At 41.2% G+C, this 121,896-nt stretch overlaps 13 protein-coding genes, 2 non-coding genes and 1 pseudogene across 17 annotated transcripts; 4 read left to right on the top strand and 12 right to left on the bottom strand.

Moving 5' to 3' along the window:
- The first annotated feature begins 239 nt into the window (after positions 1-239).
- Positions 240-9,092, top strand: nf2b (NF2, moesin-ezrin-radixin like (MERLIN) tumor suppressor b). 2 transcript variants are annotated; one of them, XM_076101720.1, is made up of 17 exons: positions 240-467; positions 870-985; positions 1,626-1,751; positions 2,156-2,278; positions 2,751-2,834; positions 2,975-3,043; positions 3,192-3,274; positions 3,420-3,495; positions 3,607-3,744; positions 3,970-4,044; positions 4,132-4,245; positions 4,396-4,518; positions 4,696-4,913; positions 5,078-5,180; positions 5,643-5,773; positions 5,868-6,036; positions 6,440-9,092. In XM_076101720.1, the coding sequence occupies exons 2-17, from the start codon at positions 896-898 to the stop codon at positions 6,485-6,487; spliced, it is 1,770 nt and encodes a 589-aa protein (XP_075957835.1). In that variant the 5' UTR covers positions 240-467; positions 870-895; the 3' UTR covers positions 6,488-9,092. The 2 variants fall into 2 exon arrangements, with proteins under 2 accessions (XP_075957835.1, XP_075957834.1); XM_076101719.1 differs by having other exon boundaries at positions 240-606.
- Positions 9,093-15,745: 6,653 nt separating this feature from the next.
- Positions 15,746-16,723, bottom strand: LOC142960335 (claudin-4-like). The gene has a single exon (XM_076102143.1). It carries the CDS (start codon positions 16,721-16,723, stop codon positions 15,746-15,748), a length of 978 nt encoding a protein of 325 aa, XP_075958258.1.
- Positions 16,724-20,351: 3,628 nt separating this feature from the next.
- LOC142959922 (claudin-4-like) lies at positions 20,352-22,179 on the bottom strand (annotated as a pseudogene).
- An 862-nt stretch (positions 22,180-23,041) lies between these two features.
- On the bottom strand, positions 23,042-23,599 carry LOC142960336 (claudin-4-like). The gene has a single exon (XM_076102144.1). The coding sequence runs from the start codon at positions 23,597-23,599 to the stop codon at positions 23,042-23,044; it is 558 nt and encodes a 185-aa protein (XP_075958259.1).
- Positions 23,600-25,383: 1,784 nt separating this feature from the next.
- LOC142960337 (claudin-like protein ZF-A89) lies at positions 25,384-26,037 on the bottom strand. Its single transcript, XM_076102145.1, has one exon. The coding sequence runs from the start codon at positions 26,014-26,016 to the stop codon at positions 25,384-25,386; it is 633 nt and encodes a 210-aa protein (XP_075958260.1). The 5' UTR covers positions 26,017-26,037.
- A 2,917-nt stretch (positions 26,038-28,954) lies between these two features.
- On the top strand, positions 28,955-47,674 carry LOC142959921 (uncharacterized). Its single transcript, XM_076101435.1, has 3 exons — positions 28,955-29,445; positions 43,292-43,894; positions 47,011-47,674. Exons 1-3 carry the CDS (start codon positions 28,955-28,957, stop codon positions 47,672-47,674), a joined length of 1,758 nt encoding a protein of 585 aa, XP_075957550.1.
- On the bottom strand, positions 30,379-34,216 carry LOC142960065 (claudin-4-like). Its single transcript, XM_076101660.1, has 2 exons — positions 33,741-34,216; positions 30,379-32,111 (listed from the first exon to the last, which is right to left on the bottom strand). The coding sequence occupies exons 1-2, from the start codon at positions 34,214-34,216 to the stop codon at positions 31,463-31,465; spliced, it is 1,125 nt and encodes a 374-aa protein (XP_075957775.1). The 3' UTR covers positions 30,379-31,462.
- A 6,835-nt stretch (positions 47,675-54,509) lies between the features above and the next one.
- Positions 54,510-60,861, top strand: abhd11 (abhydrolase domain containing 11). The gene is made up of 6 exons (XM_076102349.1): positions 54,510-54,747; positions 56,797-56,932; positions 57,314-57,487; positions 57,702-57,872; positions 58,102-58,283; positions 58,757-60,861. The coding sequence occupies exons 1-6, from the start codon at positions 54,614-54,616 to the stop codon at positions 58,890-58,892; spliced, it is 933 nt and encodes a 310-aa protein (XP_075958464.1). The 5' UTR covers positions 54,510-54,613; the 3' UTR covers positions 58,893-60,861.
- bicdl2l (bicaudal-D-related protein 2-like) lies at positions 60,792-64,332 on the bottom strand. The gene is made up of 4 exons (XM_076102350.1): positions 63,553-64,332; positions 62,994-63,082; positions 62,743-62,863; positions 60,792-61,842 (listed from the first exon to the last, which is right to left on the bottom strand). The coding sequence occupies exons 1-4, from the start codon at positions 63,949-63,951 to the stop codon at positions 61,495-61,497; spliced, it is 957 nt and encodes a 318-aa protein (XP_075958465.1). The 5' UTR covers positions 63,952-64,332; the 3' UTR covers positions 60,792-61,494.
- Positions 64,333-69,596: 5,264 nt separating this feature from the next.
- On the top strand, positions 69,597-71,037 carry LOC142960610 (ADP-ribosylhydrolase ARH1-like). The gene is made up of 4 exons (XM_076102534.1): positions 69,597-70,126; positions 70,238-70,346; positions 70,711-70,809; positions 70,894-71,037. The coding sequence occupies exons 1-4, from the start codon at positions 70,043-70,045 to the stop codon at positions 70,941-70,943; spliced, it is 342 nt and encodes a 113-aa protein (XP_075958649.1). The 5' UTR covers positions 69,597-70,042; the 3' UTR covers positions 70,944-71,037.
- A 1,831-nt stretch (positions 71,038-72,868) lies between these two features.
- Positions 72,869-76,273, bottom strand: sumf2 (sulfatase modifying factor 2). 2 transcript variants are annotated; one of them, XM_076102321.1, is made up of 9 exons: positions 76,047-76,273; positions 75,816-75,963; positions 75,609-75,723; positions 75,267-75,311; positions 75,025-75,175; positions 74,773-74,828; positions 74,453-74,537; positions 74,098-74,239; positions 72,869-73,998 (listed from the first exon to the last, which is right to left on the bottom strand). In XM_076102321.1, the coding sequence occupies exons 1-9, from the start codon at positions 76,099-76,101 to the stop codon at positions 73,896-73,898; spliced, it is 900 nt and encodes a 299-aa protein (XP_075958436.1). In that variant the 5' UTR covers positions 76,102-76,273; the 3' UTR covers positions 72,869-73,895. The 2 variants fall into 2 exon arrangements, with proteins under 2 accessions (XP_075958436.1, XP_075958438.1); XM_076102323.1 differs by having other exon boundaries at positions 75,816-75,960.
- An 825-nt stretch (positions 76,274-77,098) lies between these two features.
- Positions 77,099-84,078, bottom strand: cct6a (chaperonin containing TCP1, subunit 6A (zeta 1)). The gene is made up of 13 exons (XM_076101298.1): positions 83,860-84,078; positions 83,145-83,208; positions 82,578-82,712; positions 81,920-82,093; positions 81,688-81,791; positions 81,302-81,572; positions 80,506-80,588; positions 79,734-79,830; positions 79,328-79,475; positions 78,425-78,558; positions 78,117-78,219; positions 77,587-77,659; positions 77,099-77,480 (listed from the first exon to the last, which is right to left on the bottom strand). Exons 1-13 carry the CDS (start codon positions 83,994-83,996, stop codon positions 77,408-77,410), a joined length of 1,596 nt encoding a protein of 531 aa, XP_075957413.1. The 5' UTR covers positions 83,997-84,078; the 3' UTR covers positions 77,099-77,407.
- Positions 80,671-80,807, bottom strand: LOC142961458 (small nucleolar RNA SNORA22). Its single transcript, XR_012956865.1, has one exon. It is a non-coding gene; the product is annotated as a small nucleolar RNA SNORA22 (small nucleolar RNA).
- Positions 82,225-82,361, bottom strand: LOC142961457 (small nucleolar RNA SNORA22). The gene has a single exon (XR_012956864.1). It is a non-coding gene; the product is annotated as a small nucleolar RNA SNORA22 (small nucleolar RNA).
- A 589-nt stretch (positions 84,079-84,667) lies between the features above and the next one.
- LOC142959821 (protein NipSnap homolog 2-like) lies at positions 84,668-90,589 on the bottom strand. The gene is made up of 10 exons (XM_076101300.1): positions 90,447-90,589; positions 89,276-89,403; positions 89,077-89,122; positions 88,885-88,979; positions 88,213-88,283; positions 87,873-88,013; positions 87,720-87,751; positions 87,046-87,140; positions 86,617-86,700; positions 84,668-86,097 (listed from the first exon to the last, which is right to left on the bottom strand). The coding sequence occupies exons 1-10, from the start codon at positions 90,536-90,538 to the stop codon at positions 86,033-86,035; spliced, it is 849 nt and encodes a 282-aa protein (XP_075957415.1). The 5' UTR covers positions 90,539-90,589; the 3' UTR covers positions 84,668-86,032.
- Positions 90,590-91,013: 424 nt separating this feature from the next.
- Positions 91,014-92,845, bottom strand: mrps17 (mitochondrial ribosomal protein S17). The gene is made up of 3 exons (XM_076101299.1): positions 92,728-92,845; positions 92,122-92,265; positions 91,014-91,571 (listed from the first exon to the last, which is right to left on the bottom strand). Exons 2-3 carry the CDS (start codon positions 92,242-92,244, stop codon positions 91,248-91,250), a joined length of 447 nt encoding a protein of 148 aa, XP_075957414.1. The 5' UTR covers positions 92,245-92,265; positions 92,728-92,845; the 3' UTR covers positions 91,014-91,247.
- Between the last annotated feature and the right edge of the window lie 29,051 nt (positions 92,846-121,896).

Here is a 121,896-nt window from a genome sequence, read left to right as displayed (position 1 = left end):
AAGTTTATATATCTATGACTCACAGATACTCATTTCATAGAAACATCCTTGTAAATCAACTCTTATTAGTTTTTTACATAAATCATGATGTGTAGGTTCCATTCAGCGTGGTGCTGCATTCATGGCCACATACTACCTGCCCTTAAACGCCTGGAAAAGCAATATTTCCGACAACCATTGAACGCGGCAAGGTCTCAAATTCGTGCACATGCGCAGTTAACTTTATCCCGGGCTGCTATTCGTGTTCCCACCTGTAGAGTGACTTTGGAGTCAAAACAAAAATCTTCTGGAAAGTCCTCCTGATATGTAAAAAGCAAGCTAACCAGCGAAAGCACGTAGCTACAGATAACTTCAGCAAAGTGGTTTCCAAGTTTTAAACAACTTTTAACAGCTCCAAAGTAAATCCGTTGGAATCATTTCATTATGGAGATCTCTCCAAAGTTCCGCTCTTTCTACAACTTCTTTTGGTGCGTTTTCGTGGCATAGCTGAAAGGCTAGCGGTGTCTGGTAACATCAGTTAGCTTAGCATTGGACTCCCCAACAAAAAAAAGTGCAGCCTCCTTGTGAGCCTTGTTGGACGGCAGACGTGTGTAACTTAACTCGCTGGTAATGGGCCTTGTCTACACTTAGCTGCATGTTGTGTTTAACTAAGAAGTAAGCTAACGGTAACTCGTGTTGTATTCCCTGTAAAAGCTTAATTTCAACTCAAATACCACTCTCAGTTAACTGTCAGTTAACGGTGGCTTCAATCTCTCCAAAAAGTTTAAACTTGTAAACAACATTGGATTGTTTTGTTCTAGTTACTGGACGCATCCTTCTCTATGTCATGTTTTATCCCGTCTTGAAATACTTCCAATGTGTTTCCACAGGTTCCGTTGACAGCAACACCCTAAAGATGTCTATCCTAGGATTAAAGAAGAAACAGCCGAAGACGTTCAAAGTCAAAGTAATCACCATGGATGCTGAAATGGAGTTCAGCTGTGAGGTATGGATTCATTTAAGCAAGCCCACTGAAGAATGGCCCGAAAGTCACGATGTGTAGACTCATCCAATGCCTTATGAACTAGTTCTGAAGTTCTAGTACCTGTGCTGAACGTAGGAGACCAGACTTAAGCATGTTTCCTCACATCTACAACCATTCATTGTTTAGTGCAAGACGCCGCACGACTTCCTTGGAATCTCATCAGTCAGGGTTTCCCTCAGGGAAATTGTTGAGCAGATGTTGTAAGCTTCCCAGATTCTGGTGCATCTCATTTTGCGATCAATTTAGTTAGAAGGTGACATTCAAATTGACAGTCACGCTCATTAAATACGTGGCATACGCTGTGTGAAATAGTGCCTCTGCTTTTCCCCTCCCCTTATAAAGTGTACAGATGTTTAATGTTGGTGAATGTGGTCTTTATTTCAGGCAAGGTGGCACACCTCCGCTAAAAGATACCGAACAACCCCTCTAAAATCAGCCAAATCAAGATTTAACACAACGAGTAAAGCGATATTCTGTTGAAATATAAGTCCATGTTTGGGCTGCTTTTAACAGGAAATAGTTATAGAACCGCAGCTGTACAACAACACACTGTCTTTCAGCCTCTTAACCCACTGCTCTCTATATCGCTTACTGTTCTCAGGTGAAGTGGAAAGGTAAAGACCTGTTTGACCTGGTGTGTCGCACCGTTGGTTTGCGGGAGACCTGGTTCTTTGGACTCAGGTACACGGTGAAGGACACCTACGCCTGGCTGAAACAAGAGAAACGGGTGAGTGAACCCGTGAAGAGGATTTAAAAACACGTGACGCAAAGAAATGAATGAATTGTGGTTAAAATGTTTCGCACAATGCAGATGATTTGTATGTGTTGTCCAGAATGTGAAAGGTCAGGCTAATCTGAACTATGGGGCTGCAACTAATCATGCAACTCATTGTCAGATAATTCATTTATTATTTAGTCTCTAAAAAATCACAACAACAAAAAATAACCATCACGGTTTACCAGAGTCCAAGGTGACATATTTAAATTGAGAAACAGTCCAAAAGCAAAAGATATTCAGTTTATTAATTGCCTAAAGTGTCACTAATCATGACATGACATTCCCGCTTTAGTGAGGCTGGTCTATTAAACATTACTGTGCACTTTTCTTCTTCTGTTTATTTATTTACGCAGGTCTTGGACCAGGAGGTTCCCAAGGACTCCCCCATAACATTTCATTTCCTGGCTAAGTTCTTCCCAGAAAAAGTAGAAGAAGAGCTGGTCCAAGAGATAACTCAGCACCTCTTCTTCTTACAGGTAACAAAACCGAAAACATGTCTTGTAAAATAACCTTTGGTCTAAGGACGCATTGATCAGACTTTTTCAGGACCGGTACTGATTCGTGGGCTTTGGGTACCGACCCAACACCAATGTTTAATTAACAGGTTTTATGCGTCACTCTGTGGAAGAAACTAGGATCATCTTTTTATGTCTAAGGCAATATCAGGCTTGACTTAAACAAAATATTACAAAGAGATACATAGACATAAATGTACTAAATTGTTATTTATTAAAATGATGGCACCAGATCGCCCCATTGTCGACGATACCCGTTCCAGCCACTTGAGTCAGTGTTAGTGCATCTCTTCTTGGGCCTCATTGTTTTAAAAATACAAAATACTTTCAGAGATTGTGATATCAGTTTTATTTAGGTAAAGAGAATTCATCTCCACGTTTTAGAAAACTGAATTCAATAAATGTTTTTACATTTCTTCAAATTCTTGTATAGGTGAAGAAACAGATATTAGATGAGGAGATATTCTGTTCCCCTGAAGCATCCGTTCTGTTGGCGTCGTATGCCGTCCAGGCCAAGGTAAGAAAGCATTGCAAGGTTCATGTTCTCTCACTGTCATGTTTGTCCTTCCTGTAGCTCAAAAAATACTCTCCTTTTAAAGTCCACCTGAAATTCACAGCTGATGCTTTAAAAAGTCTCCCCGTCACTTTCATTCACAGTATGGGGACTACGACCCAAACTTCCACAAGCCGGGCTTCCTGGCACAAGATGAGCTTTTGCCAAAAAGAGTAAGTTCACATTACTATGTGCACATTTGACTTTTGTAGTTCACTTGTATTGCTTGTCTGTCTGGTGTACTTTAATGCTACAGCAGGTAGCCAATGTCTGTGTGCAGGCATCCAGTACATAATGTTTCTTCCTGTGTCTGTATCGCAGGTTTTGATGCAATACCAAATGACAGCCGACATGTGGGAAGAGAAGATCACAGCTTGGTATGCAGAGCACAGAGGCATCGCCAGGTAGGGCTGACCCAGAAATCATTCTGAAATCCGGCATGTTAAGAGAAATTAACCCCTTTAAAAAAAAACGTGTCGTCCTAGATTCTTGTGTTAACCGTATCGTACTTTGATATCCTCTTCTTTTATTCTTACGCTGTCCATACAGAGATGAGGCCGAGATGGAATACTTAAAAATTGCTCAGGACCTCGAGATGTACGGTGTCAGCTACTTTGCAATCACAGTGAGTGTAAATAACTGTGCCTTGATGTTCTGTCAGTTAAAGTACATTTTTTGCAACCTTAAACATCACCGTCATGTTGGTTTGCATTTGTCCTACACATCCCATTGACAGCAAAATAAGAGGGACACAGACCTGTTACTTGGAGTGGATGCTCAAGGTCTTCACATCTACAACCCCAACAGCAAACTCAACCCCAACAAATCCTTTCCTTGGAGCGGCATCCGCAACATCTCTTACAGCGAAAAGGAGGTAAATGCAAGCAGTGGTCAGAATTATTGCTTTGACTTTAAGTGCAAAAGACAACTGCGAACGCATGAAGCTGTTCATAACATCTGCAACCGTTCAGTACGGGATTTTCACTCTTAACCAGTTGGCTGTAAAGGCAACAAAGCTGTGCTGTCTGTCGAAACTATGCTTAAAAAGTTGTGTCCGTAGTGTAGTAGAAACTAACCCTTTAACGCTCCCATGTTGCAGTTCACAATCAAACCCCTGGATAAGAAGAAAGACGTTTTCAAGTTCTACTCCTCTCAACTGCGGGTCAACAAGCTGGTTGGTTGCCTCTTTGTCCACGTGAACGTTCAACGATAACAAAGTAGATGAGTTATGTGACGTAAGATATTGCCGGTTTGTCTTTAGATCCTGCAGTTGTGCATCGGTAACCACGATCTCTTCATGAGGAGGAGGAAGGTGGACTCCATTGAAGTGCAACAGATGAAGGCTCAAGCCAAAGAGGAGAAGGCCCGCAAGAAGGTCAGTGCTCTCTCTCTCTCTCTCAGCTCCACCACAGCAATAAGAATAACAGATTAGATGTGCTGTACACCATACATACATATGTATACTACAGTCAGGGATCCTGGTTGATTGCCTTAGCTTGAATTGAGTTTCCCGGCATCCATCTAGATGGAGCGTCAAATCCTGGCAAGGGAAAAACAGATGAGAGAGGAAGCAGAGCGGGCAAAGGAAGAGATGGAACGAAGACTCTTCCAGCTGCAGGACGAGGCACGACTGGCCAACGACGCACTGGTGAGAGCTTCATTTATAACTTTTTGGTGAGCTCCTGTTTGGGCAGCAAGCTTTGCATTCCTGGTGTTGATTGAAAGGACGATACAGAGCCAGATTCCTCCATCACGCTAAGCTCTAAACTACCTGTTTGTTTGTAAAAATGCTTCTTTTTTAAATGTTCCAATGCATTTTCTCTAGTTGCGATCTGAGGAGACCGCAGACCTGCTGGCAGAGAAGGCTCAGATTGCTGAAGAAGAGGCCAAGCTGTTGGCCCACAAGGCTGCAGAAGCTGAGCAGGACAGGCAGAGGTTAGAGGTCTCCGCCATGAAGACCAAGGAGGAGAAAAGGCTGATGGAGCAGAAGATGAGGGAGGCAGAGCAGCTGGCTGTGAAACTGGTGGAGCAGTCTGAGAGAAGGTCTGGAACCATCTCGACTGGTGTCGCTTAAAGCACTTGTTTTAGTTGGTTAAAAAGTTATATGTATCCGGAATAAGTGAAAGACACAAAGTGTTCTGCTGTTAAATGCATGTTAATAACCGTGTCTTCCATCAGCCTCGAGCTAACCAGACCTCTGATTCCAGGTTGAAGGAGGCAGATCACCTGAAACAGGACCTGACCGAGGCGAAGGACGCCGAGCGGAGAGCCAAGCAGAAGCTGCTGGAGATCACGAAAACAACATACCCTGTACAGTGACGCTACCGCTGCATGTGTGCTCTTTGCGATGCCTTTGTCATGTCTCTTTGTGGACGAATGTAGCTTCTTTGTGTTTAGAAGGTTGTTATTGAATATCTCCGAAACATAAACACAGCTTCTTTCAGTGCAGTGATTTGGTTAGCTCAGGCCATTGATTACCTGTGATCTTTAGACGGTCATTTATATTACATATTTCTAAAGTATGAGCATTTTCCCACCCAAAACACATAAGCATGAATGCAATGTGCACCACCACCAACTGTTAAGTGTTTTGTTATAGATTGGATTTAGTTGGATAGGAATAGTTTTTTCTTTTGGTGTTGTGACTCAGAATAACAGCTGTCAAAGGGCAGATACGGTGCCATACAAAATGCATTATGTTAAGCTTCATATCACTATAAACGTTTAACGTTGTGTTACTACTTACTCGACATCCGTTCGCCCGTCTTCCAGCTCATAGCCGCCTACTCTGCGCCTCCTGCACCTCCTGAAGCGGCCGACTTGGCTTACGATTCGGCACCGTCGCGCCTCGACTTCAAGGACTCCGACATGAAAAGGCTGTCTATGGAGATCGAGAGAGAGAGGTGAGATTAACTCCCCTGCAACAACACTTTTTCTTTTTTTAGAAAGACTGTACAGATCTGCTCGTGCGTGATATCGTGACGTGCATTAACGCAGGCTGGAGTACATGGAGAAGAGTAAACACCTGCAGGACCAGCTGAAGGAGCTGAAGACGGAGATCGAGTCTCTGAAGCTGGAGGAGCAGCAGCAACAGGCTGGCGTCTACAGCCTCCGCAATGAGGCGAGGGGATACGTCCAGGAGCCCGCCTACGCCCCTCACAGCAACGTACGTATGCTCTTTGTATTCTATTACAATTTACTGGTTACCTGCCAGAATGCTTTATAGAGTAAATAAGTGAATAGAGCTAATACTGTACAGTATATGATGCTGACTAGCCAATCAGAATTGTTATTGTATCCGTGAAGCACAAACATTCTCCTCTACAGTTAAATAAGAAACATTTTTTTGAGCCAAAACATCCAACAGTTTAACGGGTTTCTGTTTTTATATATTCTGTCGTGGGGTGACAAAACATGTAGGATGTGGAGCATATGGAACATTCATTCATTCATCATTTTACATAACTGTACACTCCGAGTTGCTTATCACACCAAAAATGCACATTTCTTTGCACTGAGTTTGGCCTCCTTCGCTCTTTTAAACTGCTCATACCCGTCTTGTTTTGCAGCGAAACTCTGCGTACATGTCTCAGAGGGCCTACTTTGAAGAAGTGTGATCCTAGTCATGCAGTACGAGGAAGGAGGGCACCGGCTGTTGTGACTCAGTGCTTTCTCAACATGTTTGGTTATTGTGTTGTTGTTTTACCTGTTTGACACTAACGGACAGACGCATACACCACGACTGTGTGCTATGGAGAGACAGACAGACACTAGTTTGGCTGCCTGCACAGGTTGTCTTGCTAGGTTGTACCACCTGCTACACTACAGCACCTTCCACAGTTCTTTTTATGAATATATAAATAATGAACACACTAATGTGTGTATCCAACACCGATTCAGGGCATGGTGCTGAAGATGGATGCATTATTGAGTTGCTGATGTTTTCTTGTGGTTTTAAGGGATACTTAGCTGTAAGATATCAGATATAATATCATAACTCAATGACAAGTTAGACGTTTATGCCGTAACAACATTTTGGGACAGATTGAGGTTAACGTTTGATACAAACAGGCTTTAGGCAAAAGTTCCTGCATTTACAGTAATTTGGCGAAATACCTTTTCAGGCTGGAGGATCTTCTGGACAAGTTCTAAATATCCTTATGATTTTGTTCATATGGTCGTCTTCTTTCAAACCAGCAAAGTGTTTCTTGAACTTGACTTTTGAAAACAATAAATAAAACAAAATGCCCAAATTTCTATACATGTACCAAGCTATTGTTGAATGTAGCTTTGAACACTTAAAAACACTCTTGATCATTAATATTTAATGTGAAAAAGTAACATTGTAATCTTGCGGATTAAAGTAATTTATAAAAATAGTAATTTCAACACAGAAAAAAAGTCCAGATTTTGACGAGCTGACGTGTGCAGGGACAGTGTATACAGAGGTAAACGCTGCGTTTTGGTCTTTCACTTGTTTCTTTGCCGGCTTCTGTTACTGGGTTCACAGACTTCCTTTACTGTTCACAGCACACAGGTGCCTCTATTGTTTGTAGTGCCTCATCGTGGTAGTTCATAGGCATGTAGTATACATTTCAAGTTTTTATATTTTGTACTCTAGACTGTTGACGTGCCTTGAACTTTATTTTTTACTATTATGATTGGAGTTGCTACGGTTTTATTTGCTCTCATTGTGCTCATGTGTCTTAGCATTAGGTCCACTTTAAGTTTGGGGTTAACGCCATACCCGGACTGACTTACAGATTCATGGCATTCCTGTTCTCTTGTTTTTCCTCGGCTCATGTACTTCTCAGGGTCAGTGTTGGAGACAATCACTGCGGGTAGAATCTAATTGTTTTCCCCTGAGATAAACAGTATGGTATCCATTAACTTTTACCTTGTTGAACAGGCTGCTTGTATTTAACTTGGTTAAGGCCAATATTAATTCACACGGTAAAGATGATTGACAGCGTTGTGTGCACTGTATTTAACAAATATAAACTTAGTGGAAGTTTATTCTACTACACTCCTCATTGCATCCTTACAAAGGGAGAGGCTGGATGCAAGATGCACAGCCAGACACTGCGTGTTGTTTATTTGGACCGGCCTGTTGGACAGACTTCTTCATGGACTGAACACTGACAAACGATTGGTTCATTTTGGCGCATTGATATATAAATGAGGCCAACATTGGTCTTGTGTAAATGGTATTGTGTCTTTTTTTTTTTTCAAACCATTGCATAAGTGCTTCAATTTGCATCTTTGACCTTATTTATTTGTCCTATAAATCCTTAAATAACGTCACCATACGTGTTTTCTTGAGGTCATTGTGGGGAGTTAAGTGTTTCATTTTTCTAGAATGGGATTTTCTTGCCAAATTCAAGTCCAGTTGTTAAAAAAGAAAAATGTTTTGACACCTAAAACAATATTGTACTCGAGGGGATGCCTTTTGTTTCTCACATGCGCAACAAAATTGTGTCAATGATTTGATTTGTGAAATGATTTTGTTCATATAATTTCATTACAACAGTGATCATACAGCAATGTTTTCCTGATGTTTGTGCAGACATAAGTTGTCTCATAGACAATGGTTTAATCATTCTTGCATAATGTGTCAGTTCATTTAGTAATCTTAACTATGGAGCAAAACATTTCCTGTTTTTTAATAATGGATCATTCTTATGAATTATTTATCTGCATATGAATGTGCTTCAAATACACATTTGACAGACAATCCAAATGCCTAATTGGGCGATTGGCTTGGACCTTTGCAGAATAATTAACTCATGTCCAGTAATGGCAATTTGTACAAAATGTCATCCGAGTCATTTAAGAGTCTGCTCTTTACCCCCGAGGTTTGGCCGTTTGCAATGATCATGTTGCTGTAGTGCAGTTTATAGATGAATTGCTGAGACTGAATGCTGAAATTTAGTGGACGAGTTTACACTTCAGTCTGAATTTTGCAAATTAAGGACATTAATTTGCAACTATTACATGACATTGCTATTTATACAATTTAGTGGAGATCAGGTGTAGTCAACTATCTCAACATCTAGTAGTTTCTACAGAGCACACATTTGAGGGTGTAACTATTTTTGTTAAATACAGCAGTAATATGCATTCATAAATATTCATATTAAAATACAGAGTGAAGAGCGTTATTGTGTTGACTAAAGCCATTTGGATTTGTGTGGAATGAAATAAAAATGTACCCTAATTTGATATTGTTGTAATGACCTCATCAAACCCATGTTGGGCTATATTAATCTAACAGTTTGTACCGTGACTTTTAATACATTAAACCAAAACAGCATGGTATGAGTTGGAGGTCGAATGTTTTTTAAAGGCTGATATAAGAACAATAGGTTGGAGAAGGAAAAAGTAGACTGCAGATTAATAGGCCAATAACTGTTAAGAGCCGATAGTGTTGCGTTATATATTAGAGATATAACTTGTGGGGAGAAATAAACTGAAAACGGGTCTGATATGACACCAATAAAAGCCAAAATAATGCATTTAAAGTCTTCTATACACAGTGTATGGTTTTATCATGGAGTGGAGAATTACTTTCTGATGAAAAAGAAAAAGAAAAAAAAAATCATTGATCAAAATAATAAATATCTAAAACATAATTTAAAGCACTCGCAGCAAGAGGGGCCCAGGTTCGATCCCGGGCTGCATGGCCCTTCTGTGTACAGTTTGCATGTTCTCCCCCCGTCAGCGTGGGTTCTCTGCCTTCCTCCAACAGTCCAAAGACATGCAGCCCAGGTTCATTGATGACTCTAAATTGCCCGTAGGTGTGATTGGTTGTCTGCCCCTACATATCAGCCCTGTAGTAGTCTGTAGTAGTCTAGATCCAATGGCAGCTGGGATCACTCCTCCACATTTTGCAAAGTCAAGAAAAAAAATAGATGCAGTTGTAGTGATGAGGTGGCGCTTGGGAAATATTCAGGCCGTATAACAAAGACGCAGACAAGTTGTTTTGTAGAAATTGAGAAGACTCGTATTTTCTTACCAGCACTGCTCCAGTCTCGTTAGTTACAACCTGACCTACAAGAGAGAAACATTTCTCAGTGGAAACACAGCGACAACTTATCAAAAGTAGAACACTTCTACGACAAAACAGCAAGTATACAACTACTGTATAAAAACTCCAGTATCAGCACAATACATTTGTTCAGTTGACATGGAACAAAAGACAAGTCAAGACGCAAGGTAAAACTTTCTCAACAGTTGTTTCACTAATGCTCAGGGCATGATACACAAGATAAAGGTTAGTTTGCAACATGGACACTGATGAGAAGCTGTTCACCTTGTGATCTTAGCTCGTGTCTCCTTTTCTGTTCATGCTCCCTCCAGGCTTTTTCTTATCAGCCTTGGCCTCTCTAATGGATAACAATTAGCAGACGCTCTGCCAGTTCTCAACTCTGAATGATCAAACGTAACATGATTACACATGCAGTAAAGGTATTCAAACATGACATGTAGTGTGTGTGATGCGTAATCTCCCTCACAACATACACAATGGGCAGGGCCGTGCTTGCTGCCTCCAGTCTTTATGCTTAGCTCATCTCACTCTTAGGGGGAAAAAGTTAATAAGTGCATTGCCCCAAAATGTTGACCTGTAAAGCTTACTTCAGGTACAGTAGCACCCACAATAAAGTTCCCCTATATCAAGAAAACAATCAAAGCAATGCACGGTACTGTATCAAGCTACTGTACATTTACATTTATATTGAAAATACTTTTTTTTTAATAATTTGGCTGTTTTATCTGTTGTGTTTTTTTTCCTGTTTTGTGTGAACCCAAGATAAGGTGATGGTGGGAGGTGACAAACCGTGAAATCTGACGGGGGATTGGTAGAGAAGTGTTCTCTGTCTCTATCATATCTTCTGTGAGAACATATGACTATGAATGACCTTATTTAAAGAAACAACCAAAACCCCAAAGACCCTTTCTCCACATCAGACTGGATGACCCATGACTCTATGGAGAGCTGCCCCCGGCGAGTCAGATGTCTGTACTTAGAACAGAACTTTTACCTAACCTATTTGTTTTGATCTATATTATTATTCAACAATTATTTTATAAATTTAAGTTTATTTTACTTTTTTCCAATTCATTTTGAGCCACGAGAAAGGAAAACCTCAGATGGGGTAACTTCTGATAGGCTCTTTTGAATCATTGATACCACAAAGCCCTCTTTAATGCCTCATTAATGAGGTGTTTCAACACATTTCCTTCATGATCTTTTCAATCTCATGTCAGTCTAAACACTGTTAGAGGATCATAAATAAATATACATTAGCTATCAGTCTTGTCCTTGTGTACAAAATAAGAGGTTGATAGGTTATTGTTTCTTTCTTCAGACTCCCTAAAAAATAATACTTACTAAAATCCCGTATACATCAGCATGATTATGGTTTGTTGTGCTAATTGTATTTGTGTCTTAGTAATAACAGGTATACATATAACCAACCACACAAGGAATAGTACTTTCTTTCTACCACCAATTGGTTTGGCACCTAAAAGTGAAGGAGGCCTGTTGTAAATGAAATGTGATATATTTCTGTATTGAGTGTTGCTTGAGATTGTTTGTTGAAAGAACCACCGTGCTCCGTCAATCCTACCTTGAATAAGGTGCAGTTGTTCTGGGCTACGATGCCGCTAGTCATGGAGCAAAAAGCACCTCCTTCCTTTTCAGTGGCGACCGTGAAGCAGCTGTCGTGCTGGATGTGGCCTGCGGTACTGGACTGGTGGCAAAGAGGGTAAAATCACAGCTGCAGAACAGACAGAAAACATTGTGGTTGGTCTAGTGCTGGTTAAAAAAAATGTAATAAATAAGGAAAGAATAAAGAAATATTCTGTTGGGTCAAATTCAGGTAAGCAGTATGGATCACAAACAGGCAGGGGTCAGTCTATACATAGTGTGTACACTATCAGGTCTAAAGTATAAGTGGTGTAAGACTACATTGTTATTCATGCCCATAATATTGCACTTAATGTCCCATCATTGCATATTATGCCAATTGTAATCATAAAAAACTGATGTAGTGCATTAGAGACAGTAGAGACAGAGAGACAGACGATGGCCATTGATCGACAGGTGAGGCTGACACAGAAATGCACTCCCACCTACATTGTTATACATTCACAAATACACATTTAGGTTACTTTGACAAGCTCAACTCTGTAGTTCCAGTTTTCAAAGAGCTTGACTCAAAATGACCCTCAAAACTAAAAATACTCCCAGGAGAAGAAGACGAGGCCTATCTTAGTGTATCCACATTCCCTCGACAGCCTGAGGGACAGAGAGTGAGATTAACACAGAAGCCTGTACTCAGAGAAGCAGCACATGACAGCACCGCGTATCGTCTCTAACTTTAGGGAAATAACAGACTCAAACTACTGCTTCTTTGTTTTTGATGGAATATTGTATGGTCTTCCACCAGTTACGTGCAAGAATGAAAGATTCTCCAAAGATTCTCCATACAGCGCAACGTTTCACCGTCACAACTACACAGCGTTCACAAAGCATGGCGGTCAAAAAGATAGTAATGCTCCTCCGTCCAGCAGCACCTGTCCCCCCAACTACCTCTATTGTAGCTTCAAGAGCCAAAGCAGCAAGGGGGACATCTACTGGACTAATTTGGTACCCTACATATATACTTCACTCCAGAACTGGAGGAGTGTGCTTCGCCTGCAAAACCAGGTAAAACTTTGTGGTGAGGGCTTCGATCCATAGTGCATGAAAAATCATTGTGAATGTTTTCATTGTATTTTATGTAGGCTACGTGTTATCTGTCCATTTTGACACAATGAAACCATTTACCCATCAGCTACACTGTCACCTGTTCTTTTTAAGTGGCTACGTGCAGAGAAAGCGTCGACAACCTGGAATACAAAGCTGCTCTGGAGCGTGAGCTGAAGCAGATGGAGGAAGAAGGGCTTTGGAGTTGTGTAGCTGTCACTGAGGTGGAAAACTGGGCAAGAGGAATGTCAGGCTCATGTGTACCGCTACAAGAAACTGTAGCACAACAGAGATGTGACATGCCATATTGTGAGTCAGACAAGCAAATGTAGACAAAATATGCAAGGAGATACAACATACTCAAGTAATTCAATCTACACTTAAAATGTCATTTGGCGAGATTTTTCTTTTGATATTGTCGGTCTTTTACTGACTGACACTGATGTGAATTGATAGTATTGCCTCTATAGTCTTCCCAAATAAATTCTCCATCACACAAATGTGTGTCGTAAAAACATTGTTTAATGTGGGTCAAATACAAATTAACTAAATGCATATGATGCGTGTTCTACTCTCCCTTTGGCATTATTAAAAATACGTGCTGGTAAATATTAGGCGTCTCAAGGTTAACCACATTGTGACAGTGTTTGTATTCTTGTGAATCATTTTTACAATCACCGAGCCAGACACAGAACATATTTCTTGTCCAAAAAGCATCCGTGACATCTGCTTCTCCAAGACTAACAACACTGTTTAATGCTTTGTTTACATTTGTCTGTGTGCAGTGTTTTTAAACTTAGTATAGGCTTCTTCACAGTAAATGTGATCTTTAAAATCAATGTACTCCTCTAAATTAAAGCTGTAGATATGTCTTTTTAAGTACAGGGACAAATTGTCAGGCGGATTAATACAAAGAAAAAATGTAATTAAGCAAAAAGCTTACAAGCAAAGAATCCAAAAAAAAGCAGGCAGGAACAGCAGGTTACAAGTGCACAAAACTCCATGTGACAACAAAGTGACAAAGGGAATGAGGCGGTGCAGTGACTGACTATAACGAGGAGGAAAGAGGGACAGGTGAAACTGATTAGGGCAGGAGACTCAATCAAAAGGAGAAAAAAAAAACTCAAAAAGAGGAAATTAAACCAGACATGACATACATGGTACATGCGGAGTGAACTTCAAAATAAAACATGAAACGGACTTAACAGATACTCAACACAATGACACAACCTATTTGAAGAACAATGAATCCCCGAAGTATATATACATATGTAATACTTTAAAACAGGAGTGTTAACTGTACAAGTCGAAATCTATGCACATTAAATAATTAGTAACATTAACTGTATAAATAATGATCCAATGTATATCATTGTGTGATTCTCGTTTTCAACTACAGCATAACAACGCAAACACACGATGAGGTTCAAACGGAGAAATGTGACTAAATAAGCACTCTGAACAGTCATGCATACTTAGAAAAACAATATATATGCTAATCGTTATATATTCAACTGTGTATATTTAGTATGTGGCCTGGAATTGGGACAAGCAGGACCTGAAACATGGAAGGTTATTTTGATCAGATGTTCTCCACTGACCATGGGATGGCAGTGTTTCACAATAGTAAGAGACGAGGCTGAACATCAATCGAGTGTTTGCATTAAGTTACAGTGGCCTGTACCGCTGGGTCAGTCATGCTGTACACCTACACATTGTTCAAACCCAGAGAACTTCATTTCATGTTTGTTGGATTACTTCAGTGTGGTTTTATTTATGTTTTATGTTTTATGTATACTTGTTTCTCTAGTTTGCTCCTTACTTATGTATGTAAATGTGTCCATAACAAAAAGTCCTCTCTAAAGTAAAACTTGTGCATTTGGCAACTTGTGTATTTGGCATTGTGTGTTTTACGTTTTTAGTGTATAGCTTTAATGTAAAGTGTCTTTGAGTGTTCTGAGAAGCGCTCTATAAATAAAATGTATTATTATTATTATTATTATTATTTTAGACAACTGGCAGCATTAGCTTAGATAATGATGCTATTGCACATTTAAATAAATAAATGAATAAATAAAATGACACAATTTCCATCAACGTGACTCACTGAAACTGAATTTGAATCCTCTACAAACACACTGTGCTTCCCTCTTCCAAAGCTGCACACGTCCGCTGTAAACACACTTTCTGTCAAACCAGTTTTTCATGTAGATTTTAATAGCCTAGCTCCTGGCTATAATGAAAGTTTATCCTGTGTTCTTTAAAAGAAAGGCATGTGTGACCTGTTAGCAGGTTTAATACATTTATAAAAGGGAAAAAGACCAGCTCAATCAAATTACAGTCATTTATTGAAAAGTATGAATGAAAATCTACAATTATTTGTCAATAATATCTGTACAAATAAAATAAACACAGAATGTCACAGTTGTGACAAAATCACAATCTAAAAATTGTAACTATTCATATATTTAAGTTTTTCATGGCCATAGATCTCATCAAGTTAGCACATCCTTGGATTAAAACAAGAATTGGTATCAGAAGGCTAAAATATGTTGCATATGTCACTTGATGCTGTTAAGGTTGCTGTACCTCCAGCAGAAACAAACAAGCTAAAAAGTCTGAGCTGAAGTTGGTAATGTGGATGGATTCATCCTCATTCATGCATTTAAATGGTGAGAAAGGTTGATACCAGTGTAATGTCCCACAACATGTCAAAGTTAAAACCAACAATTTTCTTTAAATAAAAAAGATAAAAAAGACAATAACGATAGCATACTTCACGTGTACCTGGATTTAGTTTGTTACTGTTTGGTTATAAGTTCTGTTTTAGTGCACATAAGAATTTAAAACTGCTATTCTCCTGCATATTGTGAATGTAGTCCAGACCTCCTTCTTTACATCTTTTTATCAAAGCAACATGTACAAAGTATAAAGTATAAAGATAACTATATAAACACAGTGAACTACTTTTCCTCAGTAAATTGTCACAAAATAAGTAAACTACTACTGCCAAATAACTCCTATATGTAAAACTTCTCTATTGTGTGTAAACATAAGTGCGTATATACGTGTGTGTGTGTGTGTGTGTGTGTGTGTGTGTGTGTGTGTGTGTGTGTGTGTCATATCATAGGTATGTTCTTGCTGGATTTGAGGACGCATCCTCATTTTCACTCTGCACTGATACAATGTCTTCCATTTCTGCTCGTTTCAGCTGAGACTTTGTAGATGGCGCCTCACTGTTTTCAGACTTTGTTGAACCCAGTCTTTTCATCTGAGACTTTGTCGATGGTGCCCATGATCTTTCTGACTCCAGTCTCGAGCCCGTCTCAGGCCCGTCCTCCCATGGAGGTCTTGTGTACAGCGGTGGCTTTGTTGATGCTCCATTGTCGCTTTGAGACCTGGGAAGCACCGCTCCGACAGGCTGAGACGTTGCTGGTGGCACTCTGCTGCTTTGAGGACCTCTCTTGCTGGACCCGTTGGAGGAGCGGACCACCAGGTAGCGGACAGAAGGGCTCTTGTCTGTGTTGTGGGCATTGAGGGGGCAATTTGAGCTGATGAACAAACCCCCTCCCAGAATTAGCAGGATGGACGCTCCCCAGCCGATGTAGAGACAGGCTCCAATCTCCCTCCGCTGAGCATCTATGGAAGCGCTGTAGAACTTCTTCACCACGGACCCGGCCACCCATGATGTGGGAATCAAACACAGCAACCCTGTGACAATCAAAACGGCCCCTGCTGCTACAGCCACCTTGCTCTTGACCCCGCCTCCTTCTTCATCCAAAAAGCGAGTGCACTTCCCTCCGATGAAGGCCAGAATGAGGCCTGCGCTGCCCGTGGCGATAGCGAGGACGGTGAGAGCCCTGGCGGCCTGTAGGTCTGCGCTGAGAGCAAGGAGAGACTCGTAAGGTTTACACATGATCTGCCCTGTGCTCTGGACCACGCAGGTCATCCAGATGCCCTCCCAGATGGTCTGGGAGGTGACGATGGTGCTTCCCACGAAGGCCGTGACCCGCCACATGGGCAGTATGCAGCTGACGATGACCCCTGCCCAACCCAGGAGGCACAGAGCGCTGGCCAGCATCTGCATCCCCATGGAGGCCATGACGTAGGGGGGCTGGGAAGATCTCTGAGGGTGCTCGAGAAATCCTCACAGACCTTTGAAAAGTGCTCTAATGGTTTTATTCCTGTCTGTGGAGCTTCTTTTGCTTTCACTCCTGGTGACTCTTCTCCTCTCTTGTATCTCTCTGTCAGCTTTTCTTTGTCAGTTTTTCTCAAAGTGTGATGTTGCCGTTCTCATTCGCCTCCATTTTTGTGCTTTTCTTCGGCTATTTTGTTCTTGCCACAGTTGCGATGTTGTAAAGTATGTGTCCCAGAAACGCAGAGCCCTGTCTGACTCTTTCAGTTGTCCGTCCAGCCTCCAGTAGCTTGACTCCGGGTGTGTCTCTCTCAGCCTCAGTTCATTTGTTTACAGCATACTTTTCCTTTGTCTTGGTCCCTCCTTCGTATCCCTAACTCCTGTCAGTTTCAACTGCTTCCTCCCTCTCTCTCCCTGTCCCCTCTCTCTATATTTCTCCACCTGAGAGTGCTCCTTCTTTTCTGTCACCTGAGCGGCTGTCTGTGTGCTACTGGTCAGGTGTGGATGCACCACACCTATAGGGAAACAAAAGAGGGAGGAGGCTGATGGAAAAACAGAGAGGGAGAGAAAGAGAGTTGTAGCAGCGAAACCGTGACATCATCTATCACCTTATCATCTTTGTCTGACGAGAATATTTTGGTAACGATAAGCTTTGGATGAAGCAGAGAGAATGATAGGCCTCTGGGCATTCAACATGTTTACAAGATGCACACTCATGAGGCGCTGCATTGTTTTCTTTCCGCAGGAGTCAGATTTGATTTGACTCAAAAGTTAATACTTGAGTGAGTGTGTGTATATGTATACACATCCTCTGGCAACGCTTTTGTGCATGTGAATAATGCGTGCATGCAGAATGTATTTCTGTAACAAAAGGAGAATAATGTGGAACACAATCGCATGAGAGAAAACCAGTTTCATTCTAGCAGCGCCTACTGTGCAGAAAAACCTGTTTGAAACATGCAAAACCCTTCCCTACACACACACAAATACACACACACACTACTTAACCTTTTAATACGGCTCAAAATAATCTTTAATCTTGCTGTTCCTCTAAAGTTCAGAGAGATACTTTTGATCAAGGGCGTAGGTTTTGTTTCAACATTGGTCTGGGGCTCCTCTCACCGGACATTTTGAGTGTCAAACACTTAATTTCCTCCATTCTGATGAATTCCTATGCACCAATTTATGGTGAAATGTATTTATGTAAAGGAAAACATAGAAAGATAAAGGAACATAATGCAGGCTTTCTGTATTGCTTTCAACTATTTATTCTCATGTAGATGTTTATTTAGCAGCGTTTCTTTGGCAGGAAGCACACTTTGTCACACAACCTGTTAGTGAGGATTCTTTCAGCTACGCTTGACAAACCTGATCCGCTTTACAGCAAGTGTTTTGGCACATGTCATCAGTGTAACTGGTCCTTTTTTTTAAAATGCCATGACGAGATGGAAAAGGACTTAAGAGAAACACTGTCTCCCATGCTCACAAATACTGTATGTGTCTTACAAATGACAAAAGAAAAATTCTACTCAAGCAGCTACTGTGAATCAGTCACATAATCATCAATATTCCAGTGTCATCGAGAAAAAGTACAAAGTATCAGGCTTGACACAAAACAGTAACTATACATGCAAGTTTCATAAATATACAATGTGTTTCATATATAGCAGTCATGATCTGAATCTCACGTGTCATAGAAAACATAATGTATTAGTGAGGGGGGACTAGTAAACAGCATACAAGGAAAACGGTGTGAAAGTGTGATAGTGTTAAATACTAAAACATTGTGTATTCACATACAGAGAATTTTAAAAACTTCACATTTTGGATTTTTATCTATGTTTTTAAGACTAAAATTAGTATCAAAAAGACACGCTTAAGTTAGACTCATACTGCAAAAGTTCATATCTACTTTAGACAAAGGAGCGGGTGGAGGTTTTTTATTGCCCACTCAAAGGAGAAGCTAACAGTGGCTGCCTCACTTACAGGTTTTGCTGTTAAGGGAGAAATCAGAGGAGGAGTTTGCCGCCGTTGCCTCTCAGCTGACACTGGTTTGTGAAGAAATCTCACCTGACCAGATTGCTTCTCAACAGAGATGCACACAGAGGTCAAAAACCACTGAAATACTGCACGGATACAAACAATGCTTCTCATCAACACACAAGCAGTGACACAAATGTCACTGTGGTAAGCCTCAGTTTCAGGGTCAGTTTCTACTTTATTCATTTGTTTGATTCATGTCTGTGAGACCATCCAGTTGTGATTTATTACTCACGTCACTTTTGTTCATCTTCACTTTTAAATACAAAATCACTTCTTAAATCCCCAAGTAAAGAAGTTAGAAATCTAAATTCTTCATTGACAGCGAATGTTAATTCTCAGGTATACTCTTCCGATTGGCACGGAACAATAGTTTTGAAATGGCTCCCACACAGAGCACCTGAGTCACACTTCCTGGATGATCACACTGCCTTATTGTTACTAGAAGAGTGTAATGACATGTTTGTGTTTGGATACTCGCTTAACAACATGCCTGCAGGGCAATCCTCTCTGCTTCTTCTCCTTGCAGAAGGAGGTCAGCTGCAGAGCACCGTGGATGTGGTCAGAATTCACCGTGTGGCTGAGTGAAGCAGCAGATATTTGCTGAACTGTCCTGCAAAAGTTGTCCTTTAACACAAATCTGACACTTGTGGTTCTGACATAGGAAAGCTATAGCTGACCTTCATTCAGTTGAATCATTGTATTAAATTGGAGTTTATCTAAACCAAAAGGAATATGATGTAAAGATGAAGTATTTTCCTCAGTCAATATAAAGACGATCCAGTGCAGTCAATCTGAAATTGGCTCTGCTCAACAAAGAGTATTTGTAGTATTGTTTTTCTTTTAGATTCGACTTGATATATCTGTCCTTCTTTTAATACATAGCTCAGAAAAACATGCTAAACAAGCAGTCCTAAATCTGCATTTTGTAATCCCTTATCTTATCACAACAATATCTCTGGAGGAAGAGAATGAATTGATAATATTTTACCACAGAAAATGAGTTATCTTCACAAATGTGTGCATGTCCCTTCTCTTGATAAAGATACAACGGAAATGGGAAACCCATTAACTCTATTTGATCAAATATGTGTTGAAAGAACAGAGCCACTCATGAAGTTAAACCCTTAACATACAGTTTTACCCTTTTATTTACACATAAGTAGCTTTACAGTTGTTGAAATAATCTTACTTTACACTGTTGATATATGTCATGTATCATCTTTTGCAGTTCTTCATTGAAGTTTATGAGGTTCAAGACTCCATAAATAAAAAAAAACAGCATACAAATATACCAGACACCAAATGTTTTCTGGTATATTGTAATGACTTGTAAACCCAGATATCATGAGTAATGAAAAACAATATCAAATTTGATTATATCAAACATGAATTAACATGTAAACAGTGACCACTGTTAAGTAATTATTGTGTTCAGTCATTCTCAGAGAAATGATCCATGCAGATTCACACATCCAGTTTTGGCCAAATTGTAAAAATAATCACTGGGCACTGTTGTGGCTCTGCATGGGAAGGTCATGGACCAGATTTGGCTTCATTCCCATGAATAAACCTTTCCCCTTATCCCTGATCTGTTTGAGGGATTACGGCCAAACGTCCCCTGCTCAGATCCTGGTTGCGTCCCCTGAGGCTGATTAAACAGCCCACTCTGAGCTTTATTCAGGGCGGTATGCTCATGCACTTGGGTGACATGCTCCAACATCCTAGTTGACGTACGTCCGTCAAACATCCTCGAGGTGTTTGGTCCCATGACATCAGACCTCAGAGTGGCCCCGCGGGATGCAGCGTTGCTGGATTGAGTGTAGGTGCTGTATGGCGTGTAGGAGTAGTAGGGAGGTGGGGTTCTCTCCCGCTCCCCACAGACGAAGCAGATCAAAGCACCGCCGAGGAGGAGCAGCACGGAGGAGGCCCAGCCTATGTAGATGGAGGAGCCCACCTCTCTTTTCGGGGCTGCAGTCACATGACCCTCATTGTAGATTGAGATGGTTGCTGCTGCGGACCAGCTGACTGCAACCAGGCACAGGATGCCAGCTAAGACACACAGAGCTCCACCCAGCAGACATGCCTGGATAAACAGAGGATATCACTGATCCGGTATATCAATGATCAGTGGTTCTGTGCAGAAGGTTTGGGACTACAAGATATATTTAAAATAATTTGGATGGGCCTAAATTGTTTGTTGTTGAAGTATGATAGAGACCATCGCCACACATAGAGGCTTTCATTTTCCATTAACACACAGAAATAGTTTTACACACTTCTTGACCTTTTTTTTCAGTTTTTTTTGTTAGTGCCCTCGAGGCAGGATTACCAACCAGGCACGCTGGTTACTGCCCAAAAACCCCAGATCATCAAAAGCCAGGTTCACTGTAAATTTGATGAATTTACACACTTGTTTTGTTATATGTACTGCTAAACACCACCTACATGGAAATGGAAAAGGCCTTGAGATGGCTCCAGCTATTTTATTTTGAGGCTCTGTTTTCCAGAAGGACCGTATGTCCAAATCTTAAACATTTGATGTTAATCCTACGTAAAGTGCATATCCTAAATGCAGTGTTTCATCAAAACTAAATAACATAAAGGATCAATAGCCCACAGCAAATTTTCACCAGTGGCCCTCTCTTTTTATTGTTTTGAGGACAGTACAATTTTAGGATTAAAAACTGAAATAAAGTCCTTGGTATGTTATTACAGTGTTACCTAGCAAATCCCAAAACAGCCAGTCTGCACGATACAAATACAACATCAGCACCTTTTTTCTGGAGGAAGAGGTGGTCGAAGGCTCTAAGGGATCCGATGGAGCGCCACTGCAGTCGACGGCGCCTCCTCCGAGGAGGGTGACAATGTAGCCCAGGAGGCCAGCAAGGATGGAGATCAAGCCTGGATGTCAGAGGTCAAAGTGATGGATGTTGTGTGTCTCTTGCACTGCATCTGGCCTGTGGCCTGAAGGAGACAGTGTAACCACAGACCATCCCAGACCTAAGACAGAGACAGAGGGAACCATAAGCAAAGATGTTGATTAAGTTTTGACGTAGGTGAGATGGTCCATAAACTTTGAATTGAGAAGCAGCATATGCTCAGCTATGCTTTGTGTTGGTGCAGAATAAAAAATTTAATTTAAAGACTTTTGGTGTTTAATTCTTTGGTAAGTTATTTTGTCACTCACACGTCTGTAAGGTATATTTTGTATTTTGTTCTTAATTTCTCTGTGTGTATAAACTTACCGATTGAGGTGTCACAGTATTTGCCCCCACAAAAGACGCCTCACGCCACATAGGCAGTCCACATACCAAACACACTCCTAAAACACCCATCAGAACCAGTGCCAGACCCCCGATCTGCCTGCCCTGCCCTCCCATTTAAAAATATTCAGTTTGCAGCAATAAACTAAAAACCCAAACTGATTTCCCAAAAATATATCCACTGTGCATTTCTCTTGTCTTGTTTTCGATGAAATGGAGAGTGAGCTGCTCGTGTCAGCTGTTATGGTTTGCTGTTACGTTCACTTTATGACACAAAGATCAACAGAGATGTGCAAATATGGTGGAGACAGGCAACTTGTGAGCTATCTGTAAATATACAGAGAGTATATTCAAACACCTCTGAGCTAGAACCAAATCAGGTTTTTCAGGCTTTATTCACTGAAATGCCCGAAGTACAGCAAAGAGGGTCTCAAAGCAACATATTTCTCTCTTCTCTGGACATCATGTATGCAGAGACAAGTAAAATAGTAAAGCTGCATGGTTGCTGAGACACATTTCCCTGGCAGTTAAAAAAAAACCTTAATATTATTAATGACCATGACAACAGTGATCTTTAAAGGACTTTAAGTTGTTTATTTTTGCAGCATTCATAGTGTGCACTGCACATAAACAATCACATATACTTAGATCTCTTTTTTTCATCATTAACATCCTAAAATAGCACATTTTACAACTATTGGCTCAACCAAACTTCATTTTATCATCCTTCACTTTAAAAAGAACAGTTGTATGTCCTGGTCGTGCAATTTACATACACTGTGCTTCACTATTTCATATTTTACATGGATTACTGTAGTTGTAAAATGTCAATACAGTGCATTTAGCTAAGGTTGAAATAAATGTTGAAAAAGAAGCTGTAATCAAAAACAAAGTCTATCACAGTAAACACATTACTGCACATTCTCAAATGGTCGCATGGCGTCGACGTGTCTTGTAGCCGATAATCTCCTCCTCATCCTCAGCATCGGTAAGTGCTACACAACATCCCTCCTCCAATGATGAGCAGAGCTCCAGACGCCCAGCCCACATATATGGAAGCCCCGAGCTCTCCCCTCCTCTCCGAGGTGGGCAGGGGGTTGTAGAAACCTGTGATGATGTTGGAAGCCGACAAGCTGACAGGAATAATGCACAGGAGCCCTGCTAAAACAAACACCAAACCTCCAGCCAGGCCAATATTAGCTTTGGCCAGCCAGTCCCTTGAAAAGAAGTTGGTGCAGCGGGCTCCGACCACAGTGAGCCCTATGGCCACCACGCTGACAGCGATGGAGACGCAGATCAGAGCCCTGGATGCCTGCAGATCCTGTGGTAGAGCCAGAACGGAGTCGTAGGCCTTACACTGCGATTGACCCGTACTCTGGATCACGCAATTCATCCACAAACCTTCCCAGAAGACCTGAGAGGTGATGATGCTGGCCCCAACAAAGGCGGTCACCTTCCACATAGGCAGTCCACAGATAAGGATGGTGCCAAGAAAGCCGATGATTGCCAAACACATACCAACGAGCTGCGTCTGCATTTTGCCAAAAAAGAGATCCAAGGCATGTATTTAATGTTCGCCAAAAAGTCAAAGACAGCAACAAAATCCAGCTTCAGTTGAGCTGAAGATCATTTTAACCACGAGCGTTCACGCGGCTGTAAACACAGCAGTGGTTGTGTTTTGCTGTGTGGTTTTGCGGTGCAGGTTTGAGAAGGAAGAGCAACAGGGAGTGGAATTTGCTAGTTTGTGGATCAGGTTTCCTGCTTGTCCTGATTCCTGCTCACAATGAATAAGTAGGAGGAGAAAGCTAAACAAAAGCGCTCACGTCTGAAAGACTGCTTTGTGATCCAATACAAAAGGCTTAAATGACATATTTTAAATGGATCGAAGCAGCAATTTTAACCGTTTTCAGAAAAGGCCAACTTTCACATATCTTCAGGTCAGACTTCAAATAAGAAAATTAAATGAATGCATAAACCTAAAAAATAAGCATTCTTGTACAGAGCTTCCGGGGAATAAAGTACACACTGATAAATGGGAGGAAAAGAGTAGAGAATATTAACAAAACTAATACTCACTAGTGTGATTTAATTTAAAACCATGTGTTGATAATACTTAAGAGAAACTAGAAGATTTCTGGAACCATCATCCGGGTTTAAGAAATACTGCAGATGAATCACGTACTGCCTGCGTAAAAGTTCATGAATACTGGAGTGAATTGTTTTATCTCAAAACTACTCACAGGAATAGTTTGACAGTTTGCAGAATATGCTTTCTTGCTGAGAAGATCGATACCTCTCAGGTCTATGCGGTAAATATGCAGCCAGTTAGCACTAAGACAAGTGAAACATCGAGCCTGTCTCTGTCCAACGGTAACAAAACTCCACCTACCAGCATGTTTACAGGAGGATATGTGGCAGATTACCTCGTGGTCAAACTATTATAGATTAAACAAATATAGAATACATGTTCATTAATGAGCTTTAGAGGTGAGGGTAGCAGATTTGGTTGCTTTTGGAGAGAGCCAGGCTAAGTGTTAGCTCTTAAGACATTTTGACACAGCACCAATCTTACGAGAGCATCTGAGGAATGAAACTAGTGTTTTATATCGCTCCCTCAGAAATGACAGACCTCTCACGGAGGACGCATCACGATAGGGAAAGCACAGGTGTTAAATAGAATGGCGGCTGAACTCCATTTAGCCATTTAGGGGGGGGGGGATTCTAACAATGAAATAAGTCAGATACAAAAAACACTTTGAGATTCTTGAGCAATAAGAGTCAAAGTACTCAAAATCCAGTGCTCACAAAAGAGTAAATTAGTGATTCAGATAGGTAGTATTGGGCATGCTAGTCAGCATGTGGTACAAGTTAGTCAGTACCACATGCTTCTCCTTCTATGTATAAATGTCTGAAAGACCTACTGCATCAGTTTCACAAAACCATGGCATAACTTCAGATTTTTTTAACCACAGAGAAGACTTTACCCTAGAAGGGAGTTACTGAAACACTTCAAAGTGTAAATAAGCTGCAACGTAGTAACATTGACACTAAAGTAAGACACCTATACCAACTAGGTTGAAGGGAGCCAAGCGCTAAGGCTTTGTAAAGCCCAAATCACCATCTCAAAATCTTTAAAGTCACCGTCAAGCAGACGCCCCACAAACAAGAAATGTCAAGTGATTATAAGCAAAGTTTAATTTATTAAAACCAAAATCAGCAAAAAACAACTTGAAATAAAGTTAAGATCATAAAATATTGCTTTGAAGAGTTCAGTCCAGTTTCCTAGAGCTAAACAAGAAAGCAGGAAAACAAGAAAACATTTTAAACATAGGCTCCTCCGCTGGCTGCTGAGCGTGCGGCAGAATATTTGGCAGTGTATCCTCTATCTGTACGCTGGCGACAATGGCAGCAATGAAGGACCCCGCCAATCAACATGAGTCCTGCTGAGCCCCAACCGATGAACAGCGCCGCTCCGAGCTCCCTCCTCTGAGAGTCGATTATCATGGAGTTGTAGAAGTTTCTGATGACCACGTGCGCAGACCAGGACACGGGGATCAGGCACAGGATACCGCCGACGATGAAGAACACCCCCGCAGCAATGGCTACCCTGGTCTTGGCCGCTTCATCTTCAATGCAGTTGGTGCATTTTCCTCCAGCGATAGAAAGCAGGATTCCCATTAAGGCGACCAGGATGGAGACGACAACCAGGGCCCGGGCTGCCTGCAAATCACGAGGGAGAGCCAGCAGAGAGTCGTAGACCTTGCACTGCATCTGCCCGGTGCTCTGCTTCACACAGTTCATCCACAGGCCCTCCCAAAAGGTCTGCGCCGTCACGATGTTGTTCCCGATGAAAGCAGACACCTTCCACATGGGCAGGATGCAGATGATGATATCGCCCAGAAAGCCGACGGTTGCCAGGAAGACGCCCAAAATCTGGAGACCTGCAGATGCCATATTTGTTTCACACTGAGCAGAAGCAACAATAGAGTACAGGCCCTGAGTGCTCACCTGCAGCTCTTATACCCACATGGTAGGCCGTGGCCTCTCCTCATTGGTTGTTCAAAATGGTTCAAATTGAAAACACCTGTGGTCATTAAGTTAGTCCCCTAATTGTTGGCCACCCACTGTTAAAATGTGATTTTGTGATGTATCAAATGCTTTGTTTCAAATAGAAATAGAAATAGAAATACCACAATTCACATTCTTGTTTTAATTATTAATCTGAAATATTCTTCGAATAAATTTATTTATTTTTCATTATTTTTTTCTCTTGATTCGTGACATTTGAAGACAATTCAAAACATTAGAAAAGTCTCTGTGTGTGACGACTTTACTTTATTGATTGAATAGACTCATTTGCAGGTCTTTATATCATCTGAACTATGAGAAGACATAAGACATGGAAGGATGCAGGTGCAACATTCTGCAATACGTAGCAACAAAAAATAACAATTTTCCTGTTTTGTCTATAAAAGACCATGAACAATACATTTCATTGATGAATGCCTGTCACCACCTTATTTCATGCTCTTGTACCAGAGGAGCAATCAAGCTGAGTGATTCCACCTGTGCTGATCAGCCAGTGAGCCTCAGGTGACCTGAGGAGTTCACTACTAATGAGACAGAGCCAGGCTTTTTTTTTGCGTTAGCCTGCATCACAAAGCCAATCAGAGATAAGGACTATCACTGGGAAAGGGGGCGTTTGGTGCGATATTTGACTCTACTACTGCACAAAATAGGCCGATCACATGCTGAATATCAATGGACTAATCGGTTTTCTAATCTGTGTTGTATTAAAATGGACTTTTAGGGTATGGATGATGTGCTGTGAAAAATTTAAAGTGCTAATATTACCAAAAGAAAATTGAGAGCAGGAAGTTTAGCTTCTGGCCCTGCTCCAGTCTTCTTCCTCCCTTGTGTTTCCTCTCACAACAATCAAGGTTGGCCAATAATGGAGGGGATGTAAGGGAACGTCAAATGCGATCCTGGCAGCTTGTTTGTCCAGGGTATGTACAAGTGGTTTGGTGGTGAAAGTACTAAATGCATATTTGTAGTGCAAGTGTGAAAAAAGTATTTTGCCGTGCCACCAGCCCAGCCCCTTGTTGACTTTTACACAGACTGAACTGTCGAGACAAGTTGTCATGTACTCTTATCAACGATTGCGAGTGTTCAATCCACTTTCTGAAGTTTAACTTAAATCCCACTTCAGGTGAAGATCAATGATGAGGAGACACTTTGTGTGTACTCGGATGGCTTTGGGGTTAAATTTCTCTTATTATATGGGGACGTTGCGGACCCAGGTCGGCCAGAGCACACGTCGGTTTTACTGCTTCGGCTGATCTAAAATACTTCAAGTAATTAACTTCACTTGCTGATTTATTTCACAGTGAAAAGTACATGTGCAACACTCTCTTTCATCCTGTGGCCTCCACCTCTAGACCTTCAACAAAGAAAAGGATAACGGTTTTATCTTTTCTTGTAGTCCTGCTATGTCTATTGTTTACATTTAATAGTTCATTTTCTCCTCAGCGAGTTTTAATGACCTTTCGAACTCATGCCCATTGTACACACACATACATAATGACACATAGCTTTTGGCTCATACATCATACGTATTGTTTATTTGTTATACATTACTTTCTATTTGTAGTGCACGCATTTAGTAAACTTCTGTACAGTCACCCTTTACTTTTACATAAGTTTGCGAAGTTCTTCTTCTTGAGTAACCAGCGCTGAGAGTGCCTCTATTTGCTGCATTTCTCCAGGTAGGCTGGAGAAAAAGATGCAACCCCTAAATCCTAGCCTTTACATACAGGAAGTGGCCAAGTAGAACGTACCAAGTGTCCACTACATCATGGAAGTGATTGGTATTTGGATTTGTTTATTTCATTAGTACAGTTGTCTTTGTGTTTTTTTTGTTTTGGATAGTTCGTGAAATATTTATATTGACAGGCTAGTAGTTCTGTTTTATTCTATTTTTAGTTTAGTTGGTAGTGTTTGTCTTTGTTAACCCTTTGTTTCTAAAATGGTTTGATCACCCATTATATCTATATGTTCCCCTTTGTCTTCAGTTGGGTCATATTTTGTCTATAATACGTCAGCACGTTTCAGGCCTAAATTTAGCTGGTAGCATACTGACATTAGCATTTAGCTCCAAACACAGTAAGTACAGCAGCACTAGCATATCCGTAGACTTTGTCTTTTTCCATGACTTTTAGCTGTCTTTATTGATTTTTCTGCTTGCTTAGTAAGTAGCTTTCAATTTTCACAAACTGTCACTTGCAGCAGTGTTTAAATGTTAAAACTGACTCAAAGTCCTGTGTTTTCGGCCTTGTCTGGTGGTTTATTGGTTATTCTGACAATAATTCTACTAAAGATCGTTTGTAATCCTACTTGTGTATTTCTTTTCCTCCTAAACACTTGTGAATACAAATTCTCTCATTTCTCTATTATATCTCTCAACATAAGCCCTGGTTGGGAATCACTATGATTAATCAATTATTGCTTGACATGATTGGTTTGCAGAAGACTTGATGTTCATATTTTAGACAAAGTTTATATTCCACAGTATATTTTTCTACTCCATGAAGTTAGTTTTTCACTTTTCCCAACATCAGACCTGAACCACACTGTTTGAACCTCTTTTCTTTCTCAGAGCTCTGCTGGGGCACCAGAGGGCCTCTTTGTAGGAGAGAAACACCTCTGAACTCAAAGGCAGCATGATGGATGTATATATCTGAGCACTGAAGCCAAAGCCCACCCAGAGGAGGGGGCTACTCAGGGGCATCTGTGAGTCATATAAAACGTCCTCACAGTGGGAGAGCTTTTAGTTAGCAGCCCCGTGAAGAACTGATAACAGAGCAAGAAAGAGAAGAAGTACCACCAAACTGCAATGGTATCTTTAGGGCTGCAGATTCTGGGCGTCGGGCTGGCGGTGCTTGGATGGATTGGAAACATACTCATCTGTATGCTGCCCCTGTGGAAAGTGTCTGCTTTTATCGGGAACAACATCGTGGTGGCTCAGACCATCTGGGAAGGACTGTGGATGACCTGCGTGGTGCAGAGCACCGGCCAGATGCAGTGCAAGGTCTACGACTCCCTGCTGGCCTTGCCTCCGGACCTCCAGGCGGCTCGGGCTATGGTGGTCATCGCCATCCTGTTCTCTCTGTTCGGCCTGCTGCTCTCTGTGGTCGGGGGGAAATGCACCACCTGCGTTGGGGACAAAGTAGCAAAAGCCAAAGTGGCCATCTCCGCAGGTGTTTTCTTCATCTTGAGTGGGGCTCTGTGTCTGGTGACTGTGTCGCTGCCTGCCAATACTGTCATAAAGGACTTCTACAACCCCATGGTCCCTGACGCCCAGAGGAGGGAGCTGGGTGCATGTCTGTACATGGGCTGGGGAGCATCAGGACTTCTGCTGATCGGTGGAGCTCTTCTCTGCTGTCAGTGCCCGTCAGGAGGAGACCGCTACAATGGAGCAAAGTACTCCGCGCCCAAATCCACAACGCCCGGGAAGGAATTTGTCTGAGTTGCTGCATTACATGAGAGGCAGCACTCTATGAACAGCATCTAACTTTATACACAGTACAAACTTGTTGCTTATGAAGTTGTGATTTGCATTGTGACTAATTTTACTAACACATTTTGGGGATGTGCCATGTTACAATTATGCAACATGTTAACATGAGTTAAGATTGAAGCTTCGCTCATTTCTTTTTACATTGTTGTTTATTAATTTCTATATTAATTCAGTGTCAGACTCTGTTTTCATTTATCTTATTTACAACATAAGCACTTCAGAAAGACGACTTGTGTATTTGTTGTGGGATTTATTTGTAATTTAGTTTTTCAGTCAGATAATAAACAGATTTTTTTTGGCAACAATGTTTTGATGATTTGACTGATCTGGTGGAACGTAACAAAATGCATTTTCCTGAGCAATGTGGTTCAGTAAAAGTTTTCAGATAGTTATTCAATGCTAAATTCCAGAGAGAAATATTGCACTGTTTACACTGCTATAAAGTAACTAGTTACTTTAAAAAGATGTTTACACATAAAACGCACTGCATTGTTATAGATTAAACTATCAAAGTTGTTGTGTGCTGTACAGATTGTAAAGCTATGTGACTATATGTAATAGTTAAATTTAGCTCCACCTCAACCAGCTAAAACATTAAAATGCTGCTTTTAATTTCACATCATAATTAACATGCACACCACTGGGGATTCTGCAAAGTGAGTACTTTTACATTTGATGCTTAAAGTTTTTTTTTTGTTTTTTTTTTATTATACTTCTGTACGTTTCCCTACAATTAAGAATCATTTTTAATGCAGGGCTTTTACTTTTATTTTTACTATTTTTGGTATTTTAGTTTCAGCTACTAAGTAAGTAAAAGATCTGAATACTTCTTCCACTGAAACAGGGAAAGGTTACAGGGGCGTATGTTTTCCTTTTCAGACTGGTTTCAATTGAAAATGTCTGCTAAAAAAAAAAAAAAAAACGTTAAAGTTTAGAATATATCAACCTGACAAGAATTGGCAGATGTGCTCTTACTGGGCAAAGTGTAAATATCCATTCTTTGGAGATATAAAACAGTTCCTTAGCAACATGAATCCAAGCATACAAAGAGCACTGTTGTCTCTGGCAGGGACGTCCATTTTATTTGAGACAGAAACTGTAAATAACCGTCTTAATATAAGGGCAGTGGATTACACCATGGCAAGCATCTCAAACAAATACAGAGTAAATTCCCAGGAGCCTACTGCTCTGGATTCCTGAGTGCCTTGTCACTCGTGCTTATTGAGAAGTTCAGTTTCAGTTTTATCACAGTGTTTCTTGCAGGTGCAGAGTGGACACGAGAAAGGAACATATGAACAAAGAGGCTTTATTTCCGACATCTGAAAGTCAATTAGAAGTCCAACAGTGATCATTATATCATCATACAGTTGACAAAAAAAAAAAAAAAAAAATCACATCTGATTTCAACAGCATATTGTTTATTATTAAAATTAGCTTTTGAAAAATCTCCTTTCGTGCAGATTTTTTGGCTTTCACATCTTCTTTGAGCAGCAGATAATATATTGTTTCAGCATATTGTTTCAGTGAAATGTTACAGGTTTTCAGGCCTTAGATTCACGGATAATTGACAGCATATATCAACCTTTGATAGAGACACATTTCATAAAAACAAAAAAGAAGAAAACAAACCACCACACAATTTATGTCAATTTAATTTAACCCTAACCTTTTCCTAATCAACCAAGTACACATATTTCTTGTTAAGTCATCCACAAAACATAATTTTGAAGAAAGAGATATTTCTGTGCAACGTTTTGGTGTGAGCATTAACAAATTTGAATGAAAATCTTGAGATATGTTATGCTGCAGTTCCAGCCAAAACACTCACACATAGTCAACGTTTGAAGATGCAGTTCTCACAGGGGCGAACTTGGCAGGTATGTAGGGTCTTGTGCCGTCCTTTGGGGGGCAGTTGTTACAGAGCAGGCCTCCTCCCAGCAGCAGCAGCCCAGCGGAGCCCCAGCCGATGTAAAGTGCAGCCCCGAGCTCCCTCCTCTGAGCCGCAATCACCATGGGGTTATAAAAGTCCCTGATCACTGCGTGAGCAGACCACGACACTGGGATCATGATCAGCAAGGCTGTTATTATGAAGATCACTCCGGACACAATGCAGGCTTTGGCTTTGGCCACTTCGTCCTCCATGCAGTTGGTGCACTTTCCTCCAACCACGGCCATGAGGATGCCGAACACCCCGACGATCACAGCGATGACCACCATGGCCCTGGCAGCCTGCAGGTCTTGAGGTAGCGCAAGCATGGAGTCGTACACCTTACACTGCATCTGGCCCGTGCTCTGGACCACGCAGGTCATCCACAAGCCTTCCCAGATCACCTGGGCGGTGACGATGTTCGCCCCGACAAAAGCGGTGACTCTCCACATGGGCATGGCGCAGGTGATGATGGTGCCCAGCCAGCCGATGAAGGCCAGCAGCACACCCATGATCTGGAGGCCCTGAGAAACCATGATAATGCCACTGCAGCCACGACTCAAAAGGTTGCTCTGACAGAAATGTTCCCGCCTGGAAGATTATTTAAGTCTGAATGCATAAACACAACAGAGATTGTAATTGCTCTCATATACTCCACGCTCACACCTGCTCGAGGAAGAGTTTGCAGTGCTCTGAGGCTCTGAGGTCCCACTGTGAGAAGATGACTGCTTCCCATTGTGGTTCAAACTTTCAGGGTGGAGTTTCTGGGCTCCCAGACAAAAGAGGGGAAAGCTGAGACTTGATATCCACAAACCTCGTTCTCTCTCTGTTCATTGTTCCCACACATACAAGCTTTGTTACCTCAAGCAAGACTTTGAGACTGTGCTCGCACACATACACACACACCTACATACACATACACATACACACACACACACACACACACACACACACACACACACACACACACACACACACACACACACACACACACACACACACACATACAGACCCATTTAGACCAAGTCTTGAGCAAACACAAACTCTAAAGTTCACAGTTTAGGTCAGTATATTCAATTAAAAACAGACCAGGAAGTGGATGTTTCTGAAAGGACAAAGCGTTCTCCAATCCAATCTTCATTTAAACAGAGAATTAACCTTGGAATAGCTTTTATCATTTTCAATACAATTAAAATTGATCTCAAGCTCTAGGTTTGGATGTTCAATTAAGGGACTTTAATCATATCGGTCAAAATAGATTCTTAGAGGAATATATTGATATATTATTTACTCTCTTAACAATAGAAAGGTTGGTCCTGTGAACTGAAGTACAAACATCGTTGCCCTAACGGCTCACAGCTTGAACAAAGACCAGTTCCCAACGACCTTGTTTTTCTGCCACACCTAAACCTGATTTACAAGAAAGTCACACAATAGAGGTCTCTCAACCGCTTTGAAAGGATCCTTGTTCAAACAATTGTGTCACTAAATGTGAAAAAAGTACAATTAATATTAAAACCTGTGAATATAGATTTTCAATGATTTTAATATTGATGATATTGATATTGATTTGTTCCATTTTAAGAGCCCTGGATGAATCATGTTGGTGAAAATAAAAAGCAAGCACAAAAGATGTCTGATTTGTAAACAAAATATTTATTTACAGTTTAACTGGTACATCGTGAATCTCATACACGGTTTATAAAAACAATCCACATACAGCTTTTTCAAATTAGGTTATAGAATATTCATACGACTCAGAAAAGACAAATGACTACTATTCATATCAAAAACCATACACATACAAATAACTGTGTTAACATATACGATTGAATTTACTCCTTGGGTGTGGTTCTTTTCTCAATGTTTATTCCCATCAAAGACTCAGGAATACTTTTTGCTCAAGTAACATCCTGGAATATCAACACACACAACCCAGTAGCAGCAGTGCATCTGTCCCAGTAAACATGGCTTTGTGGATCTATTTACAGACGTTCAGATCTGTTTCAGACAAAGTCTTTCCCGGACGCTGGTGCTGAAGCCTCAGATCTGGCAGCTTTGTACCTGGCGTTGTAGGAGTCATCATCCTTAGGAGGGCAGTTGCTGCAGAGTATCCCCCCTCCGATCAACATCAAGGCGCCCGCCCCCCACCCGATGTAGAGCGCAGCACCCAACTCTCTCTTCTGGGAACTGTTCAACAGCGGGTTGTAGAAGTCTCGGATGACGGTGTGGGCCGTCCAGCAAACAGGGATGAGACAGAGGACCCCAGCTATGATGAACATAACTCCAGCTGCAATGCCCACCTTGGACTTGGACGAAGCATTCTCCACACAGTTGGTGCATTGCCCCCCGGCTACGCTGAGCAGGATAGCCAAGACGCCTACCACGATGGAGAGGATGGTCAGGGCCCGGGCAGCCTGGATGTCAGCGCCGAGGGCCAGCATGGAGTCGTAGACCTTACACTGCATCTGGCCTGTGCTCTGGTGCACACAGGTCATCCAAATACCTTCCCATGAGGTTTGCGCGGTCACAATGCTGCTGCCGATAAAAGCGGTGACCTTCCACATGGGAATGGCACACACAATGATGGCGCCGATCCAGCCCAGGATCCCCAGAGCTGCGCCCAGAATCTGTATCCCAGCAGACACCATCGCGGAGAGCTGATTTCTTTGAGTTGCTTCAAACGAAACTCTTTTAAAACGAATTCCTCTCTAGCAGTGAGGTAAGCCTTGGGGTTGTTTGTTTCCTTCTGTGATGGAGGCAAGTCCTTTGTTAGTCGAGTGAGTTTGCTAAATGGGAGAGGATCCAGAGGCGCAGGTATATGATCGCCTTACTGAGAGAGGAGGGGCCATGGAGGAGAAAGAGCTCACCGTCATCAGTCCCTGCTCTTCAGGTTCATTCCCTTAAACGCCACAAACCCATAACCTGTTCTCCCTCCCCAACCATCCTGCCTGTCTCACTGAGTTTAACAAAAGAACCCGTGAAAATATTGAACACACAATTCTAACACAATATGAGCATCTCATTGAAGAAAAAATGATGGTAACAGAACATTTGTTCAGTTCATCTTCCCTCTTATTCCCCCTCCCCCATTTTCAGTTTCACCTGAAGCAGCAAGAGGGTGGAGTAACGTCCAGAGTGAGAGATGACTCAGTTTGTTTTTAATAACAATACCTTTCTTACAAAACTTCCAACAGACCAAATATGGTCTGCTGTACAACACCTTCATAAACTACGGATGACATACTGCGAAGAGTCTAAATAGATATTTGGAATGTCTTCACGAAACTGTGTCCATTTTACCGCATGAATGATTGTGGTTTCAATTGAAGTCAAGAACAGGTCTCGTGCTTCCTCGTCACTTTTGACGTTTTCAATATTAAATCAATACCACGATCTGTCCCTTGAGTATCGAAGCATGAACATAGTAATAATAATAATTCCGTAGTTGCTACGAGCGGAGATGCTATTGCAAGATCGGATATTGTAGGAGAACAAATTTAGAATACATTATCAGTGAACAGTCTGAACATTTGGCAGACATTTTTATCAAAAACATTTCCTCTTTATGTTGATGAAGAAACATATCCCATGTCTGGGATACATTTTGTTTCCTTTTCACATATTTGTTGTTGACTTCATTTTTGTATTCTTTGGGGGGGGGGGGGGGGGGTTCACCTTTATTTATTCAGGCGGAGAGTGTCACTGAAAGCAATTTCAGGTCTATTTTACTGCCTAATTGTCCGTCTTTGTAAAATGCTCAGACAATAATGCTTTTATCAGTTAAGAATTTGAGACGGCCATGTCTGAAACGTTCTGAGAGCGCACCTTGTTACAAAAAGTTGGTGCATGATGTGCACTCTGTGATGATGTCATTTTCTGGCATGTGTACACCTCACACCTGTCACCACGGCAATCATGCACAAGCCTTTACACATTCACACCTGGAAGCTGACCAGGAGGGCTGAAGACCACAGTCTGATCTGCTGGCCACCGAGCAGCTCCACTGGAGGGGTTAAGGGCCTTGCTCATGGGCAGCTCAAGGGTGGTAATGAGGGAGGGGCAAGCACTGCTTTGCACTCTCACCCAGATTTATCCTGCAGGTCTTGAGGATTGAACAGACGATCTTCCGTTCACAATTTGTTATTGCAAATTAATTATATGTAAATGTAAAAAAAACTTGTTTCTAAGCACTCCTTTTAATGGTCAGTAGATTTTGCCCTCTCATTTTCATCTCATTTCTCACTTTGAGGCAGGAAGTGACAGCTGTCTACTTTAAGTTTTAAATAAACACTTTGTTTGAAATTTAAATAATTATGATGTCTTTTAAATATCAGGTATTCTTACGTTGTCAAGTCTGAAAGTATAATTTATTCTAATGTTAAGAAGCAAGAGTAGGAGTCTCCATCACAAATGAACACATTGGCAAATGTTTTTCTGTCAGCTATATACACTCCACAGCTGAGCAACTTGACTCAACCTATCAATTCACATGATCACTTTGCTTGAGACTGAAGATGAGGCAGGAAACCGTCACTTTAACACTCCAAAATATATCATCAGTTGTCTCCTTTGTTGAAACTATTGTCTATCCTTTGGGTCAAACTTTTTATGGTTTAGCAGGAGACATGTTGATGTTGGTCACAGTAAATGTGCTGTTAGCTGAAGTGTTTATGTTGACAAGCTGCACAACTTGTTTAATGAGACATAAAGAGCCAATGTCGCTCTGGTTTCACACCAATGACAAAACATTGAATGATTACTGTAAATGACTGGGGAGGATATCACACTGACAAAGACCCTTGATCTTTCATCATTATTTTGATCCATACACACACACACACACACACACACACACATACAGATACACACACAATCTATTCTTTAGATTTGCTCTGAAGCACACAATAATTGTGTGCTTAAAAGAAAGAAAAAACTGCAAATTGAGATTTGGTGAGGTGATAAACGTATAGCCAGAGGTTGGCACTAGGTGTAACTAAAACTATATGGAATCATTCAACATGTTGCTCCAGATAACAACTTCTCTACTTGAACATATTGTGATTCATCAATTCTTTGTGACCCTCTTTGTGTCATTTACCAACAATTTCAATATCTGACACCCCTACAAATCAAAAACTTTATCAGATTGTGTCCAAAATATGCAGTGTTGTTTTTAAAGACGTATCTGTGAAGCAGAAACATTTATGTGCTTCAGTGTATTTAATGACAGGTATTCTGCAACTCTCGGTGTTGTCGACAGGTGTGTACACAGAAGGTATACTTGCAATTAAAAAGTTATATTCAGGAAGCCCGAAGCATGTGACCTCTGATAAACGCAGCTCCAACGTGATTTCATGACACTCCCTGGGTTTAGATACAAGATCACAGGAAAAGAGATATTTCTGGGAAATTGGTGTGGGGGGCGGAGTGGGGAAGGGCAACAAAAAAGAGTCAGTGTTATGATATACGGCGTATGTGACAGGTCTGGATTTAGGGACTTCTAAATGTTGTAACCCTGACGTGAAAGAAACCCTGTCTGCTATTCACCGCTCTGCCCAAAGGGAGGCAGCAACTTCTTCTTTCAAAACGTTTACTGTGTGTGTGTGTGTGTGTGTGTGTGTGTGTGTGTGTGTGTGTGTGTGTGTGTGTGTGTGTGTGTGTGTGTGTGTGTGAGTGTGTGGTGTACACACCCTGAAAGTCACTGGGTTTAAACCTGACTAAGAGGACTTTTTTTTTTATGCTGTCAGTTTATTGTCATGCAGTCCGGTGTGAACCTATACATTTCATTTTATATGTCAATGCAGCAATAAAATACACAACTCTGATTTTGTTTGGAGCTTTGTGCACAAAGAGAAAGAAGGATGGGGTGGTGTAGCATCGCCCAGTGTTCAAACAACTTTTAATGTGTCCATAAATCTTGAAGCAGCCATTAAATCCAAGGCTACCTCTTTCAAAAGACGTATTACTTAGTAACAGAGAGTCCGCTTAAAGAGCAGTATCGCCACCGAGCAGTCACCTAATAAAGGCTGCCAGTGGAAATCCCCATCTCTCTTTGAAACGGGCAATTTGAAATGAAAGGCTGGTGATTGGCTAGGAGATATTCCTCCTATATTATTATAAGTGTGATTTTGACTCAACAGATTGGTGTGTTCGTTAGTAAACTGTTTTCCATTCTTTAAATATGGGGTGTAACATCTTTATGAGGTCCTCTCAGGCCAACAGTTTCTATTGAATTAAACTGCCACTATCTCATCTTGATAGACAGACAGTTTAGGAACTTGTCTTCTTTAATATAGTCGAAGAAGAGGTTTCATTTTCTATTGTAGTTACGTACAAGTTTTATTCTTGTCAATTGTGACTAGTGTGCAATCTACCCCCAATCTAGGTTTGAACAAGACCGTGAAATTAATATTTCTTAAATCAGGAATTTTACAGTTACTTCAGCATATTTTGACTTTAGTGTTATTTTGAATAAGTTGTAGGTTAAGTCGATATGCAGGAGAGTACAACAAAGCGTTAGGGCCATTGCAGGTTAAAGAAAATGGAGCTGGGAAAGGGAGGTGATCTTTATAGAAAAACAAACAAAGTGACACATTTTATGAGAAAGGACGGCCTCTGAGTGAGACGAAGGTCCTGATAGACAAACTTGTTTTTTGTTTTCTTTTATGTTCATTCTGTGTTCTTTTATGAATATAATAAATACTAATATTGTAGAAAGTACAGTAAAGACTCAGAACTTCTATCTTTGACTACACAAAGACGCGTCATGTATCTCAGCACGGATAACACAAAAGACAACCCAGTCAGCTACAATAATATGTTTTGCAACCGTCGGCTCAAGTTATCGCAGTGTTTAACGGAGGCATCTGTGGTGGGATGAGGTTGATCCAACCTTGCAAAGCGAAGTGGTAACAAATATACCCCACTACTTTTCACTACCACGATTTTGCACTCTATTTTTCAGTTTTTTGGCATTTATTTATCACTTTATAATTTCTGAAATTTGTGAGTTGTTTTTTTCTCATAAATTTGCCACTTTAATCTCAGAGAATGTCCAAGTTTCTTTTCTCATGAATTTACGCCTTTAATCTGGAAATTTCTGAGTTTTTCTGGTAATATTACCCCGTCCCCCAGCTCGGTAATTATTGTTTTACCTAAAATTGCTTTAATGCGTCGTTGTATAAGAGCTATAAAGCACTAAATGGTTTAGGGCCAAAATACATCTCTGATCTGCTTCTACCTTATGAACCATCCCGACCCCTTAGGTCGTCTGGGACTGATCTACTTTCTGTTCCCAAAGTCAGAACTAAACATGGAGAAGCAGCGTTCAGTTGTTCTGCTCCACATATCTGGAGCAAAGTCCCAGAAAGCTGCAGGTCTGCTGAGACCCTCAGCTCCTTTAAATCAAGATTGAAGACTTTTCTGTTTGCTGCCGCCTTTAATTTAACCAGAATCAAGGATATTAATCAATTTCTGCATTTTACTACTGTGTTTTATATCTTACACTGCTTTCTAGTGTTTTAATGACTGTTTTTATTGTTTCAATGAATGTTCTTAATTGTTTTTTAATCTCCTTTTCTTTTGCCTTATGTTTTGATGCTTTTAATGGTTTTATGTGAAGCACTTTGAATTACCTTGTTGTTGAAATGTGCTATACAAATAAACTTGCCTTGCCTTGCCTTGCCTACAGAAACTGTATCATTAATGACAAAAGTCCCCTATTTCTTCTGCATGAAACCTGTACAAACATGGACGAACAATGCTCAGTTAACCAGAACACAACAATGCAATAATAACGCTGTAGATTAAGTAGCAGAAACTGCAGCCTGTTGCTCCAGCTATAGTTACGCTATAACTTAGTAGAACTTGGTTACACCCATTACACCATACAAGTTAGTTACAAAGTAGACTTAAGATATAAAATGTACAAATCCCCCGAGCAGGTGTGAGTCAGTTACTATCACAACGAAGGGGGAAAAAATTGAAAGAGGAGAGGGATTGATATCAAGAGAGTCATGAGTGAGACGTCATGCTGCATTCACTTGAGATGGGAATTATTGCTGGCACTACTTGCTTAAAACTAAAACGTGTAATTGTTTATGTGTTGACTTTCTTTTGCGTGTGCGTGTATTACAACCATCCTCACAAAACATGTAAGTACAGCAGAAGCGATTTATCAATGATTGTTGAATTCCTAATGAGTTAACAGACAAACTATTATACGTCACACTTATTTTAATTCCTGACCCTTAGTTAATGGTAGTTTTTCTTCCATTTTACCACTAAGTGCTTTTTTTTTTGTTACGTTGAATGAAAAACACAAATAATACATGTACTTTAGTTTCAGAGCAGGGCAGTATCAGTACTTCCTGGAAGGGTATTTCCGTAACTGTCTTCCCTCCTGTATTCAGGTTAGCACAGTATGATCAGTGTGTTGGCTGTAGTTGCTGACCCATGCACCCATCTGAATTTCGCTTGGCAGTTGACCAAATAGATAAACCTGTTATATATACAGTCTGCATTCTGCAATAACCTCTCCAAACACACAGTAGGATACCATCCTACTGTGTGTTTACTCTGCAGCTGGAGAGAAGGAAGAGCTCACAATTTCACGAATCCACCAATACACACAGGGACAAAACAGGGAAATGGATAATCGCTCTGCTATCTGAAACTCATTGATCAACTCTTGTGAGAGATTGAGCCGCCAGTGAAACTCCACACACTGCACACATATATATGGAGTTGTTACAGTATTCATAAGTGAAGAGCTGTTTTGGTAACATGAAAATGATATGAATGATTACTCCAGGCCGTAAATGTATTTTATGACAAATGTATATTTAGCCTGCCCACATCACCAAACTTTTCCAGCAGTTTGGTTTGGTGTGATGCTGGTGTCACTAACAGCTGAAAAAACAACAACATAAAACTAACCAATTAGAGCTCTGCAGGCAGCATTGAGAACGGGGATGCCATCCTGGGCCAAGAAACGACGGTTTTGGATCAGGCTTGGTCGAACCAGCCGATGGAAGGACAATTTCCAGAGAGGGATAGTCGTCGATGAGAAGTAGAAGGAAAAGTTTTGCATGTCCAGAGCGTTGATCGTATCTTTGAGTGAGCTCCTTCGTCTTTACATCGAAGGGGAATCAACGGTGATGAGATCTCCAGGTGTTTTGAAAAAGGTAGCCTGTACACTGTACTACCCAACTAGACTGCAGAAGATAGCTAAGGCCTTTGGCTTGCCACGAGAAAGAGTCTCAAACATTGTTAGGCAAGTCTGCCACGCCAAAACAGCCGTGTGGAGAAAATACAGTATTCGTTTTAGAAAATATCTGTATACGTGTAGACTGGGTTTAAATTAATTAATTAATTAATTGAAATAAATTGGTGAAGAAACACGACTTCAAATGCTACTTTTGCTGTGTGCAAATAAAAGAGTGTGCACAAGACACTGCTTGCTGGAGTACACACCGTAGTAGTGCTGTTGATCAGCGACTCCAAAGCCAAATATTTCTTGATTAAGCATGCAAACAAAGAAGCTGATAGTATTGACAGTCAAATATGATTTGAATTGTTAGCGGATTGTTTGTTTCCTTCCTAAATACAAAGATAATCTCAATGAATTGCCTTTTATCAGGCTTTATCTTATCATGGTTACAGTGTTAACCATTCTTTAGCAGACGTGTAATGTTGACTAATGTTGAAGTGTGATAATGTGATCACGTATACCAGATACAAGTGTCAGAGTGTGATAGTGGCACCGGAGTGATGACTTGGACAAATCACAGTCAACCTTGTGGGAGAATATTACATTTAATAGTCCAATATTATGTAGTGTGTCAATGTAAAATCATACATGTTTAAGTTCATTCATATTTGTATGACTTCAATAGTTGAAAATATTACCTAACTGTATACTTACTAACTGTGAAGGGAGGAAAGTTGTTGTACTGACACTTTAGAAGAAAGCGCTGTCGCTTTAAGAGAGTCTTTGGAGACCGTGATGTATGCAGCCTGAAGGCAAAAATGTGCTTGTGCTTAACCGTGGGATTTGTTAATAAAAGTTGCAAAACGAAGATGGACGTGTATTTGGACAGTTCATTTTAAGGGTGCAACAATTACAACCACGAACCAAAACACTTTTCCATTTCTGCATGACATTTCTTACATTTTGGTTCGCAATTTTGTTGTTTGCTGGTTTTATGTTTATTATGTGGAGACTGTCTGATCAAAGACAACCCCGTGTTAAGATGTTGAAAAAGGATACTTTGAAATGAGTTCCCTCGTCTCGAAGTTAATGGCTTTTTTGAATGGCTTTTTGGTCAGATGTCAATAGTAATTATTTATAGTGAATACATCACTCATGAATTGTGAAGCTTTCACAGGTCTCACCCATTTACTTTGGTTAAAACAAACTCAGGTCCATTTTCCCGGTTAGTACGGTTTGTTTGGGCTGGCGTGAAAGCTGTCAATGGAACCCTGGTGCGGATCAAACAGCGGAGAAGGATCTATCTCCTCTTCCAAGTGGACTCTGGTGTGTTTCGTTTGTGGTGTGAAAGCAAATAAACCAATCACAGCATGATTTTAGCATGATTTCAAAAGCTTAAATTTTGTTTGTGTTTCTCCCCAACATGAAAAAGAAAATATTGGCAGAAAAAGTTGGTTCACAGAGGTCACATCTATCAAATATATTTGTAACCTTTCTAGTTTGTCATTAACTAAAATCGCCTGTGTGACCGAGTGGAGATGGTACGTGTTATAAAAACAGCTATAAAAACTGTCACATCGTGTTTTTGTCGAGGCTATAAAAACATGGCACATCACAACAACAAAAAATAATGGAAACAGAAAATATGTAACAGAAAAACAGTCTGCTTACATTTAATATGTGCCAAAGTTCTCTTCCTCAGTCTTACTCAAACACAATCCCACGCTATGCAAACACAAACACACACACACGCACACGCACACACACGCACGCACGCACGCACACACACAGCTATTAGAATTCATGTATATTCCTTACGGCCTCATGTGGTCACCTATCAACCACATAACAAGCTCGGCTTGGCCACTCATTACCTACTGACAGCAATAAAGCCGACACACCCAGAGCTACCATGGGCAAAAGGTTAAACCATAAAACTGCTCCTCATTTGAAAAAACACACACACGAGCACCAACACACCTAGGTGGTAAATGAGGCCAATGCCTAGACCTCACCTGATTGGTTTGGTTTGACGAGTGATGTCATCTCTTAGGAGGGCCTGACCACTTAGTAATAAAACAATGCACAGATAAGGGTCATCGACTACTTCAGAGCAGAAGAACAGAGGAAACGTCTGAGCGGACACGTACACGCAGCAGAGTTTGTGGAGGAAGCACACTGTGACAAATCGACACTTCTGGATTCAGCAGCAGGTGCAGTAGCTACAGCTTGAGGAGAGGACATACCTGGTGGAAAGAAGGGTCGACAAAGTGGAGCTTGAAGGGCAAAAGCAAGAAGGCCTTTAAGTATTAGCTGGAAAATAAAAGGAAGACAGGGAAGCAAGGACAACCGAGAGAAAGAGAAAATCATATATAGAGGAACCGAGAGGAGAGGAAGGACTAATAAAGGAGCTTTTGATCCAAAAGGGGGCACGCTTGTCTGAGTGCACTATGGTGTCTTTTGGACTTGAACTGGTCGGCGTCATTCTGTCAGTGCTCGGCTGGGTGCTGAGTGTGACCAGCTGCGCCTTGCCAATGTGGAGGGTCTCGGCCTTCATTGGCTCCAACATTGTCACAGCTCAGGTGTACTGGGAGGGCCTGTGGATGAACTGCGTGTTCCAGAGCACGGGACAGATGCAGTGTAAGGTCTACGACTCCATGCTGGCTTTACCTCAGGACTTGCAGGCCGCCAGGGCGCTCACCATCGTCTCTATCATCGTGGGGGTGGTGGCTCTCCTGATATCTATGGTCGGAGCAAAGTGCACCAACTGCATCGAGGATGAAGGGGTTAAAGCCAGGGCGATGGCCGCCTCAGGCGGCGCGTTCATCACAGCCGCTCTGACCCAGCTGGTGCCCGTTTCCTGGTCAGCACACACCATCATAATTGAGTTCTACAGTCCACTCATCCACTCTGGTCAGAAGATGGAGATCGGGGCGGCGCTGTATCTAGGCTGGGCTGCCGCGGCCCTGCTGCTGATTGGAGGGTCCATCCTCTGCTGCAGTTGCCCTCCAAAGGAAGATAAACCGAGGTACAGCGTGCACCCTCAGAGTCGTATGGCGTACTCCGTCGCACCGAGGTCAAACGCTCCAAGCTCCTACAACAGGAGGGACTACGTGTGAAGGAAGAGTACAGGACAGAGGGGGGAGTAGGAGGAAATGTCACCTCCTTCATATTATTTTCACTTGTATCCTGCTTATTTGTACATTGTCCGGAAATGAGCACAGAACTGAAGCTAAATAATAATTATTGGTAAAATGGTAAAAATGGTAAAAGAGTCAACCAGTTTGAGAATATTAAGGAGCATAGATAATTGTAAATCTGCAGGCAGTTTTTTAATACTTAAATAAGAATTGATTTAAAAGCTCTATTCGGATGTTTGATGGTTCTGTTTACATTTACCATTGGTCTAAATCAAGTTTAAGAAGACGTGACCGAATATGGTAACAGAAGTTCACAAATTTTGTCTATGTGGTCAGTTAAGAGACTTTATCCCATTTACATCCCATATACATATATATATATTTATTATTTGTGCTTATAACATGTACGATGCTTTATGAATGCTGTGTTTAGACATTGTATACTAAGGTTGATGCTTTTATGGCTTTTGATGCATTAACATTGTATGTGTTTGCCAATATCGAGAGAACATTTTGAGTTTACTCTTTGGATGTAAATGTTTTGGTTTTAGATCTACTGAAGTTATTGAAATAACTTAAATAACAAAGTAATAAAGATTTTCACTGTGAAACAGTATGTGGGCCTAATTTATCCGGGTTCTTATTAACAATGATAAAGATGATTAACAAATGTTTTGAAATAATTGAGAGGAAAAGCCATAAATAGTGACAAGGTTTTGACTCCATATACTTTGGAGATAAAAGTGGAAATTCAAATAACAGAATTAAGATGAACAAGTTAAAGACAACATGAGCACATTGTTCAAGAACTGTATTTGTTTTTTACCTTCTTCATTTTTTTAATCTTTTATACCATTTTACATAAACAGCATGAAAAACGGGTGTTGATGTTTTACAGAGTTAGTGAGTTGTGTGTGACAGATGATGCTCTTTTAGATTGTAATGTAAAGGGGAAGTCCTTTCTGTTTGGTGTCTGATCTGCAGAAACCAACTCATTCCTCTTTTGAATAGTCAAATGATCCCTCTGTGGTCTGGCAGGTGTGCTCAGGTGGCAGAGCAGCCTGTTAATCCTGCTCCAGGAGCATTACTACACACAGCCTATTTCTGCTCCTCTGAACAACACTGAACAAACCTCTTCAACTTAAGTAAAAATACTTCTTCCACCACTGGGTGTTACTATTTAAACTATTATTAAAATATCGAAATGAAAAGTACTCATTATGCAGAGCCATTTAGTATATTATTGGATAATAGTTATTGATGAATTAATATGTACATCACTTTAATGTCAGCTAGTAAAAATGGGGCTAATTTTAATTATTTTATCGACTGCAATAAAGTCCAAATTTAAACTATAATAATACATCATCATTTATTAGTTGATTTTATCTTACATCATCCATCTATATATTATGTCAGCGAACTGAATCCTCTCTAAAATAGTGGAAGTATAAAGTATCAAAAACGGAAATGCTGAAGTAAAGTACCTCAAAATTGTACTTGAGTAAACACACTGAATTACTTTCCTCCACTGGTGACACCATCATTTGTCCATATGTATGTGTGTTAGTTTGAGCTTGCATTCTTCCACTGATGATATGATAATATCTGACTTGGTTAAAAATGGAGAATATACATTTATAGCAAAAACAGAAGCAGCTTCGGCTCTTGTTTTGGTAACACAAGCAGCTTGTCAACACATGTGTACTGATACAGGTCGCTTGCAGTAAAGCATCAACTGATGTTGTTACATCAACACGATGGTACGACAAACAGAGCCTCCCTGTTGTTCAGCCTTGGGGATCGTGTGTTGTTACTTTTTTATCTTTGTGAGCTCTAGACTCAAAATGTGAGACTCGTAAAATTTGTGTGTTTGACAAAAACACTGGATCAGCCTGTTGGCGATGAACAGTCGTAGCCCCGTGATATTTAGGTTTGGAGGTGAGTGATGTCTCCAAAAAGAAAGAAAAAAATTGCCCTGATGTGTAGTCCTTTTGATAATGACAAATTCATTACCTCAGAGGTGCTTGCTTGTATTTTAAAACCAACACATTTACAGGAAAGGACAGTGCAAATTTGTACCAATCATTGTGTTAACAGTTAACGACGAGCTAAAAACAAATGTCCTTTAACATTTCTACAGAACAAAAAAGACAAATCCTTATTTTCTAAATTTAGTTAGTGTCATTTTTCTGATTTGTTTGACTAATCTTCAACATGGATTCACATAATACCGCGAGCAAGTTTTTGTTTTCTTAGTTTTTACAGAATACTCAACCACGTGTGTTTCCAGGAATCATTTGGTCAGAGCAAAGAGTTCAACCGATACTGAGAAGATCCCGCTGTCTATATGCTAAAGGTGTCTGAGAATCAGCCGATCATGTTTTCTCTCTGCTCATATTTGCTCTGGGTGCAGTTATTCCGGTTTCCAGCAGAGCTTTTGGGATTGTTTTCCTAACAACGAATCCTGACTGTTTAAAGACTGGAACCAGGAAGTAACGAATAGTATCAGAGGGACAGTCCGAGTGTGTGTTTGTGTGTGTGTGTGTGTGTTTCCATGCTTACTCACAACAAGCTTTCCATGTATAGCCAGAGGCTGAAGCTACTTCTCTGTTTTGCACTGTGGTTAACTAATGCATGCAAGTCAGTGTAAGGAACTACACATATTGGGGTTTTTTGGACGATATTAAACAGAACTTCTCATTCTCTTCTCTCAAGAGACAGCCATCTTACTGTAAGGTGACCAACCCCCACAACCACAGACACACACTCCCACCATCACATCCCTCCTCACCTGTCCTGCCTCCAGCTCCCCTCCTCCACTATATAGAACACAGATGGTGTTCTTTTTTTGTTTGTTGTGTAGACGGCCTCCTTTTTGACATCATCACCGGGGGACTCCTCCTCGCTCTCCTGAGGTATAAAGGATCTCTTGTTCCTGTGGCAGCATCTCATAGCAACATCACACCCTCTTACAGGTGCTCACACTTTTCAAGGACGCCAGAACAACAGAGGAGGAGGACCTTCACCGTAATCTGAAAGTTTTGTTGGAAAATCTGTGGACTCTATTTTAATTTTGTTCTGTCACCAGACCAAGAGCCAGCATGTCAATGGGCATGGAGATCGTGGGTATTGCCTTTGGAGTGATTGGTTTTATCATTGCAATAGTTACATGCGCCCTGCCAATGTGGAAGGTGACGGCTTTCGTCGGAGCCAACATCATCACCGCTCAGACCATCTGGGAGGGTTTATGGATGACCTGTGTCACCCAGAGCACTGGCCAGATGCAGTGCAAGATCTACGACTCGATGCTGGCCTTGGCTCAGGAGCTGCAGGCCTCCCGAGCAATGATGATCATCGCCATCATACTCGGGGTGTTGGGGGTCCTGATCTCCATCGTCGGCGCCAAGTGCACCAACTGCATCGGAGACGAGTCGTCCAAGGCCAAAGTGATGATCATAGCTGGAATCTTCTTTGTCCTCGGCGGCCTTTTGGTCCTCATCCCCGTCTCCTGGTCGGCCAGCGTCATCGTCCGGGATTTCTACAACCCCATCGTGATCTCCTCGCAGAAGAGGGAGATCGGGGCATCGCTCTACATCGGCTGGGGAGCGGCCGTCCTGCTCCTGATTGGTGGGGCGATGCTGTGCAGCAGCTGCCCGCCAAAAGAGAAGAAGTACAAGCCGCCCCGGATGGCCTACACCGCCCCGCGCACCACCAGTGCAGGTGGAGGGTACGACAGGAAAGACTATGTTTGAACGGAAGTGTCTGACAGATTGATTTGGAAAGCAGGATGAACTAAAATGTTTGTTGCACATGAGTGCTTTTGTGCGTCTGTGTTGTAGTTTGCTGTCTGAAACCACAGGGTGAACCCCACGAAAAGACTCCGAAATGAAGATGTGTGTACAACTATTGATTTTCTGCTTTGCCTTTCGCTGACATGTTCATTTACAGAACTTTAAGGTTTTGCTTTGCAGCCGGTGTGTCTTGTTAAAGCGGCTCCTATTTTCTGTATATGAACATTAGAGCATGTTTTCCAAGAAAAAAATAACTTAAATTATTTTGAATTTTCTGAGAACATGTTGTATTTATGCTTTAACTTCTGTGGCATTATGTGAATCTGAAACTGCTTCTTGTGAGCGTGTGTCGCTATATCATTAGCTGTCGGCCTGCTGGTGTCGTGTTTCACTGAAACCGTCAGTTAAAATGCTGTGTGTCGCTGACAATGACAGGGAAAAGCTCGCTCTCATTTTACATGGATTTGGTTGTGTGATTGTTCAGTGTGTGGGTGTGTGTGTGCGTGTGCGCGTGCGTGTGGGTGTGTTTTGCATGTAATATTTGCTTAGGAGAGTTTCTACTGAGACTGAAACTAAAGATGGATCCATGATATGGCCCCAGGAAACAACTTTATCTCCCTCACAGTTTCACTGTTTACGGACATCACTGTTTCAGTTGTGACACAAAGACTTTGTATGTGTCTATATATGCGATTTTATTTTATATTTATGTAATAAAATGTATTTGTAATGTATTCTAACACTCCACTGTGTTTCTGTGTTAGATTTGTATTGTATATTTTATCATAAGCAGCAGCCTGTATGATCCGCTGTCACACAAAGAGCCAAAGGTCATCTTTGTGTGCGTGTGTGTGTCTGGGTGTGTGAGACAGCCTGAGGCAATATGACTAAAGCTGTTGTAAGATGTTTGTTTCCACATCAAAATGATGTGTTTTGTGGTTGATATTTATCAGATATTTCATCAATTCATATCCATCTCTTTTTAATCCGATTTTGTGTTCAGTTTAACATTTATTTATACTTTAGTGGCCAAACATTGTAAAACAGCGGATTTATAGAATTTGTCTTTGTTAAATGTTTCATAATAGTGCTTGAATTTCAAACTTGTTGAAGATTTAAATAAAAGTCAGACTAAGAATGATGCAGGGGGCTTCTGTTCTTCCTCTTTGATCAAGAAAGACGGATTAATCCTTTTTTGAGTGCTAGAAGAATTTAGGAGGGACATCACTAAGCATGTGCTACCAAACAAACACTCATCGGTCCAAATCAAATAGTTTAAAAAGCTGAAAGTAGGGTTGGGTTTTGGGAGTTGGGTTTCTTTGTTTAGCCAGCGGTACGGGTGAGTTTAATTCATCTCTCAGTTTACCTACAGCTTAATAATGCTTAGGTGTGGCAGGTATACCTTAGGCTTCGTTAGGCTACCATATACCTGTCAAAGATGTTAGCCTGTTGGCTACACTGTGGAGGAAAACTGGAATCAACCGTCAAAAAGGTCAAATTGGCAGTGAAGATGAGAAAGATCGAGTGAGAGACAGAAAAGGAAGAACACAAACAACAATTGTCCCAATAGTTTTGAAGAAAAGCAGAATATTTGACAAATTGACAAACAACTTGTTCAACTACAAATGCACACGTGTAATGTAAATGCAATCCTGTGTTTTTAAATATTAGTTCTAAAATTAAAATAATAATTAGTAGATATTGCTAATCATCAATTAAAGCATATTTTTGTTGTGTCTCTGTTGGGTAGGATACAACAGGAAAACAGATGTGGTTGAAATGACTAATCAATATCAACATTGTCCTTGTTAATGCAGAGTCAGGAAATGTCACATAAAGGTTTTAAACTACAAAGTCACAACATTTCACAGCCTTGTAAATAAAATAAGAAAAATAAATGTTAAATAAATAAAATAAAAAATAAAACCAAAGGTCTTTATCAGCCCTTAAAGCCAGTTCTCTGCCACCAGGTTTTACCAATCAGTCACACACACACACACACACACACACCTACACTCACACACGCACACACACACACACACACACACCTCGCCATTCCCCTGTAATCACAAAGGACCATGTTCAAAGTGGGTCAGTGAGTGGAATTTGACCAATTCAACAGAAAAGGGTGCTAAAGGGCGTCGTTATGAGTCGTTAGTCAAGTAAACGTCAACCACGCTCTTTTCCTAAAACTAAGTGTTTTTGTTGTCTAAACCTGTGAAGATGGGAGTTTAGTTGGGGGTGAGAATGTGTTGCAAATTCCACTATCCGCAGAATAATCTCTGTCGACTAAAACCAACAAAGTCACAAATCATGGTATGCATGTTAGTTGATTGGTTAACTGGGATGGGCGTTTTTCAAAATTGTTTGAAATTTATGAAATCAATCATGAAAAAAGTAATTAGTTGCAGTATTAACTGTATGGCAGCATGTTAGTGCTACCAAACTATTGAGCTAAATTCACGTATCATGTTGCGTGCGTGCTCGTGTACAATACAAACATTGCTCCATAGCGCTACTAGTTGTCAAACACTGCACAGGGCACCTTTAATGAGCTTAAGCATACATTCAATTAATTAAATATAAAGGAAGAAGAAGTAAAACAAGCGATTTCCTCACTGCATTGTAGATCTCCATGTGAAGTTAATGAGCGTGCAGTGTTGTACACTATGAAGTGAACAAAGTAAGAACTAACGCCGTATGACAGGGCAGGAAAAAGGAGTTCGAATAAAGGCCATTGTTCTCTTAGAGTTCACAGATGTTGTTCATTGAACATTTGAATGTCAACTTCTCTTTCCAGCAGGAACACGTACAGTTGACAGGTAGCAGATTTCTGACAAACACGGTGAGGACCCAACAGCAAAGTCCAACAGGTGCCTGATAGAGGCTCTAGAAAGTATAAGCAGGTTATCACTGATTCTTTAACGTCACTGACTGACGGATTGTAAAGTTGTGTAAAGCAGATATACAATCTGTTGCAAACACTTCATCAGGCGTGGGTCAATAAACATGTTATATTTGAGATATTATTATTCATTACGTAACTTAAAGGAGTCAGAGGAGATGTGGTGAGGCAGTACTACCACACAAGGTGCGAGATATGAGATGATAAGCAAAAACACAGTCATCTATATATCAACTATATTACATTTTAGTGACAGAGAATAATCTGTATTTTGTGGATACGTTTGTAACATTAATTTTCTCTAAATCTTGTATTTAGAAATAAAGACACAGGTCTCTCTGGTAATATGGAATGAAGAAGTCGGCTCATGCTGTGATCCATCAGAACCAAAGCTTCAGTCATTCCATAAAAACATTCATAAGGTAGAGTTCCCACCTCCAGGGAACTAAATGAATGTCAGATATATTCCAGCGCCAAAAACACGAACATGACCTGAACCCCCACAGATGACAAATGTTTTAGAAAATGTATTTATTTATCTGAGAAAAAAAAGGCACCACAGCCATCAGAGTTTAAACTGTTGTTTACCAGCCGTGACAGCGACGTTGGTGTTGTTATCACCTTGTGAGTCTGTCTGTGTGTGTCATCGTGGAAAAATGTGATCCTGGAGCACCTGTAGATTTACTGTAGCAGGAAATACCACAGAAGAGGTTACTTTGCCAGGTGTTTGAGTAGATTATGTCAATAAGATAGCATCACAAATTTGTAAGATGCAGTCACAAAACTTTGTTCAGGTGTGCAGTTGAGATCAAAATAAAGGCCGGGGTCGAAGATGGGTGTGGTCCGAGCAAGGGCACAGGAAGTAGGGAAGTAGGAAGTGGGGAAAGGGCAATTGCCCCCCCCCCCCCCCCCTCCCACACACACACACACACACACACACACTTTACGCCCAAGGCCCAATTTGGCATTGCGTTTGGTGTGATCGCATCGCAAGAGGGTCTTCAGTTTTAAGATGTGGTTGTTGTGCACTGACTTCAGTTCGCTGACTCATGACAGTGTTTTTCCCTAAAAGCAGAACATTCCTTTCCTCATATCCAGATCATTTTTAAGCTCTTATCGGGAGCTTTGAGCTGTCTTTTATGACTTAATGAGTCTTCAAACTATATATATATCTGTAAATACAGATAAATTGGAGCTGTTGTGAAATACTAAAATAACGACTATGGACAGAAATATTTTGGTACCACCATTTATATGACAAGACGGATAAAAAATATATACCGCTTGACTCTGTTTTGATATCTGACAAAAAATTCTGTGAGAGAAAGAAGACTTTCCAGGAAAGTGTCTGACTTTTCTTATTTATACATATATATACACACATACACACACACACACACACACATATATACAGTATATATATATATATACAATGAATTAATATTAAAGCCCTTTTGAAACCCCCTAAACATTTCCAAATCGATTCTAAATGAAAACATTTAACGGTGGACAAAGGTTTCTAAAGGTGAAACAGTCACTGAAAATGTCACAGTGCACCAGTGAAAGCAGAAGTATCAGAGAAGCAGAAGTTAAAATCCTTTGTATTGTAAACCAGCAGTGATTTGATTAATGTCACTGACACCACGAGAGGCAGTTGTGAGTCGACACTCTTAAATGCTCCTGTTGATGCACATTTATTCAAGCAACCTTTTCAACTTCTGTGATCTTCACTTTGGTCTTCTAAATGTTTTTGGGACGACAGTCTGCACTCAAGTTGTTACTTAGGCCCGTCTACAAATCATGACTTAATACATGACAGCAGCATCTTTCATTGAATGTTTATGCGGCAGTTTAGTAAATGATCTTGCACAGTTTCTTCAGCTAAAATTAGCATTTATGATTTCATAGTCTCGCTCAGCGGTTTATAACATTTACTAGACGTCAAATAAATGACCCCATGTATGATCCCTCTCTAGTCCTTTCCTTGTATGTGCTGCTTAAAATACCGTATGTGTTACACTGTGGCATTATTTATTACTGTGTACTATACTATCGGGTGCGTCTATATTATGTAGTAGATATCTATTTTAAAAAACTAGAAGAAAAAAAGTGCACCACTGACCTGCAAGTAATGCGTGTGTGCATGTGCAGGCCCTTGGAAAAGAGCAGGTTGAGAACAAAGACTTTCTTTGCTGTGCTCTGTGTAGCATGAAGAAGAGCTGACGTTAACTGTGTGACGCTCAGCTTCATTACACAGTAAAGAAGTAAAACCACAGTACTCAGGGATGGAGGGCTGAGGCGAAATGTCAGCACAATCTGACCATCTTCAAGTCAAATGGAAGAACAACTAACTTTAAAACAATACCTGACAATGATTTCATTTCATATTCAGTCATAAACAGTCTTTTGATTCTTTTTTTCTGTATTTGATCAATGTTTATTGAATCTTAGATATTTTTTGAAAAACAATTGGCATCCTTCCTCCCCTGCATATATCCATCTACTTTTTATTGTAGTTTTAAATGGATATGGATACATTGCATGCATTTCGTCATAATATTTTTTTAATTGTATGATAAACACTAAATCTGCTGTTGGGTTGCAATTTTCCAACTGGCTGTCAATACAATAGCACTAGAATTAACTTTAATTATTTGAAATAAAGCCAGCATTTCAAATAATTGAATCACTTAAGATTCAAGATATTGTTGACAAAAGTCTATTAGCATCAGAAACATGGTGCTGGAAGTATTTAATACTTGAGTTTAAGGAAAACTGGAGCTTTGGCACAATGTTGAATAGGAAGAAGAAAAAAAAAGCCAACTCATCCACCAATTCCCCTTTCCCTCTCATGTGGGTTTGTACCGTGCGCTCCCCCGGCCTCTGTCTCATGCAATCACTATGGTGACAGCTCACAGCATGCTTTATCCCAGCAGACATCTCTCCCATAGCAATGAATGTTTCCAAGGGAGGCCAGGCTCTCCAGGCCCACAGTCTGATTGTTTTTATGTTCCTGTACATGACAGGAGCCATGCACATAAGCACTATGCAAAATAATACAACAACAAAAAGTAATAAAATACAATACACATCAGTAAACTCTCCTGATGTACAGTGTAAACCCATATACAATGCAGCAGCAGTCCCCAACATAACATGGTGTTTTAGCATTTTCCAAAATGAAAGAGCAGCTTGGTGAGGGAAACATCTACAGGCTTGTGTCTACAAGGCAATGAAAGACCTGATCCTATACGGCCAGCTGTTCTCACAGATACAGCTCTATATTCAGTGCAGTAAGGAAATCATTTTGTTGGGGAAGAGAAGGTTGTAGCCCACACCGTGCTGCTCTGTCGCCACCTAGTGGCTCAACAAAGCAATGTGTATATTTTTGCTTCTTGGTGCTGCTTTTTCCTCCTCTTTTATTGTCCAAATGCGAAGTGCATGCATTTAAAAAAAAAAGACTACAACCATATTGAACAAATCCAAGACTCAGGTCCACGTCTAGGGTCATTTTAAATTAACAAATTAATAAGGCTATGAAAATAAGACAGAGGCTACATTCATCTCAACTCATGTCTCATAACTGGGGGTTTAATTTGAATCAACAAAAACCTAGAAGTAAAAAAACAACAACTATTATTTAACATTTAAAAGTTTTTATTTTTCTTTACATCAGCTTATACGGCCAGTTTATTAAAATGAGTACAAAGTCATACCCTTTAGATTAAAGTCAGCCGGGTAGGGTCAAACTAAATATTCATACTACATCGCAGCAGAAATATAAATTGTGTTATGCTCATAATGCAGCCTGAGAGACTAAACTCAGGGAAACAAGCGTGCGCATTCGTGTGCGTGCTACGTCATGACGCAGCCTCAGCTGTGCTCTTCTCGACCTCCGGGCGCTCCGTGCATAGAATCAGAGTCCTGTCATTCTCGCCGTTTTTTTAAACGCACATGCGGTTTGTCGATCGCCCGGTAACGGAGCATATGCTGCTATGAGTGCTTTCTGTCGACTGATCCACAGAGGACTGCTGAGGCTCCGGCCGTCGTGTCGTTTGTTCCCCGGACAGCAGGATGTGTGTGGAGGGGCTCCGGTGGCTCCCACGGTCCGGTCAGCCAGCTCATCCAGGTATCCCTGCTAGCTCCCCGGCTAACTGATGCCCTCTGTCCGCCTGAGCTGCGGTGTGGTGTGATGGTGCTCGGGTGGACATGGCAGCTCAATGTTCGTCTTTTAAAGCAGCCCGTTAAATTCATCACCGTGTCTTTGTATCTCTGTTAGCTAATGTAACGGTTACCTTTAAACAGTTTACATAAATGACATTCAGACGGTTAGCACGATGCTTTCACAGTTGAGCTATCATCAAAGAGGATGTTAGTTATGGATTCCCTGTCTGTTGCTTTATTTGATTTGGTTATTATGCAGCTATATATAAACGATGATTGGTGTCATATTTTGTATATAGTATGCTATGCTACATGTACGCTAAGCTGCCAGTGTATTAGGTAAGCCTAGCTACAATGAATGCGTGTGTCCACTATGTCAGACACACTATTAGAAACACCTCTGTATGAAGGTGAGATGTATTGCAGGGCTGTTGTACTAGACTGCATCAGGTTTAGCTAGCTGTAGTCAATGCAATGTAATATATTAGCAGAGGTGAAAAGAGTACTACAATATTATACTCGGGTAAAGGTACTGTTCCTTTAAAGACATTTTACTCAAGCAAAAATACTTGTGTTAAATGTACTAAAGTAGGTTGTATAAAATGTGATATAAAACTACCAAATTAAGGAGTAGGCTACAAACTAGATTGCGTTAAATATCGACTTGTACACAAGTTGGACAACATCAGCAACAACTCTACAGTCTGTGCATACATAATATGTATATTATATATTATAAATAAACAACTGCCTTCTTCAGTGTAGCTTTACAATAATTAATCAGAAAAGAGAGAAAACTCAGACAATGAAACAAAAACCATGGACAATAATCAAAACGAGCTGTGGACAAAACGGCACCTGAAACTTCTTTCAACAGTAGAACACCAAAGCAGACACAACACGACCACACTTGCTGCAGCCACAGACACACATATTACAGCTCAGCAGCACATTTAACGCACCACGCACGCACACTCCACTACATCGTTGCTGCAACAAAGTAGTTGTTGGCGTCCTGATCAGCAGTGTGTTGATGTACTCACTTGTCTGAACGACAGAGCCGAAGCACTTCACAATCTGGTTCAACTTCTCTACTCGTTCTTTCACTCAAAGCATAATGCAACCAGTCCACTCGGCCCTCTCTCGTCCCACTGCGCTCCTCAAACTAAAGCATTGAAGCATCAGAGTTTAACAGTTTTAAACAGCAGGAAGCCCTCACACACACACACACACACACACACACACACCTCACTGAAGTTAAAACCTCGTGCACCGACTGTTCAGATCACAAACATCGCGGGTGTGGCACTTGGTGCTCGCCAGGTGGTGCATTAAATCAGTTATTAATCAGGATAGATGAAACCTTAACTATATGTGATCCTTCATTTAAGTGGGCTTGAATTGGCCCAGAGCCGTGAACTCAAACATTTATAACGTATCATTTCTGCAGTGTCACCCCTTTGTGTATCACAAACCATAGGGCCCTTAAAGTTATTATTGAGTTTATTCCTGAAGATATTATTGATTTATCAGTTCATTGAATGACAGGAAATGAAATGTTGACAGAATATTCATTTTTTTAAGTAATTCATCAAAAAAAAAAATAGGCCAATGTCTGCTTAAATGTAAATATTTCATGTTTTCTCTGTTCAGAGACTCTGTCAAGTGCATTTTTCACTATTTTGTCACATTTTATAGACTGAGTAAATAAACGAAGGATCCAAAAAAGTCACAACCCTAACAGAGTTGAGTCAACACCATTTAAACTTTTAAAAACAATGTATTTCTACACGTGTGTTGACCTAATGTTGAACCAGTAGGTCTATGCAAAATAGATACCTCACATATCATTGAACAATGCTGCCACTGCCTTCCTCTCTTTGAGTAATATCCCTGACGGTTTCATCAGTTGCGTACCTTACATGCATTACTGTTCCTGTAGTTTTGACATAGTTCTCACCACAGACATTACCAGATTCTACCGGATTTTTCTAACTGTTTTTCTGTCCCTCAGCCCAGTCAACCTGACCTACGATGTCTTCGATGGGAAGGGTGACAGCACTCCCCTGGTGTTTCTTCACGGCCTTTTTGGCAGCAAATCTAACTTCCACTCAATAGCGAAGTCCTTGGTGCAGCGCACAGGCCGAAAGGTAATGCAGTGATGAAGACATCACACCTGTCTGTGTTGTTACACCAAAACCAATTCCCCTTTATGTGTTTGAGTTTGTTCTCAGCGGCCTGACAATAGCACTCTTACATAAGCAGCCCTGGGAATGCACAAGCAGTCATTTGATACAACTCCTCGCCAGTCCGTACCGCTGTAACAAATACTGAGAGATAATCCGCTCTTTGGCTTGCTTGAGGAAACTCGTCACCTTATGTGCACAATGCAGCCTTTGTTGGTGCTGCCACTTTCAAAGCCAAAAGAAAGAATCCAGCTGACATAGAAGTGTTCTTGTTTCCACCCTGTTGGCTCTTCCCCCCCCCCCCCCCCCCATTCCAAGTGTCCTAACTGTCCTTTGTCCAGTTAGGTGCTGACTGTAGATGCCCGTAACCATGGCAACAGCCCTCACAGCTCGGAGCTGACCTACGAAGCGATGACCGATGACTTGACACACCTCCTCGCCCAGCTGCACATCGAGAAGTGCGTCCTCGTCGGCCACAGCATGGGCGGGAAAACGGCCATGACGACCGCCCTGACGCAGGTTAGCAGGCCGAGAGAAATGTCGCCACGACTTAATGATGACGCTGCAGTCCTCTCGCTGGACGTCACCTGATCTGTCTCACTGTACATCCCTGTCCTCTCTGAACCTAATAATCCTCCTCTGGTCTTCATGCCACAACTAGCTGTCCTGGTTGGTTTTCCCCCAATTACATCTCTCGACCTACCGGTTTACCTCTCTCTCTCTCTGTTTGCAGTCTGGTTTGGTGGAGAGGCTGGTGGTAGTGGACATCAGTCCAGCCCAGACCACCACACGCACCAACTTCCGCTATTACATCAAGGCCATGCAGGAGATGAAGATCTCCAGCGACATCCCACGTTCCACCGCCAGGCGGATGGCTGAGGATCAGCTGCGCAGTTTAGTCAAGGTCAGGACTCCTTCTCTGCTCACCCCCTTCTAGTTTGTCTAGAGTAATAAATATATATTTCTGCTCAGGTAGACATTACTCCATAATATCGATAATAGTTGTATGCTGCTATATTAATGCTATGAATGTTAAATACAGATCCTTTAATATAAAAATCTGGATTGTAGCTGCTTTAAAGTGAAACTAGAAATGTGTTCGTCTAATCATTGACTGTCCTTGCCTCCCTCAGGAGCGCTCAGTGCGGCAGTTCCTGCTGACTAACCTGGTGGAGCTGAATGGCCACTATGCCTGGAGGGTCAACCTGGAGGCCATCTCTGCGCACCTTGAAGACATCATGAGCTTCCCCAGCTTCAACACAGTCTATCACGGACCCACATTGTTTTTGGGTGGAGCCAGTTCTGCTTATATCAGGTATAAAACACCACAGACGGATGGCTTATTTTCATTTTTTTATAGGAACAGATACATAAGCTTAGAATACTTAAAATGCCATCTATTGTAGCGTTGATGGCCTCAGCCTAGTTCCATTGCTTGTTCCTAAATGGGCTTTTCATGATTTGCTCTGGACGTCGAGGCTGAGCACGAACAACCTTTTTCAAAAACAAACTCAGTAGAAACGACCTGCATCATGCCAGTCATGTAACAATGACAATAAATGTACAATTTCACCAGCACCATGTCAACACCCTGATGAAATTATTAGTTCACGCTTCATTTGTATTTATACTGCAGCAACTGAATGTGTGAACACACCACCTGTGTTTTATTGTTACCTGTTCATCCTCCTCTCGTCTCTTTTGCCCTCCCACCACCTCGCTTTGCCTGATATTCTAATGACTAATCCCCCCCTCCCCCCCCCCCCCGTGTCTTCACTCCTCATCCAGCTCCGACGATTACCCTGAGATCCACAGGCTGTTTCCTAACGCTGACATCCAGTACATCCCGGATGCGAGCCACTGGATCCACGCAGATAAACCCTTAGATTTCATCAGCTCCATCAGCTCCTTCCTCCAGTCCTAGCTGCCTCCCGTCTACGCCTCAGGACTTTTATCAATGCTCAGCACTCCTGAGCGAGCCCTCACTGAAAATGACGGTTAGTATTCTGCAGCCTCAGCAAGAGCAAGTGGAGTCACTGATGATGCTAATATTTGCCAGCACTGGACCAAACTTGCCCTTCACAGCAGCCAATCCTCCTCTTAACATTATTAGTGCAGTGTAGCGTAGGTGAACATTTCCTTTGTTTTCTGCAGGTAGTGCTACTAGCTTGGCTGGTTTTTCGATGTCTTTTTATTGGTCGGTAGGTAGACAGTATATCATTTAATGGGGCTGTTTAGGAGGCGATGTACTAATCCAAAGAAACTCTCATTTGCAGAGTGCTTTCTTTATGTTATGCCAGTAGGAAAAGTTGCGTTAGGCCAAGTATAATCTGGGACGGCTGAGGTGGACCAGCAGTAAGACGGTTATGAAAGTGTTGACGGCACTGTATATACGAGAAGCTGAGTTAAGATTATTCGAAGTAAAAGATGTTTCTTTGCCCGAGGGAGTTTGGTGTTGTGTCGGGAGCTTTGAGCTCTGCAGAGAGAGGCTGTAATGCAGACCTTACGTGTACGGATGGTTTGTTGTAGAGACTTATTTTGATGTTGATAATTGTGATATGTATATTCGATATTTTGGCCTGGAACTATTTCTCACGGTCCTCCCCTCCGTGTACCTGCTGTGCGTCAGAGGTGAGGCTTTACAGGTCAATGACTCGAGGTCATCGAGAGCGCTGGTTATATTTTTATGGCAACATGATCTATAATCTATTAACATAATGTATGAAAACCAATCTGAAACATTCAAATGCAGTATTGTCACAATCTGTTTCCTGAATATCTCAGGTCACACAAGTGGATATGCGAATTATTAAACGATTATACTATTCTCCCGTCTGTCTGGCAATACGCCGTAGTAACGTAGTTAGGTCTTTGTGTTTGTCCACGCAGTGTTTTGATTAAACATGTTCCATCGAGTTATTATCCGTATCTCACTTATCTTTATGAATAAAGACGAGCCTATATGGGTATCTCAAAAATAAATGCTGCAGCAATGTATGTTGTTATCTAATCGTAAAACAGTGTTAATATTATTTCTGTTTCCTCTGTTTGGAGCAGGACAGTCCTGTAGTGAAACTGCCATCTGTGTGAATAAGCAGGGTGTTGTAAATGTGTGCCTCTTCTGTCGAGAGCTCCTTTTTCCATTTCTGTAAGACTTGATAGGAAAAGTGAAACAAAACTTTTATTCTTCAATAATGACTAGCAGACTATCGATTGGCAGCTGGGTTGCCAGTTCTGCGTGACTTTTCTCACAAGGAAGCTTAACAGATGGGGGTGTGTATCCCTTCATGGCGCTAGATGTTTACAACGATCTTGTGTTTTGTGTTCGTTTGGTGTGAGTACAGAAGTCTAAAAGGCTTTAAACGGTCGGATTTTATGAGTTAAACTCTTAGTTTTTATAACGCTCTAGTTCGTGGAGAAGCATCCCCCCCCTCCCCCCTGTCCTCAGCCACAGGACAGATTTGTCTTGTTGCTCATTATGAATAGATTGTTGGGTGACGCTGATGTTTGAATGCAGGCCCTGCTTCAGCTTCTGTAGTGTTGCACTGGTACGAGTGTCTCTGTTTAAAGGGGGGGAACTCTCTGTGTCAACAATATAGGAAATTGAATTTATTCAATCCTACTGAGAACTGTTAGAAGACTGTAATCATCTGTTCAGGATTGTATTGTGGTCCACTATGAGCATGCCTTTTCTCTTGTCATCAGGTGTAACTTTGCTGTGCTATATACGTCTCAGTTTGTTCAACATGTTGCCACAATGGGGGCACTTATTCTAGATAGTGGCATATATACATTTTAAACATGACAAAGAAGCATATAGGAGTGGGTTGATTATATATAATTGAAAATGTACAAACTGATATTATACAATAAAATGACAAATCTGCGACAAAGTTTATGCGTTTTTCTTTTGAATCTTGAAAATGCAACAATAAAAACAGACAATGAAAGATCTAAAGTGATGTAGTGAACTGTCACAGTATCAAACCAGTATATGGGTCATTTATGATCCCAGTTATATTTATGAGTAAATTGCAATAGTCAAAGATCCAAAGCATGTTTCCCCAAGAATATATGGAAGACCCCCTCCCACAAAGAGGTTCAATTACCTTGTTAAAACTTCTTAAAATGACGTCTACTCCCTCATTGAATGTATGAATATGTAAATATTATTAATTTCAGAGGTTTAACTGCTGGACTCAAGATGTCTCCGAACTCAATGAAAAGTCCATTCTCAGTGTTTGTGCACCGGAGGCTTCGTGTTTCCACACCACACTTAATATAAGTTGCATACTGGACCACCATTGGTTACCATCTGTGATGTCACAAATCATTCATGTACGTACACGTGTTGGATTTTAAATGAGCACAGAGAAACTTTCCCCCTTCAGCAGATGAACGTGAAAACAGCCTTCTTGTGTCAAACTCTGCACAAGTGGATGATAAGCTAAACACATTTGTGACTGGAGGGGGACTTTAAATTGCCAGACATGAGTAGTTGTACTCGGTGCAAAGTCGTCTCTGCTTCAATCGAGTGATATGACCTGGAAGTCGCCGCCGCCCTTTCCCCCTGACTCCTGCGCCGCTGCAGTCTGGCCTCCATCAGGAGCGTTCTTGGTCCTCCTCAGCTTGTCCCTCCAGTTGCGTTGGGGAGGAGGAGGCGTGCTGGGAGACTGAGCAGGCAAAGTTGCAGCTCTGGGGATGTAGATTTGGTTGGGGTTGGTTATGGGAGCGACAGCCGGGAAGTTTGTTGGCCGCTGGAGGGTTGCTTTGTTGTTTCTCCTCAGGATGCCCAGGAGGTAGGGCTTCTTCTGAGCCTGCTCTGCCTGCTGCTGAGTCAGCAACTGCTGGTGGATGATACGCTGAACGTCCTCCTGAATCAAAGGGAAACAAACAGGCTGTCAGAGCACAAGATATACATTAAAAAAAAAAGGATGAAATTGTCACAAATGAAGGGTTTAGTGTGCAAATTGGTCATAAAGATGTCTTTGTATGGGCTTAGTCTGTCCACTGATGGTGGAAGTAATTGTGAAACAAGTTGTATGAAGTCAGTACTATAATTTGAGACAATAAAAAGTGAAACAAAAGATTCAGATAACTGACATTCAACAAAGCAAATCCATACAGGGAAACAAATGAAATTGTGTTCCACTGTCTGACCAAAAGACAGTTTAAAGGTACAAAGTGCAACTTTACTAAAAAATGTCAAATTAAAATACACCAAAGACAAATATCAAAAGAAATGGAGTCGGTGAGGGTTCGATCGTATCCAGAGAAGGAATTGACCGATATAGAATGAATAAAACAATAATGGCAATACTGACATTTTGGTATTTTAGCTTCAAATAATGAACACTTTCTGCAAAGTGTGCAATATGATACACAAAAAAACTCAACAACGCTTGCAAAGTAGTTTAAGTTTCACCCTGCAGGGAGCCAGACGCTCACCAGATGAGGGCCGAGGCCAACACACAACACTGGCAGGATATCAGCTGGCAGTAACGCCTGCATACACACTGCATGTGCTGAATGTAATGTGTGGGGACTTCAATCGTTTTTTGTATTGTGTGTGTTTTAGCTGAACACGGTCCGAGTCCCGAAAGTATCATGTTTACTTAATTGTGTGTGTGTGTGTGTGTGTGTGTGTACTCTATGTCTTACTTCCGTTTGACTTCTCTATTTCGCGCAATATAACTCTGTATTTCATTTATATTTTAGTTATTTATTTATATTTCCCTGTTCAGTATATTCACTGTTTTTGTCTCAGGTTTTACCTTCCAGTTCTCGACCTCCAGCGACAGCTCCAGACGTTTCTGCACAGCCTCCAGCAGCTGGTTGTTCAGGAACATCATCTCTGTTTTACTCCGCAGCAGCTCGGTCTCCATCGCTTTCTTCCTGCACAGCGGAACAGAAAGAATGACACATTCCTCAAAATAGATTCATGTCTCCTAGCTTCCTTGTTTCTTGACTCTTGATTCATTAGTCCTTTAGAGGAGGTGACTGCGTGCGTCGTGTTTGTACTTACTTCTCTATGGCCTCATCTCTGTCCCGTAACGCCTGCTGCAGAATAGCGCTCTCCTCTGATCCTTTTCCTTTTCCTTTTCCAGAGCTGAACTATTGAACGAACAAGAAAGGGAGGCAGGTTATGTTTGGGCAGGACTCTTGTTATTCTCTGTCTCTAACCTCACTGACTTTGAAACAGTATTCTGATCCAATCCCACCGTCAGTCACACGCCTCCTGACTTTCTCTACACTGAAAACCGGAAAGACTCAGATCACTGATACTGCTGCTTGTAAACCTGTCGGGCCACATAGCTGGGCTATCTTGTTGATGGCAGAAATTCCGTGCTGTGTTGACAAAAATGCATTCATGGCTCTTTTTTTTTGTACAGGTGAAAAAGTCTTCCCACTTCTTGTATCAAGTTAATGGTCAGTTATAATTAGCTGCCACCTTTCCTTTAGTTCTACTTGTTTACATGCAAAGCGGACATTCTTCTGGGTAACCCGCCCACAAAAATGAACTCAAACTGAGGTTGACATGATTAACGGGTGAGGAGCTTCATCTCAGCGGGTGTTGCCTTTACCTGTTTGGTGTGGTTGATTGCCAGTTCGCGGGCCACACTCTGCAGCTGGGCCAGGGAAGTGTCCAGGTGGTTTTCCCCATGAGATGTTTTAGGACCAAGGCTGGACCCCGACTCTGTAAGGGGGCGCAGCAGCCGCAGAATGGACAGAACCTCTTCTGTGACCTGGGGATGGAAAGGAACAGAAAGAAATGATAACAATCCTGCAGAGTTCTGCGGAGGTGATGTACACACTGATGGTGTGTGCATTCTTACCCGCTCTCTGTGCTGGCTCCATGCCGGTCCATCTCTGTTCTCCTGTAGTTTGTCCACCTGCGCCTTCAGCTTGATACTCCGTTTCCGAGACAGCTCCACCTCTCTGCGCACTTCTTTAAGCTGCAAAAACAATAAACAGTAATACATACATAATCAGTACATTTTCAAGTCAACACTTTTTTTTTTTTTTTTTTTTTTTTTTTTTACACAATGTAAACAGAAACTGCTGATCTAGAGTCCTGAGTGAAACTGTAAACAAGAAATACAGTCGCACAAGCTGAGGAGTTACTCAGCGCCTGCAAACATTGCAAATATGCACGAAAGAATGCATTCATAGAGACACTCAAAGACACGTGAAGGTAACAGTTATGAAAGTTATTGACAAAGTATGAGGCACAAAACATTTCTCACCAACGCTGTTTCCATCGTTACACTCGTAACCACAAATCAAGCCGTGTCAGCTGTAAAATCATAAAAGTTCTTCACTGCAAACTGAAGTTTATCGCTCTTTGACGTCAGAGCATCAAACTCATCTACACTCATCACACTACGTTTTGTTGCAGTACGGGAGTTATTGGTGTTCTGGGAACAAATATGCATCTTAAATTCTGTGCTCTTCTGTTTGTCATACCGATACTCCTGATTGGCCGATGGGACCGACCCCTCCCTGAATAACAGGTTTTGTTGTTCGACAAGCCTGATTGTTACAGATTAGATTTAAAGTCATGCAGTGTAAAAGAAAAGTGTCTGTGGACACTAACAAACTCTCCCTCATTTCAAACACACACATAAAGACTGTCCTCCTACCGTCTCTGAGACATGTCCCACTGTCCGACGTCTGCCGAGCATCTTGCCACCGTTGAGCAAGTCTGGTAATGTCCTGTGCATGTAGCTCATCTGGAAGGGGCTCTCACCTTCACCGTCCAAAGGTACCGACTGTGAGGAACGACCTGACCCCGCTGAGGCCAGCTCACCTGGTTGGTCTTGCTCCTCAGACGAGGAAATGCTTCTGTTGTCGTCAGCCAGCTCCACTCCTCTAAAGTCGTTTAAACTGATCTCAGTGATGAGGATCGGGTTGTCTTCATCAGAGACCGAACTTTCCTGCTCCGTGTCGTCTTCAGGTTCGGCTTTGGAGACTTTCGGTTCTGGTGCTGTTGGCACAACTGTGGGTCGGCTGGATGACGATTTGCTCCTGAGCGAGGACACCTGTCTGTAATCCATTCTGCTCAGAGAGGAGTGGTACTGTTTATTGGCGGTGGATCGAGGTCTCAGCCTCTCGTTGAGGACTGAGAAAGAGTGAGCGTGTTCCATGATCCGCTTGAGTCAATCAAACCGTCTGCAGATACTGTGCGGTTATATAAAACCACAGAAGAGCAAGGCAGAAAAACAAGGAGGGAAGGAGAACAGAATGTCCCCAAACTGGTTTTTCCTGACTTGCTTGCGTCTTTCACAGAGACACGACATGACATGATGTGATGTCACTGCTGCCTGTGGCCTGCGGGTTTTTTTCTTCCTCCTTCGCAGTTGCTATTGAAACATGTGACGTTCAAACATACCAGAGCTGCAGGGGAACAAAGGGAGGAGGACTGTTGATCCCTCGTGACGATCAGATTGTTCACGCTTGACTCATGATACCTGATTTAAACTGCTCTTCTAATCAGGCAACGTGCGACACACAGAGCAGAGGGCTGGAGATGGAGACCAGAAAAAACAGATAAAAGTTATCTACAGTCAGTGTCGAATGAAGCCATGTTGAATCTCCGTGTTGTATAACTTATGAGTCATTTTTTCCTTCGCCTAGCCATCAATTTATTTTTAGATTAAAAATGCTTTGTGGAAAACACCAGTTGTAGTCATTCCTTGCAGGGGATTTTTGGTGACAATTCACCCACACCCATGAGCAGAGACAAGTCGGTAACACATAAACCTCTTTTATAACTGATTACTTCATGAGGTTTTTGTGTTGGTACAAGAGAAAGCTTCATTCAGGTGCGAGTTCATTTGAAGGTTACACCCAAAGAACAAAACTACACTAAAATGATCAGTTATTTTAATTTCAACTAAACAATTGTTTTCCTGTTTATGACCTTGTTTCAGAGGGCCACATAGTGTGCTGCCATCTTTTCAGTCATGCCATGTTTTAAGTCTGCACGAGTCATGTACTCTAGTTACATATCAAATTTAATTATAGACCTATATTTTTATTATCCAACAACAGGAAGTGGTTGACGGTTTGTTCCTTCTCAGTCTCCTTAAAGCAGCGTGCCAAATTGTGCTGCACACTTTGTCTTTTCTCGGAAGTAGGTCACTGCTTAGATAAGATAGGTGGAGTCTTCAGATTAAAACTATTTTCTCCTTTGTCATCTCCAATCACTTGCATTTTATTCTAAACAGGTGAAACTTAATTTAGTCTCATATTCAGCCTCATGTATTAAAATCTGCCAGTGGGGTGAGACAGTGCCACTCATTCCTAGAGTTGTTGTTTCAGTAATATTTTGGGAAACTCTGGTAAACTGTTATAGGTGAGAGACTTTCACGTCACCTGAGCAGAAATATTTAGAAAAACTAATTCCAATGATTGCATATGATGTGTGATATTAAAAGGGAATGATCATTGTTTACATCGTTATTCTATTTTATTGAAAAATCATTATGGTGGGATGTTTATTGGGGTTTGAAGAATAAACTATACGAAAAAGTAAAATACTCGCCTGTGCACGTCATATGTGTAGTGCTTTTATTGTGAAAGATAAGAGGGTGGATCTGGTCTGCGCTGCATTTGTCAAGGTTAAAAAGAGTAATAAAGTTTGTAAAATAAAATTGATGTCGCTTTTTTGCTGCAAAATAATGGTGTTCAATAGTATTATAATTAAAAAACTCCTGCAGTGTTTAAAGGCTTTACATCTGTAGAATATGATGTCGAACAGGGAATCTCTGCAGCAAGACAAATGACATGTAAAATGGTATTTTTGACATTTTACAAATGTTGCGCCACCTGTGAACTGCAGGCGGCCATATTGTGATTTTTAGTGGCCATTACCCCATAACCTGTTTAATATATTATGAAAGGGAATTAATTCATTAATTATATTATATTCATTGTGATACAAGTTTAATAAATGTTGCAACTGTCACCACATACCATGAACAACCAACACTAATAATCTCAGCAATTATAACACTTGATGCCGATATGCATTGTTACTTTAAGGGTTTGGGTTAAGCAAAAGGCATCCTTTGAAAACAATTACTGTATCTAAATCTATAGAATTAAACATCATAACTCTGTACACAATGTATTATGGCAGTGTTCATCATGTAAAACTTTCTTGCTGAGAGTTACATGATTAGGTCAATCTCTAAACACAACAACAGCCTAAGTTTAGCTGAACATAAAGAGTGGAAGCATGTGGAGACCGCTAACCTGGTTCTGTCCACCGTTATAAAACACCTAGGCCACCAGAGACATCATGCTTTTTGGTTTTGTTTTACTTCATCAGCCTGCTGGTTTTGTTTTTAGTCTACAAATATGAGAGTGGCATTGGTTTTCATGTCTAACCCCTGACAAGAAAGCTAATAGGTGCATTTACCACAGTGTCAAACTATGTCTTTAACCCATTTTTGGGCTGCACCTTTCATGGCAACATGTAACAGTTATAATATAGTTTTAATTATAGTTGTATTATAATCATATATCCCCAATTATAGTTAGTTATAATAGAATGCAGATACTGTAACAAAGAAACATTTCCTGCCTTATAATTCACTGGCAACTGAACTGAGTTTCTTGAATGAAATGTTGTACCAATATACATACAGTATTGAACAGATAATCTTATATTCTAATCTTATAACATAGCTTTCTCCTCACTGATGTATTCTTTCTGAAACATGACTTTATCTTTCATCAGAAGCAATGAAGTACAATGCTTCTTTTTCAGGAAAAAACTCTTCTGGGTCCCATTTTTCTGTGAAACATTTAAGAATATATTACACCTGAGACACATTCATGACCTATAATTAAATGTATTAAAAATGATTGTATATAAATGATGTGTGTGGAACAGCCTAATCACTTAGGTTAGGATATGCAGCGATCAGTATTTACAAAGTAGTGTTACCAACAAATTGAATTGTAAAAAAAAAAAAATAAAACTACAATATGGAACTTACCTCTCAAGTAAGAGTAAAAGCAGAAAAGTCTCACGGTTGGTTTTCATCCTCCAAAATGTCAAAGCGGCCAACACTTCCAAAAGGCACCAAAACTCCTGTGAACCTTCTGTGAGGAGCCCAACATGTATACACAATCCTGACCAGCTATCTACACTGTGATTAAGTGCTATTGAGACCCAAATGTGCCGTTCATTTCAGCCTTTTAAAGATGGTTTATCTAATTATCTAAGAATATATTACACATGATACACTGTCTTGACCTATGACAAGTTGATTTAAAATGATCATTTATACAGTAAGTGATAAAGCATGATAACTTGAGTGACTTTGTGAATGTATATGAAACAATCAGTATTTTTACAATATAGTTGTACCAACAATCTGAGTTGACGTAACCCCTAAAGGGGAATTTATATTTTGTTCATCTCTCTGTGTACATTTCATACAATGACCTCGTGCATGGCCTGTGTAATAAAGCCATACACAATGTGACTTTATTACATAGTTACCCCTCTTTTTAGGAAGAGTTGCAAATGTTTTAATGGCTTCAATTCATGATGGGGACATGAAAAAATCCTCAACACTGAAGAAGTGGAGCGACCTGCACACATGTGCTACACAGTTCCTAACTTTTGAGGTTGAAAGGGGAATGCCGTCTCTGAGAAATGAGTGGTTTGGTGCGGGTGAGGAGTGCGAATCTGTGCCAGAAAAGTGTGAAAATCGGTGTCAGTCCTTCATTGTCTACAGAGTGGGGTTGGTGCCCTGTGGTTCAGAGTAGTCAACTTCTCATGGGTGTTTTATCCATCTCAGAGTGCCTGAGACACAACACTACAAGCTACTCAAGAAATAGTAATTAAACAAGGTGTTTCACATCAAAAAAAGAAAAAAACGTCTAATGAGAAGTTTGTTTGGGGCTAAAATAAGTATGTAAACTTAGATTAAATTGTAATAGTTGATACTATTTAAAGATTATACTGACATATTTAATTACCAGCACATTATAGAGTAGTTATCATCACAAATATTCTTAATTTAACCCTGGTTGTTTTAGTATTTTCTTCCATTCTTTTAGATTCTAAAATACATGTTGCTCTCCTGCCTTCTGGGTAGCCCTTTAAATTAATACCGTGCCAAAAATAAAACTTAAGATATCCACTAAAGTTGAATATGTTGTTACTATATTGCTACACAAACATTATAAATAAAAACATCGTGTTTCAAGAGACTGGTGTCTTCACTAAGTGTCCTGTTAATAGTCCTGTGTGTGGTAATTCACCACACACACACACACACACACACACGCACACACCCTCATGTATGCGCAAAACAAGTGCTGCCCTCCCCTCTCTGCTCCCTGCTCACAGTCTAGGGGAGACACCAGCCTGCTACAGCAGGAGTAAATAAGTTTCAGTCACACAAACACCTCTCTCTACGCACTCCTACACACACAATAATAATAAAAACTTTATACATTCGCTATATACGCAATAAAGCAGTTTTCAGATCATTATGCAAATTCGGAAAAAAAATAAAAATAATAATAATAATAAAAATAAAAGTCATAAATCATAAAATGCACACTTCACGTGCACGCGCAATCTGGTGCACTGAATGTTACATAAATGGTCAGAAAAGGATGTCTTCATGCATGTGTGTGTGTGTGTTTATATATCATTTATTTGTTGTAATATTATTTTGAAGTATTCACTTAGCACAGTGTTTTTTTTATTTGCATTATGATCAATAGAAACAGATAACGCTGGTGATGTTACTGGTGTTTTTCTACAAATCAAATCAAATATAAACATTTAAATGTGCAACACCGCTTCAGTTGAAATTACTCAGACAGAAGAAATGATCTTGATAAAAACTCATAAAACATCTTCTCCTCAGTACTGTTACAGTGAAAATTGGACTGTTAAAAAGAGCATCTACATTTGCAATTTTCTGGTTTTATAGTTTCCCTGGAGTTGCTTAGTTTCCTTATGGCTCAGTGGCATACATACATTTGTTTGTTCTCTTTTGTCCCATTAGCTCGGCTACAGTGGAGCACTATAAAGCAGCCATGTTGCTAAGTGGTGTTGGTGATGCTCTGGGATACAGGAACCAGGTCTGGGAGTACAATGAGTCGGGACCAGCTATTCATCAGGTCAGTGCAGGACCAATATGAAAGGAGGGGCTAAGGTTGTGATAAAACGAAAGCACTACTGAAGGTGGTGTTACCCTAAAATGTCTGCCCTTGACCTTTCTCTCCTTGCAGGAGCTCAAAGAGCTTGGTGGTCTGAAGAACATCAAGGCCGAGCTCCCTGACTGGCCGGTGAGCGACGACACAGTTCTGCATCTGGCAACGGCTGAAGGACTGGCCACTGGTGAGGTTAAAAGGACATTGAAACTATTTTCTCTATCCAGCTTCTGTCCCTCCGTTGCTATTTTCATTTCAAACAAGCAATTTATTGGATTTGATAATCAGTGTTCTGTTGAGCCCTCACTGGGACACACACACCACACCCTCCTCATAACTAAAGGTCAAATCTAATTTCCAGTCTTGCCTTGATTTGCTGCTCTATTACGGCTCTGCACAAGTGAAATGAAAATGGTAGAAATTCAACTTGACCTTTGCTGTGATAAGGCAAACAGCCATTCTTGGTAGCAGGCCCCTTTCATCTTTAAAAATTTAATAAGGACAACATTTTGCAGTTTGAACAAGTTGGCTCTGCGTTGTCTCCCTCGTAGGAAAGGCGGGGGAGGAACTCATGCATGAGGCGGCTGCTCGATATGTGGAGGGTATGAAAGACATGGATGGGAGGAAACCAGGGCCTTCAAGCATTTTGGGTGACACAAAGTTAATTTTATAATCATATCTCATTTATTTGTAGTCATGGCAGAGATCGGACTTACTCTCATTTGCCCTTGAAGGAGTCTCCCAGCTGAAGCCTGGAGAGGAAGGGGGCTACAGAGTGCCCTAGAATCCAGAGGGGACGGGCTGTGGAGCAGCCATGAGGTCCATGTGCATTGGTCTCAGGTAGGACGGTTGTCCCATCACGTACCCAGCACATAAGTCTCTAGTACCCATTTTTTAGGTGTTCTTGTATACGAAAAACTATCTACACCTGTGATTATTGTGGCCAAAAGAATTAACGATAAAAACATTATTGCAATATCCTGAAATATAATCATAATAATGCTGTCAGTGAAATTCATATTTCACTTTGTTTATTGAGCGTTTTGTCTATTTCTTGGCGAATGAGTTGCACTCTAAATACAATATGAGTGTAGGGAGGTGGAGAGAGAGTCTGTAACCATAACTGTTCGTATAAAATAAATTCAGAGGCGCTCGATTATTTACACAATATTATCATATGTGTATTATTAATATGTCCATTTATAAATGTCTAGTGTATATATTGCAACATGTGGGACAATAGTAAACTGCTCAGATCCCTGTCACTGTTTACAATTTTTAATACAAATATTTTTTAATCACTTAAGTTTATTTGATTTGATCGTTTTAATCAAAACTGGAGTAGACCCGTGAGAGCATTTTAGGCTTTTTTTCATGCATATTCTTTTATTATTTATATTAGTTATTTTTGATGTGCTATTAAATTATTCAATCAATCAAAATCCTTAGAATATAAATACAATAACAGTCTAATCCTTATGCATTCCAGTTTCAATGTTCTCTCCTCTATGGTTATTATTTTTTAATTGTCAATTATATTGCGGTATTGCCTTCTCGAGCACGTAGAGGGCAACTTGATGACTAAGCGAGGGAAAAGGAGATACGTTCAATTCATATCTTTTAAATGGCAGCTGATCCAGCAAATCTAAGCACCTCTCTGTTGTCTTTGGACTTTCATTTGTCTCCTGAAATCTGTAGGGTTTAGTTTTAGTTTGGGACATACTTGATATTTTTAGTAATATGCAAGGACATTTTATTCATGAAGCAAATTTATTAATAAGTAAACTCAATGTGTGTTACATCAAAAGGCACGTGTAAAACACCCTTCCACCCAAAAAAAGCAAAGAACCCGGATTCACCTCTCAGACACAGACAGTAACTACAGTTTTATGTTTGGGGTTAGGGAGCATTACAGTAGTACTATGTCGAAACAAGTTTCTTAAAAGAAATGGCTTGATATATAAATCCTCCCAATTATTGATTTGTTTTTAAAGTGAGAGAGTTACTGACATGACTGTCAAAGTTAAGGTCAGAGTCCAAAATAACTCCTGACTTACTGTCTCTGAAACACGATGAGTAAGTGTGAATACATTTCCTCACTCTGGTTTTTGGGATCTACAATGATCTGATGATTATTTTCAATCGATTGATCTTCTGATTACTTGATCTATTAATTAAGTGTAGGGAAAAATGTCCATCCCAGTTTCCCAGATCAAAAACAAGCTCATCTTTAGGTTGGAGAATCTGAGAGTGTTTGACATTGTTGCTCAAAACGTGATTTAAACAATTAAACAAGTCAACAAAATAGTTGCGATTAATATAATGTAGATCAACTAAGCAATGATTCCACTAATCGTTTAAGCTCTAAACTCATCACATTTGGTTGTAAAGAGGAATTAATCCGGAATTGAATGGTAGTCAGGGGCGATTGTGGCTAAGTGGATAGCAGGGTCGTCTTTCAATCAGAGGGTCGGCGGTTCGAACTCCGGCTCCGCTAGTCGCATGTCGATGTGTCCTTGAGCAAGACACTTAACCCCAAAATTGCTCCCGTAGTTGTGCCTACGGTGTAGAAATGTGATAGACTCTGAATTGTAAGTCGCTTTGGATAAAAGCGTCTGCTAAATGACTGTAATGTAATGTAGTTGTTAAAAAGACAGAAAAGGCAAATCCCTGCAAGAAAACGAATAAAAAAAGACAAAAAAAGAAAAGTATCATAACAGGTTGATTTATATTCAACACATGGAAGTAATGTCACACTGCTGATAAACTCTGAGTCTGCAAGCATCCAGATTGTGCATGTAAACTATTAATTTATTATGCAGCAGCTCACATCATGAGACTAATATAGGAGACTGCAAGAAATAAAAAAAGTTCAATTTAAAGTAGTTTTGCATAATTTGCTCCTTTTTTTTTTTTTTTTAACTGCACGTTACATTTTTGTCTATTTAAAAATCGCAACACTGTCCATGTTACAAGAACACAACGGTCAGCTCTGATTTTCCCTCGTGGAAATATTTGGCAATAAAAAAATGTTACTAAAACCACTTTTCACTCCACTTGCATAATATCTCAGGATTGTGTGACCGGATCAAAAATACCTGATCACTTCTGGGCTTTTATACAGTTACTGATACTCGAGTTTAGATCAAAACTTCTTATCTCTGGTGTTTAACAGAATGAGTCCAAACGTCCGCTCAGCGGGGTATTCATGATGAGAAAGTAAACAAAAAGACAAAGACGGGATTATACGAGGCTGTGACTAAACAGACGGACCGATTTACTCCCCAGTCACATAAAACGCTCAACAAAAGACAGATCCCAGCGTGTCGAAGGAAGACTGGCAATAACAGTGAAAGAGTGTCCTACTTCTTACACTCAGCGATTAGTCAACAAGTCTCTTCAGTCATTCCTGTATAATGATCTGGATATTCTTGTTCAGGGGTGTGAACTCCATTATGAAAAACATTTAATAACTTTTTAGTCTTTGCAAAAGTATTTAATTCTTGAATGTCAGGTATTAGTATGTTTGTGTTTTTTCTTTTAATTCATAAAAAAAAAAAAAGTTCTCCACAGGAGAAATACAGTTTCCTCCTGTCATCATCATCATCCATTAAGATTCCTGGTTCCTCATTGATACTTACTCTGTCCCTTGATTTTTTTTTTTCCATGTTCGTTATTTCGCTCCTTAGAACATTATTGTCCTTCTCTTAATTTTTTTTGGACTTCCTGTGAGTTGCTAAAGTTCAGTTTTGTCTTTTTTCTTCCCTTGTTTGTGTCCATCGCCGGCGGCACACCTGAATCCCAGGTTGTCAGAGGCAGAGTCGGGAGTGTTGCCCATCCTTTAGGACACAGAATCAGACCATCAGTCACTGTCGTACTGATGCTCTGTGGACTTAAGAGTCTGAAAGTGTAGGGTCTCTTCTTTTTAAAGAACTCACCTGGTCGTGATTCGTGCTTTATGATTGGCTGAACCATCCACGGTGTCGATCCAGGAGCCCCCGCGCAGCGCGTACATTGGTTGTGCTGCTGGAAACGGTGTGGACGTCCATTCCCATGTGTTTCCCATCATGTCATACAGTCCTGCATGAGGAATCAACATTGCTCTTATACTATTAGGAAGCACACCTATATAATATTACAAGGCCTGGACTCTCTTTGGTTTCAACATTTTCTGGAAACATATATTTCTGTCTATTGCTTTCAACTAAAGTCATCTCTGTTTCAAAGTAGCACTTTTAATCTCATATCATCTCATTAATGTTTTTTTTTCAATTTCAATACATGGAGAGTTACCATAACTGTTCTGAGAAGGAAACGCTGTGACAGGAGAGACCCCATGGTATCCATCCTCTGCAGTGTCTCCATCCGGAAATGATCCCTAAAACACAACGAAGATTATTAGTTATTGCATGGCATGTGTTTTCACATTTCCACACGCTTTTTATGTGAAAGCGTGACAACATATCTATAATATCTGTTGGTTTTCACTGATTTAAAGAGTCAAATAGTACCAAACACAATATTTTGGTGCAAAGTTTTTTTTTTCTGAATGTATCTAAGTTAATACAAATGTGCTAATGCTACTGCAACTTGCATTATTGTTGTAAGCTGACCTGCCACAGGTTGGTTCTGTTGCCCTGGAACTTGTTTCCCCACGGATAAGTCCGACCTGGAACACAAGAGGAAGGAGAGACTTAAGAGGAGAGCAAACAATTAAATATATAATCTTTGACTGGTGAAGCGTGAATGTAAGTCAAAGCCCGGTTCTAGCTGTGTTCAATAAATGTTAGTCACGAGTAGAAAAAGTATCATAAAGGTGGTACATACAGTATTTCTTCTATGTCTTCAGTGTGTAAACTGTGTACCTTGCAGCCCCCCACGCGCAGCCCACTCCCACTCCTCCTCAGTAGGCAGTCTCTTGTCCTTCCACCGGCAGAAGGCCTGAGCATCGTTCCAGCTCACCTGAACCACCGGGAAGTTCAGGCGCTCCCGAATGCCGGAACCGGGTCCTGCAGGCTGGACAGTAGAGGGTCAAAGGAGTGAAAGAAGGGCAATGAAGGCGTGCTAGGAGACCTTAGCAGAGATAGCGATTCACTCGTGACCTCACCTGTCTCCAAAACACTCGTTCTATGGGCAACCACCAAGGAGCTGACTGGATGGGAAATAAGAGTGAAAAGTTATTCACCAGACGGCCTTACAAATGGTAATTGCTGCACATAAATTCTGTCTAGAGAATTGCAATAGTGTACTTACAGTATGTGTCAGACGAATGTTTATGGAGCACCAACTACTGACTATGTTTTCATTATTGACTGATCTACTCATCCTTTGAATAACATCGTAATTGTTTAGCCTTTAAAATGTTTTTAAAAATGGTGAATTGATATCAGACCAACAGTTATGTTCCGATTCATTTTTTTTTCTAAATCAAAACTCAAAACCCCAGTACCTCAATTCTCTGAGTGACTTTGCTCTTCAGCTCTTCTGGCACAAAGTCTTGAAACACAAAGCTCCAACCAAACGTCTCAGCTTCAGTTTTGTACTTCTGCGCTCTCACAAAGTCTCTGTGGTGAATGAAGGCCAAGTGAATGGCTTTGTTATATCTTTTTAATTCATTATCAAAAACACCCCAATGTCAGATGTCAAGTTTGATTACCTGAAATCAGCATTGGTGACAGGATATGCGTCTATATCAAATGGCTGCAGTTGAACCTCCTTGGTGGGAGCCTCTCCGTCTCTCCCATCAGCTGCACTGGTTCCCATTAACATCTTTCCTCCCGGTATGTTCGACATCTCATCTGCTGCTGTTTGTTACGAGGAAACTTGTCTCCATGTTGATATATTTCATGTTTTTGTATGTTTAGAAATTAAAAAGGTGATTTCTTACCCGCCACTGCCAGTAAAAACACCGCAGATATCAAGCAAACCGTTTTAACGTTCATTTTTGACGGGCTGGTTTTAACGAACGTTGATTTTACATTAAGCGTATTTAAATAGCGTTGTATTTAAATACAAGTTTAAGATTAAACTAGCTGCAAAAACTTCTTACACTTCGATTAACGGTTACATTTCTCTGTCGGAGAGATTTCACCGTCGCAACGGAAGTGTGTCCAACGATAAAAAGGTTCCGTGTAAAACAAAACGTTCCCGAATTATTTAAAACTCCAACACACCAGGGTTCATTTATTTGTATGTACAAAAACGGAAACTATTCAACAATAAGCTCCAGTAAAGTTACGCAAAGAAATAAAACAAGTGTTTGTAGCATCCGAGATATTAAAGATCTACCACCATAGAAATATTACTACTACTAAAGCAACTCATTGAGCCTGAAAAACAAATCGCTCCCCTTGATAAATACATTTGTACATTCATTAAACTACTGTATGTCCGAGTGTTAAAAAGTGAAGCTAAATATGATCTAAAAAAAGTTATTTCAATATGTTTTTACTAAGACTCTTAAATAATTAATCATGCATAGATTTAGTTTCAACAAATGCCACCACTGAAGTTTTTACAGTTCAATTATGTGCATGTGTAACAGAAACGTTATAGTAGATAATAATAGAGGTTTATATTGTACTCTTGTGAGAAGCACTTTAATGTAACAGGTGGAGATGAAGCTAAATTCAATTGTCTTATATACAGTTGAATCTCTAACAGCGCATATTTTGCAATTGTAAGTTGTGTAAAATATATATTTGAAGTAAATATAGCTTGTATTATAGTGGGGTTAAAGTCCAAGTACCAAAAACTATAAAAAGTTACACTCCACCACTGTTACTGCTCTAATAGCTTAGTCTGGATGTGGTTTTTAACATACGTCTTACAAGCAAAAAAAAAAAAAAGTATATTTTTGAGGTTGAGCACCGAGCTTCTGTCTCGCAAATCAGCAATTCTATTTTATGGATCCAATTACTATTCAAGAACAAACAAATCTTTCAAGAGCCAAAAAAATCTTTAATGGGTAGAAACAGAACTGAGGGGTAGAGGCCAGTGTGTTTAACAAAATCTCATAAATAAACCAATCAGAGGAGAGCATTGACAAATCCATGAAAAAACAAAAACCATGACGAGCATAACAATGGTCCTGACAGACGCTGCGATGGATGCCGTGGGGTTTACAGCTGGCCGTCCGTCAGACTGGGGTGCTTCAGGCTTCCTAGAGCAGGTCGACTTTGACTGAACCGTCAGGTAAACAACTGTCCCCGTGAATGTGATAGCAGCTGCTGCTTCTTCAGTTCACCTTTAACCCTTGAGAGAAGACATCCCAGCTCGCATGATCTCATCCACCAACAAGATGTTGCTGGCGATAACCGTGCTGTAGAGGAATAAAGAGCCACATAAGAGATTAATAGAGACAATGCACAAGGAGAATTTTAAATATTTAAAAAGGTCTTAGACCGTTTAGAAATGTGTATTCTCACCATGAATGGAGAAGCTGTTTCTTTACGCTGTAATTATCCCAAACGCCTGCTTCTCCTGCCACCATGGGTTCCCCTGAAGAACAACGGGATTCAATTCAAAACAAGCTCGTGATAAAAGTGCAACCAAACCAGGTTTTGGGGGCTTAAGCATCAACTACGACTCAAACGGCAAAAATAAATCAAAGAAAACAGCGAGACTCAAAATACAAACGTCTCGGAGTGGAACAATCGATGGAAGTGTTTGCCTCATAGACAGCCGTTTGACGTATGTACCACAGTGAGCATGTACTTGATGTTCAGTGTGTTAAAAAGGCTCAAATTCGCTGCACTTTATTACACAGTTTGATCTCAATTAAACTGCGTTTAAAGAGACTTGAAAAGGAAAACACTTCAAAATTCGTTGCGTTAGTAGTCTTATGTTACGGATTGCTGCTTTTGAAAATCAAAAACTGATATTGTGATGTATTGTGGAGGGCTTGATATCTATTGCGTGGCACAATCTTCAAATGACGGTGTGTTGTGGTTCTGACCTGTGCTGAGGTCCACTCCCACTAGCTGACCACTTTCTTTGTACTCCGTCTGCAGCTTCAGCAGGGTCTCCATTTGGTCGTAGCCAGAGTTCTGGGCCAGAACCTACCGAGGAAGATGCATAGTTAAAATCAACAGAGGTTGTTACAGTATGAATGTTAACGAACAATGAATCTTGTTTACCATTTTTTTCTGTCCAATATAACTTTGATAAGAGGACCAGAGATATTACAGGCAGCATTATGCAGAAGGGATTTCTACATCACATAGAGAAACGCTGAAAGCCTGGGGATTAAGTAAAAACATTCACCTTGGGGATGACGAGAAGAGCATCTGCAAATGCTTGGACTCCCAGCTGAGCTCTGCCTTTCACGTTGGGCTTGTGTTTCACCAGAGCGTCGGCCACAGCCACCTCGAACGCACCCGCACCGGACACAACACATCCTGAAGAGACGAAGAGGAAAAGAAGACGCTCAGAAAACACATGTCAAATTGCCTTTGCTCAAGAAGGCAAGAACAATGCATTTGAAAAAAAATGAATCACTGGGGAGTTTGTACTGATCAGCTAATACATGTAGGAGAGACTGAAACGCTCCCAATGCAGAGGAAAAGACCAGAGTCACTGTAGCACAGACATGAAAGGCCAGGGAGAGCCATGGTAGCATCCCCGGGTGTTCGCTGTGCAAACAACACCAACTACATTTCACACGAACAGATAAACTGACCACAAGTTCAGGTGAAAATCAAGATAAGAAGAGAAATGACCTGAGCTAGAGTGTCCTAAAGGACCGTTTGGGGAACTTCATAAACGCTGATAATGAATTTGGTTAACATTTGGATAACAAATGTCTAAAGGGCTTTACAGTCACCTTTGACAGGAAAACAAAACCCACTGACGAGGGACAGAAGTAACTTTCAGAAAACAGCTTCAACTTAATTTTCTTTTCAAAAACTGCAAGTGTAAAAAGGTTAAAACTTAACAGTGAATGTGTGATAAACCATAATATGTATTCAAGCAGATAAGAGGATCAACAAGACTATTGACAACCATCCATTTGATTTAAATTGGACATTTGAGGAACATTGGACATCAAAATTTGAGCTGCACCCTAGCGGCAAAACAGCATAACTGATCACTTTTGATACAATAAATGATATTCCCATAAAACTAAGTCATATAACACAAACGCAGAGAGGTTCCATGGTGTCTTACCATCTTCTATGGCGTTCTTGACTGCCCGTAAACCATCCCTCACGGCGTCTTTGATCTGTGTCAGGGTGTGTTTGTTGGGTCCCTTCACCAGCAGGGTAACTGATCGAGGGTTCCCACACTTCTCGATGAACGTGAACTTCTCCTCTCCCTGCAAACATGGGAGGGGATTAACATCTGCCTCAACATCTTAAGGACCTCATTTTCCCACTTTATGCATCCAAGTGACTAATGCGGACTTATTTTGCTTATCTTTTGCTATTGTGTCATGTGACTCGTTACATAACAGTCTGCAGCTTTCTCGCTCATACGGGAACAATTTTAAAAATCAGGGAAATAGTGTCCAAAAAAAAAAATACTGAAGTTACATAAAACAAAGAATGCACGCAGAAAAAACACAAATACTCACCAGTGTTTGTTCAAAAATCAACCCAGCGTATCCCAAGCAATCAGGTGTGAGGTCATCAATTGAATTCATGGCAATGCCGCCGCAAGCGAGGGTGAGCCTGCCGAGGGGAAAACAAACTGTATGAATAACTCCGTTCTATGATTTATGAAGGAAAAACATCACGCAACTGTGGAAAGCACATTAGTTTAACATTTCATTTACACTTAGATTTTCACAATTAAGAAACATTTGCTAAATGGGCCCAGCAGACTGGCCTAACATTCCAGACCTCTACAATTTCTTGTATCTCTCCGATAACAAACAAGATATAGAAGCAAATGACGGCTTGTACTGATGGTCCCACATCTGTGCTGCAGGGCACTCCCTTGTGGCTAAACGAAGTATGACTGCTAAAGCAGCAGGAGTGATGTGGTGGGATCATGGTGCGCTCTGAAAACAGCAGCAGTCTCAATAACAGGAAATTGCTGACAGAGTTGTAATCAAGTATAACAGCTCAGCTATAGCTACTTTACGGACCTCTTAAGTTTCTAGTAAGCTGGTGTTGAGTGACGTTATTTTACATGAATGTTTATTTTTATACATTATATATAATACCTCTTAGATTATACATCTTGAACCCCATTTGCCTAACTTTTGATCTCGTCCTTCTTGTAAATATAGTAGATTTTAGTGTTAAACAGGTGCTAGCCCCCAAAAACAGAGCAACTAAAATCCATTGCACAGAAGAGGCCACTTATACATTTGTAACAAGTAAAATATGTTTCTTTCTCACCTCTCCATATTCCTCCTCTTTGCCCGGCGCAGGGCTACGATGCCCTCCTTGGCCAGGGTATCCAGGGAGAATGGGTCAATACCCTACACAACAGAAAGAAACATTACTCTTCTAGTTGTCAATAAATAATTCACTGTGTATTTATGTCAGTCTAAGCAATATTAAGTTTATTCTGATCCGCTGAATACATGTAGGGGAGGAAGGGACTCTCCTAATGCAGAGGTACAGATCAGAGTTACTGTAGCACAGATACAAGAGACCAGGGGGAGCTACGATAGCATCCCGGGGTGTTCTCTGTGCACTTAGGATTGATTAGACATTTATTTTCACTGACGTGTTGCAAATCACAGAATACTAAGTGTCCATATAGAAATACTAAGTCTTGAATCATTTGTGAATTGACCTGTAGTGTGGTAACAATAGAGGTGTGGACATTTCTCAGTTCCAAGATGCATCGCGATGCGGACGTGAACGATTTTGCATCGATTCAGTGAAGGAACATAATCTGGAGTTTGTTTTCATTTCAGCTCAATCTTTCTCAATCAGGCAAATTTCCTGTGTTTTTCGGTCATTTATCGTGTCACGTTTGTTAGCTAAGCTTACACACACTTTACAGACACCTGGGAGTCTGCAAGCTTGTGGCTCTCGCTACCAATATTAGCTGCTGTGATTCAAACATCACTCCCTTTCGGGAGCTGCAGTTACTTAAACCAAGTAAGAGTAGAAGAGCTACGAGTAAGGAAAAGTTGAGCCGCAGTTAAAATGCCAATACTGCATGAATCCTCGTCGAGCATACCTTCTGGTTAATGACGACGAAGCCCTTCTCCCCGTTGGGACACACTTTGTTCTTGAAGCTGATGATCTTCTGCACGCGGTCTTCGATGAACTTCCTTTCCGCAGCCACGAGCTTCTCCCTCTCCTCAGCACTCTTGTAGAAGAAGCCAGAGTTGACCTCCGTCTTTTCATACTCCAAAGAGATGTTGCAGGTCAGCACGTAGGCGTCCTCCACCCTCTTCTTCATGTCTGGGTGTCGGGCACCGTGGTCCAAAACCAAACCTCTGATCAGCCTGAGAAAGAAAGAAACCCAACACTCTTTAGATGTTTGGGACCCCGATACACTCCTGCACCTCCATCGGTAAAGGGGTGAGAGAGCAGAGTCTTCAGATTTCTATTAAAACTCACTGTGTATCGCAGTCGGTCTTGTGCTTCATCTCCATAATTTCCACCATGTACAGGTCAATGGGCTCATTGGGTTTAGTGATGGCCAGCACAGCATCTACTACAGCCTGCACACAAACAATTTTGTCATTATTTGAGTTTACAGCCAAAAGGATAAACTTGTCTACCAAGATTATCAATAACGAAGAAAACAATAATTTTTGGTGCATTTTTTGCACAGTCCCTCATGTCTCACCTCAGTGAGCAGGTCTGCCAGCTCTGCGTAGACCTTGGTTCTGAGGGAGGTGCGTGCTACGTTGATGAGGGTCTCTCTGTCCATTTCCCGAGTCACCTTCAATTCCTCCAGAACAGCCAAAGCTTTCTCTTTTGCCGCCTCAAAGCCCTCAACAACGATTCTGGGATGAAGACCCTGCAGCACGAAACCAAAAGGGAGTTATGGAAGGAAAACATATCCAGGCCTGTGACTGTAGAGCTTTAAAATGACACGCCTTTCTCAAGAAATAACTCACTGTGTATTTGTGTCAGTTTAAGCAATATTAAGTTTATTCTGATCCGCTGAATACATGTAGGTGAGGAAGGGACTCTCCTAATGCAGAGGTACAGATCAGAGTTACTGTAGCACAGATACAAGAGACCAGGGGGAGCTACGATAGCATCCCTGAGTGTTCTCTGTGCACAAAATCAACGGGCATTATGGAAGGAAAATATAGCCAGCTCCAAATACTGGACATTAAAATGCATTCCGAAGAGACTCATATGCCACTTTGGGTAAAAAAAAACATTTACTTTCTTGTTGGATAACCAGACAGGCCTGTGACTGTGGAGCTGTAAAACGACACGCCTTTCTCTTCATTTTTCAAGAAATAGTTCACTGTGTATTTATGTCAGTTTACCTCCGACACGTAGAGGTCCGCCTGCTTCAGCAGTTCACCGATGATGAGGACATTCGATGTGGTGCCGTCTCCCGTTATGTCATCCTGCGCCGTGGCAACCTTCGCGATGAGGGATGCTGTCGGGTGCTGAATTTGCTGTGTGATGAAAAATAGAATAGAAAGTTCTCAAGGCTGCAACTAACAATTACTTTCATAACTGATTGCCGACAACCACACGTTCACAGAGTGTTAGACATTTGTAGACTCAGTATTTACTTTATATTTCATCAATAGGCATAAATTAGTTATGTGCCCCAATTAGGTAATATACTTTTAATGACTTATTCATCTACTCAAATATAAACATGCTCTACAAAAACTCTCTACATTAAAAAAAAATCCCTCAAATAATGAATGTTCTCCAATGACGTACGTTGCTTAATTCTTACACAGACAAAAAAATGGGATTTTCAGTGTCTAAATAAATGGATCCCACATAAATTAGGGGTGTGGTCGCTCCAACTGTAAAGTATGAAGCACAATAAATGGACACCACAGAAGAAGTCAGTTTACAGATCACTTCCTTACCATCTCATGCAACAAGACGTTTCCATCTTTGGTCAGTTTAATGTCTCCTGCACCAGACACCAGCCTGCGGATCCAAACAGAGAAGCTTTAATGGAAGCTGGTTCACTACAACACACGGCCTGCTGGCCAACAGTTAGTCAATACAAGTTTTAATACAGACATAACCACGTCCAGGGTCCGTTTATCAAGTTAACAGACAAAGATGCAGTAGCCGTTAGCTGGTGTTATCGGACTAAACTTTGTGAAACAGCGTTAATCCTCAATAATTAACGTAACGGAATTACTAGTGCTTGAGTCATTCATTCGCTCATTAATCCAAATAATTGTAGTACACGGTAAAGCTACGGTAACAGACACTTTATATTTTCCCGTTATCGTAATCAGATAACGGATTGATACAAACATGCTAACGTTAGCTCGGTGGTTGTCAAAACGCATCCTGGCGATGACTGCGCACGTTGCGCTGGGGAACTACGCCAGTGGAGGCCTAAACCGGCTAAAATTGTGATTTAATACTTTGTGGCGCAGGAGGACACATTTATACACGAGGGTTGATTTCCAATTTCCAGAAGAAATCCCTGATAAATGTGCAGAATAACTATAATGGTAACGTTACGTACGCAGACAGCCACACGTTGCCGGTGAATCGCAGCTAACGCTACTTAGCAGTGTTAGCTTAGCACGCGTGCTGCACAAAGGCTTGCGGAGCACTCACATTTTCATGGTCCCCTTCGGTCCCAGGTTACTTTTCAGCACATCCTGGAGCCCCCGGGCGGCACTGATGTTAACCGCCAAGGCGGCCTGGGCCCGGGCCACCTCTGCTTTAGGGTTCAGAGATTTTATGGCAGACATGGTGAAGCAGCTCAACCAGCGAAATAAAAGTAAAAAGTAACGCTGGTGGAGAGTCCGCACTGTTAGGGCTCAGACGCTCTCGAAAGGAGGGTCGGTTTCTAGAAGGCTCCAACACGTGTTCTCGTGATGCGTTTACGTAACCAGTCCAAGCTCGGACAATACGCTTTTTAAGAAAGCTTCAAACTCCCCGTTTACAACATCAATTCTGATTACAAGTAATTGTGCAAATGATCAGGGTGACACATATATATTGCAGTTCGTTTCCTTAATCGCAATGACTGGTAGATAAAGGGCTGAATATTAAACCAAACTCCTGCAACTGATGCCTATAAGTTGCTGTTTTTAAAAGTTATGGAAACGCGTGCAAATTTCTCAAAGCTTGTTTGATTACTTTTGATATTTTTGGGAAGAATATTCTGCACATCATATGTTTGCAGATAAATCCAAACTATAACTAATATTGCAAATTTTTGCTATGATCACAACTTCGTCGAAGCCGTACATTGTTGGTTTGGTGATTATAAATTTCCGACATACACTGAAGGCAGCATAAGTCACACCCTGACGACGCGCTGACTACATCACCTTTGCTGATATGTAGTCTATATGTAGTCTGTATGTAATACAGTCATTTCAAACGACAGCCTACATGAAGAAAAGGAGTCCAAGACTTTTTATTCCATTGTTATCAGACGTTTAATTCAATATGTACAACTAATCTTATTAAAGCACTGCAATTCGCATTTACCACATTGGGATACTCCTCTCCACTTGTCATCAGATAGTTTAGAGTACCCCACCTCATTAACAGATACAGAGTTAACCGTATCTCTGGGTTGATCAATAAACGCACTATGTATATCTACAATCTGACCATTTAAAAAAAAACAATCTCAGTTAGAGCACACAATAACCCGGTTGGCATTAATGTCTTGACAGAGGGATGAGTCAAACCAGTCAGTGTACAGCAGTTTGTAGTTACAGATTAGTTCTGAAATCAAACATTGTCTAATCATTTGAATCATCTTGTCCCCAGCTGGAAGAGCCAGCATGATGTTAAATTAAAATGACACCTTTGGCAGATTCACCCCAACTTCACCGCAAGAACTGGACATTGTTGTCACGTATCCGGCCGGTATGAAAAGACTGTGAACTACATCAAAGTCTGGCTTACTGTTCTGACTAGCCTGACACTTGTGGTGTGTTAGTGGACTTTAATTTCTGTGTGTCTTCAAACAACTGGTACACGCCATAATCAGTTGGCTGGAACAAAGCCATGTAAACATAAAGTCACATCTTGATGGATATACCTGGTGAAATGTGACTGAATGTAAAGCCAGAGTCTGACTGTGGCCCTACAATACAGGCTTCCATCTCTGACCATCAGCTTCATCGGTGATTTCAGAACACTGCTTTATAATCAGCATGCTCCTCTTTGTGAAAGTGACCATCACCTGTGACATGTAAAGAAGCTTATCCAGTTCATATTGATAGCGAACTGTGAGCTCTGGAGGCAGGGTGTTTGTTGTGAGATACTGGAAGCAGTAACTTTTGTTTGATTCGTTATCAATGCTAGTGCAACAGAGTGATGTTTCTAAAAGACCTTCAGACATTTTGAGCACCTGTGACCAGCACTAGAACTGCTAAATGTTTGATCTGTTCCTTCACACACACTGATGTTTTCAAATCATCAAAAAATAAGAAGACAAGCCTCTTAAAATCAGACCTTTTAAAAAGATAGAGACAGAGAGTGAAGAGGAGGGGGCATGTGAAATAATATGTCGTCTCCACGAAGCGCATTAATGGATCAGTAACTGCTGTAACAGATCTGGTTTTTGGTGATAACCGTTTTTAACCTCATCATCTGAAATAAGACATTCTAGGCCCACAAAGAAAAGGGGAGTGGAGAAACAAACAAGAAGAGGAAAACAAAAACAACACGTTGATGTTATGCAGATTTCCCCGGCAGTGCACCAACTGATGGCTGGTTACACTCTCCACAGATCAGTGGCTGTTGAGAGGTTCCTCCAGTCGTGTTACTTCAGGGGCGAGTTCTTCAGGGGAATCATGATTCTAGATTCCATGTGCTGAATAAGAGGGACTGTCAAACGGAGAAGAGACAAAAACAGTCTTACAAACAGATTTCTGTGTCATGCAGTAATGTAAAACAAAACAATAATATATATATATAATATATTTCTTATCATAATTTATATCAATAAATGACAGATACGAGAATACATGTAAAAACAATTCAAACTGAGAAAATGGGTGAACTAATAAAAATGTAACAAAAAAAACGTTTCTTTTTGTTTTCTGTATTATTTTGATTTTCTGTTTGTTTGTTGACGTTTGCCTCTGTGGGTTTTATGCGTTTGAAAATGTTGAAAATATCAATAAAAACTAAAAACTGTACACAGTGAATTGTGTGTAGGATACAAACTCCAGTAATATATTTTGTTAGTTAGCTTGAAATCATTAATTTGGACAACAAGCATTTAGAGAAATGACGTTAGCATCATATCCTCATTATGACACAGTCCTGTCACAGAGGATAATATTGTCCAGTGCTATCGGAAAGGTAAAGAGAGGAGAAATAAGACATCAAACTGAGACCTACCTGTGTAATAAACAACCTCATCCCAGCCATCATGCTGCCAGGCACAATTTCTTGTGTCTTCTCTGGACTGAAGGTCTTTGTACGCTGAAAACAAAGAAAATAAAAATAATGCTGGTTTTATAGTCTTTACTCAAAATTCACATAAAAAAAAAAAAACATACATTATCAACTATTAGAAAAGTGCGGAATTCTGAAACCTTTGCGTTAAATTATATTGATCAAATTCATGACCTAAAACATACGTAATATTGATTATATATTTCCTGAATAGTAACACAGGCACTTCGAGGGGACATCAGAGATGCACCTCGTAACTGCTACGTAAATCATAAACTCATTTTTCTGCAATCATTTGCGATACAGTGATGCCTTTATAAATGTATAATCCCACATAAACTTGGAACTTAAAAACTATGAAACACTGCTCACCCCATAAGTGGTGAACCGTGTACAGACTTCCAATCTGTGAGAAAAAGCCTCCCACTGCCTCGTGGTTCTGCTGGCGAAACTCAATGGCACGCGCCCTGCAGAGCACCGACATGTTACGTTACATTCAAAAAACACTAACAGCTTGTAATTCAACGGTTGTGTCGATTAAAACATCAGAGCGAATTTGTAACGTTTTAAAGTACAAATGAAACCGACATTCACAGATATCCCAATCATTTTCTTTTAAATGTTGATGTTACGACCTCAGAATTGTTTTAAAGCATGTTTGGCTTTATTACATTAAAAGGCAAATTTCCCAGTCATCATTATCAAATTATTCAGATACGAACATATATGAAATACAGGGTAAATAGGTAAATTATGCTTGAGATTTAATTGTTTTTCTGAAATATCTTTCGTCATGCTTTGGGGTCATGCATAGATTGTATAGCCAAAAAGTACCGTTGACTGATATTCATCTGCTACAATCTGCAAAACCAATAAAGCGGTAGTGAGGAAAGGTACATCATAATGGTAGCTCTACTGTTGCAGCATCATGGAGAGAAAGCTGAGGAGCTTTTCAGAGTAACTATCTAAATTAATCTAATTTCATGACTTTCTGATACTACGTGTAAAAAAAGAAAAGGAGAAAGATTAAGAAAGTTATGCCTCACCAGTAATTTCCCCACTCGATCATCGTCCCTGGCTGAAATAAGAATGTGAAGAGTGGAAAGTAAGTTGTCTAACATTACATACACACATACACGTTACTGAAAAACACATTCATGTATAACGGGAGGAAGCATGAATATCTTCTGTGGCGTTACCCTGAGTTGGTATGATCGGAGCTCGTAGATGTTGGGTCCTGGACGAGGGACCGGTTCGTTCCAGAAACTGAACTCCAGCAGCAGCTGGTTCCTACGAGACAGCAGCATCTTCCCCCTCTCGTTCCTGTAGCGCGTAAACTCCTACAGACAACGACAGACAACAGCAACACACTGTGAATCTGCCTCAGACCACCAACTCTTAAAGACACCTGTAACATCCAGTACAAACACACAACTGTATTCTTGTATTATCTAAATAAATAATTTACATATTTCATTCTGAACAATTCTTCTTCGTTCACCAACTGCCAGTAAACTGAACTAATCCGAGCACCGTTACCTCGTTCTGCCGGAGTTTGCTCATGACCTCGGTGAGAGCCGGGTATCCTCCCCGATATCTCCACAGGTGAACTACAATAGAAGGAGCAGAGGAGCCAAAAATAATGCAGCACTTGAATACATCTCGGTGTGTCGATATTTTCTCTGGGCAAGATATATGTATAATGTTTTACATTAAGAACTGTAGTTTAATTATTTCTCACTCGACCACCTGTGATCTGAGCTGGCATGAAGAGATCGAGAGAAACAACTATGAATCTCTAGTTCATTTCTATGAGAAAACACACTCTTTACATAATAATATTCTGAGTCCAGTGATCAAGATGAAAAATAGACTGAACTGAATAAAGAAATCACTTATTAATACTGCAACTTTACAGGAAGCATAGTACTGAATATCATTTCCTAGTGCACATGTTGTGAACATATTTTATTAATACAAAAATGTAATATAAAAATGTCAGAACATATTGTTTGTCACAGTTTGCCTGAGCCCAAAGTTACACCACCATGCTTGAGTTGTCCAACCATCACTCAAAAGCACAGAAATATTGAATACAACATAACAGAATAGAAAGAAGCAACAAATCCTCACATTTAAGAAGCTGGTTAAATGACTTTGTCAGTTTTCTTTATGGTAACCATCACACCTGGAGCTTGATGCTGCTCTCACCTGCCTGATCCTGCTCTCCGTACCACGTGTTCCAGGTGCCCACAAGCTCACAGGGGTATTCAGGATCAGCATGAATGGAAGGCAAGACGTCCTCACTACGGACACACACACAAACACAAATGTGTAAAAAATCTGCACCAGTTCCTCAACAAGAATCTGAATGAAGTCAGTTCAGGGACAGGGACTTCCTACCAAAGTTCATTGTAAGCCTCAAGGCACTCAGGCTTGACATTGTGAACTGCAAGGAAACAACAAAACATGAGTGGATAATACACCATCTAACAGATTTCATAAGATTATTCTAGGGGGAAATCATTTTTAAATCAATAAAACACATGCAGTCAGGGAAATGATTTCCGACCAGTCACAGCAAGTCACAAACAATACATACACTGTATTTTGTACAGATTGTTGTCTTCCTTCTTGGCGAGCAGATGAGCGTGAGCGTCTTTTCGGGGGTCGACCTTTCTAACAAACAGAGACTTGAACCAGCTGTCTTCACGTTGAGCTGAGAGGTTCCTGGGGTAAAACAAAAAAACACAAAAGTTGGATTCGGCACCACCACTTCTTCTGTTAGACAATGAAGAAAATAAGTCACGAAAAACAACAGAAAACTGCTTGTACTCTCTACTACAAAGTCTCTAAAGCCCTTAATGGTTTTAAACGTCTGGCCTGCTCACACACTGCTGTCCAGTCAGACACCTCAGGTCACATAGAGTTTACTTGTGATGAAACGTGCAGTATAAATAAAACTGCGTCGTGCAAGGATGCATTGTATGCGCGTCAGTGACGTCTGCAGCAAACTTAGAACTTACTACAATTATCTTTAAACTATCCAACTCATTCATTGCAAAAAAAAAAAAAACCTCCAGCTCAGTGGCCAGCAAACGATACGGATATGCGCTGTACATACTGCACATAACCAGAGGATTAGTCTACATGGACCCTTAAGAGCCCTCCCACATGAGTAGTGTTTAATTACAGACACAACTATTACTTTACACTGTGCATTCGTTATATATATATATATATATATATATGATGTATTATATTAGTATATCATCGTTGTTTACATGTTTACACAGCTTGGTTTAGGACACACACCTGTCGCAGCCAGAACATGAGAAACTAGGTCACTGACTTATCAAAACAAGTAAACGCTGTACAAGCGATTCATCGCATTCTGACCTTGAAGTTTGGGACTGACAGAAAGTTGTGATTTTATAGTATTTATACTAGTGGCAACTATACATCTACGCATACAACTACGAAGTGCGCAGGGATAAGTGCCAACACAAGTTGGCTCACAACTTTGTTAAGTGGCAGGGTAATAATTAGTAGCATTAGCAAAGAGTTAGCAAGTTTAGAGCCAGAGGGCTAATGCTATCTACGTTACACGATGATCTGAACGTAACGTTAGCCAGCGTCCTTACGTTAGCGTTAGCTTAGCCACCTAGCCTACCGGACTTTGTCATTGGTGTCAACTCTACGGAAGATAAAACACATTGTAAAGTAGCATTTATACAGCTGCACCGGCAAAATATCAACTGAAAAAGTCTAACCTTACGACCACCGTGACCTGTCCGTTCTTCTGAAGCCCATTTCTCGTATGAGTAAGGCCTTTGCCCACTCTCTGAAGGACTCGGGTCGCCATCTTTCCCTTGAAAGCTGTCAGTTGGAGGTTGTTTTGACACGGCTGGTCCCGGTGGAGCTGACGTTACTTAACGTTACTTCAACGTAACCCCGTGATTACTTCATGTACCAGGTTTTAAGTCTTTTAACAATCTTTTAACAATCGGACATAAACATAGCTCTGTAGTTAATTTCTATTTTCACCTCGAATTCTACTTTCACCACTTACAAAATAAAATACCTTTTCAATCAGGTGTATCATGGTGCGCATTTATACAGTATTAAAATGTATGAAAGAGAACATAAATTAGAGAAGATTTACTGAAGACGTTATTAATAGCAATGCCAGATAAAGAATGCCCTAGTGACTGAACATTTTTATAATGCGTATGTGTATGATCCTATTTGGAACAGGATAAGTGGCAATATTTTATTTGATTGTATTGTCTTTAAAAGACATTTGGTCCGATAGTAAATGGATATGAACACCATGCATACATGTTTGTGGATGAAACCATGCATCCATGTCATTTTATTGTAAATTCATCAGAAATGTGACTTGAATTCAAAACTACCGATAGCAGGAAACAACTAACATTTATTTTCCACATTAACTGATATATATTGATGACTGGTTTATAAATGTATATTTACATGAACACCTGAAACAAACATAAGTGCAGAGTGATATTTCAGCTAACCTTACTGCACAAAAAAAATGCAGTTTTCTATCATGAAGTGGGAGCTTGTGCTGGCGGAGAATCAGCCTCACTGGAGGCGGCAGAGATGTTGAGCTCCTGCAGTTTTTCTGATAACGTTGTGTCCTCTCTCAGGCCGAGTGGAAGGTCAGTCAGAGGCTCCACAAACTCGGTTCCTTCAACCCTCTTTCCCGTCAGTGGGTCGACCACCCGGCCAACTTTATAGACCATCTCAGACAGTTCATGCTTCACATGTTTGGACCTGGGCTCAGGCAGAGCTTTGAGAAGGACGATATCTCCCACAGTGCACTGTCGCAAAGCATCATGGGCAAAGTAGGTCTTCCTCTTATTGTAGTACTATTGGGAAGAAAAGACAACATTAGACTTAAGTACATAGTCATTGTACATCAATCACTAATCTCTAAAATTATTAATGTAGAACTAGAGGAAGCTAAAAACATCTCCTCACAAACAGCAGTCAAAAGTGTTCTCTTACTGCCAAACATATATTCATTCCATTCCCCAATACTACTTTATTTCTTTTGCAAAAGTAATTGTGCAGCTGCCTGTATTACATTAACATTGTACACTGATGCACAGTTTTAGTTTGTCATGTTTATACTTTTGTTGAAACGTATCTCCATTTTTCAAACTACAGCACAGAAAAAAATAGTTTGAGCATCCGTAGCAAAACTCAGGTATCATAATCGCACCAGAATCCTAAAACAGTTCAAAGTCCTCCTGTGGGCAATTTATGAGTTTTAAATGTGGCAGAGTAAAATAAATGATAAGAGATATAACCAGATTGATGTTATTTTTGGGGTATTCCGTGGAAAGTAGGCTGTGTATCCTCCACCTGTCCTTCATGTACGCATCAGCAGTGGATGAACATTGTTAAAAGGTTCACCTTGAGCAGGTATGGGTCCAGCACCAGCCTTGTGACTCTCACTTTGGCAGTTTTGTACATCTTGGTCCCTATTACTCTGCCGATGATCCATTTTGCATGGACTGACACATGCTTGACCGACATCCTGGAAAGCTGAATTCCAACCTGTAGTACAGAAGATCAAGAAAAGTTGACATTTGCCTCGAGCCACTATCTGACACGTGATCAGATGAAGGCTCAATTCCTCTCTGGTTACCTACATGTCATGATATCATGTATAACTGGCTTCCATCACGCTTTATTTATTGCGATTTCATTGACTCAGCATTGAAAGGTAACAGTCATACATTTAGCATAGCTCCAATTTGTGCAAACCTTAACATTTGGTTATATTTTGCATTAGTAATTACTTTGCCTTTACAAATTCAGATTTAAAAGGGAGGATGAAGTGAAGTGGCTAACGTTGCGTGACATGTGAACACAAACAGGGGCTACATATAGCTAGCCTTGCTGGAGCTAACGTTAGCTTTAACGTAAGAAAAAATAAAATGCAGGAATTACAAACTACACCGACTTTGACATTATCACAGATGTACCTTAAAGGTAGCATGTAAAGAATCAACTCACCGAAACTATAAGAAAGGAATAATTTTAGAAGGTCAAAAAAGCTTCAGTGAGGGTTCCTCCATGCTGCTCGGGTCGGCTTGTTTTGATGACGTAATCTACGGCTAGCAACCAGGGACAGAGGCCCTCGTTCGCTTTTTGGGTTGGCTTGGACCTAAACTTCAAAATTTAAAGAAAACCACAAGATAATTCCTTTGTTTACGTATTTTGATATTTTCTATATCATACTCCAGTTTATTTTCACTTCATTCTAGTCAGTTTGTAAGTAAGTAAGTTGTTATGTGTTCATTGATTGCTGTTGTTGTGCTCTACTCATTTAATTTGTGTGTTATTTAAATAAACCATAGGTATCATGGGATACAGAATATATATTATGTTCTATATTATCCTGTTTTGTTTATAGAGATAAAAAAATCTCCTGTAGGCTAGAGAAATAATAATGACAAATGGTATGTGACCTGTGGAATTAGAGCTGGACTATATACTTAGGCATGTAAATATAATGGGATGTATGGATGTGAAAAAGTCTCAGTCTTTTAGCAAGAAGACAAAAGTTTTGTTTCCTCAAGTTGCTTTCGTCTGTTTAATGAAATTTTCTCTTTGGCCATGAGATGGTAGCAAACATCCCTTCTTAACATAGAGGGGAAACTCAAAGCACTGAAAGAAGAAAGAGATACTGTAATGTTCCTAGTTAAGAAATTGAGTGGCAAAAACTAGAAGGTAAGACTTAAGAGTAATAATCAAAACATTTATTAGCGCAGCAGGAAAGGTGTGATGGATTCTTATTAGGATAGCCTACTGAGCGGCAGATGGTTCTCCTCAAACCACCTGATGACACAAAGTTTTACTGATGTAACCAGGACTGCAGATGAGACGGGAGGGCCTTTGAAAACATGTCATCCTCAAAGAGAAAGGAGGTGACGATCAACAACACGGCATCAAAACTTATTATGAAAAATGAAAGTATATGCGAGAAAAATAAGTTTGTAGCACGCACGTTTATGTCGACCCTGGTTGCAATATTGTTTTTCAGTTGTGTTATCTCAAGATGATGAATAAATTGTCTTGCTCTCTCTTGATAACCAAGCTGTTTTCCCAAGATACAAGTATTTTGTTATCTCGAGGTAACAAAATACTGTTGAAAAATTGCTGTGGGTGTGCTAACACAGCATCTGATTTGATCTGATAATATCAGATACAGGAGACCACGTTATTTATCCATCAGGTCATAAACCACAGTATTGAAACCAACTGGCGTTAGATGAAAGGTCAGGGGATCAGTAAGATGTATCCTTTGGGGACCATGAATGTCTGTACAGAATGTCATGGTAATCCATCCAATACTTAGATAGTTCAGTGTGGATTTAAGTGGTGGGCCGACTGAAATTGCCATCCCTAAAGCCAAAAGTATCAGTAGGATGGCTGAAATACATTTCCTTGTAAGTCTTTTCCTTGAATGCTTGAGACCAATTTTAATTAAATTATAAAATGATCATGTTATCTTGAGATAATGTGCATAACAAGATAGTTATCTTGGAAAAAAATACAGTTTGTTTTCTTAACCAATCATCATGAGAGAACCTCTCCTGATCTTGAGATAATGGGCTAGAGAGAAAAAGTGCATCCTTCAACATCTGTATGGTGGAATACTTGTGTCTTTGTGTGACTTAGAGATACACGCAAGATTTCCAATGTAACTTTACGGTCCTGTTCCTGTGCAAATGGCAAGAAATCTAATCTGAATCTGAATTCTTTTATATTGATTTCTTTATGTTAGACTTCTGTAAAAGGACCACAAATTTACCAATTCCCTAACCAGCCATTTGGCAATGACATGAGCTCTTCTGGATCTCCACTAAAGCAGATATAAGTGGCTGGAATGGGGGAGAGATCAACATTGATGCATTCATACCACAACGTTAACAGTCTTGTCCCTGAGTAGTGCTTGGCTGTGGTTCAGAACCAACCACAGGCAGACCGATCTGGTCTTAATCAGAGCCATGTTGTAGTAAAGCACAGGTCTGGGTCTCTGTTTCCCATTTAAGGCAGTGCAGCATTGATATACCTCTGCCAGAATTACAGCATTAGCCCACTTTAGTCTCCTTCATACAAGAACACTGAGACAATGTTCCCCGTTAAAACTGTTGTCTGACAAATAACGCAAGACTAAGCTGATGTTGAGCAGCATTATACAAAATACAGATTCTGTGTACATTGAATGTGACCATCATACTAAATATATTCATGGGACTATAGAACAGAAAGTCTGTTTCATTGCACCCTTGTGAAAAAAGCACAGAAGCAGCACCGATATGGTCTACCTCTTATCAAATCTGTGGGTAAGTGCAGATCACACGGTATCAATGGCCATTTTACAATATTTACCAAAGATAATCGCATACATACCTAATTGCAAATGCAGCCAATGTTTTCATACATAAGAGAGCCGACACGGTCGGTTATCAGCTCTGAATCATGTGAAACCACGGCTCCCGTGACATAAAACAGAGGCCTGCAAGCACATAGACTGTGTGATTACTCATGTATGTTTTCTATGATAACATAGTGACCTCTTGAGTTCTATATTTTCAGGCTTGATTAACATGCCAGAATAGTGTTGGCCTACATCCCCTTGTGTAAATTATTAATCTCCAGATATGACGTTTTTCAATAGATTAGACTGTTTCACTAGAGTGTTTGTGTATGACTTTAACCGAGTCACTGAATTAAAATGAGCCCATAGGAGCTGTGCATGGGGTCGTTTGTAAGCTGGGAAAAGTTTAGCGATCGTTTTATGGAAATACAGGAAAGATGAGAGAAAGATTTGTTATTTTCTCCACCGAAGGTATAGATATGGGACTTTTTTTTCTTGAAATGCGTTCACCGAACAGGACACGTTATGGTCAATGTAAGGGCCGTGTTTTGGGAATCATATGATGTGTGCTTTGACCACCCTAAGAGCAAAGACCTGTACCGACTAAGGCAGGTTTTAAAAGCCTGCCACCACAACCACCTCATGGCTGCATCCAACTGCCTCCCTGATCTCTCTCTCTGTGTTTTGCGTGTCTTTATAGTCTCAACACTCGAATCGTACAACCGGGGACACTTTCGGTCAGTCTCTCCTGATGGCATTCATTGTGTTGCACTTGTTTGTACACAAAAAGTTTGAAGAATGACAAAAGAGAGCTTGAGAGAGAAGTTTGAACCTCGTCTACTGCACACCTTGCAATTCGCTGAATAAAGTGGGTTCAATTGCTGCACGCAGCCGTCCCTCTTCTGCAGTCGAAAACAGGGTCTAAGGATCTGACAGGCACTTTGTTTCAAGCATACTGAGGCTGCGGAGGGCAAGATTTGCATACAGCCTGAATGTATGAAGTACCTGATAGACAACTAAAGTCAATAATCCCCTCAACATCCAGAAAAAAACTGTAGGTCTGGGTATTCACACAAGGTTCACAATGAGAAGATCCTGCAGATGTTAAAACACATAACTATATAGTTATTATTGTCTATATTGTACGTAGACAGATTTAGATATTGCTGAGTTTGATAGCACCAACAGCCTGGCACGGATCTGGTTGATTTACATTTACATTTACACAAAGAGCAATCAGTTGGCCCATTTGTCTCATTATTTTGTGTTGGAGAATGTATTGCTTTAGGACTCAACCATTTAAGTAATTTCATTCTCATTCCCATTTCATAACTGGTTACATTTGAGGTGTGCGCAATGAGGCCTTAACATCATTCTAACCCCTTGTGCAGTCTGTGAAAACGAAAAGGTCAGTCACTCAGCTTCATCCAGCTTCTAGCACTGAGGGTTAAAAGTTGAAAGCAAGATAGCGCAGTGATGGCAGAAATTAGCGAGGAAGGGCGGAGAGGAAAAAGCTTGGCAGCACTAACATTTGTGGTCAACGTGAAAGGGCGGTGAGTCATAGAATGGTAAGCTAATGTGTTTGTTTTCACGGTGGATTGACTGTAGGGTTAATGAAAGTATTCCCCTTTTTGGGCTGCAGCCAAAATTTAAACAGAGCTGGTGATGATTAAACTGAGATGGCTATCCTCGAGGCCCTGTATGTCTCCAACTATCTGTGCACTTTCTCTCATCTTTTGTTCTCCTCATTACTGTAACAGTTGCAGTGTTGGTTTAACCTCAGTTACTGACTTGTCTTTGAGACAACAAGCGGCGGCACGAGGCAGATTAGTCATGTTTTCTGGACTGAGAGTTCACAAAGCCGCACAGCTAAAACAACAAGTTTGTTGAGCTTGTATAATTACTTTTCAGTTCAGGTTTAATTATATTTTTTTCTGTACCCTTTAGACTTTCTACAGTACACAACATATGGGCTGCATTTAGTTATGTGGCCTAAATGTGTTATTTCTCTCAAAATTAGGTGTCAACAAAAATGAGGGGTTTTTAGAATAGCTTGCTCTGACATATTGATAAAAGGAATATGGTAACTGGACAGTGTAGTAGAAAAGTGTGAATACAATAATGAAAACAGAACATAAGTTATTAAAACACAAAATAAAGGGTCTGTCCCAAAACTTGCCTTGTGTCCCACGTCTGAAAAATTCAAACACGCAATACTCAACTTAAGTCAAACTTGATGCACACTTCCGCTAATACCACTATCAAGCGGTGCACAGGGCTACGGTCATTGTAAATTCACCATGATCCACTGGCCCTCACCAGTCCAGTCCTTGATGGTGACGTGCCCCTAGGCTTGGTTTAGGTCTGACAATACTCAACAGACACAAAGAAGTGGAAGTTTATGAGATGTTGGTTCAACAAGATCTGAAAGCATCCTCCAGAGTCCCGAGGGAACAAAGGATGCTCATGACCTTTTCTGGCCACGCCACGTCTTGTAACAAGCTGACTAATAGGCCTGAAGTCACGACTAAACTATGATGTCAGGTGGAATACGAGCACAATCTCAATGAGAGTTTAATAAACTATTTCTACGACTGACCGACTCAGTCTGAAGCGGTTCAGTCTCCTCAGAAGATGAAAATATGGTAACTTTTGACAGTTTCGATTTTTGGAGTCCTCGCCCTACACAGACTCTTTGAAATGACTATTGGGGGGGGGTCACATATAGAACATTCAAATGTTAGATGTCTTTCACACAATCTATCCCTGTGTTTTACCTCCACACATCCAGTACACACAGTATGTATTAACTGGTGTCAGCACTTTAATACTCATGTAAGGATCCTTAACACATAGAAGTTTCGCATGTATGATTACTCCAACCTCAGCTGGTGTCCACTTGAGTCAGAGGTGAGAGGGTTTTAACTGTCACTAAGCTCCTTGACAGCGCGACACTGTCACAACACATTACATGTCTTTTCCTTGGTGCAGTTGTAGTATGTTCTCACTCTCCTGCCTCTGCAAACATTTGTTGCCACGGCTAATGAGAATAAATAAAAGTGACTGTATATTTCATACTTTGCATGCGAATGAATGTGAGTTGAATGTGTCACTATGCTCTGTTTATGCTGGTGTGGACAGACCGCTCTGTGCCCCGACAGGCATGAAGTTATTACATCAACATGGAGCTCATGGTCCTCAGGGAGGGGGGCATTAATCATGTAGTATTTGCCAAAATTATAACCAGCCTTTGTGGATCAAATGTGGAGAAAAGATTCATGCTCTCTGTCTCTCCATCAATCTCACTATCATATTAACGGCAACGATGTGTCACTGATAGAGCATGCATGTTTCATTTTCAGAAACATAGTGTGTGTAAGATGTATTCAGACCCTTTAGGCCAGGAGATGTAATCCCACAATAGACAATTACAAATACAATTTGAATGTCCTGCATTCAAAATTTGTATTATCATCAAACTGCACTTCAGTGCTCATTATTCAGAATAGGTCCATTCAGAGTGTTATATTATTCTACATATATGACCATTACTAATGCATAAATGTTTTTTTAAGTATCTAACTGGTAACTACTGCTGTCACATACAGGTAGTTCAGTTAGAATTGAAAAAAATCCTGAAATATTTCCATTTCTGTTAAATGTGGAAAAGGGGAAGAATATGAGCAGAACATGGAGTAAATGCTCTGTGGCCTAGTGGTAAAGATGCAAGAAACATTCAAAACATCATTCAAGAAAGTTTATATATTCATATATTCAACCCCAGGTTTCATATAGTATATATTTACACAGACACACAGTCTGCTGAGTGGAAGGTGTGACACCGATGCAGCTGAGTTATGTCACCCTGCATGTAGCGGCACCAGAGTCATGTTCAGCGCCATATGTTCCACCACAAACACACATTAAACATTAAAGTAGGTCATAGGTAACAATATGGTATCACTTTGACTAATGTGCTGTAAATTAAACATCCAAGTCGAGAGGGATTCAGAGATATTCCCCGGGCAGTGACATCACCTCTTCCTGTCTCCGCTGCACTGACCTTGTAAAGTACAGTGCAGTGCATGTTATAAGTGAATACTCCCTCTAAATGGAGCATCAAGCATTCATAATAGGACTCGGTGGTTTGACGTAGGGGATATCTCTGACAATACCTGTTGTAGAAACTGTGTCATGCTTCTGAGCAGGGCAGAGCGTGTGAAGCAGGCATGTTATTGTAAATCCCTCTGCTATAAGATGTCGTGCAGGCAATGTGGTTCATATTTACAATTTATAACTCATGGTCGAAGAATTTCAGTGTAGTTTATGAAGTCTAATTCCCCATCAATCTAGGATAAGTCTTTGCATAATACAAACAGCGTAGTCTCACAAAAATTGACGGACAAAATATAAGTACAGGCAGGTGGAAAGAAAAACATTTGGTCTCCCTAAACATGCGATAGGGAACAAAATAACAAAACAACACAAATGCTTTATTCTACTGCTCTGATACAGTGTTGACAACAACAGGATAACCTTCACAGAGGCTGGATTAGAGTTGCCCCTCATCAATCCCGGGTATTTATCAAATGCTGAAATGAGGGTTAACCAAAAGTCTAAGACACTATGTATATGCCATATGTAGAAATTTCACCATATTCTCACTCTGGACAACTCAGAACACATAAATGTTATTGAATAAAAAGACAGCAGTGAATGGTTTGACACGCAATTTCAATCAATGTCTTTTTGTCTTCCTGACGTTTTTGTTTTCATTGCCGTCCCTCTCGTGTGCTTGATCATAAACTCTAGATCTGTGTCTTCTAGAGGTTAAACTCCAGTTGCCATTTTTGCTAAATGAGTCCACATTTCTCCGTTTGAAGTCAAGGTGGCGTGAATTCTTAACAAGTCAAGAAGCCGAGGAGATTATAGGCTCAAGAGCCACGTGGTTTTGACACCTCCAGAAGAACGTAGCTTACTTTTTGTAGCAAGGATTAACAAATATTGTGGACAGGGATCCCAATATAAGTTATAAAACCACGGAGAATGGTTTTTAATAGCGACTGTTTACAGATGTTGAATGAATCAAAGGCCTAGATTACAGCAGCTTTAGTTGATCAAATAAACGACGAGTGGATTATGCTGTAGAAGTGAGAAGTTTCTATTGATTGTTTTTTTTTGTTGCTGTGAACCTGGGCCTTAGGAATCCATTGTAACAGCTGTGAATCCAAACTGATCACAGCTTCGTCCTGCGTCGAAGAGCAACACACAGACATTTCAGAACCACCTTTTAAGTCTACCAGTACTGGGTATTTGATACTCAAAAGATAGTTTTCCGGGGAGTGTTTAGTCGGTGGGAATCCCAGCCACAGCCGTGTGAATCCCTATCATTACACGACAGAGTGAAAACATGATTCAATTAAACAGCGATGGAGGTAGAACACCACGGACATTTCCCACAGTGCAGTGAGGTCATGGTTTTGGCTCGAGTCTGCTGGGACCTCCCCAGATAATGGAGCTCTATCTCTGAACACATGATGAAAAGGCAACTTCAAGTCTCCACTGGCTTGTCTGTTCTGCAAACTCCAGCCAGAAAAATATATATATATATATCATTTTGGAGCACATTTATAGAGGCGGCGTAATAGACCTGAATGAGCAATGACTGCCACATAAAAGTTGTAATGCTTTAATGAAGCGCCAACAGCTGGGTCGTATTGAGCTGTGTAGATATTTCCATCCTGTGTGGTTAAACGTATCAAATCTAGAGCAATCCACTGTCCAGGCTGAGCTGAGCTAATCATTGATAATGTGCTGCATACGTCTCGAGTTTAGGTTTGGTCAGTATCAAAAAATGTGATGTAAAAAACTGTCTCTAATTATGTCATGTCAGGCAAATGTTTTATACTTGCATATATTCTATCACTCTTGTGAAGAAAAGTCCTTAAAAACTGGAGAATATTTTGGCTGAAAATGGTATTTTTGTAATCATATTCATTTAACCTGGATTTGTTTCAATTATTGTTTTTTTCTCAGATTTACAATAGTCTCCAGGAAACCAAACAATACAATAATGAATAGCAAAGCATCTCTATGGCCACTGTTGTCCATTAGAATCAATCAACAACAAAAGTATGTGTAACACTGTACTTCAAGCACGAGTTTCCAGCCAGTGAAGGCATTCAGCCGACCAGACCGCTCAGATAGTCTATAAAAAGATTACAGTAACTTCATTAGTTTTATTTTCTCTCTTGTCTCTAAGAAACAGCCTTCAGCGCTGCTCATAGTTTCAGCATTTAGGTCACAGTTTTTGCTGCCAAAATATTTATATCATGGCTGCCTGATTGTGCCTGATTCTATGTATGGTCAGGAGGAGAGGACGTATTGCAGGTATGCGTCACAAGCAGAGCTCATAAATCCTGCTGCCAAAGGCCTGAGTGGCAGCTCAGTCCAATTGTCTCATGTCTTTCTCTCCAAGTCTCTCTCGCCTTCCTTCTCTCTCACTGAAAACTGGTTAAATTCTCCTGTTGCATTTTGGATGTGATTCAAAGATCCGACACTTTACGGTCATAGCTGTGGCATGCAATGGCAACACACACACACACACTGAACACACAGTTCTGCACAGCACCGACATCCATGTGCAGAAGACCAGTGAGTTTCTGATGTCTGTGCTCTCAATATCATGTAGTCCAAGGCTCTGACTATCAGACTAGAAAGAGATCATTTTAATTGCTGCATTAAGTCATCTGACAAGCTATGAATCTAGTCTGAGCACGGATTTAACCCACTTTTTAATGACAGCATTAGTTACATGCCTGCTCACTGGCACTCTGGGTGCACGACAAACTTTCTCAACTCTGGACAAATAACAGCACAATCATCTCTCTTCATTCATGTCATGATCACTGGGTGACTTGATGGATTTTCTAATATTTTTGAAGCCCATTCCTCTCTTTTTTGATGTTTCCTTTCACGTTGATGGCCCAACATTTTGAAGACAACACATCCATATCTGCTCTCTATAGTCAAAGTAACTGTAATTCATGTATTTACAGTGGTGTAGTCATTGCACTGGTCAGCGATGTTGTTCTCTCACACACAAACACAGCAACATCCATTAACTTTAACGCTGTCTGGCTCAAACACTCGGATGCCAATGTTATGAGGCATGTAAGAGGGGCATCCCTCCAGTAAAAAAAAGTCAGGGGTAGGGGCCGAGACTTTTGAAACATTTCCATTTAAGTTAGTTTTTTTGTAATTCAGTTAGTCTATTAGGCCTTTATGTAAAGCTATGCTTCACTCGATTAACCAAATCTACTTCCACTGCAGCCTCAATTGTGCGTGTGAATGTCAAAACCCTGTAAAAATTGTATATGGCCCGGGGAATGGTTTGAAAGACACGATAACACATGTCAGAACTTGGACAAGCTGCATCAAAAAAGAGCAACAGCAGTTGAAAGTCAGAGTCAGGGGGAGGAGTACGTACACTGTAACAGGACAGTTTCTCAATGCCACCAAACACAATACCCACAATATGCTGCGAGCGTCGCACTGTTGGTGTGTATGGCAGGATCCAGCATGAAATGAGACAGCTTTTACTAACAATTTAGCTTTTGAAGCATCTACCAAAAATATCAGCAGTCACCATTTAAATTTAAAAAGTTTACCATTCGTAGACCAGTGTTGAAGGTGCAAAAACAAGTCCACATTGGGATAAAACCATGAAACCCACAAAATATTCTGCCAACTGTTATAATACAGCAGCTGATGCAGCTCATGGTGTCAACACTGCTCTTTTTCAATGTTCCCATATAATGCCACCGCATGCTGTACACAGCTACGGATATCAGGGACGAAGTCAAACACGTTCAATAACTTTGGTTGAATAATAAAACGTCTAAAATGTCTGCATAAATAAATGTAGTTAATAGATGTAGGTATGACACAGCAGTTGACACGATGAATGTGGGTCTTTCTCTCAGATCACATACAGTTTAAAAGAGATGTAGAGTTGCAGTTTAGTTCAGTAGTGCACTAAATGCAGATTTGATGAGCAGCTAAGCGGCTTCCATGTATTTTTGGAAAAAACGATGACCGATGGTAAGAGAAGGAACGATTTTGTACAATCAGAATTGTTAAATCTTATGCCCACATTGCTATATAAATGATGCAGCAGTAACTAAACTTATTAACTCATAACGGAATAAAAGATCACAATAAAAAGTAAAGATACAAGTCAAATGTTACCCAAAGTTATGATTCATGACAGTATCCTATTCTTTGTGTCATTACTAAATCTTATAAAAGAAAGCGTGCATGGGGGCACACATTCCCTCAGCACATTGTTTTAAATAAGTGACGCATACATTCCTTTTGTGCGAACACATTTCAGCTGCCTCCTGTCTGTCAAGATGGCAGGTAGGACTGAAGCTGCGGCGGGCCTATTAGCTATTCATTGGTTATCAAGAGTTTCTCACTTCAGTCACATTTGACTCGTTTATTCAAGCTTTCTTTAACATGTTCCTATCGAAAGTCAAGTCTTATTGTACCTTTCTCACAGTAATTAAGAACAAAAAAAACAACAACAAAAAAGTAATTGAAACAGGTTTCAGTGCCAACAAAAATGTGTCAGCTGCTGTGCCTGAATGATGCATGTGCTGTATGTGAGCAATGTGTTCAACCTCAGGTCAGTGGATACGATATGGTGAGAGACTGTGCAACTGTGTAACGTCACGAGTGACGGACCCGGCCACCTGTCCACTGCAGCGGTGGCATTTAGATGACATTAATCATGGCGATAAGAAGCTGACACTCGCTGGCCACTTGGTTAATGTTCTAATGAGTCAGCAGAGTCTGTAACACAGCAGGCCCTTGTACAGTGCGAACATGTAGGATTTGGTCAAGTCAATTATTGGATGTTTCAGTCAGTTAAAGAGACATCTGGTGGTCTCATATTATCTGAATATTCACTGAAAATATTTCTACTTTGTTTTCTCAATTAAACGCACAGTTTTAATATGACTTTGGATACTGTAAATGTTATCTGTACTATCATAAAACGACATTCATTATCCCAGGTGCGTTGTGCAGGTTTATTACCTCTCTCACTGTTCTCACAGTTTGTCACTCTGCTATTTACATAAGTCAAGCAGCAGGTCATCGTTCACTCTGGAAGTGGAGAGAATTCCAAGTGGGGGCTTCAGCGTCCATCTGGGTCCCTCTGCTAATAAAACAATATCAATCTGTTCCTGCTGGGAACTCAGACATCATTTTTTGATATCCTCCCTTTCATAAAGTGCATTCACTCTCCAGCTCGTTATCTTTGCTCTCAAACCTGCATTGAAAACCCTACTTGTTTGCATTTTTGTACAGTCAAAGTCCTCATCCTTAATAGTTATTGCAAACAAAACTGGACTCACATGTTCATTTTCTGGACAGCGTGTTGGTAACCTGTGATCTTACAGCGTGATGGACCTCTCTGACCTCTTCATGTTATTTCACCTTCCTCGGTGTTCATACCCTGAACAAACATGTGGCAAAAAAAAGATGAACATGAGAATCATGAATCATTTTTACGCCAGACTTTCCGGTATGAGTTATACTTGGCTATCCAATGACAGAGTCTGCCTCATAATGCCTGTAAAATGGTGCTTTTGAGGGCAATTTCCTGTAGACGGTACAATTATGTTCTCACTGCTCATAAGCGGCACTACAGTTCACTTGGAAAAGGACCAAGAGCTATGATTTCAGGTGGTGTGGCTACAGATTGACTGGCAAGTTAAGCACCTGACCAACTGAAGAGAGTCGAGGGAGAAGGTAATATAATTTCAAACATACTTGGTGTGAACATGGCCTTAGACACAAGCACACACACTGCATGCTCTCACAACACACACACACACACACTTGCTGACTGTACGCTGTCATTACAAACCTAAACAAAGGCACTGAATTGCACTCGTCCTCATCGTCACATCACCATCTCATCATCATCTTTTAGGCTGTGACCAATCACCGAGCAACTGCGGAGGTCGCATCAACTTTTCAGCGTACTCGTTCATAAGTGTAAACGGCAATCTGATCAGGCAACAAGATAGATGAGCCTGCCGTCTAATTGGCCCCCTCTGATGATGTCAGCAGCAGAATGAGATGATTTCAGCGTCCAAATTGCCTCCAGCTGGTTGCCTCGGTCCTGACGTTGTGGTCATGACAGAGATGGACTTATCATCGGGGTCCTCGGCTGGGTGATCCTCGCTAAACGGGGGAGCTGAATGACTTCAGATTGCATGACCGGGGTTCCTGTTGCTGGGATGTTGCACTTCAAATCAGTTGGGACTTCATGCCTGCTTTAGGCCTGACCCATGCGTGGCTCGGGATGGATTACAATCCCGGCACTGGCTGTATTTCCACTATATAAACGTCTGCCACTGAATGTGGTGAAAAAAAGCAAAAGGGCAGGAGGTTAAAAAGTGAAAGCTAAGGAAGAAGGCAGAAAATTAAATAATTATGTGACAGACTGCAGGCTGGGACTTTCCGTGCGGTTTGCATGTTCTCCCAATGCTTCCTCCCACAGTCCAATTACATGCAGGTTAGGTTAATTGCTCTACATTGCCCACAGGTGTGAATGTGAGCGTAAATGGTTGTTTATCTCTATGTGTCAGCCCTGAGATTGACAGGCTTTACCAATCGGGATCAGCTCCAGCCCCGATTACTTATCCCTGTAAAGGACAAGCAGTGACAGATAATAGTAATTAAGCTGTATCAACATCAACTATGAACTGTTTTCAAGGCGGAATAATGAGTTTGTTAAAGATCTAATTTTATGCACTGAAGTCCTAACGGAAGAGAGAGAGGGTTTCTCCCACTTAAAGAGAATTATTTTCGTTGAACTATATGTCTATTTTACCAAGCCTGAAAGGTTTAAGATATATTTAATTAAAATGCCATTTAACTTTAAGCTCAAGATGATAGCCCATAGATTATTAGGCGAAAGAGACCATCTCAATTTGCAACTAGAAAAGTGCACTCAGTAGAGTGCAGATTAGAAGTGTCTGCAGCGACCAATGCTGTAATGTTTTATTAAATGAATACAAATCACGATTGCCCTCAGTTAGACCCCAAGAAAGACCCTTTTTTCACTCCCACGTCTCACGCAACCGATATGCTCATATTTGACTCTATGCAGCTGTACTGCAGTTCACTGTGTAACGCTTCATGTTGACTGTTTAACGCTTCTTCTGAACAGAAGATGTCAGTTCTGCTGTGTGTTTAGTTTTTGTTAGCCAAACACACTGTGGGACTCCCACGACCATCTGTTAACAGCTAACTAGCTCTCCTCCTACCGACATAAGGGGAAACGTTCCGCTGTTGTCAGCGCTTGGTTCCGTTTGTCTTTTGATGAACAAATTGGATTGGGGGACAAAAAAAATATCTGAAATAGCCGATAAACTACTAAACTTGTTTTAAACACAATTTGGTACACATATACATATAATGAAACCAGGCACCGTGATTTACTGAGTGTCAGTTTAGCTTTATATCGCACAAGAAGCTCAATAAGGTCATGAAATGTACTGCCAAAGGCCATAAAATCTATTTAGTGTTTACAGTACCTCTGCATGTGCAAAGACATACGTTTGCATAAGTGTGATGGGTTGTATATGTGAGGGTTTACATTATGTGTATTTCGTGTGTGTGTGTGTGTGTGTGTGTGTGTCATGTCAGAGGACGCCCCGCATGAAGTGTTGACCTCATCATTCCTCTTACATCAGTCTGCCCGAAGACAGTGCGATATGAAACATCTGACGGTGAGAGTGGCACAGACACACAGACACACACTCCATCGTTGACTTATGCAAAGAAACTTGGCAGGAAATAAGTCTCGTTTTCATGTCCTGGTGTCTGAAATTCTATCTCTGACATCACAGAGGAAGTACCCTCTGATTTATGCTGAGTTCACAGCGGCTCTGCAGAGCATGTGTGCCTTTGACATACCTGCACAATCACTTTCTGAATCTCCTTTTGGTGAGCTCAAGAATTCACAGGCAACATAGGCAACACAGGCGAGGGTCGTTGTGAGTCATGGGAAGGGGCCTGCTAGTAATGCGCGACATCGCACTGCATAACTCATCGGATGTCACAATCCTCTGCTGCATTTTGTGATATAAAACGTGTGTGATTATTTGCTCACATACACTACTGGTGTATTCTCCTTTGTCTGTGTGTAACTGTGTGAAAACAAGAGGAGAAAACGCTTTTGGTGATTGTAAGTGTTCCCAATGCGAACATGATGCAATTCTACCTAAATGACTTAATTAAGCCACTTAAGCAAAGGCTTACTGTCTTCCACGTGTGGGATCACGACTGACTGAAGCATGTTACCGATTTATTCAAGTCAATCCCTGTCATTGCCGTTGTCCCGGGCAGGATGTAGGCTGTAATGTGCCTCCCCTGATACACATGGTAGTCTACAGCCACAAGCATAATGGAGCATAATGCATGCAGAGATTAATGTTGTCACAATGAGATCCCCTGTAGTGCTGAGCAAACATCCAGTAAACTATTACAAGGACAACTTCTCTCTTCCCCCGCTGGTAGAAAATCACGACAGTTCTCCGTTGTGGGCGAGCGCTTTATTGCTAGCTAGAGAGCGCTCATTAGGACACACACCTCCACCAGTACTATGCTATGCAACTGTTAAAATACACGTCACACAGTCCAACACTGCCGCTGTCACACATATTGCAAACGGCTGCTAATAAAGCAGTGGTGAATCACTCACTCTACAGAGAGACTTAAATCAGTGCTGACGGGTGCACAAAACTAAAATAATCGTACAAAGACTCAAGAATAACTGTATTTCATAGCAAACCAATGCACATTCAAATCAATAATTATGCATTTTGCATTGCCAAACCTCTTTGAAACAAGTAAGACAGCCTCACTGGTGATGCAACATTGTGGCCGATGAGGCCGCATGCTGACTAATAATTCCTGATGTTGGGCTTTTACGAAGACATGATTCCCAGTTGGACCCATCATCGTGTATATAGGTGGGCATGGGGCCTGCGGACGTGTCGTGAGATTTGCAGACGTACTCTTAGTAGTCTTTGGCACAGATCAGTAGTGGAAGTCGATCCTACCCAGACCTTTAGCCTGATATTCACCAGCACTCTGGCCATTTTATGAAGTCAAACAAGTGCATGTCTGTCTGCTTTTCTGTGCGTCTGGGTCACGCCATTTCTGTCTCCTTCTCTTTCTCCTTCTCTGACTTCTCCGCCCTATCGCTTGCTTTCTCCCCCTCCGTCACCCAGAGGGGTAAATTACCAGTCTGTCAGGAGGGGGGTGAGCAGTCCTCCAGTGCTCACACGCCCATATATAGGCAGCAGACGTTAGGTAAACGCTAGGTAGACGTTAGGTAAACTCAAAACAGGCTATAGTCAGTTGGCTACTTTATTTGTAACACCAATATGCTTCTTTGAGCTGGCAAAGATGAGGGCACATGGCACTGCAAGTCGTGTGCATGTGGGAGGTGGACAGCAGGTTGATGAGAGAGACTGTGCGTGCTTGTTGTGATGACTGAAAGTGTATGAATCACACTATTTACAACCATTACCACACTGATGGCCATATTCAGAATAACACCTTAACTTTGTTTAAAGAAACTGTTGGCAACAGAACCTGCATTTCTGGGCCCATTTTTTCTTATTCCTGCGGATAGCTGGCCAAATGATGTCATGTCTACACGTTTCCACTGTAACTAAAGCACAATAGAATTTGATAGGAAGAATAATAACAATAATAATCCATTTAAACATCGTCTACAAAGTAAAACCAGAGGAGGCACAATATATAAGAAGCAGGAATAAAGGTGTGTGAGCGTATTCTCACTTTTCTTAAATGGATTTCAGGCACATTACTGTCCGGACAACGTGCAAATGTTTGTTAATGTTTCTCTATATGTTTACATGTGCGGGTGCGAGTGTAATTATGTCAACACAAAGCACATAACTGTAGTGGAAAGTGGATCCAAACTGCGACATGCTGGTTCCTCTGACTACTTCCAGTCAGCCTCAGCGATCCCGCTGAAGAATTGATTTGAGATTGCACTTCCCTTGCAGGTGCGGAGTCTAGACGTCACACCTGTATTAATAACCACAAGACAGGAAAAAATGTATACGTCTCTAAGCATATAGTTTTCATTCTCCCCTTCATGCTTCAATCTTACCCCTGTGTTATTTCACTGCATAACTATGTGGTTCCATCAAAGCTGAACAGAGCAATAAAACTACACTTTAAGACCAATTATGGGTGCTCAGGTAGCACTGCCTCTTTCTCTCTAGCACACACACACACACACACACACACACACACACACACACACACACACACACACACACACACACACACACACACACACACACACACACACACACACACACACACACACACACACACACACACACACACAGCTATGCAGAGCAAGCACACACTCATGCAGAAATACAAATATACAATACACTTCTTTTCTAATTGAGCCGTTTTGGACAGCACTCGGAGCCAAAGGTTTCCACATGATCACATCTCAGAAACATTTGCAGACTGGTGTAATACACATCAGCCTCTGCTGCTGGCTCACTCAGTCACTTGTTCTAAGCTATTTATCATTTCATGCAAGAATCTCATGGCTGAGGTGGCAGTCATTGGGCAAGCAAACTGCGTTGCAAGTGGGCTTGATAATGAGATCACCAACAGCCCAGAAGCCATGTTTGGTTTACCCAGGTGGACAAGAGCCACACGGTCACAGTGCTACAGGTGAACAGGATGTATTTAAAGAAGTGATACTCAGCTGAAGCTACATTCATCTTTCATTCAGTCATCCTCTGCCAAAGGATGAACATCTCCCAACATTTCTCCCAACCGCAGTCTCTCAATGTTTAGGTGACATTAGCCCACTTACTTCATCTGTTTCCAGGCCCATTAACTCCAGAGGAAGAATATGTTTCAGAATTTGACATCGACCCTAAAGAGCTGGGACAGAACCAGCCAGCCCAAACATGGAGAACAATCCCAGTAATACCACTGGTCCAAGAACAAAAGAAGTACAAGACACTGATTGTTTCCAAGTATGCTGACTGGTGTGACTCTGTGGCAGCTGGGAGCAAAAAACACAAGACTTTGTGGGTGAAAGTCCTTTTGTCTGAAGGTGACTAACAAGGCAGGTGACATCTTTTAAGATGATGCAACTCATTCGCACTAAGCACAACCACCTGTGTGAGTCATTAAGAGCCTGGCACTGCAATGCTGAGAGGAAAGTATTTTGCATTTCCTTTTTATAACTATTCTTTGTCTGCTCCTCATGTTTCTTCCTTTCCTTTCCTTCCCTCCTATACTTTCTTGGGCTTCTTCAGTTACCATTATACATTTATTTATGTATTTATTAGTACCATGCACAAGTTTTCTATCCACACCATTTAAATGAGTAACTATAGGAAGGATGAGAAAAAAGACCTTTATCAGGTTTTCAGTGTTCATTTCATTTGGATTTTTTTCACATAAATATTATTTGAAAGGTAATTCAAAAGCAGTACTTAAAAAGTTGTAACATTTTTGCTCTGTTATTATTTTGTAAACATATTCCCAGAGGATGCTGATCCAGAGCTGTTTCTCCTCCACTTGACAAACATAACACTGTTTGGAAATCTGGCACAGATGCTTTTTCTTTTTGAGGTGTCTCTAGAGGGTGACAATCAGGGACCCCAATTTTTACAATTCACAGACTCGTTTACCTCTTATACATGTTCTCTCTCCCCCTCTCTTTCTTTCTTTGTGTGTGTGTGTGTCTCTCTCTCTCTCAGACCCCCACCCACCCTTCAAACTCCCTCTTTTTGGCAGTAGAGAACCAAATAAATGCAGCCCAACAGTCATTGGGGGGTTAGAACAACCCATTTGGTTTAGTCAGGTGATCCAGTGTTTTCTCTCCCTCTCCCCTCCTGTCCTAGTCTAGCTTTCTCTGTGTGTGTCTCTTAGCCAATTACACAGTGTCCTGTCTTGCATCCTGTCCCCTTTTTTTCTGATCTCACTCATTTCCCCTCCTTCTTTCTTAAGGCCTTGTTGAGCCCTGATAAAACCTGGACCTTGGAAGAGGAGAGGGACATTTGGGAGCGAGATGGCGAGAGGGATGGTGGCCACGTACCTACATGGAGTCTTTCTCTTGGCTCTGTGGAAACCCTCACTGCAAGGAGGTGGGTTCCCTTTACTGCAGGTGTGCGGCGCTCAGCAGTGCAGCACCTGTGGATCAGGTGTCGCATACAGTTTATTTAGCAGTGTTTGCAGCAGACGGATGCATGAACTCAGGTCTCGTTTTCTTTCATGGTAGTTTACTGCATTTTCTGAGATTTTAGAGATTTTGTGAGCTGCAGAAATGATACTGATGATGATGATGATAAAGAGGTTGTCTAGGATTATAGTAGAAATTTGCTGCTGCAGATTATTGACGGCGATGATGACGATAAAGAATAGTTGAACCTATTTCAGTGTGGTTTGAAGAGAAGTGACTATGTTTTGTTGGATTATGTGGTGGTTATCACTTATCACTATCACTCAGATTTGATTTTGTCTTGTGTGAATGGATTTGAAATCTCTGAACCAACAGTTAAACTCATCTCCAGTCTTGCTATCAGTTTAAGAATCTGATCTTCTGAGCTTGTGTTGGAAATACATTATCTTGTCTGCATCCAAACGTTTTCAAGAGTACTGCCAACTCCTCTCAAAATAGAGTGCTTTTTTTTTCTTTTTAGTACTAAACAAAACGTTTTTGCTTTGTTGAATGATTGAAACTTGTTGCCATAACTTTCCACACTCAACATCTGTCTGGATGAACTTTGAAAGCAATTTAGTACGTAAACATGTTAAATAAGAACGACAATCTTAAGACAAACTACAGTATAATAGCATCGCTTGCTCTCTGCTCAGGTGTATTCATCACATCAGCTGTGCCTCCTCTTTAAGCGTGAGGTCAGGGCGACATGGTTACAGTTAAATCTTTGAATAAGGTGCTACATCTTTAATGAGGTGCTGCACCTGACTTTTAGTGGCCCTTATTAAAAGTTTTAATGATAACTATGTGCTCCAGACCTCATCCCTCCAGATCCCATCTCTTAGTCTTGTCTGCTTAAGCTTTGAATTGGCTGCTGCAAGGAGATTCCTGTCATCCTCTTCCTCGTCTTGTTAGAGGTTTAAAAAGCTCAAAGGCTGATCTGTAATTTGAATTTATACAAGGTCGGGCTGAAGCACTTAGTAGAGAGAAAGGAGACGTGTCATTGGTTGTTTAGTTTCTGTGTTTTTGTTTTACTGAAGCAGACTGGATGAGTATTTGTACACAAGTCTATATTTTTGAATAGTCAGCTATGTGATGAAGATAGTTACGTTTCAGATGTGAAGTGCCGATATTAGACAGGAGACGGTATAGAGCAGGAGAACAAGAACAAAGGGTTCCAGATGGATTTAAACATGTATTGTTGCGATATTGTAGTTTTCTGATTCTTCATATCACATTCACTTGCTCATTTTAAATGTATTTTGAAATAAACAGTAATGCGTTGTAATGCTCATTGTAAAAAAACAAAAAAACAATTGGACAAATTTATATTTTGTCTTGACGGTGGCTCTAAATTAAATGTCAGGGAAACACTAAAGTTTACTAAAACCATGAATGCCTGCACCAAACTCTGTCAGTCTCAACCCCTGGGAACCTTAAAGGTCTGCACCAAACTTGGTGCTGATCCATCTAATAGACAACTGATGTGTTTTGCGAGATGGATGGATGACCTGCTGGTGGCGCTGGAAGAAAAGTCAGGGGATCACCAGAGTCAGTAGAGTTCTCTGGGGATCACTAATATCTGTACAAAGTTTCATGGCAAATCATCCAACAGAGTTCAGAAATCTACAGCAAAATGGTGGGCCGACTGACAGACTGACGTCATCCCTGGAGCCACGCCGCCAGAGAGGCTAAAAATAATAATAGTTGCAGTATGATATCATGGACAGAGTAATAAAATAATACAAACATTACTAATTCAATAATGAGATATTAACATCACTCTGGAAAAACTGTCTTTTCCAAACAGGGAACCCTGGACAATCTCTAAATGTCAAATAAAAAAACATATCTCTATTTATTTATTTATGTTGTCAAAATACAGATGACACTTATCATGTTAAATATACATTATATATTATTTAATTCAATGCAAGGACCAACTGCTGATTTGTTTTCATGACACATCTCTGGTGAACATGATTGTATAGTTGATGTCCAAAGTTTAATTTCAATAAAGATTCCTCCGAAAACAACAAAAGCTTTTGGGCAAGGAGGTTTCTGCCCTGCAGCATCCAGCAGGCAGAGCTGAATGACTGACCTGTTGAGTTATTTACTGCTTGATGTTAATGTGCTGTACATGGTATTACTGTGAGATCAGTTACTCACATTCTTTAGGATTCCCCACAGACCTCTTCTTTTCACATCTGGACTGTTGGATCTTAAAAAACCTTTCCTTTTATAGTTGTTCCTCTCTGTGTTTCTATTTTTGGCTATCGTGATTTGTGAAACAAAACATAGGTGTCAAAAAGTGTGAGAATTATGACCAAAGATGCCTTTTGGATGAAGGGCTGTTTGTTATCAGCTATAAAGAAACTCAAGAGCACAGGGTTGACAACACAAGTACACACATACACACAGTGAACATGCACACACACACACTTTTTCTCTGTGCTATTGCTCTGAAATATAGTTATAACTTGAAACCATCATAAATTCATGTTGTCATTTGCTGTTGCTGGACTGGTTCTGTATCAGGTGTATATATACCTGCTGGTGGAGCAGCAGGAGGTGCTGGAGCCGGCATAGGAGCCGGTGCAGGAACTGGAACAGGATTTGGACCAAGTGGGACAGGAACTGGATTTGGCCCTGGAGGCACTGGGACTGGATTTCAGCCTGGTGGAGGTGCTAGTGCTGGTCTGGGAGGCTTCGGACCGAGAGCAGGTGGAGGTGGATACCATTTGTGTTTTCTGTTAAATTTAATAAGCACTGACAATGACTTCAGTTTGAAGTTAGGAATGTGAGGACTGACGTGTTTAACTGTTCAAGAAACACATCCAGAACAAAATAAATGATTTCTGGTTTGTCTTCATCTGCATGCCTTTTTCAAATAACAATATCTCAATGACTGTATTCGTCAGGGGCCTATGGTGGTCAAGGACCAGGAGGAGTCGGACCGGGAGGATATGGACCGGGAGGTGTTGGACCAGGAGGATTTGGACCAGGAGGTGTCGGACCTGGAGGAGTCGGCTCAGGGGGTGTCGGACCTGGAGGATTTGGACCGGGAGGTGTCGGACCTGGAGGAGTCGGCTCAGGGGGTGTCGGACCTGGAGGAGTTGGACCAGGAGGCTTCAGGCCCAGCACCTTCGGCCCAGGCAGTGGTGGACTGGGAGTCGTACCGGGAGGTGTTGGAGCCGGTAAGACAAATATGGCTGGTTGACATCTAGAATATCTGTCGAGCAAAGTCGAGCAAGATTTCCTTCGAGCTACTGCTGATTTAATTGTTGCGATTGCTTTTTTCTTACAGGTGGAAAGCCTCCAAAAACAGGTAAGACTTTCAGGCCCACCTGTTGTTAGAGTACTGATTTAAAGGTGCAGTATACCAGATTCACAGCATCATTATAGACAGTAAAGTTCAAATGTCATGAGCTAAATGCATAGAAAATGTATATATGAGGTGTGCAGGAACAAGCCTACAGACCATGATACCTTTTACCTCTGTATAAAAGTATATCTGATTGTTCTTGCTATCTTATTTATCTCTAGGAGGTGGCTACGGTGGTCGTGGAGGAGTGACTGGAGGACTGGGAGCGGGCGGAGTCGGGTCAGGTGGTTTTGGACACGGAGGTGTCGGTCCTGGAGGCTATGGAACTGGGCCTGGAGGAGCTGGTCCTGGTGGTTTTGGACAAGGTGGCCAAGGCACAGGCATGGAGTTTTGTTTTTTGCCTCCTGAACATATTCAATGATAAATATTAGACCTTAATTTATTGAAAGGCTTTACAGTAAGTAGTAAGGGTTTGTCTTTGTTGTGCACAGGGGCAGGTGAAAAAAGTCAAATAAAATAGAAAATAAACATCACCCTCATTAAGCACATAAACACTGAGCACACTTTTCCTCTCCCATTATAATGGGATAGCTATGTAAAGTTTCCGTTACAGTGAAAGAAACAAGTAATGACTGCTAGTGTTGTGTACCGGTTACAGTGTGCACAGCCAGACTGATCACACGAGTGTGCTGACAAATGACAAATACCACCAGATAAATGCTGAGAGTCATGTACTCAACAACCTTTGAAGATACTATTGTATTATCAAAATCTAGTTTTAACATCTAGAAAGCTCATTAGATACAAACAGGTTGCCTGTTGTGTTTACTTCCGTCATGTGACATTCACAATAAGAGGAAGTTCTCTGTTCTTTACACATGGATCAGTGGTCAGCCCCGTACCGTAAATATTGTTCCTCTATTAAATTCAATGCTGCAGGATAAGGATTGCATACATGTACCATTATTTCATTTCCTCATTACCTCAAGGTTATAGGCCATTGTTGAGGGGCCACCCACCCTCATGCACACACACACACTGGTAAAGGCTAATGCACGAGGCATGGCAGGTCCCTGATAAAGGACGGAAGTCATCACGTCAGTCAGAAAGACTGATATGCTTTGGAATTTCAAGCCTCTCTGTTTTTCATCCCCCAAACATGCAAGTTGCCTGTGCAGGATGAGGAATGTTGGTGATAATATCCAAACGATCCTCAGAGGTTAAGCCTCGGTTTTGTGGAACCCTTTGAATTCCACCCATTATGTCGGAGGGTAGAAAATGGGTCACTATAAGCACAGGAAACAGACTCATATGTCACACTTTCCAGTTTACCAAAAGTCTGGCCGTCGCAGCCGAAAACACAGTAATGACCACGATGTGTGTTTGTGTTGCAATGCTCCACCCTGAAGAATAAGACGCAAACATCCTGGTTCACCTGAACAAGCAATGGGAGGCATGCATTTATAAACAGTGTGCTGTAATTTCAAGCAAAAACCTACAACACTAATGTAAGCAAAAACTGTGCAAACATGGACACGGTGACCTAGAGCTGCTTAAGGCAACATTTGAGGGGGGTGACATCAAACAAATGGTTTATTCAACCAAATGCCAGAAGTAAGACTGACCAAGTTTAATATCTTGTGTTTCAATATGAAGGATAATGTGTACTAGCTGTCCTTTAACAGGAAATTAGATAATTTAAATTATAGCTTGATGTGGTAACAGTTTTTATTTCAAAGAGAGTCATCTTGGTCTCCCAGTGTTTCTTCTCAGTCATCCCCCCACACAGGGTTCGGTTCCCTCTCTGCAGCCTTATAATTGTTACTGGCCCATCTACAGCCAAGCCCTATAAGAGATTTAGTTCTAAAGTCAAACGTGCACACTTCAAAGAAAAGCTGAAAACCATTCCGGAGAACCAGTTAATCCTATTGAGGTTTCTCTTGGGCAGCCATCGTATAGATGTATAACATTACAAAAGGGTGGAGTCGCACAGGGACACACTGAATTCATTAATGTGTGATGTCTTGTATTGTAAGTACAGGAATTAACAAGTACTTTTTCCTCTTTTATCTGCATATTAGGCCTTGGGGCAGGGGGTTTGGGTGGAGGAGTGCTCGGAGCAGGAGACCTCGGGACTGGCAGAGGTCAGGGAGCTGGAACAGGCTATGTACCTGGAGGTCAGTGGTTTCTGTTTATTTACATGACACCCAATAATATGTTTAAATGCATGGGTCTGTTTCTATTTCTAAACAACTGCATAAATAAAAGCATTAATAACGCATGTCGATGGCCAGGTGTTTTTGCATTGTGATGCAACTATGAGAATCACTGAACGACATGAATCAACAGAGCTGGCTCATGCTTGTGAAACTTTTACATACCAACCTGCTGGCACAAAGCATCACAAATTAACCAGGCTGCTCCTCTGAAACTCCCAAAACTATGGCTGAAAATGATTCTCTTCTCCTTAACTGGTAACACACCTTACATTTATATATTGCTTACCTTGAAGAATAATGAGTACCAAAAAACCTCTGTCCTGACTTAGGTGGCTATGGAGGCTATGGAGGCTACGGAGGCGGTCGTGGACTAGGTGCTGGTCAATATCCAGGAACTGGTGGAACCGGTCCCAAACCTCCTAAAACGGGTATTTGCTGTTTACTTATCAACATTTCACAGTTTCAATCACTGAAATATGACTGAATGTTGTTGTTTTTTGTTTTTACCTTCGAAACAGGTTATGGGTCTGGTGGTGCCGGATTTGGACCTGGAGGTGCCGGATTTGGGCCAGGTGGTGCCTGGGTTGGACCGGGCGGTGCAGGAGTTGGGCCGGGCGGTGCAGGGTATGGACCAGGCGGTGCAGGAGTTGGACCAGGCGGTGCAGGGTATGGACCAGGCGGTGCAGGGTATGGACCGGGCGGTGCAGGAGTTGGACCGGGCGGTGCAGGAGTTGGGCCGGGCGGTGCAGGAGTTGGACCGGGCGGTGCAGGACTTGGGCCGGGCGGTGCAGGGTATGGACTGGGCGGTGCAGGGTATGGACCGGGCGGTGCAGGAGTTGGACCAGGCGGTGCAGGGTATGGACCGGGCGGTGCAGGGTATGGGCCGGGCGGTGCAGGAGTTGGGCCGGGCGGTGCAGGGTATGGACCAGGCGGTGCAGGAGTTGTGCCGGGCGGTGCAGGGTATGGACCGGGCGGTGCAGGGTATGGACCGGGCGGTGCAGGGTATGGACCGGGCGGTGCAGGGTTTGGACCAGGCGGTGCAGGGTTTGGACCAGGCGGTGCAGGAGTTGGACCAGGCGGTGCAGGGTATGGACCGGGCGGTGCAGGGTATGGGCCGGGCGGTGCAGGAGTTGGGCCGGGCGGTGCAGGAGTTGGGCCGGGCGGTGCAGGAGTTGGGCCGGGCGGTGCAGGGTATGGACCGGGCGGTGCAGGGTATGGACCAGGCGGTGCAGGAGGAGTTGGTCCTGGTGGAGCCGCTGTGCCAGGAGGAGGTAAAAATATGATTTACTTTATGCTATACTGTATACAAAGACACATACATATATTTATTCTGCAATTAAAAAAAAAAATGTTTCACATGAAAATTACTAAAGATTAAATGCAATTCAGTACTGTAAGCACATATATTAACATTAATTAAGACAATGAGATATATTTTATTTCAGCAGAAAAGCGTATTTCAAGTAAGTATAAAACATACATTATTAAGTGTCTTCTAAATTGTTTCTTTCTTGAAACTTAATGTAACTTTCAAGTTACATTAAGTTTCAAAAAGGTTATTCTAAAAATGACTATGTGAATAAAATATGCTGTTTGCTATTTCAGTTCTGTGTAAAAGTTATATTTTGCAAACTTCATTCCTGTTTCAGTTCCTACGCTGCCACAGACGGGCACGGCTGGGGTAGGACCTGGAGGAAAGAGCGGTAGTAAAGCATCAAAACAAGTTCCAGGTAAATAAAAGCCAATCCCTTTGTTATTAAAGGATGTGCAACATCAGTTCAGTTCAGATCAACCAGAAACACTGAATGTTTGGGGGTAATGTTCTAAAACTGCATATGCTGTGACACAGGAGTCGGGGTGCCTGGACTCTATCAAGGTGGATATGTTCCAGGCCAAGGTATGTTGTAAGAGAAGCAACATATAACAAACTGAAAAATATTAAACAATACAATATATATTTCTGTGTTTTTACAGAAAAAGTTATAACAGATTCTCTTCTCACCTTCCTTGGCTAGGTTTTGGAGGCCGTGGTGTTCTCCCTGGAGTGGCCACAGGATCTGGACTTGGGCCTCAGACTGGTGTGTGAATGCACTCTATGTTAATTCATCTTGGGACATCACATTTTGGCAGACATGCTTGAAAACAAAGACTATTACCGTATTCTTTGCAGGGGCCGGGGTGCTCGGCCAGGGGGGTGCTGGACCGGGAGGAGCAAGCAGTAAGTGTCAAATTTCTGAACTGAGAAACTATATTATACAAAAAGCAGATGCATTACTTGAACTTGAAAACTAAAAGATTATAATAAGAAATATTATCCCAGGTTGCAATTGAGTACTTCACAGGATGAGCATCTCTGTGGTGTATTTCTCACCTTAGATGGTCGTGGACAGCCGTTGCCTGGAGTTTTTCGCGGTTACCCTCTCATAACACCAAAGACAGGTACATAGGACCTAGCAATGCAGTGCATTCTGCAGCTGCTTGTAGAATTATATAACTTCAAAAATAAATGTTAAGGCAGAAACATAAAATAACTAACTTTTTCCAATTACAGGGGCGGGCAAATCAAAGAATCCAGCCAAAATTGCAGCTAAATATGGTAAAGACACTTTAGCTGAGGTTTCAATCTTGTGTACAACACGTGACGGTTACATAATAATACAATGTGTTGCAGAAATAAGCATTATGTAATTATTAAATACTTGGTAGTTACATTTTTGTGAGCTCATCTGTTTACTTTTGTGACAAGGTGGAGCTGGAGCTGGAGGAGGTGGACTTGGTCAAGGAGGTGTTTTCGGGGTTGGGGCTGGAAGACTCCCAGGAGGAGCAGCGGGAGCCACACCTGGATTGGGAGGTGGAGTTGGAACAGGAGGTGGACCTGGATTTGGAGGTGGAGTTGGAACAGGAGGTGGACCTGGATTTGGAGGTGGAGTTGGACCTGGATTTGGAGGTGTTGGAACAGGAGGTGGACCTGGAGCTGTTCCTGGATTTGGAGGTGGAGTTGGAACAGGAAGTGTACCTGGAGTAGCCAGAAGCTTTTATATTTGCAAATTTTTTGTGTTTCTGTTGACTTAAACATTTTTTATTCCATAGGTTATGGTCCTGGCTCAGCCAAAGCACGCAAATATGGTGATGCATATTTGCAATTTATTTTGATGAATTACTTTTGATGAATTTGACGTATGTAGTGTGTGCATTTAATAACCTCCTTTAGTCGATAGGTGAGACACACTCAAAATGTCTTGTATCTCTCCAGGTCTGCCGGGTGGTGCTGGCACTGGTACTGCTGGAGGCCTTGGAAGGGGAGGACAAGATGGAGGAGCTGGTGTTGGTCTTGGCACAGGAGGGGGGACTGGTGGGCTGGGTGGTGGCTACGGTTTTGGTCCTGGCGGTGCAGGCACTGGTGCAGCTGGAGGACTTGGAGGCAGAGGACCGGGAGGAGGAGTTGGACTCGGCACGGGAGTTGGACCTGGCTCTGGGGTTGGTTTTGGTCCAGCTGGTGCCGGCACTGGGTCAGGTGGTCTTGGTTATGGTCCTGGTGGTGCTGGCACTGGCCCTGGGGGAGTGGGTTATGGGCCAGGTAGAACCGGGTACGGCCCAGGTGGAACAGGAACTGGATTAGGAGGAGCAGGAACAGGACCTGGAGGTAATGATGAAACAGTAGATTGTTTGTTTTTGGAAAATTTAGCCTATAATTATGCAACAGTGGCTTAAGACACTATTAGTAGTGAAGGCTTTAAGGTACAGTGTATAGCATTTTGGGAGAACCATTCATACCTATTCATAACTACTTTTCGTTACTGTATAATCACCTGAAACTAAAAATTGTTGGGTTTTTGTTAGCTTAGAATGGGCCCTTCATATCCACATAGAGAGCAGGTCATCTTCACAGAGTCCACCGTGTTGCACCTTCATATTCCTACAGTAGTTAGCAGCTCACGTTAGCACAATCTTGGAAAGGGAGAAGTGGGCGGAGGGTATTCAGTTGCAATCTGAAAACTTCAACAGACTGTATTGCATTAGCAAAGACAAATTAATAATTACTGTATTTGTGTTTCAGGGTATGATGCCAATGCCAAAGCTCGTAAATATGGTAAGAATTATATAATTGAAAACTGCATTCAACTGTATCAGTATTTGTTTTTAACAAAGAATATCAGAACAAATAAAACATGACTGTTCTGCTTATAGGCATGTTAAGTGGAGCACTTGGAGGTCTGGGACCAAGTACAGGAGCAGTGAGGCCTGGTGGTGCTGGTACTGGCTATGGACCCGGTGGAGGAGTTGGACCTGGTGGTGCTGGCTATGGACCAGGAGGAGTAGGACCAGGTGGTGCTGGCACAGGCTATGGACCAGGTGGAGGAGTTGGACCTGGTGGTGCTGGTACCGGCTATGGACCAGGAAGAATAGTACCAGGTGGTACTGGCTATGGACCAGGTGGAGGTGTTGGGCCTGGTGGTGCTGGTACTGGCTATGGACCAGGTGGAGGAGTTGGACCTGGTGGTGCTGGCTATGGACCAGGAGGAGTAGGACCAGGTGGTGCTGGCACAGGCTATGGACCAGGTGGAGGAGTTGGACCTGGTGGTGCTGGTACCGGCTATGGACCAGGAAGAATAGTACCAGGTGGTACTGGCTATGGACCAGGTGGAGGTGTTGGGCCTGGTGGTGCTGGTACTGGCTACGGACCAGGAGGAGTAGGACCAGGTGGTGCTGGCACAGGCTATGGACCAGGTGGTGCTGGTACAGGCTACGGACCAGGAGGAGTAGGACCAGGTGGTGCTGGCGCAGGCTATGGACCAGGTGGTGCTGGTACAGGCTATGGACCAGGTGGAGGAGTTGGACCTGGTGGTGCTGGTACTGGCTACGGACCAGGAGGAGTAGGACCAGGTGGTGCTGGCACAGGCTATGGACCAGGTGGAGGAGTTGGACCTGGTGG

Source organism: Anarhichas minor, unplaced genomic scaffold (assembly GCF_050575085.1).
Source record: "Anarhichas minor isolate MPS153535 unplaced genomic scaffold, ASM5057508v1 ptg000027l, whole genome shotgun sequence".
NCBI classification, from domain to species: Eukaryota; Metazoa; Chordata; class Actinopteri; order Perciformes; family Anarhichadidae; genus Anarhichas; species Anarhichas minor.
This window is presented reverse-complemented; position numbering and strand designations above follow the sequence as displayed.

Coding starts and splice junctions, on each gene's coding strand:
- nf2b (XM_076101720.1), top strand. CDS start 896: ATGTCTATCCTAGGATTAAAGAAGAAACAGCCGAAGACGTTCAAAGTC. Junction 3,275..3,419: donor GAGCACAGAGGCATCGCCAG/GTAGGGCTGACC, acceptor CTGTCCATACAG/AGATGAGGCCGAGATGGAAT. Junction 4,045..4,131: donor AACTGCGGGTCAACAAGCTG/GTTGGTTGCCTC, acceptor GTTTGTCTTTAG/ATCCTGCAGTTGTGCATCGG.
- LOC142960335 (XM_076102143.1), bottom strand. CDS start 16,723: ATGGCCTCCATGGGGATGCAGATGCTGGCCAGCGCTCTGTGCCTCCTG.
- LOC142960336 (XM_076102144.1), bottom strand. CDS start 23,599: ATGCAGACGCAGCTCGTTGGTATGTGTTTGGCAATCATCGGCTTTCTT.
- LOC142960337 (XM_076102145.1), bottom strand. CDS start 26,016: ATGGCATCTGCAGGTCTCCAGATTTTGGGCGTCTTCCTGGCAACCGTC.
- LOC142959921 (XM_076101435.1), top strand. CDS start 28,955: ATGGTATCTTTAGGGCTGCAGATTCTGGGCGTCGGGCTGGCGGTGCTT. Junction 29,446..43,291: donor AGGGAGCTGGGTGCATGTCT/GTACATGGGCTG, acceptor CTGGGTGCTGAG/TGTGACCAGCTGCGCCTTGC. Junction 43,895..47,010: donor TACAACAGGAGGGACTACGT/GTGAAGGAAGAG, acceptor TTCTGTCACCAG/ACCAAGAGCCAGCATGTCAA.
- LOC142960065 (XM_076101660.1), bottom strand. CDS start 34,216: ATGGTGTCTGCTGGGATACAGATTCTGGGCGCAGCTCTGGGGATCCTG. Junction 32,112..33,740: donor AACAGTTCCCAGAAGAGAGA/GTTGGGTGCTGC, acceptor TCGTGGCTGCAG/TGGCATTATCATGGTTTCTC.
- abhd11 (XM_076102349.1), top strand. CDS start 54,614: ATGAGTGCTTTCTGTCGACTGATCCACAGAGGACTGCTGAGGCTCCGG. Junction 57,873..58,101: donor AGCTGCGCAGTTTAGTCAAG/GTCAGGACTCCT, acceptor TGCCTCCCTCAG/GAGCGCTCAGTGCGGCAGTT. Junction 58,284..58,756: donor GCCAGTTCTGCTTATATCAG/GTATAAAACACC, acceptor CTCCTCATCCAG/CTCCGACGATTACCCTGAGA.
- bicdl2l (XM_076102350.1), bottom strand. CDS start 63,951: ATGTATTACTGTTTATTGTTTTTGCAGCTTAAAGAAGTGCGCAGAGAG. Junction 63,083..63,552: donor CAATCAACCACACCAAACAG/GTAAAGGCAACA, acceptor TTCGTTCAATAG/TTCAGCTCTGGAAAAGGAAA. Junction 61,843..62,742: donor TGGAGGTCGAGAACTGGAAG/GTAAAACCTGAG, acceptor CCTTTGATTCAG/GAGGACGTTCAGCGTATCAT.
- LOC142960610 (XM_076102534.1), top strand. CDS start 70,043: ATGTTGCTAAGTGGTGTTGGTGATGCTCTGGGATACAGGAACCAGGTC. Junction 70,127..70,237: donor CGGGACCAGCTATTCATCAG/GTCAGTGCAGGA, acceptor CTCTCCTTGCAG/GAGCTCAAAGAGCTTGGTGG. Junction 70,810..70,893: donor AGGGCCTTCAAGCATTTTGG/GTGACACAAAGT, acceptor TTGCCCTTGAAG/GAGTCTCCCAGCTGAAGCCT.
- sumf2 (XM_076102321.1), bottom strand. CDS start 76,101: ATGAACGTTAAAACGGTTTGCTTGATATCTGCGGTGTTTTTACTGGCA. Junction 75,964..76,046: donor GTTTTTACTGGCAGTGGCGG/GTAAGAAATCAC, acceptor CGTAACAAACAG/CAGCAGATGAGATGTCGAAC. Junction 73,999..74,097: donor AAAGCACGAATCACGACCAG/GTGAGTTCTTTA, acceptor TGTGTCCTAAAG/GATGGGCAACACTCCCGACT.
- cct6a (XM_076101298.1), bottom strand. CDS start 83,996: ATGTCTGCCATAAAATCTCTGAACCCTAAAGCAGAGGTGGCCCGGGCC. Junction 79,831..80,505: donor AAGAGGAGGAATATGGAGAG/GTGAGAAAGAAA, acceptor TCCCCTCGGCAG/GCTCACCCTCGCTTGCGGCG. Junction 77,481..77,586: donor AAACAGCTTCTCCATTCATG/GTGAGAATACAC, acceptor ATTCCTCTACAG/CACGGTTATCGCCAGCAACA.
- LOC142959821 (XM_076101300.1), bottom strand. CDS start 90,538: ATGGCGACCCGAGTCCTTCAGAGAGTGGGCAAAGGCCTTACTCATACG. Junction 88,014..88,212: donor GCAAACTCCGGCAGAACGAG/GTAACGGTGCTC, acceptor CGTTGTCTGTAG/GAGTTTACGCGCTACAGGAA. Junction 86,701..87,045: donor CACGGTTCACCACTTATGGG/GTGAGCAGTGTT, acceptor CTTTGTTTTCAG/CGTACAAAGACCTTCAGTCC.
- mrps17 (XM_076101299.1), bottom strand. CDS start 92,244: ATGTCGGTCAAGCATGTGTCAGTCCATGCAAAATGGATCATCGGCAGA. Junction 91,572..92,121: donor TGGACCCATACCTGCTCAAG/GTGAACCTTTTA, acceptor TCTTCCCAATAG/TACTACAATAAGAGGAAGAC.